Here is a 106,157-nt window from a genome sequence, read left to right as displayed (position 1 = left end):
CCTCGACCCTAAACTTTATAACCGGAAGCAGGACGGACGGACAGACTAGAAAACATATTGCCCACAAATGGAGCTTAAAAAAGTAAGGCTCGTTACATACCCGCCAACTTTTGAAAGTTCCCAATTCCCATATGGTTTTTTCCTGCACAAATTTTTTTTTAAAGGTTACAATTTTTAGTGATGTATTTTGCACGATCTTTCTTGATTGTCTAGAAAAAAGTGTCATATTTGTATGATTAACTTACATGCCTTTTTCTTAAGTCTGTTTGCATGATTCTAGTTTTAATTCGGTAGAAAAAATATACATGAAGCTAGCAGACCAGGGTTTATTTTCCAGAGTAAGAATATTAGATGCTTGTTGAAATTTCCAATTTTAAATTATGCACAAAGATGGACCTTTAACAGGTTGGGAACAACACTCCAAATGAGATTAACCTAACTGGAAGATCAGTATAACCCACTGTAAAAAATGAGCACCAAAAAAGTCATTTATATTCATATTATTTGATGAAACTTTACCCAAAGAACTATGCATCTATAAAGTACTGAATAGTCAAAACATGTCAAAAGAATTTTCTGTTGTTTCTAAACTTATATCTTTTTTAATAATTTGACCCCTCATTTAAAAAAGTTGTTCCAAATATGAATTTTCCCACTTTTGAGTTTAATAAAAATCTTCAAAATGTACTTTATTTTTTTCAACAGTAAAATGACCCCTTGTTTTAGGGACAGTCCCTCATTTAAGGGACACCACTCATAATTGAGGTGGGGGTGGGGTGGGGGGTCCCAACCTAAATACAAAAATAAAATATGTTACAACCAGTATTATGTCAATAAATTGTCAATAAATTAGTAAAAAAATACTTTTTACTATCTTTATCATGTTTTTGGTAGTACAGTAGACTCCGGCCAATGGGATACCCAGATTGTCAGCTAAAAATATCTGATTACCCGATATATCCAATAAGACGATGAATGTATATTCATTAAATATTCTACAATAATGAGTAGATCTATTGCTTAATATGTGAAAGGGCTGGAGGATTGATGGAGTGATTTTTATCAATAACATCACCACGATGTTTGTGAAATAAAATTATCAGCTGATTATGTAGCTAATGAATAAATTTGTTTCCACTTGCAGTTTTTAAATCCTATATTTATTAAAATCAATTAAATGTCCTGAAGTATTTATGTAAATTATTATCTTCCATCCATAGTTTGTCTTTACTTGTTTAGTAAACAAATTATTTACATTTTCACACAGGTAAACTAATTTGGCTATAAATAGATTAAAGCATGTCTGTGTAGAATCTCTTATCAAAAATCGTGATTGTTATAATTTTATTTCTTTAAATAATCAAATTTAAATTTATGAAAATATTCATGATTGATAATATAGTATTGCTTGAAGTTTACGCTTTTAGAGACTATTTATGTTTAGGTCATGGTTCTTCACATAGTTGTAAACAAACCAATATGGCCGACACACGTGATTACCTTTGCACATGTAAAAAAAATATTTCTGACAAAAGTCAGATTTCTCTTGTCAAAAGGAATTTATATTTATATTGCAATACATTCTTCAGAAGGAGGTACATTGAGTTTCAATTATATTTCTTTTTCTATGAGCTTAGATTTTAATCACATTCTCCAAACAGCAACGTATTGCTCTTGTCAACTGAGTCTTGAATAATTTTATAAATAGATTCAAACCATTTGGAGTAGAAGGGCATCTAATTCACATGACAAAGGAAAACAATGAATTAGACAACAATTTAATAAGAAATATATCCTTTTTATTTACAAAAAAACAAAATCTTCTTGTCTGCAGGATTGCAAATTCGTAACTTCAAGGGCGAACTTGTAAACAGGGCGAGTTGTCCCGATACCAAATTCACGCATGCGTAATACAAATATCTACAGTTAAAACATCCTGTGACAAGTAAACAAATAACGTTCATGTGGATGAGATGAAATCTGATAATTTACATAAATAAAAGGGTCATATTTATGATAGTGATTGTTTTTCAATCCTAATTTACAAATTAAATGATTCAGATGCCTAATCATGTGTAAAAATCGGTGTCAGGAATCTTAAGTTGTTATGAAATTGTAATGCACGAAACGAATGCGGCATACGGAGGCTCAATGCCAAAGGTCAGCCCCTTAAGTCTTCAGAAGACTTGACGTCTTCTTCCACTAAAAAAAAGAAGAAAGAAGTTATCATGGGTACGTAAAAGACTACATGTCGGAGAAAAAGTCAAAACAATGGTAAAATAAAAAGAAGACGAAAAGAAAAACACCAATCGTCAAAATCGTTTTCCAATGAAGTCCCCCGAAGTATGATAGCTGTAATTATATCAAGAACAAATCTCATAAGTGCGGTTACCTGCAATAATATTTCAGGTTAAAGTTTTTGGTCAAGGTAGTTTTTGATGAAGCTGAAGTCCAATCAACTTTACTTAGTACACTTGTTGCTTATGATATGATCTTTATAATTTTAAAGACAAATTAGACTTTTGATCCCAATTAAACGGTCCACTGAACATAGAAAATGAAAGGGGGAGTTTCAGGTTAAAGTTTTTGGTCAAGGTAGTTTTTGATGAAGCTGAATTCCAATCAACTTGAAATTCAGTACACTTGTTGGTTATGATATGATCTTTCTAATTTTAAAGCCAAATTAGACTTATGACCCCAATTTCACGGTTCACTAGACATAGAAAATGAAAGTGGGAGTTTCAGGTTAAAGTTTTGGTCAAGGTAGTTTTTGATGAAGCTGAATTCCAATCAACTTGAAATTCAGTACACTTGTTGGTTATGATATGATCTTTCTAATTTTAAAGCCAAATTAGACTTATGACCCCAATTTCACGGTTCACTAGACATAGAAAATGAAAGTGGGAGTTTCAGGTTAAAGTTTTGGTCAAGGTAGTTTTTGATGAAATTGAAGTCCAATCAACTTGAAACTTAGTACATATGTTCCCTATAGTATAATCTTTCAAATTTTAATGCCAAATTAGATTATTACCCAATGTTTACAGTCCATGGAACATGGAAAAGGATAGTGCAAGTGGGGCATACGTGTACTTTGGACACATTCTTGTTTATGTATTTACATTTTCGGTGTGAGGGTACACGGGACATACAGTCAATGTTTAGTTATTTATTTTTTGGAAATGCAAAAGTTTTCTTTGCCTTTCCACGTGTTCAATGTGTTCCCTCGCCCATAGTGTTACCAATTTCATCGTTCCGTCTGTTTGGCAGTCGGAATCCAGCAATTGTCTGAGGGAGGTGAGAAGGTATTTTTTATTGAATATTTCCTTTCACCTGTTGCTAGTACGGCTTATTTGATTCGCTTTATTTCGCAAAATACGATTCTGTACGAAACGAAAGCTTTATTTTAATTCGGTAGGCCTATGTTATCAACTACAAAAATACAAAATTCTAGATTCGAATACATACAAATATTTTCAACAACATTTAAACATAACTACGCAATTAAACAGACCAAAATAGACAAAGCACATATAAAAGTAAGAAAATCAAAAACATGACAAAAGCAAATTATACATGGTATTATAAGAGACGACTCTTTGATACATTCTCTATTTTCATTCTCAATTTTAACATAACTTTAGTCATTGTGTTAGCTATTTCGTTGTGCGATAACCAGATATTATGTTGGTTTTTTTTTATAAATATTTAGATTTGGAACAATCTTTTTTTTTCTTTCAGTAGTAAATACCAGAGTGTAAAAAATTGAAAACAAGAAATTGTAAAACCCCAATTTCAATGTTCTTCATATAATGCCGCCTCGGACAAACGTAATATTTAGCCGTTTTATCACTTTTTACATTAAAAAAACAACCGTTTGTGTGCCATGAAGAACATCCGTCATATACATGTTTACTGCTGCACCCATCTATAGTGCACATCGGAAAGCTTATCGAAATGCTTTTATATTCCTAACATAGGCTCACCATGATACACAAAATTTACAACTATCAATACATACAAAAAGAAACGTAGAAATCGCAATAAGGAAGAAATTCGTCATTAACCTAAAGCATTCATAAAAACACTTATGTCAAGTAATGAAAAAACAATTTTCGACCTTAAGTAGTGACACGAAAAGCCACACAACCACTTTGCATGACAAATTTACACTCTATTTCATATCAAATACTAGTATAAAAGTAAAAAGAGTTGTTTTTTTTACTAATTCCATTCATAAAAACAGTGGAGAAAACCTAAACTGTGATGAAGAAAATTATATACTTATTCGTGTGTATATAACAATGTTTATTTTGTACTTAAAAGAAGCAAAAACATTTAAAAAAAAACATATTTCCATAGTGTAATATAAATCATACCAAAACTTGTTATGTTTTATTTAATTCTTTTTGTAATAACTTTCAGCATAATCAAAATTAAAGTTAGTTAGTATTCCTTAAAATTGTGAATACTAAGTTTTCCTAAAAAAAACAGAATACTTTTACCGGAAATATTCAAATAAATCGAAATATCTAACTATATGAGAAACAACACATACATAAATATACATGTAGATTGATCCATTAATGCACACATGCATGCACATATAAATTGTAGCATAGATATATTCGTATAAGCAAAATCTATCTTTTTTTTACACAATCACATTAATGTATAGTAAAACAAGTTTTTGTTTTTAAAAGTCAATAATTGTTATAATTAATTAGCCCTTGATTGTATCCGGGATAGTGCATTGAAGTTACAAGAGCGGGGTCTTTGTAGGATAAATCAGTGTAAGTCGACTTAAAGATTTGAATGTACGACTCGTAAAATAATACTTGAAACGTCTTGAACTTAGCCTAATTACCAGCTCGGCAGGAAGTAGTATCATTTTATACTGAGTACCGTAAGGACAAGATTTCCTACCAAATTACTTATTTATATTCGCAAATTAAATTATCAACCCTAAAAGGCAGCATGTATGTTTACAAAATGGAGAATTTCATTATGTTTGTTTTAATAATATTCTCATTTATTTTTATTTCACAAGGAGGTAAGTGAAATACGTTTTCTGTAGATTTATGTCGCATGCGTCAAATTAAAATGACTTCATAACAATTATAAAATTATATTTTTTTTATTGGTACTCATTGTAAAAATAAAAAGTTCTGCTGAGACAACTATCCAACAGAGATCAAAATGACGTTGAAGTTTACAATTATAGGTCACCGTATGGTCTTCAACAATGAGCAAATCCATACTGCATACCAGTGTATAGAAAATTATAAAAGGCACCAAAATGTAAAACAATTCAAACGAGTATACTAACTGCGTGATTTATGTACAAAGCAATAAACGAAAAACAAATATGATATACAGCAGCGATCGACAACCATTGACTTTCAGGCTCCTGGCTTGGTACAGGCGCGTATCATATACAGAAAATGGTAATTCAAGATAGTTTAGTCAGAAGATAACGAATAAAGCAAATGTCATTCCTTTCGTAAACTCTTATTGCTGTATTTGTACAACAGTTTGAACAGTACAGTACGGATTCAGGCTAAACAACAACGAAATAAAGTTTGTTCACATCAAACTAATATTTGTTAATATTTGAAGTCCTCAAAAGGAGTAGGGGAAATAAGGCCCTTAGTTGGCCCAAATGTTTCGCACTTTTAAAAGTGATCTTAAGTTTGTCCTATCTATACTAAGATACACGATATTCAAAAAAATAAAAACAAATTTCACATGGCAACATACCATGAAGATATTTGTATATTTTAGTAAAATTTCTTGATTTTTCTTGTTTTTCGTCAAATATTGTGTATATTTTAGCGCACATCATATTTCAATAACTTGTTGATTATGTCAATAGTTATAATAAAGCTTATCTTAAATCATTTTGCTGTTTGTTTGCTGCGCACGATGTTTCCTTAATGGAAATAACGATGGAAAACTGCATAAATTCTACATTTTGCATCGTTTTAATGAAGACGGTACATATACATGCTATAATGACGTAATTCTGACGTCTTTAGATAAAAATAAATGTTTTTCATTAATATATCTTAAGGTTTATGACCCCTTCTGTAGCCAGTTAACTACGAACTTTTCAAACTGTAATAATATCGAAACAACAAATATAATTAATAATAGAGATAGGCCATTTTTGTACATGTACCAAGGGAAAACTTCGTGCAAAGCATAATTTGTTACTGATTTGTTGCATTCAATAGAAAAAGAGGACTTTGTTGCAAAAAATCCAAGATATTTATAGAAAATCCACAGCCTTTAATACAGAGATTTTTGTTATAAAATTTTAAACATAGATTACTCAATTGCTTTACTATGATATGCTAGCGTTTATTGTTTACAAAAAGTTATAAGCAAACTAAAATTCCAAAAACCTAGTGCCGAGTCAATAAACTCGAGCGCACCCTGAAAGGTGTACTTGATTTTGTCCATATTTTCATTTGTTTTAACCAATAACTATATTAATAAACTTGTTTAAGGAAATCAACGCTAGCACTGCATGCAATAATCCTCTATCAGTCGCCGAATTGCCAAATAAGAGAGTGCAAGGGGAAAGGCTGTGGATTTTCTATAAAATTTCCATATGTTTTGCATTGAATCAACACAAGGGTACATAATCCTTAAATCTTTGCATTTCCCAATATCATGTGCCTTTTTGAATAGTTTTCAAACATTTTTTTTCTTTCTTGGGTCAAAAACGGGCCTAAATGCCCTTCTCCTTTGCCAACATTTCTATCTAAATAAACATAGTCTACATAGAAAATAGATACATGTGCCTTTTTTAATAGTTTTCAAACATTTTTTTTTCTTTCTTGGGTCAAAAACGGGCCTCAATGCCCTTCTCCTTTGCCAATATTTCTATCTAAATAAACATAGTCTACATAGAAAATAGATACATGTAGTAGCCATTGTAAAAACGTGCAGTAAAGAAAAACTCTTGTCGTTTATACTTAATCTTGGTTTGATTTCTTTTTATTTAAAAAAAATAAAGAGTAAATGAAATTGCAGATATCATTTTTATCTGGTTATTATATTTCTAGTTAAACACGGCAGAAATTTAATATGGTCTATGAGTCCAACGAGCTTAGGTGTATCTCGAATAGTTGGCATCGAAGGAGACCCGAACGACTGGGTGAAAACAGGGAATGTTACAGTACGACATATCAGTGCACCTCACTACGGGTGGCAGTTCCGAGCTCTTGGATTCCATTATACGACGAAATCTATATTCTGGAGTGAGAAAAGTTACAAAAGGATCCAAGAACTAACATTAGATGGCAGTACAGCTACACGATCACTTTTTACAAAAACCTCCGGATATGTAGATGGACTTGTAATAGACTGGATTTCGGATAACATGTATTTCTCGGATTCCAAATATAACTGGATTATCATGGTTCCTCTAAATTCTACAGACGTTTACTATAAACTGATTATCACCACTGGATTATATCAGCCTCACGGACTAGCAATTTATCCAAAGAAAGGGTAAGTATTTATCTAGTAGACGAAGTGTCAAACAAAATCCGAGTTTTATTAACTATTTCTGACAGTTTCCGCGAAATTGGCTGTTGTTAAGATGCGATCACGGAATACGAAACGGAAACGGGAACAGAAAACGATACAGAAAGAATTTTTAAAAAGCTTTTCGTTTTGGTTATTTATTTTCATAGGCATGTTTTATATAGTACATTATATCACATGTTTACGAAAAAGAAATACAGAGGAATAAATCATAAGTTAACGAAAAAATATTTGAAACCATAAAGTATTGGAATGAATGATGGAGATGATGTGCCTATTATTTTGAATTATCTTATAAGGGCATGCATATTGTATATCATTCAATTGCTTACACCACTCCCAATTGTTGCGTTATTTCATTTATTTTACATTATACTTTTGCATTTAAGATCATGAACGCTTTTTATACTGTCTGAAAATTCAGTCTCATTCATGTAGCCATGAACGTTATTTTATAATTATACAATTGGAAATGTTGTCACTCATTGTGTATAATGTTTTAAGCATTACTATAATTGAAAGCATTTACACATATATATAAGAAGATGTAGTACGAGTGCCAATGATACAAATCTCCATCCAATTCACAATTTGTAAAAGTAAACCATTATATAGGTCAAAGTACGGTCTTTAACATACATGTGTTTATATTCATACACCCCAAAGGAATGTTGAAATTTGAAAGTTAATCGTATTTATATTAGTAGATTTTAATGCAGTGTTTTATCATAATAATTGAGAAATAATTATTCGCTGTTCCTTTTTTTTACATATATTTTTACGAACCAAAAAGATCCTTTTTATTTTACACCACTGATCGTTTGGGTGTTTTACTGTCCAACACCGGTCCAGGTCTGTGCCTTGAGGTAATCACAAATCAAAGATGGACCAGTTTGGTTTTGTCTACCCTTTACCTGTGGTAGCATGGAAACGAGTCTGCCCAAAATAGTGTTTAACCTGATGTTCCGTAACTGTTTTGTTAAATTTTCATTGAAGTAGTTCATTTAGACTGTGCCGAAGGCTTTTCTAAATCTTATATAAATGTATCTGATTGGTGGTCTTTATCTATGTTTTTGGCCCAATCATTGATGACAATACATAGTTATGTTTCTTGTCTGTACGGGGCGCCGAATGGGACTCTTGTGGTTTTGTACAAAAATCAATTCTGTCATAACAAAATCATTTTTGTCTTACAAAACTATGTGCTACAGACTTGTTTTGTGAGAACTTCAATTTTGTGATGACAAAATTCATTTGTGTAGACAAAATTCATTTTTGTCATGACAAAATTCATTTTTGTAGACAAAATTCATATTTGTCATGACAAAAGTCAATTTTGTCTAAAAGGTATGCAAATATAAACATATTTGCATACAAAATTGACTTTTGTTACCTGATATGGAAATTAAATCACAAAAGTCAATTTGTGTGACACAAAATTGACTTTTGTGAGACAAAATTAACTTTTGTGAGACAAAATTGACTTTTGTGAGACAAAATTGACTTTTGTGAGACAAAATTCATTTTTGTGACGACAAAATTCAATTTTGTAACAACAAAATTGACTTTTATGAGACAAAATTGACTTTCGTGAGACAAAATTGACTTTCGTGAGACAAAAATCAATTTTGTTGAGACAAAATTCAATTTTGTCAATTTTGTCAATTTTGTTGAGACAAAAGTCAATTTTGTCAATTTTGTTGAGACAAAATTCAATTTTGTCAATTTTGTTGAGACAAAAGTCAATTTTGTCAATTTTGTTGAGACAAAATTCATTTTTGTCAATTTTGTGTAACAAAAGTCGATTTTGTATGCAAATTAGTTCACAAAAACCAAACTAAACTAATTTGAATACAAAATTGACTTTTGTCGCCCAATTTTCAAATTAGGTAACAAAATTCAAGTCTGTGTAACAAAAATGAATTTTGTCATGACAAAAGTGACTTTTGTCCGCTGACAGATAATTTTGTATGACAAAATTTTAAATTTGTAGTATGATACAAATTTTGTTAAACTGAACTTATTTTTGTTGAACAAAAGTCACTTTTGTCCGTACAAAATTGAATTTTGAGTACAAAACCACAAGAGTCCCATTCGGCGCCCCGTAGTCTGTGGTATTTACGATAAGCTTATTGTTTGTCATTGATAATATAATAATGATCAAGGTGACTCATTATGTTTGGACATACTTAATGTTCGGGCATCTTGTAGAAATTGCAAGTTAAGGATACTTATAAGTAGTTTACCAGTATCAATTGTCCAGCCTTCTTGAAAAGTGGACAGATGTCTGCTGTTGTCCATTCATCAGGTAAAGTATTAAGCTGGTATTGATAAATCATTGAAAACAATTTGACTAATGATAGATGTTAGTCCAGTTAATGATTCTTTTAGCATTCTATGGCATTATTCGTCAGGCCCACTTATGTACGCATATTGGTTGTACATAAAGACGACAATAAAAACATTGATACAAATTAAAACACGAAAAAATGGTATCCATGTAATGAAAACTTATATCATTTTAATGCATCCAATCATATTAGAAAACGTTTGACGTGCATGTGTCGTGCATTCATTGCTATACATGTTCGAAGTTTACCACAAATAGTTATAAACCCGTACCTGTTTTATACTCTACAGTACTTTGTCAACCCTCTTTTAATATTCTGTCTTGTTCTTCCACATACGGTACTCTAATACTGTAAACTATCACTGAAGGCTTGCAGAAATGCTTGTGTAGTTCTTCTCTCCAGAAATTGTTGTCACACTGACAATTATAGATGGGCATTATTTGAAACTTCTTCCGACACAGACATCTTAAATCTTAAATCGTTTTCCCTGATCCCCGGTTGTCCAATTAGCTGTAGTCTACGTGGACGCTATTAATAATTCTATCTTCATTTTCTAAAGTTTCTCAGTTAGTTTTTGCAGGTGATGCAATGAATAAAGGTCCTTGATTTGTTGGACATATTTCACTTAAGTTAAATGTTTTGCAGTTTCCTGCTGTAACAATATTGTTGTTGTCTGCAGAAAACGTCTCAAATCTCCTGCGAATTCGCCGAAATATTCACTATTGTTTATCAAATCGAATTCAACATTTTTCAGACGTCTTGGGGCATTACCTAGTAACATTTCATCTTTAAATAACCCATGAAGAAGATTTTTTAAGTTCTAGAAATTAATTGTATGGATAAATATAAAAAAGAAGACGTGGTATGATTGCCAATGATACAACTCTCCACGTAGTTATGTTTATTCTGATTGATATTTACGTCTGTATATTTAATTGGTGGGTTTTTTTTGTTCCATGCTTGTTGAGGAACCGTTTCAACAACTCTCTGGAGCTAACCTATCTAACATAGCCTTATTTTCTAAGAGTCAATACAACTTCCCGCACTGTGAGAAATACTATATAGTAAAGGCAACAGTAGTATACCGCCGTTCCAAAGTCATGAATCGTTTGAAAGAAAATAATCCGGCTGAACTAAAACCGAGGGAAACACATCAGTTATAAAAGGAAAACAACGGAAGAACAGAAACACTGATGTGCAACAAAATCAAACGCCCATACAACATGCATAGAAACGATATAGTTGATAACAACTGCCATATTCCTTACTTGGCACAGGTAATTTTAAGAAAAAAATGGTGAGTTGAACCTGGTTGTATAGCTGTCTTTGGAGAACCTGCCTGTTTATTGTTTGGATTGTAGAACCTGTTTGTTTATGTTTATATTGAAGAACCAACCTGTTTTTCATCATCTTTGGAGAACCTGCCTGTTTATAGTTATCTTTAGAGAACCTGCAAGTTTATTGTTATCTTTGAAGAATCTGCCTGTTCATAGTTTTCTTTGAAGAACCTACCTGTTCATTGTTATCTTTGAAGAATCTGCCTGTTCATAGTTTTCTTTGAAGAACCTACCTGTTCATTGTTATCTTTGAAGAATCTGCCTGTTCATAGTTTTCTTTGAAGAACCTACCTGTTCATTGTTATCTTTGAAGAATCTGCCTGTTCATAGTTTTCTTTGAAGAACCTACCTGTTCATTGTTATCTTTAGAGAAATTGCCTGTTGATAGCGTTCTTTGGAGTACCTACCTGTTCATTGTTATCTTTGGAGAAATTGCCTGTTGATAGCTTTCTTTGAAGAAACTGCCTTTTTATTATTATCTTTGAAGAACCAAACTGATAAATGTCATCATTAGAGAACCAGCCTGTATATGGTTATATTTGGAGAACATACCTGTTTATTGTTTTCTTTGGAGACTCTACCTGTTTATTGTTATCTTTGGAGAACCTGTCTGTATATTATTATATTTCGGGAAACAAACTTTTTATGACTATCTTTAGAGAACCTGCCTATTTATTGTTATCTTTGGAGAACATGTCTGTTCATTATCTTCGTAGAACCATTCTGTTTATTCTTATCCTTATAGAACAAACCTGATCATTGTTATCTTTGGAGAACATACCTGTTTATTGTTATCTTTGAGACCTGCCTGTTTAGGGTTATCTTGTAGACCTGCCTGTTTAGAGTTATCTTGTAGACCTGCCTGTTTAGGGTTATCTTGTAGACCTGCCTGTTTAGGGTTATCTTGTAGACCTGCCTGTTTCGGGTTATCTTGGAGACCTGCCTGTTTAGGGTTATCTCGGAGACCTGCCTTTTTAGGGTTATCTTTGGAGAACCGTGTCTGACCATTAGATGCACATTTTTTCAGTAAAATTGTATCCTGTTTAAGAGTTATACGTTTTCTTGAATCATGTTAACATGTAAAAGAAATTCATTTTCTTTAATTCTCTTTGAAAAAAAAGAAAGTTTATCCAGATCATCAAATAACAGTATGTAGCATGGTTGCTGCATAAAACTCCTGAAATGAGATTTCTTTTGCTTTTAAACGAAAATTGTCATCTATTAGTATATATTAACCTAGTGATCCTATGGGCGTTTCTCATTTGTTTCCTTAGTACGCGTATTACATCCGACGGGAATCAATAGCCATGTCATTAAAGAAGTATTACACACTAAGGCATGTAAATGTGTTAAATAATTTTAAAGTTTTTAAATCAATTTACACAAATAAATTAACAAAATATTAATTTCTGTATTTACATTGTTTCACATTTTGTCAAGGCGAGTCCATAATCTAAATAATAACTAGTATATAGTATTTTTGACATCTCCCTTTTCCTGAGCTCTGATCTAGAAAGCAATTTCCAGCGAAGAGGAGTGTTGCTTAGTTCACCAAGGTAACCAGTCCACTAAAAAGGTTTAGTTTTGCTGGTTGACAAGTGAGCGAAGGAATAACAGAAAAAATGAAGTCTTCATTTTTTAGTGACACATTGAAAAAGTTTGAGAAAACGCCATGAAATGAAAATTCTTGATTAGCAGTACAGCCGCTGTTTATAGTATGCGTTCAACCTTTTTTCAATACATTGTATAATGTGAATAGTATGCCTTCGACCTGTAACTCGGTATATTGTATTCTATGTATAGCATGCGTTCGACCTGTAATTCAGTACATTGTATTATGTGTATAGTATTCGTTCTACCTGTAATTCAATACATTGTATTCTGTGTATAGCATGCGTTCTAACTGTAATCCAATACATTGTATTTTGTGTATAGTATGCGTTCAAAATATTGAAAACAACACGTTTAATAATTCCATGCGTCCAAAGCGCTTTTCTGGATTTACCTTCACCAGGAACGCTCAAAGCCAAACATTTGAAATCCGAGGCCGTATAAGTACCGAAATCGTTGAAGAGCTATATAACAAAAATACCTAAAATAAACAGCCAAATTCATCTAAAGTCAACTTCGCCTGAGGGAGTATTCAATACATTGTATTTTGTGTATAGTATGAGTTCGACCTGTAATTCAATACATTGTATTTTGTGTATAGTATGAGTTCGACCAGTAATTCAATACCTTGTATTTTGTGTATAGTATGAGTTCGACCAGTAATTCAATACCTTGTACTTTGTGTATAGTATGAGTTCGACCAGTAATTCAATACCTTGTATTTTGTGTATAGTATGAGTTCGACCTGTAATTCAATACCTTGTATTTTGTGTATAGTATGAGTTCGACCAGTAATTCAATACCTTGTATTTTGTGTATAGTATGAGTTCGACCAGTAATTCAATACCTTGTACTTTGTGTATAGTATGAGTTCGACCAGTAATTCAATAGTATGAGTTCGACCAGTAATTCAATACCTTGTACTTTGTGTATAGTATGAGTTCGACCAGTAATTCAATACCTTGTATTTTGTGTATAGTATGAGTTCGACCTGTAATTCAATACCTTGTATTTTGTACAAGTATGAGTTCGACCTGTAATTCAATACCTTGTATTTTGTGTATAGTATGAGTTCGATCAGTAATTCAATACCTTTGTATTTTGTGTATAGTATGAGTTCGATCAGTAATTAAATACCTTTGTATTTTGTGTATAGTATGAGTTCGACCTGTAATTCAATACCTTGTATTTTGTACAAGTATGAGTTCGACCTGTAATTCAATACCTTGTATTTTGTGTATAGTATGAGTTCGACGAGTAATTCAATACATTGTATTCTGTTTATAGTATGCGTTCAATCTGTAATTCAATACATTGTATAAACATTATTTCATACTAGTTTGAACAAAAATTGACAGGCAATATAGTCAAAATTGTTAATCATTGACCATGCGACATAGTTAACTCGGTTGTATACATAATGCCCGAACAACAAAGTCAATGCATACGCATCATTGTTATAGAATATTGCACGCCGTTCCCAAAAATGTTCACGTAGAACAGCTACAGAAGGTGTGAACAGTGCGAAAACACAAACTTTGGAAATGTAAAAATAAGATTTGCAAATTGATTTTTAATTCCAATATGATGTAATGTCGTGTTTCAAATGTCTTTGTCAGAATTAAATTTCAAAAGACGCTATGTTTTTAAAACAGCAGCATACATTCAAAAATAAGGAATCTATTGTCGCCTGGAATGGCGGGTGTCCAATTATCTCTAGATACAACAAACAACTATGACATTTCAGATACAGATCCTCATTAAAATACAACGATACTAATAACAGTACGCCGTCGTCTTCTATTAGTCGACAATCTTAGAATAAATGACACTGATCAGCACAGAACTACTTCTAAAGAAAATGCACTATTTTAGTTTGTAATAAAACATGCCAAACTCGCTGGTCATTTATCCTTTAAAATGGGATTCCACCATGATAAAACGATATCCTGAATTGTGAAAAAAACTAACATAAGCTTTTACAGAGTGTTCATTTTGCGTGTTAGTTTTTTGTGCGAGTACCTGGCCATAGATCAGTCTTCAATAAAAATGCTAACGTCAAAATTTACAATTCACCATGAAATATTTTATTTCTGATTTCGTTTCAAATAGAATCTTATGAATTAACAATTTTTACCCCGAAACACACTCTGTTTACATAGGGAGAACACTACTGGGTTGTGTAACTGGGAACTGCAAAGAGAATTTGCAATTTTCTATTGTTTTATAACAAATTAAGAAAGACGGTATTATATACGTTTCTTCAGCAGCTCGGTAAAAGAAGTCATGGTGATCGTTTATCCTCTAGATTTCATGTTTCAACCCATGAACACAGAAGCAGTTGTCTATTCGTCACATTCGCACAAATACATATTCATACAGCGTTCGAAACGGATTTATATGTTGAAGTTTTTTTTGTGTATCAAAGTAACAAATGTCAAAGTTATCAATAACGGAGCCTTTCATAGCCGACTTTACGCGTACGGTAGTGGTTTTTCTCATTGCAGAAGGTTGTACGGTTGCATGTATAATAGCTTATATCCACTTATTTGAACTTTAATGAATACTAGAACACACCCGCGAAATCGCGGGCATCCAGAGCGTATTTTAAAGTATGTAAAGTGTTGTTGTAAGAATTTTGTGAAATATTGAATGACTGGAGAATTTCAGCAAAAGTATCATAGGTTATTGGGGACATGTGTTTTTTTTTTATCCCTCCTCCTTTATTTCCAAAATTCCCAATTTTTGGTTTTCTATCAATTTCAATATGAACATACATTTAGTATGTTATGAACATTTAAGAAAGGAGCCAGTAATTCAGTGGTTGTCGTTTGTTTATGTGTTACATATTTGTTTTTCGTTCATTTTTTGTACATAAATAGGGCTGCTAGTTTTCTCGATTGAATTGTTTTACATTGTCATTTTGGGCCTTTTAAAGCTGAGTATGCGGTATGGGTTTTTCTTGTTGTTGAAGGCCGTACGGTGACCTATAGTTGTTAATTCTGTGTCATTTTGGTCTCTTGTGGAGAATTGTTTCAACATGGCAATCATACCACATTTTTTTTAAATCAATTAATTTTGCATAGGCGGAATCGGGGAGGGGGGGGGGGGCTGGGGCCCGCCCCCCCTTTCGTGTGAAAAATTTGATTGATTATATAGGGAATCACTAAAGCGTGACTGGAGCAGCCCCCCCTTAGGTCAGTCACCCCCCCTTTTTACAAAAAGTTCTGGATCCGCCACTGTTTTGTAAAAGATTTAATGACTGGAGAATTTCAGAAAAGGTATCAAAAGTTCACATGAATAATTTTAGCGCTTTAATATATGTACTATATTATGAACATTCATTACTCTATAAATAAAGTGTATTTACTTTCAATTCCTAGTTTACTAATCGATCCATGGTGGTCATTGATATAGTATACAGACCCTCTCTATTTAATAAACTCTGTGACCGCCGTGGATAGTAAACTTGAAAATACACTTTATTCGTAGTATACATGTATGTTCAAAGTATACAGAAAAACGCAAACCGGAAGTCTAATCTGACTTAAAATTTCGTCCAATGACGGGACAATATCCGGATGCCTTTTTCTCGTTTTTCTCCCAAAATAACTCAATCTGAATAATCATATGAATGGATGACAAATGCGACAATGCACTGTACCTATAGGACACAGAGGCAGATTAGACAGATTAGCTTTCAATATTAAATAAGACTGGTTTGATCCTAATCAGAAGCAAATTCATGCTTAATACATGTGTTTGAAAAAGGCACACGATTCAAAGTTTCAAAGTCCTTCTGATTAGTATCTTATTTGTAAAATTAATGATAGGTTAATGATAATCAGTACAAAATGTAGATGAATCAAACAAATTATCCAAACGAATACAAAAATAAATGGTGCGTTGACTTAATATCATCAAAAAAGTACTACTCTACTTTTAACAGAACATAAAAAGACTAATTCAAACATACAAAAACGTGTCTTCATTTAGCTCGTTTTTTCAGAATACATTTGTGTTACTTAAACAAATTTCTTATGTCTTCCCATTGACGAAAGTGACATTAACATATACAATTTTTGCATCTATTCTTTTACTACAAGTTGGTGTATCTCTTATTTCTTGAAATTAATGTTACGATGTGTCGCGTTCCATTGGATAGTAAATTTTACCTTGTCCTTTGACTTTCAAGGTTTAATTCTTGATCTGATAATGTTCAAAACCGTATATATTATAGCTTCTCATACCAAGACCTTCTATGTTGACATACGTAATAAACCGAACTAAAAAATATTAAATTGAATTCAAAAGCCCAAGTACCAAACCATTATGACTTTGGCAATCGTAAACTAAATATTATTTTGACACAACTTAGGTGCTCAGCTTCTTTTTGAATTATGATCTTAACAGAGTCAACATTATTTCAGATCCGTCTTGTAGTTGTGGTGCTAAGTGCGAAGAATCACGTCACTTCTTTTTGTATTGTCCTAATTATTCGAATATAAGAACCAAATTATTTAATAATCTACATTGGTTACCACATAACTCTCTACTAAATTTGAACATCTTAACCTCCGGCGATACGTCTTTAACTAATGTTGAAAATGAAATAATTGTAAAGAATGTATATGAATTTATTAAAGAGTCTAAGAGGTTTCTAATTGTGTAATATAGCACATTATAAAGTGCAAATACATGCATATTGTGTATAACCAGTCACATCATCACACACCATCTCTTCACAGTTCAAATATTTTTTATATAATGTATTGTTTGTATGCATGCTTTGTAAATATTCTATTGTTATAAATTGTTATAGGAGAAGACTATATAAGTTTGATTAACTTGTGTCTCGTCCCTTTTGCACATTTAAGCAAATGAAATATGTTTAAACTAAGTGACACCACCTCATATGAAATTTTGTAAAATGTATATAAAAAAAAGAAGAAGAAATGGTCAAATGTAAAGCTGTAAATTGTATAGTCGTAAATTACCATATGTTTTGTCCCCAGGAGTAATTGTGAAATGATGGTTGGTGGGGCTTACTCCTGGGGACATAACATATGATATTGCTAAAGTGAGGTTTAACTGTAATTTTTTTTTTTAATCGATTGACATTCCAAATGTTTTCAGTTTGAAGGAGTTAGTTTACATTCTAATTCATTTTATGCAAGTATTGATTTGACATGATGCCGATGTGCTCATAATCATGTCACGCTGCAGACGGTGGGAATTTGGGTGTATCCGTTAAGTGATTTAGACTCCCAATGTGAAAATAAAACAAATTAAATGTCAATTTTTTTCTTTTTGCTGTCTGTAAATCCAATATGTATGTGCCTCCATGCACTGCAATCTTCTAGTTATTGATACGGGAGTTGAAAACATCATCAACATCTTCGCCATTGGAAACATGCATTACGACTCATAACCATCAATTGTACTTGATTCATGATTTTAGTATAGCTATAAACGTGGGAAACATAGTAGACTTGATTTCTGTCCTAAAGGTATTAAAAACATTCCATCGTGTTTTTTATTGATGGTTATTATTTAAACTAAAAAAACATGATTATAATGGGAATCATTTTATAACCTAAAACAATCGATTCGCACAATCATCTTAGACTAAAAAAAAAAAATTTCTACTAGTTATCTAGAATACAAATAGATTGTCTAAATTAAGTTCAAAGCGACCAGGAAGTCATGTTTTATAGTATGTTTAGACTGTTTAGGAGTATGCTTGTATAATCAGAGTAATTGTCCGGTATATTTCAATGATACTGAGACAAATTTATTATTCTTTTTGGTTAACTTGAATATTTTCTGACAAAAACAAAACTACGACCTTAACCATCGGCATTTTTACCAAACAACAAGTAGTGCCAACTTCGATAATAATTCTTCAAAGTTCTCTTCAGATAAAATTTTAAACATTAATTTTAAAATCAATCTTATTATACGTCGGAAAATAAAGAAAACACAGATTTTCCCGAAATATGTTTATAGTCAGAGTAGACCCGGACACACTGGAATCAGAGAAAACAGTTTGAAACTTTCGGACACTTTTTATTCATTATTTACAATACCATTACCTAGGATATACTGTCAAACAATTCACTTCAGCTTAATATTAATATCTTATCGTATGGTAATCCTTTAATATTTGACATTGAAAATACTAATAACTTTCTTAATGTACATACATGTAAGATTTTATCATATGAGTTTTACAAAACATAGCTTAACTTGAAGTCTAGAATTAAAGAAAAACAAGAATGTGTCCAAAGTACACGGATGCCCCACTCGCACTATCCTTTTCCATGTTCCATGGACCGTGAAATTGGGGTCAAAAGTCTAATTTGGCTTAAAAATTAGAAAGATCATCTCATAAGCAACAAGTGTACTAAGTTTCAAGTTGATTGGACTTCAGCTTCATCAAAAACTACCTTGACCAAAAACTTTAACCTGGACGGACGGACGGACGAACGGAGCCACAGACCAGAAAACATAATGCCCCTCTACTATCGTACTTGGGGCATAAAAATATATTTAGTTTCTTCTATGGGTCTTCCATGAATTTTGAAGCGACCTACATTTCTCAACGTGAACAATTCATTAGTCACTTCTGAAGACAATAGGCCCTTGTTGGGACGTTTTGTGCATTCATGATTTGGAGCCGTCGTCCACATTCTTAGTTTGAACATATTTATTTATGGCGGATTGGGAAACGAGTTATTGCAACGTAAATTAATCCTTTTCCACTTTGCGGTTGCGAATGCTGCCTTGTAGCAGCAATAGCTTGCTCCTTTCTAAATCTACAAGGGTATATTTTACGTGAAAGAGATATGACTCTCTCTTTTAACACGGGTCAGTTATTTATCGTCCCCTTCCGAGGGACTATCGTCGTTTCACAAGACCAAGCTCGCAAATGGTTGGAGAGCCGAAAATTAAATTCCACATTCTTGGCGGTATTAAAGATTCACTGGTGATGTAATTTTCAACTTAGTAGTTGGCAAATAGTTTTGCGACTTTTAATCTCTGTAGCATTTGACATTAAATCATTTACATATCTGCCCTCATCTTTTCCGCTGTAGAGTTAGAATTCACTTGTTTTCCCCAAACCCTTTTTAAATAAGAAAATAATCTATTTACTGAAGCGTATTAGGGCTATCCTTTTTTTTTATTTTTTTTATTTCGACTAACTAAAATCACTTTAATATCCTTTGACATGTTGTTTATTAGAAGTCTGATGACACAGCATGTTGCTCTCGAAAAATGAAAAAAAGGAAAACTATGGAGGTTTATTTTGAATCTTTAATGAAAACAAGTAAAATGCAACTATGCTATTTATATATTTCACTTAGGTATCTGTTTTGGAGTGACTGGGGAGATATTCCCAAAATAGAGATGTCAGATCTGACTGGAGGGAACAGGAGAATACTCGTCAGTGAGAATATAGTTCATCCACGTGGTATTACAGTTGATTATGACGCCAACGCTATTTACTGGGTCGATAGCTCAAAAGACACAGTAGAAACAGTCGAATTTAATGGAAATAATAGAAGAATAGTTCTTTCACTCCCAAATACAAACTTTTTTGGTATTGCACTTTATGAGGTAAGCATAAAATAAATTAAGTTTTTGACACTCTAATTGTACAAAAAATACAGATATATGCACGGGAAAAATAAAATTATCAAAACTGTACAAAACAGTTTGCTTGGAATTTATAATATGAAGGTATGAAACCTATACTAGATATGATAGATACCTGTGTTCGACAGCATTCATGAGTAACATGCAATCAAGTACGTCTAAGAAGAAAGATAAGTAAAAGATAAATATGTCATTCTCGCACTTGAAATCAACTTACAACATGCTTTTCCCGTTATGATTCTTTAAAAATGCATGCTGTTTGTTTAAGTTGATTTTTAAGAACGAAGTATATTTTAAGTGAAAATAAGTAGGCTGAAATATTGAGAAATATGACGACAAAAACATGTCATATAGTAGGACTATTTTATTTAAGAAAATTCATCTTTATTTTACCTTAATTTTCATTTTAGATTGAACAACCATCATTTGATATGGGACTTTCCTTTGTTTATTGAATTTTTTTTCATATATTGTCCTCACAATTTTGTATTTACAAACAGTTGTGTCATAAATTAAATTTATTCGTTCAGTGTATGTTTACTTGTTTTTGTTAATATGTCTTTGGTTGAGTTAGCCCATTTCAATTGATATTTTATAGGATGTCTTTCTATGTTGTGATGTTATATTCAGGTTAGGGTGAAGGTTGGAACCTGTTAAAATGTTTACACACGCAGCATTTGTTGCACTTGTCCTAAGTCAGGAACCTGTTATTCGGTGGTTGTCTTTTGTTGATGTGGTTAATACGTGTTTCTCGTTTCTCGTTTTTTTTTTGTATATAGATTAGACCGTTGGTTTTCCTGTTTGAATGGGTTTACACTAGAATCATATTGTATATAATTTATAAAAATAAAGCATTTTCTGTTTTTTTATAATTACAGAAGTTTATATTCATGACAGAGCAAGAGGAGGGACATTTAAAAATCTATGACAAAATCACTGGTAAAGGCTATACAAACTACAAATTAGGCTACATACCATTCGCCATAATGATGTATGATGAAGATATGCAGGCGGGAGAACTTTCCTGTAAGTTATCATCATAACTGATCATTCTGTATTTTTTATTGGTGTCAGTGACTTTTTTATTTGTACTTAATGTGACTTTTTAATACTATCTAGTAATAACATCAAGACTGAATACAGTGGTAGTTCTGTATCTTTAATTGGTGTCAGTGACTTTCTTATTTGTACTAATGTGACTTTTTAATACTACAAGACTGTCATGATGACAGTTCGTTCTGTATCTTTAATTGGTAGCAGCAACATTTTGATTACTAGCACTACTTAATATGACCCTTTTAAACTGTCTGGTATAAACATCTCCAATGTTTGATTTCTATTTTGACGGATTTATTTAAGAAATATTTTGATTTTAATATATAATGAACAAACAATTTAAAAATATACCCACTAAATCGTCAAAACTTTCTGTTGTGAAACAACAATGGAAATAAAAGTATTTAAGACTTTTATATAAGCATCCTGTCGGATTCAAATATGATATACTTTTGACAAGATATGAACGATTTTTGTTTCTATTTTTGTTTACTTCTTTCATGCAATGATTTACAGTATAATACATTTACCAGTATTTCATTATGCAATGTTAAGGTATTTAGGAACTCCAAAATCCGTAAATCATATCAACTCTGAAATATTTATTGCAGATTTCTGTAGTTGACTATACAGTATGAGTTTGCTTATAGTCTAAGGACACAGCGTTACCTATACTTACTTTCATGGTTGTCACATAGCCAACCATGACTCATCTGCCTATTATATACGGTAAGCGGAAGAAGGGATCCCGTAGACCGCCCTACGTCACGATTCATGAATTATGCATATTCTATTTATAGGCTATTCTTAAACGATTCGGAAAATACTAATGCTAAAAATAGAATTTTCTTAACATGTAAAACTATCGTAAAAAAACGATGCAAAATCATTAACTTTCATGGAGAGTGGTATAGAGGGTTATTTTCGTGGTACGTGATTGGGTTTTTTTATTTCACGTTCAACGTGTTTTTACTTTTTAATTTTACGTTCAGTCGTGCAAAACAGCGAGGTGTTCAACATGTTCTGCTTATGTAATTTTTATACGTGCTTCGTGATTCAAATGCTTATTTTGCGTGCTCAGTATTTTTCAAAAAAAAAACAACACTAGACAGGGATCGTCAACATGCACAAGAACGAAATTGATTTAATTTTGTTTCCGTGATAAGAAATGATAAGGCGGTAAGGTCAATGATGTTCCTTTATTTGCATTTTAAAAGTTCGGAATATCTTTATATACTTTTTTAAAAGCTGTTAATTATTTATATCATAAATGTGTACACACTTAATAGGGAATATTAAGTAAAATAGAGAGTTCATATATACAAGAGGACATGTGTGACTCAGTCACAAAAGGTTCACCTTAAAGTCTTTATTTTTCGTGCAACGTTCATGACAGAAATTATTTCACATTCAACGTGAAATGGTGTCTTATATAGGAAAATGTTCCGCATTACAGTAGCATATATCATTGTGCCCTCATTAAGCAAATACATATTCCTTTTTAAGATATATATGATATTTCACATATATATGACACACAGTAGTGGTGCCTTAATTATGTTGTAAAGACTTGCAAATGTCCTATGCACGTGATCCCATGGCTTTGAATATACTATGGAGTTAATAATATTTTTATTATCTGCTTAAAAGAGTACTTTGATGTAGGCAAATTGAAAAAAAAACATGTAGCTTACACGTTCTTAGAAACGAGACATTACCTTTACGGGGTGTTAGGGGGTGGTGGTAGTAGGAGTGTGGGTGGGGGTGCTTGTCTTCGTTTCCCCTGTTATTTGTTTATAATGAAGCTACATGTTCTATTAGGGCGTTCTACGGGATCTTCTGGGCGGTCTACATGATCCCCTGTTGTCTGAACCTTATATTCTTAGTTATAGAACGTTCTATAGGATCTCCTATATTGTTTGTTTATCATGTATATAGCAAAGAACGTTCTACAGGATCCCCTGTTGTCTGAACATTATATATAAACTATAGAACGTTCTATTGGATACCATATTGTTTGTTTTTGATGTATCTACTAGAGGACTTTTTACGGGATCCCTTGGTCGGTCTGTGTGATCCCCTGCTTTCTCAACATTATGTATCTACTACAAGATGTTATACAGGATCCCCTGTTGTTTGTTTTTCAAGTATATACTATAGGGCGTTCTACAAGATCCCCTGTATGGTCGGTCTACGGGATCCCCTGTTTTCTCAACATAATATATCTACTATAAAACGTTCTATAGGATCCCCTATTGTTTGTTAATCAAGTATATACTAAAGGGCGTTCTACAGGATCCCCTGGACGGTCTTCAGGATCCCCTGTTGTCTTTACATTATATATTTACTCAATGGCATTCTATATATAAGACCCCCTGTTGATTGTTTTTCATGTTTATACTATAGGGCTTTCTATATGATCCCTTGGGCGGTCTGCAGGAAACTTTGGGCGGTCTGCAGAAATCTTTGTTTTTCAACATTATATATGTACTATAGGACGTTCTATTGATTGTTTTTCATGTTTATACTAAAGGGCGTTCTACAGGATACCATGGGCGGTCTACAGGAAACCCTGTTGTCTTTACATTATATATTTACTATAGGACGTTCTAAAGGATCCCTATATTGTTTGTTTATTATTTATATACTAAAGGGCGTTCTACTGGATCCCCTGGTCGGTCTACAGGATGCCCTGTTGATTGTTTTTTTTTTTATTTTTTATATTATAGAGCTTTCTACAGGCTCCACTGTGCTGGTCGGTCTACGGGATCCCCTGTTTTCTCAACATAATATATCTACTATAAGACGTTCTAAAGGATCCCCTATTGTTTGTTAATCAAGTATATACTAAAGGGCGTTCTACAGGATCCCCTGGGCGGTCTTCAGGATCCTTTGTTGTCTATACATTATATATCTACTAAAGGACGTTCTATAAGACCCCCTGTTGATTGTTTTTCATGTTTCTACTATAGGGCGTTCTACAGGATCCCCTGTTGTCTTTACATTATATATCTACTATATGACGTTCTATAGGATCCCCTATATTGTTTGTTTATTATTTATATACTAAAGGGCGTTATACCGGATCCCCCGGGCGGTCTACAGGATGCCCTGTTGATTGTTTTTTATGTTTATACTATAGGGCGTTCTACAGGATCTACGTTTGTGTAAAAATATATATCTACTATAAGACGTTTTAAAGTATCCCCTGTTGTTTGTTTTTCATTTATATACTATAAGGGGGTTCTACAGGATCCCCTGGGCGGTCTACAGGATCTGCTGTTTTCTCAACATAATATATCTACTATAAGACGTTCTATAGGATCCCCTATTGTTTGTTAATCATGTATATACTAAAGGGCATTCTAAAGGATCCCTCGGGCGGTCTACAGGATACCCTAGGCCTGTTGTCTTTACATTATACATCTACTATAGGACGTTCATAAGACCCCCTGTTGATTGTTTTTCATGTTTATACTATAGGGCTTTCTATATGATCCCTTGGGCGGTCTGCAGGAAACTATGGATGGTCTGCAGGAATCCCTGTTTTTCAACATAATAAAGGTGCTATAGGACGTTCTATAAGACCCCCTGTTGATTGTTTTTCATGTTTTTACTATAGGGCTTTCTATATGATCCTTTGGGCGGTCTGCGGGAAACTTTGGGTGGTCTGCAGGAATCTCTATTTCTCAACATAATATATGTACTATAGGACGTTCTATAAGACCCCCTGTTGATTGTTTTTCATGTTTATACTATAGGGCGTTCTAAAGGATAACCTATTTTCTCAACATTATGTTTCTTCTATAAGACGTTCTATAGGATATCATGTTGTTTGTTATCATGTATATTCTAAAGGGCGTTCAATAGGATCCCCTAGGCAGTCTACAGGATCCCTTTTGGTCTAAACATTATATATAAACTATAGAACGTTCTATTGGATACCCTATTGTTTGTTTTTGATGTATCTACTAGAGGACTTTTTACGGGATCCCTTGGTCGGTCTGTGTGATCTCCTGCTTTCTCAACATTATGTATCTACTACAAGATGTTATACAGGATCCCTTGTTGTTTGTTTTTCAAGTATATACTATAGGGCGTTCTACAGGTCGGTCGGTCTACGGGATCGCCCTGTTTTCTCAACATAATATATCTACTATAAAACGTTCTATAGGATCCCCTATTGTTTGTTAATCAAGTATATACTAAAGGGCGTTCTACAGGATCCCCTGGGCGGTCTTCAGGATCCCCTGTTGTCTTTACATTATATATGTACTAAATGGCGTTCTATGTATAATGTAAGTTTATACTATAGGGCTTTCTATATGATCCCTTGGGCGGTCTGCAGGAAACTTTAGGCGGTCTGCAGAAATCTTGTTTTTCAACATTATATATGTACTATAGGACGTTCTATTGATTGGTTTTCATGTTTATACTTAAGGGCGTTCTACAGGATACCATGGGCGGTCTACAGGATCCCCTGTTGTCTTTACATTAGATATCTACTATAGGACGTTCTATAAGATCCGTATATTGTTTGTTTATTTTATTTATATACTAAAGGGCGTTCTACTGGATCCCCTGGGCGGTCTACAGGATGCCCTGTTGATTGTTTTTTTATGTTTATATTATAGGGCTTTTTACAGGATCCACTGGGCTTTCTACAGGATCCCCATTTGTTTAAAAATATATATCTACTATTAAACGTTTTATAGGATCCTCTGTTCTTTGTTTTTCAAGTATATACTATAGGGCGTTCTACACGATTCCCTGGTCGGTCTACGGGATCCCCTGTTTTCTCAACATAATATATCTACTATAAGACGTTCTATAGGATCCCCTATTGTTTGTTAATCAAGTATATACTAAAGGGCGTTCTACAGGATCCCCTGGGCGGTCTTCATGATCCCCTGGGCGGTCTTCATGATCCCCTGTTGTCTTTACATTATATATGTACTAAATGGCGTTCTATATATAAGACCCCCTGTTGATTGTTTTTCATGTTTATACTATAGGGCTTTCTATATGATCCATTGGGCGGTCTGCAGAAATCTTTGTTTTTCAACATTATATATGTACTATAGGACGTTCTATTGACTGTTTTTCATGTTTATACTAAAGGGCGTTCTACAGGATACCATGGGCGGTCTACAGGATCCCCTGTTGTCTTTACATTATATATTTACTATAGGACGTTCTATAGGATCCCTGTATTGTTTGTTTATTATTTATATACTAAAGGGCGTTCTACTGGATCCCCTGGGCGGTCTACAGGATGCCCTGTTGATTGTTTTTTTTTATGTTTGTATCATAGGGCTTTCTAGAGGATCCACTGGGCTTTCTACAGGTTCCCCATTTGCTTAAAAATATATATCTACTATTAAACGTTTTATAGGATCCCCTGTTCTTTATTTTTCAAGTATATACTATAGGGCGTTCTACACGATCCCCTGGTCGGTCTACGGGATCCCATGTTTTCTCAACATAATATATCTACTATAAGACGTTCTATAGGATCCCCTATTGTTTGTTTATCAAGTATATACTAAAGGGCGTTCTACAGGATCCCCTGGGCCGTCTTCAGGATCCCCTGTTGTCTTTAAATTATATATGTACTAAATGACGTTCTATATATAAGACCCCCTGTTGATTGTTTTTCATGTTTATACTATAGGGCTTTCTATATGATCCATTGGGCGGTCTGCAGGAAACTTTGGACGGTCTGCAGAAATCTTTGTTTTTTCAACATAATATATGTACTATAGGACGTTCTATTGATTGTTTTTCATGTTTATACTAAAGGACGTTCTACAGGATACCATGGGCGGTCTACAGGATCCCCTGTTGTCTTTACATTATATATTTACTATAGGACGTTGTATAGGATCCCATATTGTTTGTTTCTTATTTATATACTAAAGGGCGTTCTACTGGATCCCTTGGCCGGTCTACATGATCCCCTGTTGTCTTTACATTAGATATCTACTATAGGACGTTCTATAAGATCCGTATATTGTTTGTTTATTTTATTTATATACTAAAGGGCGTTCTACAGGATCCCCTGGGCGGTCTACAGGATGCCCTGTAGATTGTTTTTTTATGTTTATATTATAGGGCTTTCTACAGGATCCACTGGGCGGTCTACAGGATCCCCATTTGTTTAAAAATATATATCTACTATAAGACGTTCTAAAGTATCCCCCGTTGTTTGTTTTTTCATTTATATACTATAGGGCGTTCTACAGGATCCCCTGGGCGGTCTACAGGATCCCCTGTTTTTTTCTCAACATAATATATCTACTTTAAGACGTTCTATAGGATCCCCTATTGTTTGTTAATCATGTCTATGGTAGCAACTATTGTTTGTTAATCATGTATATGGTAGCAATACACAGTTAGGAGTTTAGTTTCGCATTATGGCCCCTGTGGATTTTTCAAACAGGAAAGTTAGTGTGTAATAAAATTCATTTTTAGACAGCTGAGTACTAATTTAGCCTTCAAAGATGGTTTATAAGAGCATCAAGATTGTTTTTAACATGTTTTATGGGCTATTTTCTGTTTGACAATCCGTATTTTCATAGCTTGACCGGCCATCGGTCCAGAAATTAATGTAATGTTTACAAACACTTTTTTTCTACACGAAGTTTTTGACGCAATTTTACAAAAAAATGAGACGAAAGACATATGATTTTCATTGGATCTACTGAATGCCATATGAACACAGTTTCAGAAAAGGTATTACTGCAAGCGATTGAAATTCTACTTTTAGCCAAATTTTGGGGAAATATGTGACATCTTTTCCCCCCTTTTTGCAATATTTTACAGCAAATAAGTGCAGATTGTTGCCATGGATACACCCCAAAGAAATTATATTTTACCATTTTATATACTGGATATAAAATCTATGGAAGATTCTGATTACATACATATGCACATATATGACACAAACAGTAAGTTTAGTATTGCAAAAAAGCAATGAAAAGGGGATGGTAAAATTTATGAGGGTAAATTTTAATATTTTTTCCTAACTGTTTATTGCTACCTATACCAAGGGGCATTCTAAAGGATCCCTTGGGCGGTCTAAAGTATACCTGTTGTCTTTACATTATATATGTACTAAATGGCGTTCTATAAGACCCCCTGTTGATTGTGTTTCATGTTTATACTATAGGGCTTTCTATATAATCCCTTGGGCGGTCTGCTGGAAACTTTGGGTGCTCTGCAGGAATCTTTGTTTTTCAACATGATATATGTACTATAGGACGTTCTATAAGACCCCCTGTTGATTATTTTTCATGTTTATACTATAGGGCGTTCTAAAGGATCACCTGTTTTCTCAACATTATTTATCTACTATGAGACGTTCTATAGGATCCCATGTTGTTTGTCAATCATTTATATACTAAAGGGCGTTCAATAGGATCCCCTAGGCAGTCTACAGGATCCCCTTTTGTCTGAACATTATATATTTACTATAAAACATTCTACAGGATCCCCTGTTGTTTGTTTATCATGTATATACTAAAGGGCGTTCAATAGGACCCCCTTAGCGTTCTACAGGATCCCCTTTTGTCTTTACATTGTATATCTACTATAGGACGTTCTATAGGATCCCTTATATTGTTTGTTTATTGTTTATATACTAAAAGGGCGTTCTACCGGATCTCCTGGGCGGTCTACAGGATGCCCTGTTGATTGTTTTTTATGTTTATACTATCGGGCGTTCTACAGGATCCTCTGGGCGGTCTATAGAATTCCCTTTTGTTAAAAAAAAATATGCATCTGAGATAGGAAATTCTATAGGTTCCCCTGTTCTTTGTTTATTATGTATATATTATAGGGCGTTTATGATCCCTTGGGCGGTCTGCAGGATGCCCTGTTTTCTCAACATTATATATCTATCATAGGACGTTCTATAGGATCCCTTCTTGATTGTTTTTCATGTTCATACTATAGGCCCATCTTCATGATCTCCTGTTGTCTGAGCATTATATATTCTTCAGGATCCCCTGTTTGATTTGTATGCATCTAGGATAGAACCTTCTATAGGTTCCCCTGTTTTTTTAAACATGTATTTACTTTACGTATATACTAGAGGGAGTTTTATGGGATCCCCTGTTGTGTATCTGCATGCTGAAGGTCGTTCTATAGGATCTCCGGGGCGGTCTTTAGAATAACATGCTGTTTGTTCATTATGTTTCTAGTATACGACGTTCTTTAAGATCCTCTAGGCCATCTATATGTTCCCCTGTTGGTTGGTATTGTTTAATAATCGTGCATCTGCTATAGGACGTTCTTTAAGACCCCCGGGTCGGTCCATAGAATCTCTAGGTCTGTCTAGAGGAGCCCTGTTGTTTGTTCATAATGTATCTATTGGAGGGCGTTCTACAGGATCCCCTGGTCGGTCTATAGGATTCCCTGTGGTTTAATAATTGTATTCTATAGGATCCCGTTGTTAAGTAATCATGTATCTACTAGGGAGCGTTCTATGGGTCCCCTGTTGGGTCTATAGGATCACCTGTTGTGCATTATTCGTGTATCTGCTATAGGGTGTTTTATAGGATCCCCAGGGCGGTCTATAGGATTCCCTGTTCGTTGTTCATGTATCTATAACAGGGTGTTCTACACGATACCCTGGGCGGTTCCTTGTTATCCCTTTCAAAGGGGGCATATTATATTGTTATTGTTCGTTTCTTTTTATTTTTTTTCATTTCGTTTATAATTTATCTTCTTAAGTGTATAATATATCTTATTGAATTAATAAGATATCTTATAAAGTATAAAAGCTATCTTTTAAAGTTGATAAGATATCTTATAAAGAGTAAATTATATAAAATATCTTATATATTATATATTATATGAGATATCTTGTATATTATATATGAAAGAGAGATTTTATATATCATTTGAAATATCTAATATATTATATGAGCTATCTTGAAGTTAGAATAAATAGTAAAACGGCTTGCCATATATACTCATTGAATCTATTATCATTAATCAATATATCGGAAAGGGATATTAAAAGACGGGTCAATTTCTTTCCTCCTGTCTGTACAAATCCATAAGAATACGAAACCAAATAGAATTGCCATTGCGAGCAAAGGCGGATGTCATACTGTTGTCAAGTTGCCAGACGACCTTGCCATTGCTAGGTTACCGTCAGCATTTTTGAAATAAAATTTATACTAAAAAAACACAACTACCTACTGCTAGGTATATGTAGGTCTGAGGATCATACAAATTGTTGACACCTACTTTGTATATTGAATATCATGGTTCTATGCTCAGGAATACTAGAATTATATACAAAAAACATAAAAAAAAATACTGTTGACCAGTGTTTATAGTAATCGAGACCATCTAGGACCATCCCCTTATTAAAAAGCACAACTTTATATAATGGTTTACATCACATGATGAACAACCAACAGGGTATCCTATCGACAGCCCAGGGGATCGTATAGAACAACCTGTTATAGATACATTATGAACAAACAACAGGGGATCCTATATACCTCCCCGGGGATCCTTTAGAACGCCCTATAGCATATACACAATTATTAAACCACCATGGATCATAAAGAACGCCTATGGGAGCATATATATAACGCCCGCTAATAGATACATGTTGAACAAACAACAGAGGATCCTATGGACCGACGCGGGGATCCCAAAGAATTCCCTATAGCAAATATGCGATTATTAAACAATACGGGGTCCTATAGACCGCCCAGGGGATCCTATAGAACAACCTGTCATAGATTCATGATTAACAACCAAAAGAAGATCCTATAGAACGCCCTATAGCAGATACACGATTATAACACAACAGGTGATCCTATAGACCCAACAGGGGATCCCATAGACCGCTCTCTAGTAGATAAATCTAGTGAATACATGAATCAAACAATGGTAGCCTATAGACCGCCCGGGGATCCTATAGAACGCCCTATACAAATACACAACTATTAAACAAACAATAGGGGATCATATAGAACGTTCTATAGTAAGTATATAATGTTCAAACAACAGGGGATCCTGTAGAACGCCCTTTAGTATATACATAATAAACAAACAATATATGGGATCCTATAAAACGTTTTATAGTAGATTTATAATGTTCAGACAAAAGAGAATACAGTAGAACGCCCTATAAAATAAACACCAACAGGGGACCTTATAGAACGTCCTTTTTTAGATATATAACGTTGAGAAAACAGGAGATCCTGAAGACCGCCCAAGGGATCATAAAAGCCTTATAGTATATACATGAAAACAAACTACAGGGGGACCTATAGAATTTTCTTTCTCAGATGCATAATTTTTAACAAAAGAGGATCATGTAGACCGCCCTGGGGATCCTGTAGAACGACCTATAGTATAAACATGAAAAACAATCAATAGGGGATCTTATAGAACGTCCTTCAGTATATATATGTTACAATGAATTTGTATAATTATTAGTGATTATACAGATTCCATGAAAATTACCAGTGATTTCACATAATCACTGATAATTTTAATTAGTATTCTACAAATTCCCTAATATTATTTCAGTGATTATCAATAATTAAAAGCTCCAAAGATGATGAAACAAATTAACATAGACAAATTATCATTTTTTTCTTATTCCTTGAAAGTTTAAGTAAACATGCTGTTTTCATTCCTGATCTACTATTTGATTCTTAAGTGAGGAGTATTTTCCTTTATATTTTATCCAAGTGTTGAACCTCATTATGCTACTAACAAATAAGCTCGGCACAGGCACAGGTGTTGCTTGGGTTGAAGAAAACGTATGCTCAAAAGTTAATGCAAATTGCAGAGGAAAAACAACATATATCTCAAACCAATTCCACAAGTGGTTCCAGGAAAGGGAGATCCTTGCCATATGGCAATGGATTCCTGCTCGGATCTTTAATACAAGAAATCAGTTTGAGGTTGCTGATTTCCCTTCATAGGTACCTTCAGATGTTTGTGCTGAAAACTCTATTTCTCTGAGACGTGCCGTAAAATATGATTGGATATGGAGGACAAGGTTTTTTAAATGTTGATATTGTGGTAAAAACAAATATGAATTTAATAGATATACATGTAAAAAAAACAGGACAAATGTGTTATAGTCGATGCCATCCAAATCTATAGTTTGTAAATAAAATGTTTATTTTTAAAATATTGTGCATAAAGTTAACATTCATCAAAAAGATTGTACGCGTAAAAATAGTTTTAATGACAATTTCAGTTTAATTCATATCTCAACGTAAAAACAATTGCTGAAACAATACCATAAAAATAATAATCATTATGCCATTTAATCATATTAATATTTTAATACTAACTTCATCAACCCGCCCTTGGAGGCTCACTTGATATTTTTAATACTGATACAGTAAATATCAAAAGGGCTCGCTTGATATTATTGCTGATAAAGTCAGTATTAAAAACAAAACATCAATTATTCAATATATATTTTGCTTATCATTTTATTATATTGTGCTTATCATTTAATTATGCCATTTAATCATGTTAATATTTTGATATTAACTTCATCAACCCGCTCTTGTGGGCTCGCTTGATATTATTAATACTGATACAGTAAATATCAAAAAGGGCTTGCTCGATATTATTGCTGATAAAGTCAGTATTAAAAACAAAACATCAATTATTCAATATATATTTTGCTTATCATTTAATCATATTGTGCTTATCATTTAATTATATTGTGTTTATCATTTCAATATTTTTGTGTCTTTCATATTAATATATTATGCCTAACGTTATACAATATTAATGGTATTAGTCTGATATGAGCCAGTCCATGAGAAAAGGTACACAAACGAAAATTTTACGAAATTCTAAAAAGTGTGCATAATTATTGGTAGTAGACTTGTGATTTATAAAACACATTTACTTTTCTTCATATCATTAAGCTGTGAGCTACACGCACCTGTGTTGAGACCCCCTTTAGTTTTATCAAGATTTTTAATGACTTATTTCATATATTTCAATCATTTTCAAAGTACAGTTTAAATGGCTTGATTTGCCAATTGATAATGTTAACCCCGGTAGCAGTGGGGATAAGGTTCTCGCTAACGATGCAGATATCAATGCAATCAGAGCGGGCAACGGTACGAGTCCCGTGCAACGACGGTTGATTTATATAATATTAAATAACTTAACTTAACTTAACTTCGGTTGATTTATATAATATTAAATAACTTAACTTAATTAACTTCGGTTGATTTATATAATATTAAATAACTTAACTTAACTTAACTTCGGTTGATTTATATAATATTAAATAACTTAACTTAACTTAACTTTCAATTTCTAAAACACAAGAGGTCATAGTTTTTGTATTTTCCCTCATGTTTAATATTGTCTTACTTTCCTTAAACCGGTAAAACTGAAGAAAATTATTGACTTTTGTCTCTCTAGTGTCGTAAAATTTTAAGTTTCTGGTCGGTATAGCATTAGTCTGGGGAACAAATGATTTTACATTTGCTCAAATACCAAAACATTCAGATATTTCTACGTCTTTTGCTGTTTTAATTGACAAATTCGGGATAGAATTGACAATCTTATGAATGTTTACATTAATGTAATATATATATATTTTTAATAATATAAAAACATACAGGAACAAATTTACTGTCAAATTTTAGAAAGACACCTTATTATTACTAAACAAACAACCCAATAATTAACAAAAATAAAAAATTTAAAAAGTTGGATAAATGGGAAGACACCGTTATATATTTTAGTATCATTTCATTTATTCTGTATAATCCCTGATGTTTTTTTTTAGTGATTATACATAATCCCTGAAAATTGTAGTGATTATATATAATCCCTAAACTAACCAGTGATTATACATAATCCCTGAAAATTTTAGGGATTCTACATAATCCATGATTATACAAATTCACTGTAACATATATAATGTTCAGACATTAGAGGATCGTTATCGTAGACCGCCCAGTGAATGAACAACAAACAAAGAGGATCGTTATCGTAGACCGCCCAGTGAATGAACAACAAACAACAGGAGATCCTAAGAACTTCTAATACTAGACAAATAATGTTGAAAAAACAGGGGATCCTGCAGACCGCCCAGGGGATACTGTATAATGCCCTATAGTATAAACATGATTAACAAACAACAGGGGGCTCTATAGAACGTCATATAGTAGATATATAATGTTGAGAAAACAGGGGATCCTGTAGACCGCCTAGGGGATCCTGTAGAACGCCCTATAGTATACATTTGAAAACAAACAACAGGGGATCCTATAGAACGTCTTATAGTAGATAACTAATGTTGAGAAAACAGGGGATCCTGTAGACCGCCATGGGGATACTGTAGAACGCCCTATAGTATAAACATGAACAACAAACAACAGGGGGCACTATAGAACGTCATATAGTAGATATATAATGTTGAGAAAACTGGGTATCCTGCAGACCAACCAAGTGATCCTATAGAAAGCCTTATAGTATATACATGTTAAATAAACAACAGGGGAACCTTTAGAAGGTCCTATCTTAAATGCATAATTTTCATAAACAACAGGAAACCCTGAAGACCGTCCAGGGGATCATGTAGAACGCCCTATAGTATAGACTTGAAAAATAAACAACTGGGGATCCTATAGAACGTCTTATAGTAGATATATAATGTTGAGAAAACAGGGGATCCTGCAGACTGCCCAGGGGATACTGTAGAACGCCCTATAGTATAAACATGAACAACAAACAACAGGGGGCACTATAGAACGTCATATAGTAGATATATAATGTTGAGAAAACAGGGCATCCTGCAGACCGCCTAGGGGATCCTGTAGAACGCCCTCTAGTATACACTTGAAAAACAAACAACAGGGGATCCTATAGAACGTCTTATAGTAGATAAATAATGTTGCGAAAACAGGGGATCCTGCAGACCGCCCAGGGGATACTGTAGAACTCCGTATAGTATAAACCTGAACAACAAACAACAAGGGATCATATAGAACGTCTCATAGTAGATATATAATGTTGAGAAAACAGGGGATCCTGCAGACCAACCAAGTGATCCTAGAGAAAGCCTTATAGTATATACATGTTAAATTAACAACAGGGGAACCTTTAGAAGCTCCTTTCTTAAATGCATCATTTTCATAAACAACAGGGGATCCTATAGAACGTCTTATAGTAGATAAATAATGTTGACAAAACAGGGGATCCTGCAGACCGCCCAGGGGATACTGTATAACGCCCTATAGTATAAAAATGAACAACAAACAACAGGGGGCCCAACAGTATCCCCTGGGCAGTCTGCAGAATCCCCTGTTTTCTCAACATTATTTATCAACTATAAGACGTTCTATATGATCCCCTGTTGTTTGTTTTTCAAGTGTATACTCTAGGGCCTTCTACAGGATCCCCTAGGCGGTCTACAGGATCCCCTGTTTTCTCAACATTATATATCTACTATATGACGTTCTGTAGAACGCCCTATAGTATAAATCTGAACAACAAACAACAGGGGGCACTATAGAACGTCATATAGTAGATATATAATGTTGAGAAAACAGGGGATCCTGCAGACCAACCAAATGATCCTATAGAAAGCCTTATAGTATATACATGTTAAATAAACAACAGGGGAACCTTTAGAAGGTCCTATCTTAAATGCATAATTTTCATAAACAACAGGAGACCCTGTAGATCGTCCAGGGGATCATGTAGAACGTCCTATAGTATAGACTTAAAAAAATAAACAACTGGGGATCCTATAGAACGTCTTATAGTAGATATATAATGTTGACAAAACAGGGGATGCTGTAGAACGCCCTATAGTATAAACATGAACAACAAACAACAGGGGGCACTATAGAACGTCATATAGTAGATATATAATGTTGAGAAAACAGGGGATCCTGTAGACCGCCTAGGGGATCCTGTAGAACGCCCTATAGTATACACTTGACAAACAAACAACAGGGGATCCTATAGAACGTCTTATAGTAGATAAATAATGTTGAGAAAACAGGGGATTCTGCAGACCGCCCATGGGATACTGTAGAACGCCCTATAGTATAAACCTGAACAACAAACAACTAGGGATCATATAGAACGTCTGATAATAGATATATAATGTTGAGAAAACAGGGGATCCTGCAGACCAACCAAGTGATCCTATAGAAAGCCTTATAGTATATACATGTTAAATAAACAACAGGGGAACATTTTGAAGGTCCTATCTTAAATGCATAATTTTCATAAACAACAGGGGATCCTATAGAACGTCTTATAGTAGATAAATAATGTTGAGAAAACAGGCGATCCTGCAGACCGCCCAGGGGATACTGTATAACGCCCTATAGTATAAACATGAACAACAAACAACAGGGGGCCATATAGAACGTCATATAGTAGATATATAATGTTGAGAAAACAGGGGATCCTGTAGACCGCGTAGGGGATCCTGTAGAAGGCCCTAGAGTATACACTTGAAAAACAAACAACAGGGGATCCTATAAAACGTTTTATAGTAGATAAATAATGTTGAGAAAACAGGGGATCCTGCAGACCGCCAAGGGGATACTGTAGAACGCCCTATAGTATAAACCTGAACAACAAACAACAAGGGATCATATAGAACGTCTGATAGTAGATATATATTGTTGAGAAAACAGGGGATCCTGCATACCAACCAAGTGATCCTATAGAAAGCCTTATAGTATATACATGTTAAATAAACAACAGGGGAACCTTTAGAAGGTCCTATCTTAAATGCATACTTTTCATAAACAACAGGAGACCCTGTAGACCGTCCAGGGGATCATGTAGAACGCCGTATAGTATAGACTTGAAAATAAATAACAGGGGATCCTATAGAACGTCTTATAGTAGATAAATAATGTTGAGAAAACAGGGGATACTGTATAATGCCCTATAGTATAAACATGATTAACAAACAACAGGGGGCTCTATAGAACGTCATATAGTAGATATATAATGTTGAGAAAACAGGGGATCCTGTAGACCGCCTAGGGGATCCTGTAGAACGCCCTATAGTATACACTTGAAAAACAAACAACAGGGGATCCTATAGAACGTCTTATAGTAGATAACTAATGTTGAGAAAACAGGGGATCCTGTAGACCGTCCAGGGGATCCTGTAGAACGCCCTATAGTATATACTTGAAAAACAAACAACAGGGGATCCTATAGAACGTCTTATAGTAGATAACTAATGTTGAGAAAACAGGGGATCCTGCAGACCGCCATGGGGATACTGTAGAACGCCCTATAGTATAAACCTGAACAACAAACAACAAGGGATCATATAGAACGTCATATAGTAGATATATAATGTTGAGAAAACAAGGGATCCTGTAGACCGCCTATGGGATCCTGTAGAACGCCCTATTGTATACACTTGAAAAACAAACAACAGGGGATCCGGTAGAACGTTCTCTTAGCCTAGTAGATACATCAAAAACAAACAATAGGGTATCCTATAGAACGTTCTATAGTTTATATATAATGTTCAGACAACAGGGGGTCTTGAGAACACGTCCTTTAGTATATACATTATAAACAAACAATATGGGATCCTATTATATATATTTTTTCCCAAAATTACAGGGCCCATAAACAATTATAGAGGCATATACATATATATTTGGAATATAAGCATTGGTCAGAATCAAGCCAAAAACCACATATATATTGTGAATAAAAGAATAATAAAATTACATTATATATGTATTTATTCTCAAATTGTTTACTTGACTTAGTGTCAGTGTTCATACCTGATCTCCTTAATTCAAAACAGTCACCAATATAACAGCCCAGTTTTTCCATAGAGTAACATTTTCTTGGGTCAAGAGCCATAAAAATTTAGAAGATTTATTTAAAGTTATAAAATTATAACAATTGTTAGAAATGTCTTGGAAAAAATCGTCCCTTTGAATATCATAAAGAGGGAATTCTAATAAAACATGAAGCTCATTTTCAACTTTACCGAATGAACAATTAGAACAAAGACGCTCAGATCTTTCTATATGTTTTTTTTTAATAGCTGTTTGTCTCAATTTTTAAATGAGCGCTTATTCTTAATATACAAATTGACTATCTTTTTTTGAAGTCCTGTAATTCTAAATATTTTTCTTTTTTTAACACAATTTTTTCCCTTTTTAGAGTTAATTGTTTGATACTTCAGTTTATTCCGAAATATGAAAGAACTTTTACATAGTTTATTTTTAACATACTGACATAAAGAACCAATTTGATTGGTCAAAATTTGGTAATTCAATCTCTCTCTGAATATAATCTATACTAGAATACCATGCATTTACATTAGAACTATGTAACTGTATGTTTACAACATATAAATGCATCAAATAATAATCCTTCTTTCAAACGTTCCAGTCTATGACAATATTTTAACATTGATAAAATTATAGTAAAATACATATGAAATCTACCAATCTCTGACATTACAGCTATATTACTTGACTTTCTGTTTACACCAAGGATATATTTCATAAATTTGGTATGAGCTTTTTCAGAAGAATCCTGACCAAAAACTTGTTCCTATATATAGAGAACTTTCTATACTATAGTAGATATATATAATATATTCAGACAACAAGGGATCCTGTAGACTGCCCAGGGGATCCTGTAGAACGTCCTTTAGTGTATACATGATAAACAAACAATATAAGGGATCCTATAGAACGTTCTGTAGTAGATATATATGGTTCAGACAACAGGGGATCATGTAGAACGACCAGGGGATCCTGTAGAACGCCCTAGCAGCTAGTAGCTTTATTGTAAACAAGTAACAATGGTTCCTATAGAACGTCCAGCTATAGTAGAATGGTCAGACAACAGGGCGTCAGTTCTTTAAACGCAGACCAGTTAAAACAACCTCTCACACTCCTGTAAATCCTTAGTACGTGTAACATGTTTAACATGTGTAAGCTATATATACATCTTTTTTTTCAATTTGCCTACATCATGTACATAAAAAAACTCTTTTAAACGGATAATAAAAATATTATTAACTCCATAGTATATCCAAAGCCATTGGACCACGTGCATGTGACATTTTCAGGTCTTTACAACATAATTAAGGCCCTATTGGTACTACTGTTTATCATATCTATATGAAATATATCATGTGTATATTAAAAAGGAATCTGTATATATATTTGCACAATGATATATGCTACTGTAATGCGGTACATTTTCCTTTTTTTTTTTCATGTGATAAAAAAATAAATAAAGCAAATTCACCGTGTTTCATGAAAGTTAATGATTTTGAATCGTTTTTGTTTTTAATAGTTGTACATGTTGAGAATATTCTATTTTTAGAATAAGTATTTTCAGAATCGTTTATAAATAGCCTATAAATAGAATATGCATAATTCATGAATCGTGACGTAGGGCGGTCTACGGGATCCCTTCTTCCGCTTACCATTATATACTGTTGTCAGCTCGATTTCATCGGGAGCATATATATACCGTCACATGTCAAAATGATCTAAAGTTCCGTCTTTGAAACGCCTCGGGTCTTACTTATCAATGTCGACCAGAACGTATAGTTTTTGTTTCATTTTACATTTGAATTTAAATTTGATACTTTACAATACGTTGCAATCTTTTATCAAAGTCTCTTTTATTAAGAGAATTAGAAAAATGTCCTTGAAAATGACCCAATTGAAACTATTTTTTTTTTAATTTGCACGTAATATATACTAAACTATAGACGTCTTGAAATCGATTAAAGTTACATTGAAAGGAAAACACTTAACAATTATGCCATTCAAGTGCATATACATTGTTTAACTCAAGCACGGTTGTATGTACTTGTAGCACTGATACACACTTACATTTTCACCTACAGTACATGAGTTACAATATACATAACTCAATGGTCCTGTTTGCTTAATAAAGATGGACCTCAAAGGTTCAAAGTTAGCATGCTCTTTTCAAAAGTTATAACTAAAAGTATTTAACTTTCACCTTAATAAAATCCATATCTATCGGGTTGTACCTCATATTCTGATTAATTCTAATAAAAACTTATTTCTTTCTAAAACGCTTCAAAAATTTTACTTAAACAACTTTTTGTTTGATAAGGACATCTCTTTTTGAGCTGTAAATTAAAAAGTAAGTGTAAAAGAAAAATATCGTTTAATTTGATTTGTTTCTTTTGTAATTGACGACTGTAAATTTTTATTGAAGTATTTTTTACAATTTTACCTATTATATCTTGTTTTGTTCACGCATCGTTGTAAATATAATGAAATTTAATGCGACTGTCATACAAGTGAGAGTTTTAGTGTTATAAATAAAGGCAACAGTAGTATACCGCTGTTCAAAACTCATAAATCTATGGACAAAAAACAAAATCGGGGTAACAAACTAAAACTGAGGAAACGCATTAAATATAAGAGAAGAACAACGACACAACATTAAACTGTAACACACACAGCAACGGACTAAGCATTAGACAAAATCCGATGAGAATAACCAATATAAAATCAAAACCAAATACATGAATTTGGGATAGAAAAGTACCGTTACACGTCTTATAGTAATGTGAATTCACACTCAAATATAGGAGAAAACAAACGACACAACGGAAACACAACGTAAAAATGTTACATACACAGAAACGAACGATGATATAACAATGGCCATTTTCCTGACTTGGTACAGATCATTTTCAAAGAAAAAAAATGGTGGATTGAACCTGGTTTTGTGGCATGCCAAATCTCGCACTTTCATGGCATTGTTAAATATAACATTAAAATGACAACATAATTATACAGGACTGACTACAATACAAATAAAAAGAAGAACGTATTAGGCAAAGAAACACATGAATAATAGATAACAAAAGGCATCAGGTTTAAAACTCAATACGCCAAAAGCGCGCCTCGTCCACACAAGACTTACCAGTGACGCCCAGATATAAAATTTCGAAAGTAAAAAAAAAAGGGGGTACAAAGTTGTACAGCTCTGAGGATCAAAATTTGAAAAAGGTTGTGCCAAATACGGCTAGGGTTTTCTGCTTGTGAAGAGAACATCCTTATTATTTAGAACAATTTATGCTATTGCAAACAGTAAATTTTATCAAATGAATATAAAAGATTTACATGATAAAACTGACGTCTTAACTAATTACAGAAAACAAAACCCAAATACATAATACATTGAAGACCAACACAGAAAATAGACACACCCGACTCAGTCCAGGCCTGAACACAAAAAGTCATAACACTGACGTCACATACGAAGTGGTAAAAAGGCACAATGTTCCGTCACACAGACAATGAATTTCTGAAACAGCACAAAAATGACGTCATATTTGAAAAATTATATCTAAAAAATAAGATAGAAATAGGATTGATTTAAGATTATAATAGAACTAAATACTGATATAACATTTAAACACAATGCACATTGCAGTACTAATTAATAGCAATTAACTATATTATATATATGTCCGGTTTGTTTTGAATCTAACTTCAAAACAATCGTACAGATTACGTTGAACAAAATCAAAACTAATAAATGAAGGCGGTGATTAATTTTCTTTACCATAACACATGAATTTAATAGAAAAGACGTCAAACAATTTGACAAAATCCGATGAAAATTACAAATATAACATCAAACTAAATACATGAATTTGGGATAGATAAGTACTGTAACACGTCTTATAGTAATGCGAATTCGCACTCAGCAAAATAGTTACAATCGGGAATAAGTCACGTTCGGTAATTAAAAGATTAGACGACGTAATGACAAACCACAATCTACCATGTGGTAAAAATGTCCTTAGCTAGTTTGGTCAAAGACACATCATATGGATCAACTAATTCGTGATTATGTCTTTTTTGTTCACGCATCGTTTTAAATATAATGAAATTTGATGCGACTGTCATACAAGTGAGACATTTAGTGCTATAAACCCAGGTTCAATCCACCATTTTCTACATTCGAAAATGCTTGTACCAAGTCGGGAATATGACAGTTGTTGTCCATTCGTTTGATGTATTTTATCATTTGATTTGCCTTTTGATTCCGTTTTAAATTTTCCTCGTAATTCAGTATTTTTGTGAATTTACTTTTTTTGACCGAATTATTTTTTTTTCAAACTTTTAATATGAAGCGTTGACTTTTACATCTCAAAAGGTCAAAATTTGGGAATTTGTGAAATTTGACAAAGGTGTATATAGGAAACAGCAAAGGTAGAGTGAGACAAACTAAATATTAAAGTTAGATATGTAAATGTGTTAACAATAGTTATGTTAAAAGATCTTCATTGTCAACGCATGTTTCCTGTCCAAGAAATTGATGTTAATTTACCTGTTTCCCCTGAATTTGTGTTGATAATCAAAGCGGTATTTGTGACGTCAATTTGCCTGTTAATCTAGCAAAATGACATACTACCTATCTCGTCATTGTTTTGCTATTTCGTTAAGATATTGGTCAATAAATCCTAATTTGATTTTTTTTTATTGCTAGAAATCGAAACCATTTTAGGGCCTTGTCCAACTTATTCCTTTGAATTAAAAATCACAATGTCGATATAATAGTTCTCAAGATGGCTTTTGAGTGAATTAGTTTTTATTGTTCATTCTGAGATTCTATACCTCAAGTTTTTCCACTGATAGAGATAAAAAGGGTTGATCGATTTGACTATTATGTATAGGTCCCTTTCTTGGCATAAAGCTCTGCGGATGTATCGATAATTGTACACCTTTGGTCTTCAAATATCTAGCATACAATTTAAAAGTGTCAATTGTTTTTTTTAGATATATGTATATAAGGTATATTTACAGTTTTGAATACTTTGGCAGATGTTTGTATACTAGTTGATCATATTCAAAATTTATTGCCGATTTAATCATCATGTTCAGCAAAATAAAATATACTCCTGTGTTCAATAATACGGCATTTTTTTCACAATTCAACTTGGTTTGATTTTCTGACTACATATATGCATTAGTTTGTTTTCATAGGATAATTTTACATTTTTCTTACTTATTATTTTTCGTAATGAATTGGTGTTCAAACTTGTGTGTTGTTAAATTTGTTGACCTGCATATAATATACTTTGATGCAAATACATTACAGTGGAAAAACAGTTCCCTTTTTTTTTCTTTGCAACTTATAACGGGAATAATATTTTTTTTTTGTCTTTGCAGCTGCGTGTACACTATTGGAATGTGAACAAATATGTGTTGATAAGCCAGCATTTGACACCGTCTGCTTGTGTGGCGAAGGATATGAGTTAAATTCAGATAAAAAGACATGCACTGGTATGAATATGAATAAAATAAATGTCAAGAAGACGGAATCAAATACCACATATATCATTAAGACATAAAATGCGTTCTTCTATTTTTAAGACAGTTATCCTTAGAATATAACGAATAAGTCTTAACAAATTGTTAATAAAACTCACAGAAACTATAACAGATCTGTGATCACTTTCATTCGCCCAAAAAACACAAAAAAAAACCAAGCAAACAAAAAACAAACAAAGCATTCACACAAACAACCATCGATGAGGTTTCTGAAGAGACAGTCACATATGTGTCAAACCATCCAAGAGTATGTCTGACAATCACAATTTCTTCATTTATACAAGCGTTAATTTTGGCAATGTCGTTGCAACATACTGTTGAAATAATGTACTGACAGTAATGGCTAGGGCGGATCCAACTATTTTCAACCTAGGATAAAGGGAGGATTAAGGGGAGGGGGGTCCAACTATATGTCCATTCAATTCACCAAAAAGGGTGGTCACAATCCCTGGAATCCCTCCCACCCACCCCTTTGGATCCATCATTGAATCGTTATTTTTTACGAAACAACACAACACTTTTTTATCTTGAATAATGCATTTATTTCATTTACTACAGAGGTCCAGGAATTCATACAACCATCACACATCTACGCTATCCGAGATGCTATATGCCAGTATCCAGCAAATTTGGCCGACATGTCTCTCGCAAATATTACTTTAGAAACACAGTGTTTCATCAAGATTGCTAAAGGTTATTTGGCATTGTCATATGATAGTATAAATGGTTTGCTGTATTACTCTGAGAATGTAACCAGAAGTATTGGAAGAGTGCAGCTCCGCCGAGGCTCATTCACCGATACAATTATACGGGGCGTTGGTGAAGTACGAGGTAAGAATTCATGGAACTAAGGACATGTTTAATTTATGATTAGATACAAAATTCACCATATAGAATTTTCAAACTTTGAGCTTTGATATTATATGCTAAAATAAAACACCTGCAAAATATGTGAAAAATGCTATTGAAATATTGTATAAAAATTTATGCTCAGTTAACTTAACGTCTTTTTTTATAAAAGTATTTTTGAAAAATAAAGGCAACAGTAGTATACCGCTGTTCAAACTCATAAATCCATGGACAAAAAACAAAATCGGGGTAACAAACTAAATCTGAGGAAAACGTATTAAATATAAGAGGAGAACAACGACACAACACTACAATGTAACACACACAGTAACGGACCAAGCATCAGAAAAAATCCCCCGAGAATAACAAATATAACATCAAAACCAAATACGTGAATTTGGGATAGACAAGTACCGTGACACGTCTTATCGCAATGTGAATTTACACTCAAAAATAAGAGAAAACAAACGACGCAACGTTAAAATGTAACACACACAGAAACGAACTATAAGATACTATAATATAACAATGGCCATATTCCTGACTTAGTACAGGACATTTTTTACAGGAAAAAATGGTGGGTTGAACCTGGTTTTGTGGCATGCCAAACCTCCCAAAACTTTTTTATTGTGTTTTGTTCGAAAAACTTGATTTATGTATCTCATAGACATTTTTTATCCTTTTAAACCATGAATGATTTGTAATAAGCAACCGAAAATATTTACACATTTTTTTTGTAGAATTGAATATTAGATTTTCAATAAATATTTTTATTTAGGGCTTGCTTATGACTGGACATCGGAAAACTTGTACTGGACAGATAATACTTACAAATGGATCATGGTGTCTACAGCAAACGGTAAATACCAGAAAGTTATAGTAGATGGATTAACATCACCAATTGGTATTGCAGTACATCCAAATAGAGGGTGAGTGAAATATCTTCAAGGCATAACTGTAGAAAAATAACTCAATTCTTCTTCATATTTGAGAGGACAAAAAGCGACGTAAATGCACTCTGTCTTTTTAGTACTAATTAACATTATTTAGCCTCAACCACCGTCATTATAGGACGATATAGAGGTGTCCTCGTACTCAATTTTGAGATACTAGATTCTCACAGATTTGTAGTTTTTGTGTATTTCCTACAAAAAATGTTAAGCTGAATAATAAGGTAGTAGAATTAGCAAGACTTTGGTGATATTTTGTATGAAGAAATTTGAAATGTTTATTTCTAATATCAAGAAAGGTATCAAAATATTCGAAAAAAAATGGAAAATTTGTAAACAAGACTGTTACAGCCCAAGTACCTCGTCAGAGTTTGTTTAAACACATATTGGATAAAATTTCAAGTGCATCATTTGTTCTGAAATGTTATATATTTTGATGTATCTGTATAACTCCCTTACAACTTTATCCAAATTTAAAAAAGTCTAAAACAAATAATTTACGATGCATGGGCTTTCTTGTGTGCTTTAGTCCAAACGTCATTTAATTAACCATCGAGGTGACCTCCGAAGACTGCCGAGGTCATATGATCCTCCATAAACATTGTTATGAATACTATAAAATAAATAGCGAACCCGTGCAATTGGATCTACCTAGGTATGTTTGATTTCATGTTAAAATCTAATCCCTAATCTTAATCTTCTTTTTGTTTTACCTTTGTCGTCACTTTTTGTGTCGTTGATTCGTTTATGAAATATACAGTTAAACAAATTTCCAATGTGCTGTACTTGTGTACTGTCGTAAATTAATATAGGTGTTCGTTGTTATTGAGTGGTTTACAGTGTGAGATGTATTGTTTTATTATTCATTTTTGTATTTCTCTGTCCTTAGTGTTCTTGCATTTATTTGGAATGTATTCCTGTCACGCAATATTGGCATTTTAGCACTATTTTCAACATTGCCCTATGAGCGGGAGATTTGGCTAGCCATTAAACTGGTTCAACACACCGTTTTTTCTTAAAATGACCAGTACCAAGTCAAGGAATGGTAGTGTTTATCAAAAAGTCCGTTTCTATGTATTTTGTCATTCGTTTTTGTAGAAGTTCAGTGCTTCTATTGTTTTGTTGTTTTCCTCTTATAGTTGATGTATTTCCCTCAGTTTTGGATTGTTACCCACATTTGTTTCAGTTAAATCGAGTTATGACTATTAAACAACGGTATACTACTTCTTTAGTGTTGGTTTATAGGTTAAAATATGTTTTAATCATCGATTTTACCTGTATAAGAATGAGGTTTTGTGGATCGAATCAGTCAATCAAATGGTTTCCAATGTTTCACTTTCAATGTTGACATTCTTTTTCTTTTAATAATCCAGCATATCCAAATCATACGTAACCAACCTCTAGATAAGGGGTAAGTTTGAAGATTGAACGAATACGGATTCAATGAGGTCAAATTAGACGTTTGCAAGTGAATCATTCATCATCCATGTTTCTTTGCCTAATATGACAAAATTAAAACAAACTGGCTTCTAAAAGCAAACTATTATTTCACTGTTTCTCTTTCATAATTGATTGAACAAATACAAAAACCAATATTTTCAGTTTTTATATTTAAAGTTGATTCCCCTATGGGTTGCAGTCACAGTCAAAACGTCCTTCATGAACTTTCTTCGTATAAGTGATGTTCATTAGCCTGAACATTTTAATTCCATAATCCGTTATATCATATCTTTGTTATGAAAAGATAATAGAATGTACTTTTATATTAATCCGTTTGTACGCACAAAATTTATGAAGTTGTTGCCATTTAAAAACCCAGCAATTGACTTAAAAGAACTTGATTAGTTTGTATGTATTAATTTGTAAGTTTCTATTGATCAATTCTTAAAGTCTAGACTAATGTTTTGTTGTTTTACAAAAGGACAATCTAATTGCGTTAAATTGCCTTAAGATCAAATGAAAGCATTTCAGAAGGACTGCATCGGTTCTTGTTTTCTAAATCAATAGCCATCATAGCATACTCATGTAAAAAAAAAATGTGCCTCTCTATAAATATGCGAACTGATTTATATAAGACTCGTGTCTTCTGTTCAGATGAGGATATGTTTCATTTAGGGATTATCTCACTTCTCCAGCCTACAAAAGATGAACTTTCGATTTGGATTTACCAATTACTGCAAACTTAGAATCCAAATTTTATTTTAAAATTGAGGTAATTTTCCTCGGAGTTCAGAATTTTTGTGATTTTACCTTTTAGAGAATCTTTTGGCAAATCTGAATACAAATATATTTGCTGCAACTCATTTAAAGCCTTCTTCTCTAATGAGAAAGGTAACATGCTAGATATACTCACTGGAGGTGTGATGAGATAATAAAAGCTGTTAAGTTTCTCCTTGATAATATCTATGTACATTTCGGTAACAACATTTATCGACAGGTTGTAGGTATTTCTATGAACACTAATTACACCCCTAAATACACACGAAACGTAGATATATATATTATCGAGTCCATGCATCTTTAATTGTTTATTTCGGACTTTTATTTTTTGGATATACGTTTTAGTATATTATAAATCAAATTAATAATACATTGATTAGCATCAAGAAAACATCTATGTAGTATAAAATAATGGGATGAATGACTAGTAATATGTTATACACATCATACAAGAAATCAAATGAATAAAATTATTGTGTATTTCACAATTGTTTTCTCTCTCAATTTTGTCTATTGTTTGTAAACAATGTGCAATATGTTTATAGACCTATGGCGTTACCATAATTAAATTTAATCCGGTTTCTGATAATCTGTTTAGAGTTTCTTCACCTCTTTTTGCCATTTGTTCGTTTTTTTTGAATTCATCAATTCAAAACAAAAGATTTTTGACCACACCAATAAGAGTCCGATCAAACTGTTGTTAAGTAATATATTGTCGTTACTACTTGACGTGTATATCGCATGAAGCTAATTGCATCGTGTTACGAAGCAATAATTACTACTGCTTAACGAATTTATGACAATTATCTCCAGATTTTTTTCCTATGAATAGTAAAACTACACAAGCAGGACAATATAACATATTTGATCCCTCATGCAAAGGAATCTTTTGAAATTGGTTTGTTTGAACTGAATGGGTTAGAGCAATACTATAGCATTTGTGCTGTTTTACATTTTGACGAATGATGAAACGAATATTATATAAATGTACTATGGTAATGTACAGTGATTTATCACGAAGAGTTAAAATCATCATGTTTTAAAGTCATGAAATTAAAATCAATGTTTGGATTGAGAAAGAAAAATGTCATAGTCTTTAAAAAAAACTGAAAGCTAAAATCAAACAGGTATGTATCTAATTATTTCGGTAGTCCCTATATCATAAATTAATGCTTCATACTCTGTCTTTTAACAATCATATGAGGCCTTTTTTCAACCCTGACAGTTCAGTTTCTACAGTTATCAAATTCCTTATAATTCTATAGATCAGTAGATTAAGTAAAAAATTATGAAACATTGCTATTTTGCACAAATATTATAGAAACAAATGTTGATACTGAAATTTGTCCTATAAACTTTTTTATACTTATAACTGTATTATATATTTTTTGTGTATTTCAGGACTTTATATTGGGCTGATCCTGGCAGATCGGTTATCGAATCTTCATACATGAATGGTGATAACAGAACTGTTCTTCCTATTGAAGACATAAGTCATCCAAACCATCTATTTATAGATTTTCGTTTTGATGAGTAAGTCTGTTTTCATAACTTCCATTTTCACGAAATTTGTTTTTTGCTAAAACTCTATTCAACCATATTCGTGTTTAACTAGAAAACAAGATGCCGCTTAATAATTTATTAAACTCCATAGTTTTATTCACCATGTCAATGACGCCCATTCATCATCCAAAGTCAACCATGAAATCTCTGCCATTTCCTAGACAAGTCAGGGACGTAATCATGTCAACGAATTGCCTCTGTCAGCTCCAAGACAAACAATAAAATAGTTCTCCAGAGTTGTCACCCATAAGCTTTTTTATTGCTTGTTGTTTTGAAAATGATAATTTATATACAATGGCCAACAGAATCATCAAGAAAAAAATCAAGTTCCAACGATTCTCTGATTTTCTTAAACTTTGAACTTAGAACGAATTGCAAATCAGCTTTTACGGTGATAATGTTCTAAAATAACTATTTGTATGCATTGTCTGTTGCTATTGGCATCAATGGTCTTTCAGCTGAGAAGGTAGCCTCGAGACATTTAAAGATACATTGAATATGTTTTTGCATGTTGGCTTCAAATCATAAATTTGTACTTTGCCTTTATATTTACACTGTTCATTGTAGGCTATTAAAACTATTATTTCCAACAAAATTATTAGTTATATTCTATTCATTTAGTAGCCCCAAAAGCATTATTTTTCATAAAATCACGAACTAAAGATGTTGATTAAAATAGTTTGTGGTTGTCACAGTTGCCGAGAAGGATGATGCTTAATTGGTCTAGATCAGACAATTTTTCGTACAAAACAAACATAACAAACGAAAAGCATTAAAACTTAACTCCTCTAGCACTAGGATTAAATATTTATCTCATAACAGGATTGTATAAGCAAAATTATGAACTCAGAAGCTGAGATTTATTTTACTTATGTCAAGGAAATTTTGTGTCAAAGCTTCACGATCGAAATTTTTCAAAATTTTAAATTTGTCTCTAAAATGCCCATGAAATATTGATTAACATAGTATCAGGAACAACTTAACAGACAACAAAATATGCCAGGATCTTACACATTGATAGAAAACTGTTGAATAAAAGACCATTTAAAGTGAACATAATAAATATCATAATTAAATAATTTATCTAGGACTCTAACTAGCAACGTACATTTTTGCAACAACAATCCCATACACACAATGAGTTTTTATACAGGTATTTGTCAACTGAGTTGTTCCAATCTTAATTTCAATATTTGTCAGTTTCATTCATCTACGGAAAAAAACTAGATTTATTCTTTGTAACATAAGTTAAAATATTTCTAAACATTTATGTAACTTAAGTTAAAATATTTCTAAACATTTATCTCTACCTGAAAACATACTTAAAAGAGACGCGAAAAATAACTTTTATTTAGCATAAGGAAGGAAATATAGTCAACAATGGCACCAAGTGATACGAATGATACACTGGTTTTATAAGATTCATCAGTTTCTTTGTACACCTGTTGATGCTAGCAGGTTTGTACTTGTAATGTGGTTTAACTTTCATCGATCAACAACTACTTATTGACTTGCCGAGAATGTATACGTAGTAAAAAGTAAAATCACAAAAATACTGAACTCAGAGGAAAATCAATTCGGAAAGTCCATAATCACATGGCAAAATCAAATAACAAAACGCATCAAAAACGAATGGACAAGAACTGTCATATTCCTGACTTGGTACAGGCATTTTCAAATGTAGAAAATGGTGGATTGAACCTGGTTTTATAGCTAGCTAAACCTCTCACTTGTATGACAGTCGCATCAAATTCCATTATATAGTCACCGATGCGTGAACAAAACAAACAGACATAATAGGTAAAAATGTCAAAAAATAGGGGTAAAGCAGTCAACATTGTGTTATCATCTTAATCACTATAAAAACAACAAATGTAACGAAGAAGCACAAAAAGGCATACATCAAATTAACATCCTCATTTTGATTATATTATCATTATTATATTAGTAAACGATACATAAATCGACCGGTGCACGATCTTAAAGTGTACAAGTACGCGAACTTACCATATAAATGTTTTATTCACATTCCTTTGCTATCAACACCAACAAAAAAATCTCGAAATTTTGATCACCGACGTCGTTCAAAACACAAGTGACGTTGCATCTCATGTTTTACCGTGTATGGCATTGTTTACAAAGCAAAATAAGAAAGTCATATTAGAATATAAACAAGAAAATGTAACAAACTTGATAATATTCTGCCTGTAACACTAACAATCTGCTTTAGTTCAAACGTTTTTAAATGAACAAATTTTAAGAATTGACGTTTTCTCTATGTTACAGAGAACGCGGTAGAGTTGATAACAAATAGTAATAAATAACAAAAATACCGCAAAAAACGCAACACGGAAGAAAAGTCTCTAAATAAATGACCAATGGCTAAACCTCTCACTCGTATGGCAATCGCAGAAAATTTTGTAATTACATTGTAATGTTCAAAGAAAGATTTGCATTTTAAACAACGACCTCAATCACTATTATAGGGCCTCGGCGGCTGAATGGTCTAAGTAGTCGACTACTGTACCACAGGCCAATCAACACAGAGGTTATGAGTTCGATCCCGAACGAGGAAAGTGCACTTGACTCCAATTCAATTGACTAGGAATGTTAAGTTTTTTTCTACTGAAGGTCGGTGGTTCTCTCAGGGCGATCCGGCTTCATCCACAAATTAAAACTTACTGCCACAGCATAGCAAAATAGCGTTGAAAGTGGTGTAAAAAGACCAATCAACCAATCAAGCAATCACTACGTCATGTAATTTCTAATATGGATCAGAATTGCATGTAACGTCCTATCGAAATCAGTTTTATATAATATCAAAACCAGTTAGAATTAAAAGATAACTGTATTGTATTTGAATTTGCGGACGTCCATCGGTAGGTTGACTGTGGCAAATTGAGCTTACCTGGTGAAGCGTAGCGGAGAGAAAACAACTATTTGCAATAACAAAATTACCGATGGTCGTCCGCAAAGTTTTAAATACAATACTACAGTTATCTCAATTTTAATGCAAAACAAAAAAAAAAAATTCTATCATTATTTCAGTTTTAAATTTCATGAAAGAAAACTCCGCGAAAAAATTGTTATCTTCTTTGGCCCCTAAACTAGGCGACGCCATATTTATCCGCGGCGACAAACGTAAACAGCTGGTGTTTTATGACTTTTTGGTCGCAGAATTGTATATAATTTGATTAAATTTTTTTTCTAGGTGCAATATGTGAGTTTTCTACGTGTCATTATAGAAATTAAATAAGAAATTAAAATATCGTCTTCCTTAGTTACAGACAGGGAGATAGGGAATTTCACGCTTACTGTCTTCCTATCACAACCATTGATACTAAACAATTACATAATAATGATTATTTTCCTTAGGTATACTTCTTTACCTGAGACATAGGTTTTTTTTTTTTCTAAGAGTGTTTCTAGGATTGACCTCTAGTAACCTCGATATCAAAAAATTTCAAATCACGTTTTATTAAATGTCAGCCCTGTCTGCTACAAAAGTTATATTGTAACTAATAGATCCGATTTCTATAGTCAAGTACTGAACTATCTATGTGTAATGAATTTTTTGATTTAATAATATGCCACAAAGTCAATGTTGTCTTCTTAAGCTAGGCAGGTGTGCTATGTAAGACATAATGAATGTCTTGATTTAATAATATGCAACAAAGTAAATGTTGTATTCTTAAGCTTGGCAGGTGTGCTATGTAAGACATATAAAAGCCCATTGTACACAACAAAGTTCATTCATTTTATTTATTGAGCAGCATGTAAACCCACTCATATTATCTAGATTGTAAAATACAGTCGCGTTGTCTCACAATACGGTTTAAGTTAATTACGTCTTATTGTTCCCTGTGTTTCCGTACATTCATCGTCAAGGAAGTCAGGGGGCTGGTTTTTCTACAATCCATTCATCGAAATTATATAAACATCATTTAAGTACAACTTCACTGAAACAAGATAAAGACAATATGACTGACATGAATTCTTGCATCGCAAATGTTTTGAAGGGATTCGTTGAACTATCTTTTCATATTATGCTTGACAAACATATAACTTTAAAATAAAGTGCTTTGCCCACAGTAGTCTAGATACAATTGTGATATTGCGTCGAATATAAAATGGTTAACCTACTATTTACTTGAGAGTTCATAATGACATAGCGATAAATTTAAATTTGCAGGCTGTTCTGGGCTGATTCCGGGCTAAATCAAGTATCTAGTTATAACTTGAAAACTGGGGAAATCGGTGTTCGATTTAGACAGCAGTCGTCAACATTTTTTGGTCTTAGCATTTATCAGGTAAACAACGTTAGTGCACATTGAACAAGAATGCAATGTTCATAAATCACAGCATAAAAAACTAAATCAAGAATGCAAGCATAGAATAATATAAAAGTAACTGAAGACACACAAAATGTAGGGCATGTGCTTTTTATAATGTTAACTGTCGTTAGGTAATGATTCCTTAGTGCTTTTCTTTTGGATTTGTTTATCTTGAATCAGATTTGGTTCATTACATAGAACCTAAATACAAATAAGAAATAAAATACATGGCTTTGTAGCCTTTCTTGTTGGACTTTAGTGTTTCTGTTCTTTCGTTTTTTTCCTTTGGTGTTTCCCTCCGTTTTAGTTTGTAACCTGATTTTGTTTCTCTCAATCGATTTATGACTTTCGGACAGCGGTATACTAATATTGCCTTTATTTGCTACACATTAAATGAGATTTTTAAAAACATTTCAACCTCATCATATTACTCTTGAAATCACCTTGTCTGTCTGTCCGACCGACCCTCTGTCTGCCTATCCATTCAGCTTCGTTTCCAGGCATAGCTGTTCTACTCTATAGTAAAGGTTGACCAGAATTAGGATGTAGATGTTTCATGACAAGCGTTGCATTACAGTATCCAGACTTTGGTTTGTGACACAGATTACTCAGTCTTGACTTTGAACTTAGTTTGGTTTGTGTCTTGGGCTAAATTGTTTTTCACTCTGATCTTGACTTTGACCTTTGTCTGGTTTGTGTCTTGGGCAAAACTGTTTGTACTATATAATCAAGTTTGATAAGTTAACGTCAACAGAAGGCATCAGCAAACTGTACCTTATCAAATGACAAAATCAAAAGCTCAGACACATCAAACGAATGAAAACCAATTGCCATATTTCTGACTTGGTACAGACAACATACATTTATAGCTAGTAAAACCTCTCATTTGTATAACAATCGAATAAAATTCCGTAATATTAACAATAATGCGTGAAAAAAATAAACATACATTTTTCCGTCTGATTGATTTACCGGTAGCCACATGTTAACTTCCAATATATAAAATGACAATGCAAAAAACCTAAATTCCCAAACTGACATTGTGTTGGTAATGAAACACGAAAATGAGAACACAAAATTTTCAACGCAACACACGACTCTACACGAAAAGTTTCAAATCTCGCTTAATCATTTAAAATTGGATATGAAGTTAGCAGAATTTAACAATGAAGGAATGCTTTAAATAAAGGCAACATCAGTATACCGCTGTTCGAAAGTCATAAATCAATTGAGAGAAACGAATCCGGATTACAAACTTAAAATTGGGAAAACAATGAAGCAGAAACACTGAAGTGCAACACAAATCCAAACGACAATGCAACACACACAGAAACGAACTATACGATAACAATTGCCATTTTTCTGACTTGGTACAAGACATTTTAAGAAAAAATGGTGGGTTAAACCTGGTTTTGAGGCTAGCCAAATCTCCTGCTTTTAAACTTTATACATATCGATAAAAACAACTTGCAAGGTTCATTACTCTTGACAAGGGCGATAATTATTTGCAGGATTCAAACCTTTTATTTGACTTACAAATTATTTTTATTTTAAAATGTTTCATTTCTTTCTCAAATTTTTTAGGATTATCTTATATGGACTGATCAAGACAAGAATAACGGTATTCATGTAGCAGATATATCGACTGGAAAGAAAATGAGAGGCATTCTACATCCTCCATTTGGTCAAGCAAATGACGTAATATCTTATGATAAGGCTAATCAACCTCAATTCAATGGTTAGTATACATCTTCATAACTGGTTTATTGTTCATAACGTAACAACTGCTAGTATACTAAGTAAATGATCGCTACAGTGTTTACACTAACTGTTTCATTCAATAATGGGTTATAATAAACTTTCTGGGGGGAAAGAAGAATTTATATGGAATTTCATCTGGCAATGTTCACCCTAGTGAGAGAGCCGACTGCGCGATGGCTGTATGACCATATAATGAATCTGTTTTACTGCGAACCCGTTAGGTTTTTATCATTTAAAAAAAAAGCCATAGTTATATCGATTATTCATTTTTATCGGGAGAAGTATAGTTTCAGAATTTTGTAATACTCCTCATTACATGCCGGGAAATGTGTAAACCATGGTAAACGACAAAATGTACATTGATTTAATTATTGAGATAGGTTTTATAATTTGCATGCGTTTTTCATCATTCGACAATAATAAGTAAACATTTTGACCATTATTAAACAACAAATATTGGTAAATCTATAAAAGAGGGGCGAAAGATACCAGATGGACATTCAAACTCACAGATCGAAAATGAACTGACAATGCCAAAACAGAAAAAGATAAACAGACAACTAATTGTACACAAGACACAACATAGAAAACTAAAGACTAAGCAACACGAACCCGAACCCGATCTAAAACTGGAGATTATCTCATTATAAATTAGAATGGATATGTATGTTAAATAAACCTTTTGATTACTTTAATATTAAAATAAGGAATTGTGGTTTGATTGCGTATTAAACAACTACCAAACAGAGTATAAATGCAGTGGATATAAGCACTAGCAGTTCATTGTAAGTCCAGCAAAAATATTCAAAATCAAACTGTATAGTCACCAATAGGACCCGAAATGCCAAAAATGCGAATTAATTAAAAAAAGAAAAAAGTAAAATCACAAAAATACTGAACTTAGAGAAAAATCAATTCGGAAAGTCCATAATCACATGGCAAAATCAAATAACAAAACGCATCAAAAACGAATGGACAAGAATTGTCTTATTCCTGACTTGGTACAGGCATTTTCAAATGTAGAAAATGGTGGATTAAACCTTGTTTTTATAGCGCTGACCCTCTCATCAAATTCCGTTATATTTACATTGATGCGTTAACTAAACAGACACAATAAATAAAATAGTCAAAATATGGGTACTTCAGTCATCATCGTATAACAATTTTAAAAGGAAAAATTTAACAGAACACAAATCATCTATCTACAAACACATTCATTGATTTGTGTGTCTGACGCCAGAAATTTTATACGTCACATAAATTTGTCGTTCAATGTGCATACAAACACTTTTAATTTATTTTTATATAGGCAATGTTAGCATATAGGGTTAAGAAATCAAAAGTATGTAAGAATAAATTTCAGAAACAGACCGAGATTGAAAATAGTCCAAAAGCTATACTATATAGAATTTATAAGAATCCACAAATAGTTAATTCCGCTACGCGATTGAATGATTTTGACGTTCATGGTTCAACGTATTTTGTAATTGATAATAGAAATATAAAATAATGACATAAATAAAGGCAACAGTAGTATACCGCTGTTCAAACTCATAAATCCATGGACAAAAAACAAAATCGGGGTAACAAACTAAATCTGACGGAAACCTAGAACAATATCATACTGACGGGATCTTTTAAAGTACAAAGTCACGTTATGAGAACCAAAGAAATACAAAAAGTCGCATATACAATGCACGCCACCTAAAAGTGAAAGACAATACAAACACATTGACAAGATGTATAAGTACCGAGCCACGTCAAAACCATAAACCTGATTGGTTATACATGTTTGTGAGGACTGAACCCAGCCATGACCTAGGACAGTTGTGTAACAGCACAACATACGAACAAACTTGAGAAGAAAAAAAATGTGGAAAACTTGTTGATTTGCATTTGCCGAAAGCTAATTTCTTATGCAATAACAAGTTATAATAAATCATACTTCCATAAGTGTTAAGCAATACATATCAATGCGAGTACCAAATCAAAAACTTTATTCAAAAATCTTACTACACTGTCAAATTGATAACATCCAATAATGAGTTTATTCAAAGGATCAATGACTTAACATGATTCTTCTTTAAATTTACGGGCTTTATCAACAGTAAGTTTAAATCAAACCTCCAAACGAAATCTTTGTATCTATGAAAAGGTAGTTTGAGGAAATTGAACAAAAACAGATATATTTATTTCAATATTATTTAACAACCAAAACCATGAAACATAGACTTTCCAAGGTTAAGTAGTAGTGAAAGAAGAAAAAAATAGTTATAACTCGAGCTGCAAAAGATGTTATTCATCACGACAATGTCCTCTTAAGTTATAACTATAATGTTGAAAAAGTGCTTGTTCTCAAAATCAAGAAACCCTCACGATATTAATTTTGAATCCTTCGCTGTCTATTCTAAAGCCAAACATTATCAATGCAAACACGCAAACGCCGTTCTGAATATTCATTCAAATTGTTGCTGGAAGTTAAACAGACATCCATCATCATCAAACACGCGAATATGCTGACATGAACAGCTGCTATGTTTTTCATAAGGATATAGCTAGAAGCTATTCGTCGAAGGCAAAATTGTTCAACAATAAAGGATTATATAGGCAGTTTTTAACCTTGATTTATTTACTAATTTCGAATTGTATGCTATTTTGAAATATATTGCAAATAAACAGAAACAGTAATTGGTAATATTGACAGACAATACAATATTTAAAAATAATATTCAATAAACCCTCTATTGGAGCCATTGCTATTTTTGTGTTTCGACTATGATTGATATAGTTATAATAGATTGAGAGAAACAACACTTTTTTTTAATTTTATGCGTTGGAAGCGCGTATATAGATTTACATCCATCAAAAACATGCACTTAAAAAAACGTTTAAATCCGATGTTGTCAGCAGGTTACTTAATTAAATGATTACCTATTGTAAGATGTGGTGTTTCCTCGTGTGTCTCATTCGATATCAATACGTGCACTTTATGTATGCATGTTAACTTTGTTACTTAGTATTTAGGGATTTGGTGAGCGCAATTATCGTTAAACCTTTTTTTCATTCTTAAATGATTCAAATATTTGGTTTTGATGTGTGGATGCAAACGGAATATTACAGCCTCTTTTAAAATTGATTTGTTTAAAGCGTTCGAAATTTAAGATGCGATCCATTAACATTGGGTTACTCATCTTTAATATTGTGAATTTAACATTGAAGTAAAAATTTTGATATTGTCTTTTTTGATACTTATATTGATTTCATTTTCAATACTTCAATACAAACTAAACAAGTATTACTATTCAATTATCAACACTTCTAGTTTCTAGCCTGTCAATACATATGTTTTGGAATTACATAATGCCAGCTTAGCAGATTGCTTTCCAAAATTCTATCAATCGTTGTGATCTTTTATTAGTCGTTAAACATTGAGTTTTTGATTTTTTAATGAAACTGCAGTGTCTTGTGGAAATAACAACGGAAACTGTGAACAGATCTGCCTACAAAAGAAGACAAATGTCCATTATTGTGAGTGTGGTCTTGGCTATACGTTATCAGATGACGGGAGATCGTGCAATTCAGGTATTGTTATTCTGTCAATATATTGCACACATAGCCAGTGCGAATGAAACAATTCGAAAAAAAAGACCACACAAAAACAATTAAAAACAAAGAAAAATGGCGAATAAACAAACAACAGTGTACCAATGATTATTTTGACGCTAAAAAAATGCTCTTATCTGGCACTTGTTTGTTAGTACTAAAGCACTTACTTAAAGGGAATAGAACTATTTTTACACTGTTTTTTCTTAACCAACTGTAATAATTGAACACATGAAAATATTAAACTTGTATATAAAAGAAGAAATGTTTGTCTTTTTTATCTTAAGATGGGATGTTTTTTTCTGATTTTGTCCTTATTCATTATGGATATAACATTCAAAGTTTCTTCAACTATTTATAACCTTGTTATACGAAGGCCATTATTGTCTCTTCATTGATGCTTGAGGCCAATACGTTAGTAAAAATCCAAATCGTTAACAATTATATCGATTTTTAATAATGTCTAAATACCTTGTCTAATGTGGTAAAAAGGGTTTGATTAGATCTTAATTCGATTACAACTAAATGATTATCTTACGCCGACATTTTGAAGCCTATTATTTCAGAAATTCAAAGAGATGACTTTCTTGTGGTGGCAGATTCTTATCAACAACATTTGTATCAAATCGGAATGAAAACGGGGAAAGTCAATCCGATAGTGACATCAGAATTATATCGACCAATAGCAGTTGGTTACGATCCTGTCACTCAGAAAGTTCATTGGACAGATAATGAGGCAAAAGTGGTTAAGTCTGCATCTATTTATGGAACATCAGAAATAGTTTTACAAGCTAACCCGGAAGGTACAAAATTGTATAGTTATTATTCAATTTGTTTTAGTCTCATAAACACTAAATTACCAGATACATTTAAGCCAATTTCTGTAGAATGTTTTTTTTTTCAATAAATTAATCGACAGTACTAAAACTGAAAAGCATTCACGTATTACGTAACACTATTTACAACTATCCTTTGGCAAAGATGTACCAGATGTAACTGCGTGTATATATTTATTTTGAAAGTAAGTTCGGTAGCACTATAAGGTTACTATAGATTGTACTTTGCTTTGATTTATATGTTCTTATGGATGTTTGAGATTTTTACGCTGGTAAAATTGTGTCTGGTTTTTAAGCCTAAAGAGTACAGTTATCAAACGATAACACTGATTTATAATACAACGAAATGGGCAGATTAATTATATATTTTGTTTAAGGTGCTATTGAAATAATGCGTGTAAAAGAATACCAAATGGAAAACACAAGTTTTTGTACTAAAGCCCTATAATTTCGCGTGAATAAACGTGCGCAAAATGTACTAGTATGCTTCTCTTGAAACAGTTACCTTGGTGATTGAAAATTACAAAATGCAGACTTAAGTTTTGTTTACCCTTATTTTAATTGTAAACTAAGATAGAACATTAATCGTTTAACATGGCAATAATTTAAATGTAATTTTAACAAATAACACATTGAAAGAGCAATACGAATTAAAGGAGATGTGGCGTATACATAATTGATACGACAACTCAAAAATAATATATCATATATTTTCGTGTCGTTTTTAAACTATAGGAACTCCTTTATTCAGTTCAAACCTTGAAAATATTACACTTTCATTTACTCTTTAATATGATAAAATGGGAATTTGATTTCAAACTCACAAAACACAGCATGACTTTCGTTTCTATTGTCATGTACGGATTACAATTGTTTATATTTTCTATTTACGTAGTTTCTACATTGGATGGACTGGCAGTCGACTATATAAATAGATTACTTTTTATAACTGACACTGGATTAAACCAAATCTCAGTTCTAAGTCTATCCCAGAGCAAATACAACAAGGTTATAATCTCAGAGAAATTAGACCAACCAAGAGCAATTGTAGTACATCCAATGAAAGGGTATGCACTATGACAAAATACATGAAAATTAAAGAGACTACTTTATCCCTCTTTATATTAGTTAATTTTTTGCTTCAGATTAGTTTAAAACTAACGATTCAATATGAAATTTTATGAGCTTTCAACAGTATTTTTGTTTTGTTGGAAAAGATCATACAGGATAACTTAGTAATAAAATTTCATTTTAAATTATGTAAAAGTTAATACATTTCTGCGTTGCGTTATTAGTTAAATAAAATAAGCAAAACTTTCAAGTTATTGGGTTTTTTAAATCGTGTATCACTTTTTTGCATTTAAAATATCAAAATAGTTTTGCAGTATGTACTTTCTACGTAATAAAGAGCTTCGCAGATGTAGAAAATTATATTGCTATCTCAGTTTGAGCATGGGGTTTTGATTTATATCACATATAGACCCATAAAAAGTGCTAGACTTGTTATATGTTAAAATTATGTTTTTGACGAATACGCCTAACCTAACAGTTGACGTCATTTTGTTTTGAAATGGCGTGATAAAAATGTACTAACCTTTCTAGTATTATGTAGACGTCTTTATTGGTCGGACTGGGGAGATGATGCTAGAATTGAGACAGCAGCAATGGACGGTTCAGACAGATATGTTCTAGTGAATTTTACTACAAAAAGTTGGCCAAATGGAATAACTATTGATGTGCTAGGTATTATAATGATTGTCAGTTATTAAAACCTTTTCACGAACGTAGTTATTAATATAAAAATAAGAAGAGTAGGCAGCAGTAGTATACCGTTGTTCAAAGTCACCAATAGTTTAAACGAAAACAAATACGGTTGCAAACTTAAACTAAGGGAAACACACAACTAGAAGGGGATAATAACAACAGAAAAGAAACACTGAACTGCAACAAAAACAACCGCCAACATACATAGAAACAGACTATTTGATAACAAAATCTGATAAATGAATATCTTACATGTGTAGATTATCAAATTAATATGAAAAACCTACTTGTAGTTATAATTGTAAAATAAACCAACACATTTTCCGTATTTTTTCATCACAATTGCTTTCTCTGCAATGAAATTTCACAATACAATACAATATGCTTTATTTTAGAAACACTCAGTCACATTGACATGTGAAACAAGAGGTAAATTACACAATACAATCACATACAATTAAAGAAATAAATGAAACAACTTAGAAATGAAATACATGTATATAGAAAATTACTTTACCTTATATTATAATATTTTAATATCATAATATTTTAGTTAACTTTGAAATGAATAAAGATACGTTTTTAAGTACGTTAATATTAGTCAATGAAAGTAGTCCTTTCATTTTTGCTTCACTCGGATATTTCACATAGTACTCTGGAATATGCTGATTTCTGATATTTTTTACTAATAAAGAATTACATTCAAATAAATAATGGTATTCATTGCCAATTGCAGTTAAACACAAATTACATGTCCTCTCTTCTTTTGGAATGTTATACCATCTTCCCAACTCTACTGGAATTTTTAAATTGCAGCATCTTAATTTTGAAATATATTTACGTTCGAATGGTGTTAATTTTAAAAGATAGTTTTCTAGTCCAAGGATTGTTTTAAAAAGTCCATAAAATTCTCCTCTGGATGAGTTGTCAATTTGACTATGCCACTGTTGAATGAATGAATCTTTTAGTTTTTCTTTCAGTACGATTTTTAGTTGATTTATATCTAATGGTGATTGCTGAGTCCAAACATAGCTTAGTCCGGCATTGTCTAGGATCGATTTAATATAATCCATCCATTTGAAAGTGTGATCATCTTTTAATTTGAACATAATTTGATAAAGTATACTGCTCAGTTTATTTTCATTTGTGAGAAGTTTGTTCCAAAAACACACCATTCTACATTTTATTACGGTATCTATTGGTGTACGACCAAGTTCTCCATATGTCATAAAATTTGGTGTCGACGATCTAATTTTCAACACATTCCGGCAAAACTGCAAATGGACTTTTTCCAACATGTAATTATTTCCAAATCCCCATATCTCACATCCATATGTCAGTATTGGAAGTACAAGTGCATCAAACAGTTGTAATTGTAAGTCGACAGGTATTGAGAGATTACGTATCTTTGTATAGAGACTAAAAAGAGCTTTCTGTGCTTGTTCGCTAAGACGTTTCTTCGCTGTTGCAAATGAACCATTGTAATTAAAGGTTAGTCCTAGATATGGATAAGAATCTTGAATTTCAATAGACTGGTTAAATATTTGAAACTTTGGTAATGTTCTTGATTTCCGTTTGCAAAACACAACAACCTTTGTCTTCGATAAATTAACATTTAACTTCCATCGGACACAGTATCTTTCAAAAACATTTAAGGCGTGTTGCATTGATTCGGCTGTTTCAGATATAATTATAGTGTCATCGGCGTACAAAAGAACGAAAAGTTTAATATATATATGCAAATGATTGTGGCAAATGTTTTCGATAACTTGCAAGTTCTGAACATCATTTCCGTCAAAGAAAGACTCCAGATCGTTTAGATAAACAGCAAATAAAAAGGGGGATAAGTTTTCTCCCTGTCTCACTCCGATGTTACAGTTAAAAACGGCTGACACTTCGTTCCCATTCCTTACGCAAGATTTAACATCACTATACATACTATATATTACTTTAAAAATTTTCCCAGAAATATTCGCCTTTTGTAATTTTATCCATAAAGATGTATGAGAGATTGTATCAAAGGCTCTCGAAAAATCAACAAAAGTGCAAAAGAGTTTTTTTCCAAGTGCTTGATAAATTGATATTAATGAATGTAATACAAATATGTTATCCAATGTACTATATCCTTTTCTGAAACCTGTTTGAGCCTCGGAAATCAGATTGACCTCAGTTGACAGTTTCCCAAGTCTTTCATTTAAGATAGATGTGAAAGTTTTCCCAATACATGATACTAATGTTATTGGTCTGTACGAACTAGGATCATATATATTGCCTTTATTCTTGAAGATAGGTTGAATAATTCCCATTGTCCATGAATCTGGTACCTTCCCGGTATTTAAAACAATGTTGAATAACTTGTGATAGATGGTCAACATTTCCTTAACCGTATGTTTAATATGTTCATTCACAATACCATCATATCCGGAAGCCTTATTGTTTTTAAGTTTTTTGACGACATTCAAGATTTCTTCTTCTGTGATTGGAGAATTTAAAATTCTGTTAATGTTCTCTGGTGGTACCTTTGATAAATCTATGTCTGAGTTGTCTTCGATGACTTCATCTTGGCTTAGACGTTTGAAATGTTCATATAAGTCTTCAATTTTAGCAGCATCAGTTTTATTTGATTTGTTGGTATTTATACTATTTAATTTTTGCCATAGCCGTTTTGGGTCAGATTTAGCCAGTTTTCTAAGATCTTTTGCGGTATTCATTTGGAAATCATTATAACTCCGATTTAGTTCTTTTTTATAAGATTTACTTGCTTCTTTTAAAGCCTTTTTATTTTCTTTACTCTTTAAGTTCCCGTATCTTTGTCTAGCCTGATGAAATAAATTTCTTTTGCTCTTGCATCCTCTTTTATACCATGGTTTTTCATTGTGCTTTGCATATTTCTGGTTTTTACATTTTGTTCCAAACACTGAGATGGAAGAGCTGTTAAATATTTCACAAATTTTATTCATTGCCGTATTAATATCGGTTTGTTGTACAGTATCATTTCGATCGATTAATTTATCAAGAATAGTTTCTATGTCCCGTATTCCTTCAGACTTTTTTTCTTTAACAAATTTGACAAATTTATCTTGTTTATTATTATTCCATTTTATAACTTGCTTCTCGACGGTTTTCACATTGTTGATATTAGTATATGGTTGTGATTCCAGAGTAAACTTAAGGTTGCAGTGGACATCTGATAGGATAGGATTAAATTCTTCAACTTCGAAATGCTTTGTCATTTGAAAAAGATCAGAACTAAGTATTAGATAATCAACGACGCTAACGTCATTACAAGTAATTTTTCCTACTGTTTTGTCATTACATATTCTTGAATTAGCAATATATATATTCATTTTTTTACACAATTCTAGAAGTCGGTGACCATACGTATTTGGTCTACATGCACATTTGCTATATCTTTGCAAGGAAATATTGTTTGTTAAGAGCCAATTGTAATCGGAAAAGTAATGCATCGTGTGTGTATCATCAGTATTTAGAATTTCAAGTAAAAGTTGATCTGGGATAACATAATCCGGTAATGTAGATGTCTTAGCGTTAAAATCCCCTATTAAGACGTTTTTTAGATTAGGTTCAGACAAATGAAGAAATTCGTTTTCAATTTCAGTAAAAGCATCTACCGATGAGTATTTAGATCCTTCTGGTGGTATATAGACACAGCCCATTAGTACATTGTCATTTAAAAGATCTTTCGAAAATTGTATCCACTGCACAAATTCTGAGTTTGTTTTTGGAAATGTAAGAAATTTTTCAAGTTCAGATTTGTAAATAATTACTATGCCACCTGACTTTCTTTTAAACTTTGATCGATGTTTACTAAAACAACTATATCCGTTAGGGAGTGATATAATGTCTAATTTATCTGTTTTTGTTTCTACAAATATAGATATATCGTTGTTGATAACGAGTTCTGGGAATTCTGGTGCTAAAGATTTTGATTTAAGTCCACATATGTTTAAAAATGAAAATTTCAATTCACCTCTTGTTGACCTGTCCTATAAATGAGTATTTTCTATCTCGTCAGAATTTATTCGTGAACGTTTATAGGGCCTTGGTGGAACTGGAGGGCCACTATTCACTGGAATCTGAGAGTGTGTTGGTCTATCAATAAGGCTATCTCTAAATTCCCTTCCTTGAGTGTTTGAAATATTTGGTTGCGGTTTGTAGAGTTCTCCGTTGATATATAATCGATCTCGTACTAGAACCGCTTTGTTATTGTCCTTTTTGGCCTGTTTTAGTATAGGATAAAGCTCTTTGCGTTTTAATTCTATTTCTTTGGGAAATTGTTCCTTTATCCCGTAATCGGTACCTTTCAATCTGTACGCGCATTTCAAGACATACTCAAGATCTCGTCTGGATGTGAAGCGAGCTACTATAGGTCTAATACCGTTTCGGTCTTTTTTCCCGAATCGATGGACATTTCCAAAGGATAAAGTGTTGTATATGCCAAGCTCTTTGTTGATGAAATCTCGTATTTTTAATTCCGTATCCTCATCTGGTTGATATCTTAGTCCACTGAATATTAAATTATTTTGCATAGATCTCCATTTCATTTCTATCACATCTTCTTCAAGAGATCGCAATTTGGAGACATGTACTTCATCGAGTTTCCGATTATCTTTGGTATTTTGAAGAGCTTTTATGGCTTTATTTAAAATTTCGATTTGCTCCGAGTTGTCAGTATATTTATCAAAGGCCGAGTTAACGATTTTACTCATCTCCTCGACGCTGTCCTCTATTTTGCTGTTTCGGTCTTCGACTTCCTGAACACGCTTTTCCATGTCATTTATTTGGGAAGACATTGAAATTAATTGTACAAACATAGAACATATAATTATGATTATATCATTTAACTGTAATGTTCACATTTAAAACTTTATTTCTTATGTCATTTTAATCATTTTGTCCTATTTTGTCTTTATTTTCTTTTTAAACCTTTCCATGAAGGTAGATCTGGGTTAACGTGTTTGAGTTAAAAAAGAAACACTGTGTAACAAAAATACTGAACTCTAGGTAAAATCAGAAAGGGGAATCTATAAAAACTGACCTTCCAAATGTAAGACTTTATAAAAAAAATGTAACGATTGAAAAAAAATATCATATGTAAACATTTTGTATTTTCGTCCTTTTTCTTATTTACCCATTTTATGAAGTTAGATGTGAATAAACGTGTATGGGCAAAACAAAAGTGTACAAAAAACCGAACTGCAAGGTTAATGTGTTTGAGTAAAAAAAAAACACTGTGTAACAAAAATACCGAAATGAAATGTAAAATTAGATTTGGAAATTCCATAAAAACCAAAAATGAAAACGCTAGATTTTATCAACCAACAAAACGAATGAATTAAACCTTCATATTCCTGACTTGGTGTACATAATGTAATTTTTTCGCTATGCCCGTGTCCTAAGTCACGTTTACAATTAAACGGAATTTGTGGATAACAGAATCAGTATCAAGTAAAGGATTTTATTAAAACAAATTAATTAAAAACTATTTCATGGATACAACGAAAATTTGGCTATATCTTGAATTCTTATTTAGAAACATTTAGACACGATCCAAGTAAACGAATTGACCTTTTATTACTCTAACTCAAACTTATATTGCTATATATGTACAAATGAGAAATGATAACTCATGATCTTACATTCAGTCGATACTTTTTATTTATATTTTGGCAATAAACAAGGTCCTTCATTTCATGGCTGTTTATTACGATTTTAAATGATATTCGTTGGATGTGTACCGATTGATGTATATTGTAGTCTGGTATAACATGATTTATATATAGGTTGGCATTGGCTTTTAGTGGTTGCCAGTACTGTTATTTCGGTGCAATGAGTTGCTCGTTTTTGTTTGTTTTTATTTTCATGCCCAACTTAGGGGAATTATGTTTTTCAGTCTGTGCGTCCGGTGGTCCATTAGTTCGTCGGTCTGTCATGCTCGAGGTGAAAGTTTTTGGTAAAAGTTTTTGGTAAAAGTTTTTGGACAAGGTAGTTTCTGATTTTGATAAAGTTGTAGTCCAATCAAGTTGAAACTTAAAACACATGTTCCCTATGGTATGATCTTTCTAATTTAAATGGTAAAATAGAGTTTTGACCACCAGTTCCACGGTCCACTGAACATAACTAATGATAGTGACCACAATATGTTAAAGTTTTTAGTCGAGGTAGTTTTGACGAAGTTGAAATCCAATCAACTTGAAACTTAGTACACATTTTCTATATGATATGATCTTTCTAATTTTAATGCAAATTAAGAGTTTCATCCAATTTTCATGGTTCACTGAACATTGAAAATGATACTTGTGAGTCGGCGTCCATGTATTAAGAACAAATTTGTTATTTCATTGTTGCCTCTTCACGATCTTTTGGGTTAGGCCAATTACAACTGATTTTTACAGTTTGCTCCGTGTAATTTTCAGTTTAAATTGTCTTGAAAAAATTCCTCCAATATTAATCTAGAAAAAACAACAAAACATATTCTGTTTTATAATCTTGCTTGCTTATATTTATTTTTCTTCAGAAAACAAACTCTACTGGGTAGACGCGTTCCAGGACAAGATTGAAGTAATGGATTTAAAAAACTCTGATATCACAGTTGTTCTACAAGAGGAAAAAGCTCATTATTTTGGCATTGTTCTATTGGGAGATTATTTGTATTTCACTTGCTGGATTAAAAAGTAAGTTGCCAACACATATGAACAACCTGCAAATAACTTAACTGAAATTGTTAAAATCCACATCATTTTGTTCTCTGTTATATACATTCGTTTTACCGTTTTAGTTATATATCACGCATTTCAAAGTCAGGAGGTGTTCCAGAAAGAGTCGGACCTAAAAGATTCGCCAGACTTAATGGCATAGCTGGCTATAGTTCCTCAAAAACAATCAGAGGTAATTATATATATGGTTACAAGATGAAAATATTGACATATACATATATTTTTAATAATTAGTCTACCTACAATTTCGATCGTCTTCGAAAGTTTGTTACTAATGTTAAAATTTCAGTTGCATGCGATTGTAAATTATTAACGAATTCAATGTGTTCTTTTTAACACTTGTCGCTGCGCTGAAATTTTTGCTTTTAAATTCTAGTATTTACAAGCAAGAATATCATCTATGACGAATGCAATGGAAAAATGAACAAAATACTATAAAATAGTACATTACAACGTTTTCCATCTTGAGATGCTCATAACCTAAATAACTAGAAATAATATGACAACCTTATTTGGGCTTCGTCTCTGTCAACACTGGTTAGGCTATCTTCTTAATGAAGGTAATATCTGGTAAAAGATTAGAAAACGAAAATCAATAAAGTTTAAAACAAAATACCTTTTCAATCATTTAATTACAAAAACGAGCTTCTCCAATTTGTGGTTTCTCTTATCGTTTGGAAGCGACAAATTCCATTTACGAGCATAAATATATTATTCACAATTTGAACAAGTTTTAAACACAATGTTATGCTTTAATGCTAAGTCATCATTTTGAATCTTGGCGTGATGAACATTTTCAAACATATAATTACCTACTACTCATTTCAAATTGATAAATTGATGAAATATTACATTCATCAAAGCCCGCGTCTTCAATATAGAGATGCTAGTAAATCAAATTAAAACACCCCAGTGAACAATTGAAAGGCATCGGAAAGCAATTCCAAAATGTGCTTTAAATCTTTTAAAAAAAATTAAAAAACTTTTTTTTTACGATAACAAATATTTTTATTTTATTATTTCCTGCTATATAAATATCTAAGTAGCTCAGGTCGCATATTTAGGGACCCCTGTTTTTTAACAGTCTTACTTGACTAGGGAAAATATCAAATGAGTTTTATCTTCCCGTAGTTTACATAAGTATACATTTAAAAATAACCTATTCAATTGATTTTACCTGATACGTATCACTGACACTGTAATACATAATAATTAACGTATATCCGGTTCACTGACTTACATTGTACATGTGTTGATTTAAGCGTGAAAACTATATATTTGATTGAGAAAAAAAATAGTAGTTATAGTTAGAATTGGAAATTATTGAATTAATTTGAATGAACAAAAGTTGAAACGATTCTGTGACTTACGCATGGATTATAAAAGTATAAAGCACATGTGGTGAGTACTGATGCATAAGAAACGTGATGTGTGTAATTTACTAATATACATATTAATATGCACAGACATAGATTCATACATCAATTACAGTACAAATCTTTCTTTCTGTAAAAAAAACCAAAACCAAACAAACATATGTTCCCTACGTTCTTCCTTAGATATAGTATTATTATTACATATGGAATCAAACACACCTTTAGTTTAGAACAGTTGAACTAAAAATATTTACCTACATATTTCCGATAAAGAGTTCAATTTTTAATCTACATATATATTTATATCTGACCGAAGTAAAAGTAGTTTTAATTCGTTTTTTCATATGCAATTTCAACAAAGCCTGTATAAACTGCATACCAGGATTTCCGCTGGCGGTCGCCATTTTCGCAATTTACGAAAAAATAATAATTGTGGCGATTAAAATTTGTCATTGGCGAAAGAATTTGGCGAAAGAAATATATATAACGATTTATTTTCAGCCATCTTGTTTATTTACTTTTTTCGGGTTTCTCTGACTTTACCCGATCAGACAATACTCGGAATTCACCTTGAACTCGTTAAGATTTTGACAGAAAATCAATAATCCGCTGATTGCATTTATAGCTATCGACACCAATTAAGGACTAACAAGCGTTAGCCTTTCAAAAAGGCTATTCGACTCTTAGCTGATGAAAATGGAAAGTGCTCTCGCTTTGTAGATTAACTCATTTACTAGAATAGCCACGTGCATGAATCAACAAATTTTACAACACACGTGAGGTCACACGTTATGAAGTAGTAATATATCGTTAAACGTTGTTGTTTACTCCAGAAGATTCGACTATTTATAGATAAACGTTACCTGTGTAAAATATAATTGCTAGAATAGAGAGGACAAATCCGATACTCTACGGGATTGAAGGATATTTACTAGGTTTGGATTGTCCTAACCAATCAATAAACTTTGATTATTCACGTCTCGTAATATCTTCCAATCAGGTAGCAAGAAAAATTCAACGCACTGACTGTCCATCGTTCAGTTCTTAATCTCGACTCCTAGGAGTCGATAATTAATAAAGGTTTTGATTGTATTAAATGACAAATTAAAATGATATGGTTAAATGGCGTTTGTCACATGTCACAAAAGGGATTTTGCTACTTTGCGACGCACGTGTTGAAGCAAAATTTTGACGCTTCCACTCGATCCTTCTTTTAATGATAGTCAAGAAAAGGAAACTGTTGTTATGACGAAAAATCTTCAAAAGCAAGAAAGGTCTCTGATTTAAGACTTTATCCTTTAATTTGATGTAGATAATTGATATGAGTGGGTTCTTTAAAGTCGTTTCAGTGACACACGTGTTTCAATGTTTCAAGCATATTTTAACTTATTTACGATGGTCTGGAAAAGAAAACTGTCGTTATGAAGAAAACTATTCAAAAGGTTAGGTTGGCATGAGAGTAACACTTCAATGTAATGACTACACCTTACACGAGGGATAAATTTCAAGTGGTAAAATGTTTTGGTTTGTTGTAAAAACCACTTCTTGTTTGGATAGGGGGGGGGGATTTTAAAAGAAAAATATATTTGTGTTACTTGGCGAAAAAAATAATAAAGTGGCGAAAAATATATTGTTTTGGCGAAAGAGGTGGCAAAAACAATAATTGACCCAGGGGAAACCCTGCATACTCGGTCTATTTTTTTTCGAATTTGCATTTATTACGTATTTTCCAAATAGCCTATTTAAAATAAAGTATTATTGCGTTAACAATTATATTATTCGAATTATCTAAACAGATTCCTAATAGAATATCTTTTTCAACGAGTGCATCGTTATTTATTAAGTTACACAGTTGTAAATTTCTGATAACTGTTTCTATCAATTGTTTAACATTGTTACATTGGTAAAATAAATGCTCAAGAGTTTCAATATTATTATTTTCATCACATAAGTGACATTTTTCATTTGACATACGCATTATTTGCAGTCTGTTTTCAGTATATATAATTCTCTATATACATTTCCATTGAAATTCTTTAACTTTTTTATTAATATCCAGTTTACTGAGATTTAGCCAAATTTTTTCCCAATTTATGTACTCGCTATACAAATTTTCCCATTTTATTTGGAAACTCAAATATTTTATTTCAAAGAAAATCTATATTTTATTCATCTTTTTCAAAAAGTCTAATAAAAGATATTGGTGATATATGGGATGATAATACCAATGAATTTAAATCGTGCAATGAAATATATCAACAACTTATAGATAAACGCAATTGTATTTCGGAATATTCACGAATTAAAAGTGCCGTACCGCAAACTTTTATACAGGTTTTAAGAAACAACGATGTACAACGCACTTTAAAAAACCACAAAATCAAAATTTCTGAAAACTTTGAATTTATAAATCCAGATAACAAAATCATTAAAATATCTTCAGTTAAACTTAAACATAACTGAGACCCCTAAATGTCAAACAAAATGGGAAATTTGTTCAATTGAATCTATGTCATATTGTACAATTTCGGTACCATAAACAAAAAATCGTTTTAGTACGTTTTCCGCATTTCATACTTTTGCCTTTGGTAATAAAAGAGTTCTGGACAGAATGAGTTAAGTTTACTTGAGCAAAATCATTAATGTTAAAGATTAAAAATTAATTTAGCATGACAGTTTTATGTCAAGCCTATGGAAAAAATGGTATATTTAAATGTAGTTCATTTGACCTCACTGGTTAAGTAAGGGGTATTTTATTGGTTATCGTATTCCAAGGGTTGTAATATGAATTATTCACGATAAAAACCTTAATTTGAATGGGAACAATATCGGAAATATAATATAACAGAATTGGAAAAAATGGTTTAAATCATCTTATTCTTTTTTGTTATTATTTCTGAAATATTTTTGTATAACATTAACAATCGTCGGCTTAGTTCTTAATTATTGTATACACAGTATGGCTACCAACTATTTTTGCGGTGTTTCTATTTATATATTCCTCGTACATATAACTAATTACAAAAAAAAAAGAAGTTTTCATTGGCACCTCTCCACGAGGGACAAATTTTCATAGAAGTTAAGAAATTTTCATAGAAGTTATGACTATGGATTGGTCTTCATATAGATAAAACATATTTTTGGTCTGTGTTCATCCCTTTATAAGGAATGGTTCATGTCGTTAGTATTCTGTTAGAAATTTACTTGAACTCTTTTTATCGTCATGTTTTCTTCACAATTACGGATATTGAAATTTTTTATCAAATAAAAAAAAACCCGGTTCTTGATGATTAATATTCCAAGCATATCTAACATCAATTATGAGTTTAGTATGGATAGTTTATAGTGTGAGTTTGATAAAGACGAAGTTTTAGATTCCTTACTGAGGCAGACACATCTTATTTCCTTTATGATGCATTTCTTTTCATTATGCTGTGCCTATAGATATATTCAGTTTTCAATAACTTCGATCTATTTGTAATAGGTAATATTATTATAACAAAGCCCCTTTATATTAATACTAATTACTGAGATTATTTACAATATCATTCTGTCGATATAAAGACTTCAAGAAGTTTATCTAGAAATACCATTAGCAGCAGATTCTTAAAAGAAATATAGTTTCTATGGAAACGTTATATTATAGATTTTGTACATTATCAGAACGTACAACTATACATGTTGTTTCTTGAATTACATGAAGCTTATTAAAAAAGATCAAATTTCAACATAGTGTTCAGCTTTTACTTTTTATTCACAAATGTATTACTTTGCTGTTTGTTGAGCATGAACATGATTTCATTTCATATTTTGATGTAACATTTCTTACTTTCATTATGCTATTCGTTAATTTTTTGATATAGCACATGAAATATGTTTAAAAATGATATTTTACATATAATCGTTTTGTTTTGGGTTTTTTTACGGATATAATTGTCAAGAAAACATTTGTACTTTAATGGTTTACTTTTGTAAATTGTTATTTGGATGGAGGGTTGTCTCATTGGCACTCATACCGCATCTTCCTATATCTATGAAACCTTTGTCAATAATTACTGACAATCTTGAAACAAGACTGTTGTTGTACTGTGAAATGTTAGTTATAAAACCATATCATTGAAATATTTGTTTTATGAATCTTATAGTGTGTAGATTAGTTCTATACATAGTCTGTTATTTTAAGTTCAGAAATTGTGAAAGGATAGGGCACAACAATCTAATTTCAGCCAAGTGTTTTGTTTGTCATCCTGTCGTATGCTTTTGTTTTTTTTTAGATTTCTTAGATCATACACCCAGACATCGTCAGTTATACATTCACAGGTGTTTTTGTTGAAATCGTAATTAAGAATAACAGTACTGTAGTTGCCGTGTTTGAATCTCAGAAAGATAAGTTTCAACTAATGTGATTGTCCTCTTGACATACAGATTATTTATTTTTTGGGGGAATTGGCGAACATTTAGTTTAATTACTGGCAACACTACGCGATATTTATGACGGCGTCAAGTCTACAACTACAGTAAAAGTTATTCTTATTCTAATGTTGCGCAAAAAGAAATAACATATAATAGCTTTAAAAAATGTGTAAATTTAAAATTATTAAAATTTCTCAAAACTTCATGTTTGTTTTGTGCCTAAACTTCATGCTAAACAAGCAAAATGTCAAACGTTACTTCTATGATTCATTGAAAAATTTCCAAACATCGTTTTATATTGTTTTAAAAGCTTTGACCTTGCGCACATTTTTTTAATAAAGCGCCTCTGAGTGTCAACGTTTTTACACCCAATAACTTCACAAAACGAATCATTCAATTTTTAAAAAAGTATTATATCAGATGACTAACTAGACATGTAAAGGTTTGTTCAGAATTTAGGATAAAATTAAACGACAGCTTTGTGTTTAACATGTTATTCTCTTAATAATATAACAAAAGACAATGATTAAATATACGTCTTTTGTAATCTGAATTTTTTTTTATACATTTGATAGGTAAATCAATATGTACGACAAAGTGTCATCATCTTTGCTTGCCAGTATCCGAAACGTCATACAAGTGCGCATGTGCCAATGGATATACTTTAGCAGGAAAAGTCTGCCGATCTATAGGTTGGTATACTGATTCTTTTTTATTTAACGCTGACATGATATCTAAGGCAAAGTTTTCATGTTCCTCTTTGACGTATGCTAGGGTGATCATTGTTGAACACATAGAGTTGTTAAAGAAATACATGACATATGTACCCGCGTAAGAGCCATGATTGTACTTTTTTTATCTTAATATTGTGATAAATTTCTCCTCAATGTTTCAATCTTGATACAAACTTCATAACTGGTGAACTCGAAATATTACAATAACGATGTTCCACTTAGATCATGTAAGAAGGAAATCACTGACTACCAGGCAGACGAAACTCGGGATACTAACAAATGGCATGAATAAAGACTTAACACCTACCTCAATAGGGAATTCAAAGAATTGCAATAGTTTTACTCATGTTTTTAGACTGGATTCTAAATGGTATGAACTGGATTTTAAAAAGTAAGAACGAATAATTGGATATGAGCTTTCTCTATCAAATATTACACAAATTTACATAACCCATGGGAAACATGCACCTTAATATGTTCGATAAGGATAACATAGTGATATTCACCGAACCAACCTATAATTAACAAATAATTAAAAAAAAGAAAAAGAGATTTTTAAACATTAACACACCTATGTTGACATGTTGTTTCATAGAACAATATAAAGTAGTATCTTTAATCTAAACTAAGATTCAATGAAACAGTGACGACTTACAAATTGAAAACAACGATATAACTTACGTGGTGTTATCATAGCATGACCACGAACACTAATTTAAAAGTAAACCACATGGTGACTATTTGGAAGCGCAACATTAAAGATAAATTAAACCCCATACGCGCTGATTGACCGACAATACTGCGGTAGATAATGGTTGAACATTTTGAAATTACGAAAATCAGATTATTTAGTGCCCTGAAATAACATTCGAAACTAGCTACATAACTTTTGTCAGTGTTGTTTTTATCTTTTATATTTTAAAACTTTCGTTGTTGTACATGACAGTTATTTCTCAATAAAATTATTTTCCATTTTGCTTTAAATAGTTTAATTCAGTTCGGATAATTTTATTACCTGTATAATTTGCCCAGAGGAATGCTAAAGTAAAGAAAACAACTTTCAACATTTCAAATAGTATATTATGCATGTTCAACATGGTTGCTGATTTGTATATTTAAAACATTTTTTCTTGTTATTTCAGGAAACAATACTACAAATATGCCAGGTAGGAAATTACTTTATCAACCTTATCACATCCATTCCACATTTCACAATTTAAGCTAGCATTAAGATATTCAAGAAAAAATGTTAGGTTATTGTTCGCTTTTGACATCTGTGCAGAAAAGGTATAACCTTCAACCAAATAGAGTGAATTGTTTCGTAAACGCATTTTCACCAATATCAAAATTCATAGAAACATTTAGATTTTGATGATTTTAAATCCCTCTTGGTGACTTCCATTTTTGACAAATGGAATCTAATACTATACAAAAGAATTAAACAATAAAGCATAATCACCATCCTGAAATGCTAATGTATAGGGTTATCTATGTAGGTGTCGGACCACAAATTATCTTCTCTCCAACACATTTTTCAATTTTCACAGCTTTGTAAATATTTTACCTTAGATTTAATTTCATCTAACCAGATATACCGGAATCGTACATGTATCACCTTTCTACACGCTAATGTTCAACCATTGTTTAAGGTCTTGTAATACAACATGACACTTCGGAAGGTAACTTCTACTGAAAATAACCCCTGTTTTCTGAAGTGTTAAATATGGATACTATTGAGCTCATTAATCTATTTTTTTAAATGCAGACATTAAAACAAATAAATTTAACTCAAAAAGGTCTAACTATATTAATCATTAAATTCAAGTTTCGCTCTGAAATTAGTTTAGGTAAACAAAGACAAAATAAGCAAAGGACTAATTTTATATATGTTCTAAAATTCTATTTGGTCTGACATCTATACCTGAATCACAAGCAGACGATTTGTGAGGCACAAAACTTTATTTTTAGCATTGGGCGATATACGCTAGGACCTAAAAATGTCTTTCAGGTGCGATGAACCGTTGTTTTGATAATTGGATGTTAAAATTTTGCTTTCAATGTTTTAGGATATAAAAGCACGGACACTCCTGGTAAGTGCTGATATGTTGTATTTTTTCATTAGAAAAAAACAAAAATTCAGGATGAGAAAATTGCTTTTCGATTTTCTTTTATTATAGTAAAATTATTATAGAGTAAACTTTCAGAAAAAAACGTTCACCAAAATAGCTATATTCATTAGTGATTGATGTATAGAGGTGTTTTCTTATTACAAATAATTGAGTGAAGTTTTTATTTTATTGGTTTCAAGTTTATTCAAAGACACCTTCTATCCCAGAAATAAACCATTAGTTTCGTATAATGCACAACTCTGTAAAACGAAATCAAATATACACAGAGGTAAAGAGTCGGCGAATATATTTTCGAAACCATGTATTTAGTATTTGTTAAATAGAATGGATTATTCCTAACCGCTTAATGAGAATGGCCTGCATGGGCTTGAGGGCATAACAAGAAAGGTTGCTTATGTGTATTTTCTGGCACAATATTATTTGGATTTGGCATAAAAAAAAAATATTCTAACACAAAAATGAACAACTAATAAATAAGTCGAAGTCAATTCAAGCATAGGCTTTTTAGATGGTCGTGTGTTGTTTCTATTCAGAGATAATTGTTCTTCAGTGTTTTCAACTTTATTTTGTATGTTTCAATATTTGATTTCTTTTTAAAAGGTTAATACATGATGCATATGCCTAAATGCAAAATATATATAAGTATAAAGTTTCAAATGTCTCAACACGCATTTCTGTTCTTGTAATTTATTATGCTTAATGGTCTTTACATGTATATGTACAGGAAAAACATCTCAACGTAGAACAAGTGAGTATTTTTTCTTAATATGGATGTGTTAGAATAAGCTTATTCATCTAGTTTGTGTAGAAAGCATTGCTACAAATATCACGTGACAACACACATTTTGAATCAGAAAAATGTACATTCCCTATTTTTTGTGTATATCCTCATTTTTGGATGCATTAAAATTTTCTTTGTTTAGATTCTGAAAACGTATTCTTAAAAAATAAAATAGGGTAATAAATACATAATTGTGCATGTGATTTGTTCATAACGAAATTGTCATTATCTAAGTCACTACCTAACACATTAAGGGTGCTTATCTTGCCAAAATACTACTTACTTGAGGTGTAATACCACCAAATCATGGTACGTCACATCCGGTTGTATACGAAAATAAGTCGAAAAAAATATGAATTTGACAGTTGTAGGTAATTAATCATTCATTTTAATGCAGTAAAACATTTCTGTGTCATAGACATATGTCTTAGGTATTTCAAAACACAATTATTTTTTTTTATTTGGGGTTTCTATAGAATATTTTGTAAACTTGAGGTTGCATGGTTACTAAATCGTGTACACATGTTAAATAAGGGGAGAAATTTGATTGGTTAACTTCGAATGGTGGTTCTTTTCTTCTATGCAATGACGAATTATGTGAATTTTTTTCTATAGTACTGGACAGGATAAAACTTTACTCATGCCAAGTATTTCTTTAATTGAAACAACGATGAATTGTGCACATTTTTTTTTAAAGTGCAAGTTTAACATAGACTAATAGGGGGAAATCAATGGTGGTATTACGCCTTAAGCATTCTTTTTTAAAATGATCTATTATTTTCATGTTAACATGTCATTGATGTACATTTTTCATTTATATTTGATACATACAGCTATGTTTAAACTTGTTTGAAGACCAGACATACATTTAAAACAGTCTGAAAACATTGTTCCAATCTTGACTGGCAATAATCATAATCTTTATACATATATACGAGAAAAAATACAACATATAATCTTAAATGATTTGATGTTACTTTCAAATCTGGTGATAGTTAATGCATTCATTCATATGAAAGAAAATGTGATATGATTGCGGACAATTCTCAATTCTCCTCAATAGACCAACTGACACAGACATTTACAGCTATAGCAAGGCCGTAACTACCCTTGAGGCAAGTGAGGCAATTGCCTCACTAAAATTTCCACACTGATTATTTTTTCTATACATGATCAATATATGAGTCATTTGTTGTTCTGTCTCAACCTTAATTTCTATATAACTTGTCATCATTCCTTTTAAACTATTCTTCCTGGATATAACTCAGCATCTCAACGGGTGATGTTTCTCGATAACATTAACCTAGTGACGATAGTCATCATGGATCTCTAGTTAAACACAGGTTCTTGCAGAAAAGGAAAAGCGACACCGAAGGTAAAGAAGGAATAATTCTAGTAAACTAGTTTTTTTGTGAACAGAGTCTGAGTATTGGATATAACTTCATTAGAACAATCCAAAAATGATAAGTAGACTGACAAATCAAGTACTGGTCTTCGGAAGGGGACAGTCCTGTCTGCGTATTCATTTCTCCGTTTAACCAACTTTTGACAAATCAAGTCATCGCAAGGGGGCAGTCCTGTCTGCGTATTCATTTCACGAATTTTAATCTTTCTCTTTACAGATAAATAAAATATAAATAATATGAAACATGCATGGATTAGTTTCTATCCATGTTTCTTTAACCTTAAAAATTGAAAGAATATCCCATATTCCAATTTGATATTATTGAGGAATGGTAGAACCTTTAACACAGGATTTTGTCTTTACTTATTCGGGACTACGGAATTTCGTTTATTTATATTCAGGGTTTCGGAATCGGACACCCCATACCCCTAACCCCTAAATTTATAGATTCTGGAACTAAAATACCACCAACTATTTCCAGAAATAATTTGAAATTATGGACCTACATGTAAACGTCAAAAACTCCATTCCAATCCCCCTGTACCCATAGCATATATATGATCACTCTATAGATAAAATCATATACTACATTTATCTTATCTCATTCTATCCCTAGTTTGTCTACTCTTTGTCAGCATAAAAGCGAGTTTAATATTTTGTAACTGCAACTGTTTGATGGTGCTTACAAGAAAGCTTAATTCCCTTTTGCAAACAAAAATGTTACTACCGATGGTGCTACCGAATTGCTGATGGAAGGAATTGGAAGAAGACATTGATCATTGCGTTGATGATAATGTGCTACCTTTAGAAACACAGACTGCCCTGAAACGACTGAAAACTTGGAAAAAGAGCATGTATGAGTGGCGAGAGATTGTGCGGGCTTGCCATGTTCATCGCGATAAGGATATCAGCAGACCAAGTTGTGATTCTGAAACAATTTGACTGAACCGGCCATAGAAAAATTTGGCAAACTCTACTGAATCGATGTTTGTTCTATGTTCTGGCAGCAGACTCAAATCAGTGATATTTGAATGATTATCTTACATATAAATTTAAATAAAGTTTTTAAAAATTTGGTGTTAGTAAAAGTCTTAGAATATGAAAAATTTATATAAAAAGTGTCCAAATTCAAAACATTATCAAACTCTCTAAAAATGCCTAGAATGCAGGATTTTGCACCATTCATTTCATACCCTCCAAAAAAATTTTTCGCCTCGCTTCGCTCGGCTCAATTATTTTGCCTCACTAAAATAAGATGCCTAGTTACGGCCTTGTATAGGTCAGCGTACGGCCTTAAACAATAAGACTTAAAAAATGCATGCATTGTTAATTGCTGAACATCTAGTTGTAATATGTGCAAATATACTGTTGTAGATATCATTTAACAATGTATACTGGCTCTGAAGCAACGATATAACTAAAAATAAAAAGAAAATACTGAACTTCAATGAAGACTCAAAATAAAAATCCCTGATCAAATGGCAAAAGCAAAAGCTCAAACACATCAAACTAATCCATACTGTGATATTCCTGACTTGGTACACACATTTTCTTATAAAATTGAGAATGGAAATGGAGAATGTGTCAAACAGACAACAACCAGACCATAGAACAAACAACAGCGGAAAATCGCCAGTAGGTTTTCAATGCAGCGAGAAATTCCCACACCCGGAGGCGTCCTTCAGCTGGTCCTTAAACAAATATATATATACTAGTTTAGTAATAATGAACGCCATACTAAACTCCAAATTATGCACAATAAACTAAAATTAAAAATTTCAACTGAGAGAATGTATTAACATAATTATTGGTAAGACACACAATAAATAGCTTGGGCCCATCTCGAGTCAATGGATGATTTGGTGAAATCATTCATCTTCTGTAAAAAAATTTAAGAACTGCAGCCAAACTGTGTTTAGCACACAACCCTCAATCTATTAAATATTGAGACCATCTTATTTTTCTATAAAGAGCGGGTGTTATATATGTATGTGCACTAAAATGTAAATACTTCATTATGTGTAGATATATTTTCACCCGGAATGAAATGGTTAAAAATCTGAAACAATGTATACTGTTAAAATCTGAAATGGTGGCATTGGTACAAATTATTCGGTTCATTAATCGGTCAATAACCGATAGTATTGAAATTTGTAGAAAGAATGAACTCTAATGTAGGACAAACTAAATTTCAATGAGACAGCTATAGAGTATTATAATTATCTGAAATTGAATTTGACTATTTTTGTGCATTACACATCAATGATAAAAACAATTGTAAAATTGTTAGTTTCGGAATGAAAATGTGTTAGTACTTACGTATATCAAGACATTGTTCTTTAATAAGGGAAACACTTATTCACAGTGAACGAATGAATCTTGGTATTAAAAATTGTGGATTTGGACTTACTTTATTTATGCCAATTGCTAAAAAAACATATCGTTAAAGAAAATCAAGAGTAAGGATAGTAGCAATATATTTTAATGTAGGAGGTATTTTCAATTGAACTGATTTATGGTGATGGATATTGCCTAAATTATAAGTATCGACAAAAAAAGTTTAAGGAAGAACGGTTTACCGTTTTATGCGTTCCAATGCCAACCGATAAATGTCCATGATGGGCATATCCGACAAGTAAGTCGTAAGTTTGTATTAATTTTATGATTATCAAATACAAGTGATGATTACATAACGACTTCGGTAAAAATGACAGCATGTCATTAATGTCAACATCTGGAAAAGTAGGCCATGTATAAAGACGATGATCATTGCTGTAATAACGTCGAGGCGCGAAGTTCAAAATATTTATCCCATTCTTCGAGCTGCAAGAGGACAAGATATAATGAATTTACCATCAATTTTGTCATTGATCATAGGTCGTCGCAGTTCCATGTTCTCAAATCTGTTAGTTTTCTTTTGTCACCGGAGAGATCTTTCAGGTCGGAGATTGTTAGTCCTTTGTTGTTTTTTATTTCGATGGTGCGAACTTGAATTGAAAGACTTGCATGACAGGCTGATATTATATATTTTGATATTCACTGCCATTTGCATTTTTTTATGTCCTATCTAAGGCCACATATTTGTTTGTTATGTCTTCATTTTGTTAAACTAACATAGGTTACACTAGAATCCGTCAAGTTGAGTTAGAATTCAGATCAATGTTACTCCTCTTAAAATAGATGCTTTTTTGGTTTAATTCCTAGTAAATTGAACATTTGATTTTTATACTCATATTTTTTGTTATAAAAAAAATTATTTCGAAACTTTATTATAATCATATGTAATAATGCATTTGTTCTGATAGTTTTATCATCTATATGACAAGCTCTCTCAGTAAACCAGACAGTACATTTATACACTTTTTGTGCTCACATGAATTATCATTGATATGGTTATATTTATAAATTAACTGTTTACAAAATTTAGAATTTTTGAAATACTAAGGCTTTTCTACCTCAGGCAGAGATTACCTTAGCTGGATTTGGCAAAACTTTAAGGAATTTTGGTCCTCAATGCTCTTCAACTTCGTACTTTATTTGGCCTTTTTAACTTTTTGGGATTCAAGCATCACTGATGAGTCTTATATAGACGAAACGCGCGCCTGGCGTATATACAAAATTTAGTCCTGGTATCTATGATGAGTTTATTAAATGCATTTGTTTTGTCATACGTTATTTCTGTCAAAATACAGGTTGTGTCTTATTCTTTAATAGTTATCCTACAAGGACGCGGTGTGTCAGTGTAAGATCACCCCGATGGCCGGAGACCAGAGGGTGATCTAACACTGACACACCAAGTCCGAATGGGATAACTATTTTACATCCCAGCTGTTTTAGATTAGACAAAAAACCGTCTACAATTCATAAAATCGAGTTTAGAACGCCACTCAACCATTATAATATACTTTATATATTACTATATGATGTATACCCTTTATGACCCCCTAACACGATGAGTAGATATCAAACAATGTCAACTCTCCCCACTTGCCAATAGGACCACACTATATCACCACTTTATAAAAAAACGCCCCACTCTTGTTTACCGACTCTTCCCACTTTTGGAAAAGTGTAAAATCAAATTGAACAATTAGTCTGACAACTCACTTATTAACGAAAAAGGTTTAAACCCCACAAAATAAAGGTCTGCCAACTCGCCCCATTTATAAAAAGATCTTGCTTCATTTAAGTATGTTAAATTACTGTTAGTTCGTATCCAGTCGTCCTGTTGTAGTGGTATGTCTCTTGGCTTGATATGCTAAAGGTCTTGAGTTCGAATCCCTGCATATACCCTAGTCTTTTCCGTATAATTAATTATAAGTTTTATAGTGGATTTGACATTACCGCTAAAATGTTACAGAACAAAGGAAAGCATGCATAACAAAGAAACTCAAACTGGGGTGATCTGGTAGGGGTGATCCGGCTCAGATCACCCCTGTTAGAACAAAGCAGCTGGGATGTAACGTCGGTAATTGTAATTATTTAGTTTAAAATAATGCATTTTATAATGTAATATATCACTAATTATTTCCAAAGTCTTACAAAGCTATGCATGTATAATAACTCCATTTTCATTTCCTATCAATATATTTAAACAAAAATTTAAATGATTGCAGGGATACCCATGCCAAAGTAAAATAACAAAACTACTGAACTCTTGGGAAAATTCAAAATTCGGACCAAACACAACGAACAAATGGAAAACAACTGTCATATTCCTTACTTAGTGCAATCTTTCTCTATGTAGAAAGTGGTGGATTTAACCTTGTTGTATAGCTAGCGCAACCTGTACTTGTATGACAGTGGCATGCAAACCATTATATTGAGAAATATGTGTGAGCAAAACAGACAGACGAAAGATAAAAATATTTAACATCTTATTTTCAACTTCGTGTTTTTTTTAATAGAAACTGAAGTTCACATGCTACATCCATACATTGAAAAGGCTGATTATCTACTTTTGTAAGTCTGTTAGACACTGGTAAGAAATTCTTGTTCTTGTTGTACAGTTTTTAAATGTGCAAACTATGAAGTTTGAAAAAATGTTTTCCACATATTTTATAGATATAGATAATTCTGGTCTTCCAGTAGCGGGAGTTGTAGCTGTTGTTTGTGCCTGTTTAGTACTTGCTGCATGTGGATCCGTTGCTGGAATATATGCATATAGAAGGTATGTTTAAACTAATTAAAACATATTTAAGTCTTCGCGGTTCCAGTTTGAGTTTATTCTTTATCGGCAATTCTAAAAACCCAAAACATAAATAATTTGCTTATATCAAAACCAAATGGACTTAAAAGGTCTTAAAGTTTGTAGTTGCTGAGTTTTTGTTTCATTGACTTGTACTCAACATGTCATTTTATTCAAAAAATAATGTAGGGCACACCATATAACTATAATCGGAACCGACAGTATCTCTCACAATGCGCAATGGTGCAAAACCATAAGTACCGTTCAATGTTATTATTGCAGTCAACATGCAACGTAGCAAGTATAAAGATAAATTTTAATCGATCGAACAATATCTCCAACGTAACTTGTTACAAATATTCCTTTGCCTCCTTATGTAACATATTATAGGGTGAATGTGAAGATCGAATTTTTTTAATTAGCGTTATGTAATCAAAGTTGTAAGATATAAGAGAAAATGGCTTAAAGCTAGATAATTGAGAACTATACAAAATTAATTTCTGGGAAAATAGTTAAGAAGATCTTTCTTAGAACTCTCTGTCTAATTAAGGAAGTAATAAGGAAAAAATAACCAAGTTTCATGTACTTGAACGACTCGGATGCACAAGATGTAGTAAGAGTCTATAACTTTTCATCTTTTATAACTTTTCACCTTAATTAACTTAACACTGCATTAGACTGAGTTCTTGTCATGATCAACACGACGAGTGAGTCCAGTTCAAGAATTGTTAAGTTTCTAAAAGTAACTAGGTTAATGTTTATTTTGAAATGGGTTTCTTGGGCCTTAGTCACATTATAAATATTTTTGGACATTTTATTGTCGCCTTTCAATTTTTATCAATTGGTAGTTGTGTTGTTTCTTTTTTGTATAAATATATTTAAGCATCTTTATTGCATTTAGCGTATAGGTACATCATTAACAGATAAGTAAAGGAAACTTTATATTTTATGCGATATTGTTTGGAAGTGTACTTGTCCAACGTTAGCGATAGAGTTCGGCACAATTCTGTATGTGCTTAGTTCTAATGCACGAGCCTGTGATTCAGGTGTTGTCATTTGTTGCTGTGTTTTGTATTTGTTTGTTTTTGTTTATTTTGTACATTATATATACATCGATATATTAAATCTGAAAATGGCTAATTGATATGAAGTAATGTACTTATGTTCAAATAACGTCTCCCTTAGTTCAGGTATAAAATATAATGGATATTATAGTTGGTATAACATCTGCCTTAGTTGAGGTATCCAATATAATAGATACTATAGTTGGTATACTGCTTTAGAGAACTTACAGTAAGACCCGATACCAACACACTATTATTTTCAACATTTGAAGCACCGTGTTATCTAGTTAGAATTCTCATTTAAAGTTGCAAGTCCATTAGATAACTTTTGGTAGCTGAGACGATGGAATATATAAGAAATAAAAAAGATTGATTACTTTTATTAATTCAATCAGTAATAGTTATTTTGAAAGATATCTAAAACTAACTATTTCATATGGTGTTTTTTCATAGATGCCCTTGGAACTGTTTAATCTGGTTTTGTTTTTAATTTCAGATGGCGTTCTCCATTTATTCCACATAATCGATTAATAGAGGACAGTCAAGTTGATACCTTTTATAGAATAACTTTTCCAGATAAAAATAACCGTGACGAACCAGGTTTAGATTCAAATTTTGACTCAGGAATAGAGAATCCATCTTACGACAAAATGGAAGAACAAATATTGAAAAACTAATAAAACATTTATTTCAATCAAATTAACAAGAACTGAATATTTATTTCAAATTGGCCAACATATGGTCTGAATTTGTAATAAAAACAATTGACAGAAAACATGTAATTAGCTATTTTTCAAAACAACGTGTGAAAAAATAATGGTACAAACTATATTGTTTCCACTTTTTGAAACGCCTTTATTTTGAATATGAGTATTCGAGAAGTTAACACACTACCATACATATTTAAACTCGCATCATTATATTGGTGCCAGTCCAAACCTAGGAGTTGGTTGTTGTCGGTTGCTGTCTGATATACTGTAGATTCATTATTATTCGTAGGATACCAATTTTCGTGGGTTTCATGGGTACGGGTGAACCACGAATTTAAATATTTAAATATTCAACGCATTACAAATTTGGTATAGGCTTTGTATGCAAAGATTGACAAAACCACGAAATTCAATATCCCCGAAAACGTAAGTTTTCCTCAATCAAGGAAAATTGATACCCACGAAGATAAATGAATCCACAGTTATTGTTTTTTTTTTGTTCGGTATCAGTCTTGGCGGCCTTTAGAAAATGTGCAATTTTTGTAATCCTGTTGAGAATAGCAAACATTTCTTTTTTATTTGCCCATACTACAATGATATGAGACAGATTTTAGATGACTCTATTCCGTCAATAGTTGATTATGATATTATTCAGTCAATCTGTCCGTCAGTTCTGTCCGTCCCATGAATATTTTTCGTCGCATTTTTCTATATTACAAAGATTTTTGAAATTTGGTTTCAAGGTTTATATAGGTCATAAGTCAGCTATACCGTGTGAAGCGTTTTCAGATTCATGACTCGATAACTTTCTGTTTACCGAACACTTGTATCATTAAACAATTTTCCCAGGAACTACGATATATAGATTTTGGAAATTTTGCTTCCAGGGTTTATATAAGTTATCAATACCGTGTGATGCGTTTTCATATTCATCACTCAACAAATTCCTGTTTACCAAACACTAACATATTTTTACACTATTAAAAAAATATACATTTTCGGTGGGGGTATCATCAGTGAGCAGTGCCTCTCAGTTTCACTTGTTTAATACTATTTTGAAATATGGTTTTATATATTAAAATAGTATGCGTAGTCAATGAATCTTTCAAATCTTATTGTTTATATATTTCTAATGAATAATAAAGTGATGATATATACATATTTTAAGGTACCTAAATAACTGATAATGTACTGCAAACACACATGAAAATAACATAAATTTTGTATTAAACACTGTAAACACGTAATTTTTTGTATGTGCTCATCACATGCATTTTCCCAGTCTAGATGTTCTATTCTATATACACTTGTGTATGATTTGCACGTGTAATGTTAAGAGAGATTTCATTGGCTGTGCCTTTTGCTCAATATTTTCATATCCTCATCAATATAATATGTTTTCAAATATAAAAATACTTATTTATTACTTAAAACAACGGGTTCGCGACAAATATCACATCGTTGTATAGTCATATGATCCTTTATTTTTTTTTTTCATTAAAGATGAATGTGTGTTAAATACTTCGATGGTTATGTTAACTATAAAAACAAGAACATAGACTTTTATTTAACAGAAAAACCTTTATCTTACCCAAATTCAAGATATGTACTGATTTTGAGTTATTTTCCTCTCTTATTCAAACAACAAACCTGGTCGACTGTGAAAAGAAAACACACTTGACAAAAGAGAAAGTAAACCAATGTTACCCTTCCGGAGTACCTGAGATCACCCCTATTTTTTTGGTGGGGTTCGTGTTGTTTATTCTTTAGTTTTCTATGTTGTGTCATGTGTGCTATTGTTTGTTTGTCTTTTTCATTTTTAGCCATGGCGTTGTCAGTTTGTTTTAGATTTATGAGTTTGACTGTCCCTTTGGTATCTTTCGTCCCTCTTTTACAGAAAGATGGTATTTACTAATTCTGACGTGAAAATACATCATTGAACAACTGTTACAACAAAGTTTAAATAACACATGGTTATTGAAAATAAATTATTAAAAAATATCATTCTCTACCATATCATTAATATTTCAAGTGCTTCATGCTTCTTTGTTGTTTGTTAAACAACGTTATGCATGTTATGATCGGTAAACCTCAGCAACCGATCCCAAAAGTTATGAAAAACCGTAATTTTTTTACCAAAATGCACAAGATGAAATTATGTTCTCGATTATATGTTCTTGCATCGTAATAAATATATAATTTCCCTTTATTAAGTAAATTATTATTAAATTGTTGCAAGCATTGATTCAATAACTCTATCATTACTAGAAACTCGCTTCATGCGATTTTTAACAGCAGAGTTGACTATTCAAGTATATTGTCATTTGTTTATTTTATTTGTTTCATATTCTGATATCAGAACCGGACCTCTCTTAAACTGGGTTTTACTGTGCGTATTGTTGTGCGTTAGTTTTTTTTTTTACATTGGCAAGAGGTATAGGGGCGGGTTGATATATCAAAAAGCATGTTTAAACCCGCCGCAATTTCGCCAAGAGCCTCTTGCCTTTGTTTCCCCATTTCCATTCTCAATTTTATTGATAATATATGAAAATATATTATCTTGTTTAGATTTTTGTCACAATTTATTTTATTAATATAGAATGAAGCAGGGTATAACAAGACATTAACCTGATAATATCCAAAATATGCAGTTCACATAAAATTCGTTCTAAAGGTAACGTGAGATGTCAACTTTAAGGTCACTTTATACCAAAAAACTGTTGATGAATTAGAGTACGAGGAGAAATTATTCAATAACTGTGCATTTCGGGAATTTGGATAAGTTAAAGAATTTTATTGTAAAAAGAAAGTCCATACTAATGTGCTCTCGATGTTTGATTTTAGGTCAAATATTGTTGTTGCTCCCTGCCTGTTACATCTGTTTTTCGACAATTGTTTTGTCATTAATTAGGACGTTAGTTTTCTCAATTGAATTGTTTCATATTTTTTATATCGTGGCCTTTTATAACCGACCATGTGGGATATGTTTTCTCATTGTTGAAGGCCATACGGTAGCCTATAATTGTTTATATCAACTTCATTTGAATTTTTATTAGTAGTTGTCTCATTTTCAATCATACCACATCTATCTTTTTTTAAAACATCTTTTCTTTTCTTTCCTTTTTAAATTTTAAGTATCAGCTGCTTTTGTAATTATTATGTACTGCACGTGTTATGGGTCTGACACCAAAACAGTTTTTTTTTTTATTTAAATCATTTAATTAAACGTAAAAATAGTCCAATTAAATTATTTAAAAAAACTCTATAACTATAACTCTGAAACCAAAGCATTTAGAGCAAATCTGACATGGGGTAAAATTACTTATCAAGTCAAGATCTATCTGCCGTGCTGAATCGAACAACCGGTTATGGGTTGCTGTCCCTGAATTGGTAATTTTAAGGAAATTTTGCTGTTTTTTGTTATTATCTTGAATATTATTATAGATAGAGATAAACTGTAAAAAGAAATAAATGTCGGCAAAGTAAGTTCTACAAATAAGTCAACATGACCGAAATGGTCAGTTGACCACTTTAGAAGTTATTGCCCTCTATAGTCAATTTTTAACCATTTTTCGTAAATCTTAAGTTATCTTTTACAAAAATCTTTTCCTCTGAAACTACTGGGCCAAGTTCATTATAGATAGAGATAATTGTAAGCAGCAAGAATGTTCAGTAAAGTAAGATGTACAAACATCACCAAAACACAATTTTGTCATGAATCCATCTGCGTCCTTTGTTTAATATTCACATAGACCAAGGTGAGCGACACAGGCTCTTTAGAGCCTCTAGTTGTAAATATCAAAACTCAATGTCGAAAGAGGAGAACTCGAAATTTGGGCTGATATATAATTACCGAGTTTTATTGCCGGTCGTGACCTTTATAAATAATCAACTCAGAATCATATTTCACGTGACAAATAAGTATGATAAAGCCATGTTAATATTTTTGTTGTATTTTCTTAGCGTTTCCTTTTGTTAATTGAGATTTGTAAAATTATCTAGTGTATTAAAAATTCAGAATAAATTTACACCATTTACATTCTACGTTCTTTAGAAATAATATAACTTTTAATGGATTTTTAAAATGCAAGTGACAATTTTATTAAAAACAAATATAGAATATAGAACACAATTTTTTTCTTTATTTTAGCTCTAATTCTCTTTATAGCAAATAATTTTCAGTTTAGGTAGTGAAATGGATTATCATCATTGTGTTTCATATTACGTCTGTTAATCACTCGCACAAATAATACGTTAACTAGTCGAAAACCAATTACCGTCAGATTTTACAGATGCTCTGGATCATATTTACATATACACACACATATATATATATATATATATATATATATATAGTTTAGTACACTATTGGTATGCATGTATTGCTTCAATAATTTATTTAAGGAATGACTAATATGTTTTCTGTCCATGAAGAAATAACATAAAACATTTGGTGCACACTGAATAACGTGCGTAGCGGGTTATTTAACATTGTGCATCACATTTTTTATGTTATTTCGAATAGACAGAAAAAATATTACAGTCATTTCTTATGATTTAATTCTAAATTCCATTTTAAACCGTAGAAAACCATGAAAAAACGTTGATGACGTCACGTTCACATGACTAAATTATGTCTATGTGCTGATAACAAAATAACGTCAGCCAATCAGAAGACGCGTTACATCCAAAATTAAATTATTCAACGATATTATAACTGGAAAGTCTTATAAACTTGATTATGTATGAGAATATAATATCTTACTTAACAAACTTATTTTAGCTGCGCATGCAAAATGTACCAATGCCAAAAAGGAGAAACATTTTATGTGTCGCTTTTCATGATATGAACGATAAAAACATCTTAAAGCAAAGGATGTATCAGTAAGCATGCCAGCTGGGTCCACCAGGTGTGGGATTTTCTCGCTGCATTGAAGACCAATTGGTGGCCTTCGATTGTTGTCTAGTCTTTGGTCGGGGTTGTGTCTCTTTGTCATATTCCCCGTTTCCATTGTCATTTTTTTTTTTGGAAGGTTAGTGAAATAATTAAAAGGAGAAACAAGTATTTTATCACTACATAAAAGGGGCACTAGCCACAAAATATTTTTTGGTTCAATCAATAATGAAAGTGAAATAGTGAAATAATAATTCGCTTTTAGCAGCCAAAATGGTCCAATTTTGTCAAATTAAGCTTAGAAACATTGATAATGAATTATTCACTTGCAAGTGAATAATTCGACCTCATTAAATCCGTATTCATGTGAACTTCAATTTAACCCCCCGAACTAGAGATTGGCAACGCATGCATTGTACGTGTACTGGTTATTTAAAGGAAAAGAATGTCAACAATGAAAGTGCAACAGAGGTAAATCATTTAATAACTGATTCGATTTACATGAAATCATTCTGTATACGGGCAAAAACAATAAGAAACATATATTTTAAATCTATAAAATAAAATTAAACAGACCTATAAAAATCCAATTGCACGTGTTGGCTTAATCTATTCATATCTTTATTTATGTTTACATCGCTTATATGGTCATATGAGGTCAACTCGATATTTAATTGGATGGCGCCTGGACTAAAATACACACGAAACGAACCTACATATTATCGACCCCATGCTCTGTTACTTGTTTATTTTAGACTTTTGATAGCTTGGATAAATGTTTTACATTGTTATAAATCAAATATGAAAATTTGAGTCAAATCGGTTAGCATGAACTTGACAGCTAGTGTAAAAGAGGGACGAAAGATACCAGAGGGACAGTCAAACTCATAAATCGAACATAAACTGACAACGCCATGGCTAAAAATGAAAAGGACAAACAGACAAACAATAGTACACACGACACATTATAGAAAACTAAAGAATAAAGAACACGAACACCACCAAAAAATAGGGGTGATCTCATGTGCTCCGGAAGGGTAAATTGATCTCCTAAATAGCGGAAAGCGAACCTTATCGAGCATAATGATATAAAACCTTTGTGTGAAGAGACATCATAATTTTGGCTGCTAATTAGCTTCGAGTTTTGGAAGGCAATAAACACAGATTCATGGAACACAAGCAAGGGAGATAAAAAATAAAGCGATGTAAATTTTATTTATATTATAGTTTCCATGTGTTTCGTTATGTTATTTTAACTTTGTTAATTAATTTGAATTATTAGAAATTAACACTCTACATTTAAATTTTCGTAATAAATATTATTACTTTTTATAAATCTCGAAATGCAGAGTGTCAATTTTATCAAAATGAAATGTATTTAAAAACACGGTTTTTTTTCTTGATATCAGCTGTTGATCCCTCCGTATAGCTACTAATTTGCAGATGTAAAATGTATTATCATCATTATGTTTCATATTATTTCTGTCAATCACTCACACAACATAAAATTGTCAACTTGGCAAAAACCAATTACCTTCAGAGTTCACGGATATCACTATGTTTCTATGGTTCTTAATAGGGTAACGAAAATAAGATTCTACTTTAAGGTTCAAGGATATTTTAATCTCATATTAATAAAACAGACATTGACCAAAATCTTTTATCTCAGTCACTAATTATAACGATTATAAAACAGAATGTTTGTAATATTTGGAGAAAGAGTTACCTAAATCATAGCAATCAATGTCAAATTTGGTCTTTTAAAAACATATTCAAGGAAGTATTTTTGATAAAATTTTGCCATTAATTCCGTCATTAAATAACAATTTCTGTATAAAAGTGACACCTTACAACCACGTATTCCAACATCAGTCTGAATTCCGATAGCAAAAAAGCTTATCCGGAAGACTCCGTATACATACTATAAGTATTTTATTGTAATTATATTACAAAATATTGATCACGTGATGCTAGTATTACTAGACTTGCAATTGCTTTAAATCAATCCGACATTAATATAATGTTTCGGCGGTTTTTGTATTATATGCTAATGATAAATGTATTCTTAATCTTAACCTGATATTATTTCATAACAAAGTTTATATATTGAAGGTCGTACGATAACCTATGATTTCTTTACTGTTATGGCATCTTCTCTTTTTCATTTAACCTGCATTTGACAAAATGTGTTTGAAAAGTTTCATTTTGATACTCTAGTTCAATTCATTTTAAAGGGATTTATATTTTGTAGTAGCCACAATCCCAAAATCTTCTCCTTGATGGTGACGTCATGATGTGATTCTGGAATTCCATGAATATGATTTCATCATTAGCACAAACAAAAGTTTTATATACGAATCACTTGACACAAAAAAGTTTGTTGATCAAGAATTTTGCAGGTTTAAAAGCAATACTAATAGTGCTTTTAAGTTTGCTACATATATTTATATTTTCCTAGATATTGACACAGATGGACGAAATCCCATTTCTCAACCGTTAGATAACTTTTTCACCATCGTATGGCATTTAAATATTTTAACTGAAACGTTTACACCCCTAGTTTTTGGTGGGGTTCGTGTTGTTTATTCTTAAGTTTTCTATGTTGTGTTATGTGTACTATTGTTTGTCGGTTTGAACTTTTCATTTTTAGCCATGACGTTTTCGGTTTATTTTCGAGTTAGGAGTTTGACTGTCCCTCTGGTATCTTTCGTCCCTCTTTTACACGATATGGCGTTCATTTGCAATTTGAGAGATTAACGGAATACCTGAGATATGTATATATAGATATCAAAAGTACCAGGATTATAATTTAGTACGCCAGACGCGCGTTTCGTCTACATAAGACTCATCAGTGACGCTCAAATCGAAATATTAATAAAGCCAAACATGTACAAAGTTGAAGAGCATTGATGATCCGAAATTCCAAAAAGTTATGCCAAATACGGCTAAGGTAATCTATGCCTGGAATAAGAAAATCCTTAGTTTTTGGAAAATTTCAAAGTTTCGTAAACAGGAAATTTATAAGAAAATGACCACATTATTGATATTCATGTCAACACCGAAATGTTGACTACTGAGCTGGTGATACCCTCGGGGATATACAATGAGGTAGAGGGGGTGTTTTTGCTTCAAAGATATTGAAATTATTACGTTTGCCATATACTGAAATTGCAATTGGGATATATGATATGTAAGTATTCATTGAAATATAGGTTATTGAGCCACAGAACATCATCAACATATCTGAAAGTGATATCAAAGTTTTCAAGATGGTTTTGTTCTCTTTGTGTATTTGAGAGGAATCAATACGAACCATTCTCTAAATAATTACAAAAACAAGTTTGCTATTTGTCTTGCACAATAAGTACATCGTGTAATACCAGCTGTCTGTTGAAATATCAATCCATGTATTTAATCTATTAACATTCAAGCAATAGACACAAGTAAAATAGCCAAAAATACCGAACTCCAGGAAAATTCAAGAAAATCCAAACAAAAGTCGCTATTCAAACGGCAAAATAAAAAATCTCATGCACATTAAACGAATGGTAACAATTCATATTCCTGACTTGAAACAGGCATTTTCTTTAGTAGTGAATGGTAGATTAAACATGTTTCTATATTTAACTTAAACTCTCACTTGTATAACAGTCGCATACAATTCCATTACATTGACAAAGATGTTTGAACAAAACAAACAGACATTAATAAGTAAACATGTAAAAATAAGGGGTACAGCAGTCTAAACTGTGTTTTAATCTTAATCATGATAAAAACCCTAGAAATGTGTCAACATACCGAGCAACGTGAAATGGACATTACACAAAAATTGACTAAACAGTTAAAGTAATATATACAAAGACAAAGAGAAGTATTCTATGCAACGTTATTAAGATGATAAATAGCGTGAGTCCTTAGAAACCAAACTTCATGACCATCGTGTATTATTCTCGAAGTTGATACAGAATATATATCAACAAGGTCTTGGTATCTTCCAACGAACTTTTGTAGAATAAGGACAAGACGTTCTTCGACATATCCCTGGTTCACCAACTTTCTGCTCAGAAACTGGTAACGTTTTACAATGTCTGAGTAGGGCTAACACCTCTCGAATACCGAATAAGTGGAGAAATATATATCCTTTATGCAGGTGGTTTTAACTATTGCTACTTAGGTTGGGTGAAATTGATAATTTATAAATTAAAATCGTCTCGTGTGTCGTAGATTCTGGTACTAAGATGACCAGTTGTGTCAGATTCGAGGAATAAGTCTAAAACGAGAGAGAGGTAGCCATGTATGTTGTTTCTTAGCTTTTTTAATTCTGGATGATATAATAATGGAACCCAATCACAAAAGTTTGGATGGTTCATGAAAAAAACATCGTCAATATACTTGTATCTGACTGGCTTCTTTGTTCTCCTTGTTTTTAACTAGTGTCTGAAGGCACTCCGACTCATATGAAAATCAGATGAGGTCGACAAAGAGAGGCACACAGTTCAAGCCTATTGGAATGCCGACAATTTGTTGAAATATTTTACCTCCAATTTCAATAACTTGAATATGTTGTCACTAAGAAGTTCGATCATACTTATCACTTGTTCCTCTGTGTAGCATATTTTTCATTTTTGATTCACTATCAACAAAATTGGCCGTATGGTATCCCAAATTAATATATTTATAGCGTATGCTACCATTTTTATGTAAAAATCATATCTATGTTTCGAATCATATCTTTCGTAGGAGAATATCGTCAATTTCGCACGCCTTTATGACATCGTTTTCCAGAAAGATGGCGCGCCCGTATCCCTGCTCTTTTAAAGTTTCGAGCACTTTCAGAATAGTCATTCTGAAGGGTAGTTTAGAAATATTGTATGGTCCGTAGGTACGTAATCTTATTTCCCATACCACTTAAAAGAGGGTGACTAACGTTTCCCAAAATATTTTGTGCAGTAAGATAAAAAAAAAAAAAATCACCCGTTCCCTCAACATGTTGGTCATGACGATGCCTAAAAGTCACGTGGTGATTGAAGTCACATGACAGATTCAACTAAAAGTCGTATCTTGGAGCTTGCCTATTTTATGCGATCATCTTTTGTGTAATTGTTATAGGAATAAATGTTTTCTAAAGTTAATGAAATATATATATATATATATATATAGTAAAAAAAAAATCACAAAAATACTGAACTCCGAGGAAAATTCAATCGGAAAGTCCCTAATCACATGGCAAAATCAAATGACAAAAACCATCAAACGAATGGACAACAGCTGTCATATTCCTGACATGATACAGGCATTTTCAAATTTAGAAAATGGTGGATTGAACCTGGGTTTACAGCGCTAAACCTCTCACTTGTACAACAGTCTCATCAAATTCCGTTATGTTTACAACGATGCGTGAACAACAGACATAATAAATAAAATAGTCGTAATATGGGTACAGCAGTCATCACTGTGTTAAATCACAAAACAAACAATTTTACAAAAACACATTCATTGCTTCGCGTGTCTGACGTCAGAAAATTTATACGTCACATAGGCAGAAATTTTGTCGTTCAATGTTTATTCAAAACAATTTTATAATTTCACCTTGGAATATTGTAAACAGTTAAAAACAAAAATAAACATTGTGTAAAGAAATTCATTCATTATCTAAAGAAATATATTCCGAAACTATTGTGGTGAAGTCTTTTAACACTACATTTCTTTTGATAAAAACAAATCAGCTTCCCTGTTCTTATAACAGCAGTCAATAAATAGACACATATAATGTATATTCGTCGTAAGTTTAGATAAAAATAATATGTTTTAGCACGATCGAACGAAGTTGAATGCTTCATTAGCGTACTATTTTGATACTAACAAGTTTATTTACAGTAACGTATTTGCCATTAATTAAGTCTTTCCACTTTTCTGTGGAAAGGCTTATTGTATTTCTTCTGATTATTATTATTGTACTATTGTATTTCGTCTGATTATTATTAGGTCTTTCCACTTTTCTGTGGAAAGACCTATTTTCTTTTCTTCTGATTATTTTTTTTTCTTCCACCCAATTTTTGTTCTTGCGATAAATATTTGTTTCGCAATAAGTCACTTAGATATTTTGTATATGATATCGAACAGTGTATGAGCTTTTGAAATTTACCCTGCGTAACCGAATACTTTTCTTTGTAGGAGTTATCTCCCCAAATACTGTTTTCCTTGTGTCCACTACTCCTTCCCAACCGTAAAATATTACGACAAATTTATTTTATAAAATTGTTTGTTATATCCTTTGCATGATTTGTCCTATTTTGACTGAAGCAATATGAACGCTCCATATGAGAGTTATTTCCCCTTATGCATTTGATATAAGTGATATGCATTTCTATCTTGTAAACCATAAGTGATAGAGACCTAGGATCTTTTGATTTGAGGTCCTTGGTCCAAAAACAATGAAAAATTAGGTCAAGGTCAAAGGTCATGGTCATATTCTATTTTTTTTTTATTTTGGCTTATTTTTACTTATATCTAAACACTGTATAAAATATCGACAAATTATTTTTACTAAATTGATAGTTGCGACATGTCCTAACCCGTAAATTTTGATTGCAAGTGTACGTTGAACATTAAAAAGGTAGTTTCCTTCCTCTTGTATTTAAAAGTACGCGTATGGTGATATAACTCATTAACAAAACATAATTAAGACCTATTGTCTTTTTACTTGAGGTCCTTGATTGATGACCTTTAAATTGATCTCATAAGGTCATAGCTTCATTTGACGTTCTAGATTTTGACCTTTGCTTTTACCTCATATGTGTAATTGATAAAGCCATGAGACTTTTTGCAATAGGTTTCAAACCATTTAACCTTGAAAATACAACGGAAGTGACCTTGTGTAAACCGGAAGTAGCGATTTTTTGTACTTTATCAATATAAAAGTATATAGAACCAGATATTTTTGAAATAAGTTTCAAGTAAATATCCAAATAGTATCTTTCAAACCGGAAGTAACAAATGATCTCCCTTATTTAAAACAAAATGTACAGAAACCCTATCTTTTTGGAATTAGCTTACAATAAGCTATCATTTGACGATTAAAATTACATTTTAAACCTAATCTTTCTATTTTCATATTAAAATATAGGGTTTTTGGTTGAAAGACCTTCAATTGTTCTCTGAACAATTGGTATTTATTTATTTTTTTTTTTCGCCTAATTTTGTTCTTGCGATAAATGTTTTTTTTTTGCAGTATGTCGCTTAAATATTTCTCATATGGTATCATATAGCTTATGCGCTTTTATGTTTCACCCTGCTTAGCTGAACCATTTTCTTTGTAAGAGTTATCTCCCTATTCACTGTTTATCATATGTGTGCATCTCCTTCGAAACAAAAAAAAAGATATCGGTAAATTTCTTTTACAAATTGTTCGTTTCGTCCTCAAGAATTTTTGGCTAATTTGAATTGAAGCGATTCGATGAAATTTTATAGTAGCTATCTACCTTTACGAATTAAATTTGTCAGCATTTTTTTCAAACTCATAAACCGTTGATCGTATTACCCTGGAATGTTTTTACTTGAGGCCCCTAGGTCCTAACTTAGAAAATTCAGTCAAGTTCTCAATTGTGACTTTTGCTTATTGTTGCATTTTCTCAGACACTTTTAAAGATACATATAAAAGAACAAGTGCAAAACGTGTGCTTTGTTGTAATAAAGATATGCTACATTTAGTCTGATACAATTTCATGGCATCTTATAGGAGTAAGTGCCCCTGAAATGTCTTAATATAAGGTTATTTTATTATAACATAAACTAAGTTCATTATAAAGCCATTTGACCTTGTACAAAAGGTTAGGTGACATATGACCTTGAAAAATGACTAACGGTAATGACCTTGAGAAAACCGGAAGCAGTCTTTTCGGCAATTTTCTTATATAAAAGTACTCAGAATACATATATTTTGTGATAACGATATATAAACTTATCACTCAAGACTAGAAATGACTTCCGATAAACCAATTATCTCCCGTTCTTTAAACAAAAGTATATAGAAACTATATATTTTTGGAATCAGTGTGAAAGAAGCTATCATATGAGACCAGAAGTGACATTCATTTCATTTCACCGGAAGTAGCATATTATCTCCCTTAATTCACTCAAAAGTATAGTTAAACCATTATTTATCGCATCAGTATAAAGAAACTATCTTCTTTTCAAAATTTCTTTGATGTGGAAAGACTTTCAATTGTTCTCTGGACAATTCTGAACAATTGATTTTTAATATTTCTTGTTTTCCTGTTTATTCATGAGTTGAATAACTTTGGATATTCAGCTCATACCTTGCCAATTTGAAGAATAAACATATGGAAGTAATAAGTTTTTTATTTTGATGTTGGGATCACATCCATCAAATAAAAGTTAGAATGGAAACGGGGAATGCTTCAAAATTATTTGAAAACAGTGAGAAAATCCTTTTAATAACTAACTATTTCCGTAAACTCCATTTTCAAGGTAACTGATAAACGTTTGAAAAGTAAATCATTCAAATTTTAAAAGAATAAGTGAATTCCTATTTAATACACAGGTCTCTTGAGGTAGCACGGTAGCATGTGCATTCAATAATTTATGTTGCTCTTTTGTGTACCCTGCTTAGGTCAATGTCTTAAAAATTAGTAAACGTTTATGATTCATATTCAAATTCATTTATGAGTAGTGTAATGAAAGAACGTCTGTTACCTGTGTATGTTGAATTTTTGGCAGTGTTAAAAAGTGGTGAAATTCTAAAATGGCGATCATTATCCCTTATGAACAGGCATTTACTTCCGTGCCACCTTGAGAGAAAGTAAACGCACATAATAATCATAAAAAAGTACGGTGTAAATCCGTTATCTATTCCTATTTGTAGGCAGACAAAAAAATCAATAAATCGATTTATATTCATGTCTATTAATTTTATGTGTTATGTTTTATTGTATAATACTATCATTTGTATACTAGTATATATTTTATACTTATTGTTCCGGAGATGCAACTATTGCCATAATGCGTAGCCGAGGGCAATAGTTATGTCCGTGGGAACAATAAACATATTATTTCACGAATATCCAGTCAGTAAGTAGTTATTATATCGAAAAATAACCAGACAATAAATGTCGGAGCTTTATCAAGTATCGCATTATAAAAAGCAGAAACACAACCATACTGCTTCATCTTTACTTCATATGAATTATAAAGTTGCGTTAACCTTAGATGAAATAGGTAAAACACAACGACGTTACTCCCGCGTTATTCTCAACATAATCATGTAGCTGCATTTAAAATTACCCGAAATGTAATGAAGTTTGCCGTCAAGTAGTTTCACCGAGGTCCACTAGTTGGAAACTTTTCACCGGTCAAATAGCTAAACGCTTAAAAATTGAAAAATAGTGAAAATATTGTGTATTTAATTTATATAGAAAATGATAACTGAGGTATAATTATATATCATATCTTCCATGGATATAAAATAATTAAAAGATAGGGAGATTTTAAGTCGCCATCATGAGCTGATTGCCCATAATGACAAAAGTGTGTCAAAAATCATATCTGATATTCTTCCTCAGTAAAAATAACCTTCTATCATTATCGAACTGAACAAAGAAATAACACGACGGGTGCCGTATACGGTGCAGGAAATGCTTACCCTTCCGGAGCACCTGATTTCACTCCCGGTTTTTAGTGGAGTTCGTGTTGTTACTTAATTATCATTTATAACTGTTGATGTAAATGTCCTTTGGTTTTGTGAGTCTTTGTTTACTCCTTGGTTTTGATTGTTATTGTCTTAGCCCAATGCTGTAAACTAAGTTAATTGTTAAACAGCATTAAGTGCAATAAAGATAATTTAATTGATTGAAAAAAGAACTATGTCCGTAGACATTAACCTCGAAGTGTGAACCTGTTATTTTGCAATTGTACGCAGTCTTAGAAAAAAAGGTTTACTTAATAGGTATAGATAGTCAATTTAAAAAGCGAAGAAACACTGTGACAGGTTTATCTTAAGAAAATCAAAGTTTGGTCATAATGAAAAGAGAAGGTGAAATATACTACAAGGATATAAAAACTCATAAGTCGAAAATAAATTGACAATGCATGAAAAAAGATATAAGACAAAAAAGACAAACAAATGTATACAAAACACAACATCGAAACTAAAGACTGAGCAAACTTATACAAAACAACTGAAATAAAAATGTTCAAACTAAAGACTGAGCAAACTTAAACAAAACAACTGAAATAAAAATGTTCTAACTAAAGACTGAGCAAACTTAAACAAAACAACTGAAATAAAAATGTTCAAACTAAAGATTGAGCAAACTTAAACAAAACAACTGAAATAAAAATGTTCAAACTAAAGATTGAGCAAACTTAAACAAAACAACTGAAATAAAAATGTTCTAACTAAAGACTGAGCAAACTTAAACAAAACAACTAAAATAAAAATGTTCTAACTAAAGACTGAGCAAACTTAAACGAAACAACTGAAATAAAAATGTTCAAACTAAAGACTAGAGACTGAACAGCTTTCGTGCTAACTGTATATTAAATTTCTCTTCCCAACAATGTCACTAAATTGTGTGTGATAATCATTTTACATTGGATTATTTAGCATTCCGCATACAATCATTACACAATTTGATATTCCCCCATCATATAATTTCCTTTTGGCTTTTTATTTTGTTATATCAGCTGTTCAACGTTTGTATGAGGTTCAAATTATTTTAGTTACTGAAAGACATCACATTGTCTTTGCAATATGATGTTATACAATTAAACAATTTACAGTTATGTTTTTCTTTAAAATTTAGATTTTTTTCTCAATTTCAATTACAATTTTAATTAATCAATGTCAGCGTTAAAGGCTATCACTTCCTTTCATAAACATTATATGTTCAGTCTCATAATATTTCATGACAGGAATAGCAATGCTAAAATTAATATAATTCACTTAAAAAAAATTAAGTGTGATAAGATTATCATTCACGTGAGTTTTAGTAGAATATCGTGCTGTTTTCAATTAGCATTAAAGCTATAAAGCAAGTATCGAAACTAAACACTGTACATTTTTGTCTTTCTAAAAGCTCAGAGTTTTCTTGAACTTCATCATTTGATTTTTAAACAAGGCTTTACCATATTAAAAATATACATTCCGGATAACTGAGTTCTAATCGTAAATATTTTTTTTTCAATTTCACAGCTTGATTGAAGTTTTCAGCTTCAAGCTTTTTTTAATGTATTTCTTTTTTTTTTATTTTGATTCCAACAGAAATTACTTCGACATTTTCATTTATTTAGGAGTTAGTATATATACTTTGTTGTTTCGAAGTTTTTTTTCTGTTTTCGAGGTTAAAGTCACCAGTATTATTAACGGTGTTGTGCCTGTCCCAAATTAGGATCCTGTAATTCAATGGTTGTCGTTTGTTGCTGTGATATATACTTGTTTTTCGTATATAATTTTGTACATAAATAAGGCCGTTAGTTTTCTCGTTTCAATTGTTTTACATTTCTTATTGCGGAACCATTTATTGCTGACTATGTGGTATGGGCTTTTCTCATTGATGAAGGCCGTATGGGGACCTAGGTTTGTTAATTTCTATGTCCTTTGGTCTCTTGTGAAGAGTTGTCTCATTAGCAATCAAGTCACATCTTCTTTATTACATAAACTCATCAGATCGATGAAAGTAAAAAAAAAACACCTGATCAGCTGGGGATTTATATATCGTCACATTAAAAAAGACACAACAAACAGATTAAAGAGTACTTAGTACATTCATTAACTTGCAGCTATTTCAAAACCATTACCAACTTAAGAAAAATCATGAATCTGCGACTGCATCATAAATCAGTACACACATCCAACATCCAAACGTGTAAAGACTACTTTAAGAGTCAGAGAAAACTTGACCTTATGGAATGTTAAAATATAGGTGTCGACAGATTGAAGAACCGTGAATGTGTATATGTGTATAACAATAGTATTTAGTATGGTTTTGATTTAGTAATAACATAAGTAATATTTATTGCAATAGAATAATACTCAAATATATTACAACAGTTATGTGTTATCAATCTTTCAGAATAAGTCTATTTAAGGGATCGATAAGTATACCCGGATCGTATCTGAAAGTACTCAGTAAACAACATCACTGTGAAAATTATAAAAAAAATACAGTTTATCTTCCAAACAACATCTATTTGTCTAAGGAAGTAGTAAGTAAATTTTCAATCGGTTTGTGGTAAGAAAATGCGTGACTCAATAATTTATTAGTAATACATAGATTACGTTCATCAAAATCCAAACCGCAACTACAGACACGGGCAAAACAAACAAGTTGCGATACATAAACACTGTAAAATGTTGCCCAAGAAACATCACTGTCAGCAATAGAAAATTAACAATGGACAACGATAATTCTTCCCTTTCGTCGTTAATTTTTTGTGTAGTTTCTAGTGTAACACTGATATCTAATTATAAAAACGGGCAGTCACTAACGATTATATTTCATTTATGTAAGGTAAAAATCATTTGTATAAATGTGGCAGTTTATTTAGACTTTTAATCTCATCGCACCTCCAATAAGTATATCAAGCATATTTACTTTTTTTCTCAATAGTGAAGTATGCCTTGTATAAATTTGAGCAAATCTATTTGTATTAAAATAAATTAAAATGTTTAACTAATTAGAACATTGTTGTTGATCAGATTGTGTAGGTTTTTATTTGTTGTTTTTTTTTGGGGGGGGGGGATATTCTTTGCTAGGAGATATTACACAATCAATTGAGTGGATCCTTAATTTGTAAAGACTTAAGTAAAATATCGATATTTCTAGTGAATATACTTATCACGGATACCAGGATTGAAATTATATGTTTACACAGACGCGCGTTTCGTCTACAAAAGACTCATCATTGACTCTCGAATCGAAAATGTTAAAAGGGCCAAATAAAATACGAAGTTAAGGAGCATTGAGACCCAAACAATCCTAAATGTTTTGCCAAATACAGCTAAGGTAATCTATTCCTGAGGTAGAAAAGCCTTAGTATTTAACAAATTCAAAGTTTTGTTAACAGTTTATTTATAATTATGAACATATCAATGATAACTCAAATCTACACAGAACTGATGTCTACTGGCTGGTAAGACCCTTGGGGAATTAAAACTCCACCAACAGTGTCATTGACCCAGTGATTGTAAATAGACTCATCATTCATATACACGCCAGACGCGCGTTTCTTCTACAAAAGACTCATCAGTGCGCTCGAATCAAAAAATATTAAAAGGACCAAATAAAAAAAAACAAAGTTTAAGAGCGTTGAGGACAAAAAAATCCTAAAAGTTTTGATAGAACTATTGTTAATATTTGGTTAAATTGTTACTTGTTCAATAAATACATTTTTCATTTAAAGAAAAAATTGTTCCATTCATATCATCACCATTGTACATGAAAGTTCTGGTGGTACTACTTGACCTAAAAGATTCTGATTAAAAGGTCATCCAACAGGACTGATTAAGCTATATATACCAATTTGATTGGCCGCTAATCTTTTAACACACAACGCCATCCATTTATTTGCACTTTATGGAAATATGTCGAACTATTTTTCATTTCATGGCTCCTGTGAAATTTCTCTTTTAGGGTAAAGAAAGAGGAAAATTGGAAAAAGGTTTAAACTCTTAAATAATGAACTTCAATTCGTATTTAAGTTTACATATAAATTGTTACAGTACTTGGAGAATAGCGTTTAACTGCAAACATACGATTGTTTCTGTTAAACTTATTCACACAGTATTCGAATTTGTGACTTTAAAGAGGTTGACATATTATGTAGATATCTGGTTACTGTTGGAAACTATATTGCCCTCTAGATGTCCTTAGGTTGTTTTATCGTTTAATTGATGTATTTATTTTACCAACATCTCCAAAGTTTTAGTTCCGTTTGAAGTATTCTTAAATCGGTTTATAGCAATTATAACTGAAAGGGTTATTGAGTATATTCTAATTGCTTTTCTTTCCTTTAAAAATATGCACAGAGAAAGATTAATTGTAGAGGGATGTACATTAGTCGATAGTGCAAAGTAAACCCAAAAAAAGTCAGACGTATTAAATTCCATCGAAAAAATTATCAGATTTTACTTATTTGGATAGTCTATAGAAAAACAGGTTCAACCCACCATTTTTCTTTAAATGTCCTGTACCAAGTCAGGAAAATGGCAGTTTTTATCTTATAGTTCGTTTCCGTGTGTGTTGCATTGTTGTTGTTGTTTTTTTGTTGCACTTCAGTGTTTCTGTTGTTTCGTTGTTTTCATCTTATAGTTGATGTGTTTTCCATACGATGTGTCTTTGACCAAACTAGCTAAGGACATTTTTACCACATAGTAGATTGTGGTTTGTCATTACGTCGTCTAATCTTTTAATTACCGAACGTGACTTATTACCGATTGTGTCTGTTTTGCTGAGTGTGAATTCGCATTACTATAAGACGTGTTACAGTACTTATCTATCCCATATTCGTGTATTTAGTTTAAATGTTTAAAAATATATTTGTAATTCTCATCGGATTTTGTCAAATATGTTGACGTCTTTTCTATAATATTCATGTATTATGGTAAAGAAAATTAATCACCGCCTTCATTAATTAGATTTCATTTTGTTCAACGTAATCTGTACGATGGTTTACGTTTGAAGTTAGATTCAAAACAAACCGGACATATAATACAGTTAATTGCTACATTTGTTTGCTATTGATAAGTATTGAAATGTGCATTGTCATTAAATGTTATATCAGTATTTAGTTCAAATATAATCTTAAATCAATCCTTATTCTATCTTATTCCTTCAAATTTGACGTTATTTTTCATTTTTTGATGATCTGTTTTACAAAT

General features: G+C 32.0%; 1 protein-coding gene across 2 annotated transcripts; it reads left to right on the top strand.

The window, feature by feature from the left end:
- Positions 1 to 4,894: 4,894 nt before the first annotated feature.
- Positions 4,895 to 86,483, top strand: LOC143067725 (low-density lipoprotein receptor-related protein 5-like). 2 transcript variants are annotated; one of them, XM_076241201.1, is made up of 22 exons: positions 4,895 to 5,050; positions 7,071 to 7,518; positions 20,221 to 20,473; positions 21,391 to 21,538; positions 43,786 to 43,899; positions 44,506 to 44,778; positions 45,575 to 45,725; positions 49,368 to 49,499; positions 53,722 to 53,839; positions 55,448 to 55,601; positions 59,084 to 59,206; positions 59,794 to 60,030; positions 60,959 to 61,130; positions 61,676 to 61,806; positions 68,366 to 68,522; positions 68,627 to 68,736; positions 74,929 to 75,045; positions 76,230 to 76,253; positions 77,154 to 77,177; positions 77,941 to 77,964; positions 84,467 to 84,572; positions 86,151 to 86,483. In XM_076241201.1, the coding sequence occupies exons 1-22, from the start codon at positions 4,975 to 4,977 to the stop codon at positions 86,329 to 86,331; spliced, it is 3,273 nt and encodes a 1,090-aa protein (XP_076097316.1). In that variant the 5' UTR covers positions 4,895 to 4,974; the 3' UTR covers positions 86,332 to 86,483. The 2 variants fall into 2 exon arrangements, with proteins under 2 accessions (XP_076097316.1, XP_076097317.1); XM_076241202.1 differs by lacking the exons at positions 4,895 to 5,050; positions 7,071 to 7,518 and adding an exon at positions 9,753 to 9,862.
- The last annotated feature ends 19,674 nt before the right edge of the window (positions 86,484 to 106,157 follow it).

The sequence above is a fragment of the Mytilus galloprovincialis genome, chromosome 3, assembly GCF_965363235.1.
Source record: "Mytilus galloprovincialis chromosome 3, xbMytGall1.hap1.1, whole genome shotgun sequence".
NCBI classification, from domain to species: domain Eukaryota; kingdom Metazoa; phylum Mollusca; class Bivalvia; order Mytilida; family Mytilidae; genus Mytilus; species Mytilus galloprovincialis.
The sequence above is the reverse complement of the archived record's forward strand: the minus strand, read 5'-3'. Positions and strand labels throughout refer to the sequence as shown.

Bases quoted from the DNA above. Each gene is read 5' to 3' on its own strand.
- LOC143067725 (XM_076241201.1), top strand. From the start codon at position 4,975: ATGTATGTTTACAAAATGGAGAATTTCATTATGTTTGTTTTAATAATA. The intron at 20,474-21,390 runs GTAAGCATAAAA...TTATAATTACAG, and splicing joins TTGGTATTGCACTTTATGAG to AAGTTTATATTCATGACAGA. The intron at 68,523-68,626 runs GTAAGTTGCCAA...TTACCGTTTTAG, and splicing joins TTCACTTGCTGGATTAAAAA to TTATATATCACGCATTTCAA.